The sequence below is a fragment of the Manis javanica genome, chromosome 1 (genome assembly GCF_040802235.1).
Source record: "Manis javanica isolate MJ-LG chromosome 1, MJ_LKY, whole genome shotgun sequence".
Classification (NCBI taxonomy): Eukaryota; Metazoa; Chordata; class Mammalia; order Pholidota; family Manidae; genus Manis; species Manis javanica.
Window position 1 is genome coordinate 167,406,759 of NC_133156.1, and position 142,452 is coordinate 167,549,210.

The 142,452-nt window shown below is 45.4% G+C and overlaps 4 protein-coding genes and 2 long non-coding RNA genes across 8 annotated transcripts; 5 read left to right on the forward strand and 1 right to left on the reverse strand.

The window, feature by feature from the left end:
* Positions 1 to 13,565: 13,565 nt before the first annotated feature.
* On the forward strand, positions 13,566 to 31,295 carry LOC140850416 (uncharacterized). The gene is made up of 3 exons (XR_012133253.1): positions 13,566 to 13,679; positions 27,843 to 27,977; positions 31,183 to 31,295. It is a non-coding gene; the product is annotated as an uncharacterized lncRNA (long non-coding RNA).
* Positions 31,296 to 31,398: 103 nt separating this feature from the next.
* IL1B (interleukin 1 beta) lies at positions 31,399 to 44,789 on the reverse strand. Of its 2 annotated transcripts, XM_073241085.1 has the most exons (8): positions 44,584 to 44,789; positions 37,090 to 37,189; positions 36,602 to 36,663; positions 36,057 to 36,105; positions 34,965 to 35,169; positions 34,291 to 34,449; positions 32,928 to 33,058; positions 31,399 to 32,197 (listed from the first exon to the last, which is right to left on the reverse strand). In XM_073241085.1, the coding sequence occupies exons 3-8, from the start codon at positions 36,646 to 36,648 to the stop codon at positions 31,988 to 31,990; spliced, it is 801 nt and encodes a 266-aa protein (XP_073097186.1). In that variant the 5' UTR covers positions 36,649 to 36,663; positions 37,090 to 37,189; positions 44,584 to 44,789; the 3' UTR covers positions 31,399 to 31,987. The 2 variants fall into 2 exon arrangements, with proteins under 2 accessions (XP_073097186.1, XP_017509102.1); XM_017653613.3 differs by lacking the exon at positions 37,090 to 37,189.
* A 162-nt stretch (positions 44,790 to 44,951) lies between these two features.
* On the forward strand, positions 44,952 to 86,766 carry LOC118971264 (uncharacterized). 2 transcript variants are annotated; one of them, XR_012131540.1, is made up of 6 exons: positions 44,952 to 45,042; positions 80,949 to 81,046; positions 81,345 to 81,395; positions 85,345 to 85,525; positions 85,627 to 85,739; positions 86,025 to 86,766. XR_012131540.1 is itself a non-coding variant. In XM_073236930.1 (4 exons), the coding sequence occupies exons 1-4, from the start codon at positions 45,015 to 45,017 to the stop codon at positions 86,118 to 86,120; spliced, it is 273 nt and encodes a 90-aa protein (XP_073093031.1). In that variant the 5' UTR covers positions 44,952 to 45,014; the 3' UTR covers positions 86,121 to 86,766. The 2 variants fall into 2 exon arrangements, 1 of the variants encoding a protein (XP_073093031.1); XM_073236930.1 differs by lacking the exons at positions 85,345 to 85,525; positions 85,627 to 85,739.
* Positions 46,870 to 66,070, forward strand: LOC140849525 (uncharacterized). The gene is made up of 3 exons (XR_012131516.1): positions 46,870 to 46,936; positions 64,441 to 64,587; positions 65,625 to 66,070. It is a non-coding gene; the product is annotated as an uncharacterized lncRNA (long non-coding RNA).
* Positions 86,767 to 118,170: 31,404 nt separating the features above from the next.
* On the forward strand, positions 118,171 to 124,952 carry IL36G (interleukin 36 gamma). The gene is made up of 5 exons (XM_017663991.3): positions 118,171 to 118,404; positions 118,788 to 118,914; positions 119,395 to 119,499; positions 119,962 to 120,101; positions 123,397 to 124,952. Exons 2-5 carry the CDS (start codon positions 118,866 to 118,868, stop codon positions 123,604 to 123,606), a joined length of 504 nt encoding a protein of 167 aa, XP_017519480.3. The 5' UTR covers positions 118,171 to 118,404; positions 118,788 to 118,865; the 3' UTR covers positions 123,607 to 124,952.
* A 7,971-nt stretch (positions 124,953 to 132,923) lies between these two features.
* LOC108399294 (interleukin-36 beta-like) lies at positions 132,924 to 137,427 on the forward strand. Its single transcript, XM_017663974.3, has 5 exons — positions 132,924 to 133,194; positions 133,964 to 134,051; positions 134,609 to 134,716; positions 135,928 to 136,067; positions 136,847 to 137,427. The coding sequence occupies exons 2-5, from the start codon at positions 134,036 to 134,038 to the stop codon at positions 137,057 to 137,059; spliced, it is 477 nt and encodes a 158-aa protein (XP_017519463.1). The 5' UTR covers positions 132,924 to 133,194; positions 133,964 to 134,035; the 3' UTR covers positions 137,060 to 137,427.
* Positions 137,428 to 142,452: the final 5,025 nt, after the last annotated feature.

Here is a 142,452-nt window from a genome sequence, read left to right on the forward strand (position 1 = left end):
GCCTGCATGGTTTGTTCTGGCCAATGCACTGTGAGCAGGAAGTGTCCGCAAGGTGTTACACTTCCAGGCTGATATAATTGAGAATCCATATGTGTGTGTGCCTCTGTCATCTCCCACTTCCTCTGATGCAGCAATTTTGGAAGTCACATATTCCAGATGGTGGAGCTTCAAATGCACGAGGTGTGGTTGCAAGTATATGAGACTAGAACAACGTGCATTAGACTGTGTGGGTGAGAAACATATCTTTCACTGTGTTAGGTCACTGAGATTTCAGAGTTTGTTACTGAGGTATAATCCTTCCTTTCTCTACCACAAACTGCAAGGTGACACACTTTATCTCAGAACTCCTCTTTCACATACCACTTTCTCTGTGGGCAGAGTGGTGTCTAGGGTAGTATTCCTCTTGTCATACTCTCCACTCTCTGGAGGTGAATTTTCTAGCAAGGTAAATCGAGGATGGCCTCAGATTGCTTTCATTCAGCATTTTGCCAAATTCCAATTCCAGATATAAAGATATATTAGCTGTGAAAATAAAATGGCCAGTAATAAGGCTGAGTGAACATCCCAGATACAAACTGTATGATAATTACATTAAAAAACTAAAGTATTAATATAGTGCTTTACAGTTTTTCAAAACATTTTTTATAAACGTCGATGCAAGCATCTGACATGATGTGAGGTTGCCTTATGCAGGCTCACAGTCACTAGCCAAGGTCTTATGCCCATAGCAAAGTTGTCTCCTCCTGCCTTTTGGTATGAATCCCCAGCTGCTGGGAGGATGGGCTCCTGAGTGGGGCAACTGTGGAACAGGGCGGGGCACACAGTGTGGTTGGAGAGGCAGGAGACTTGGATACGGCTCTGATCCCCATCAGTTGTGTGGCTTATGACAATTCCCACACATCTCAGACCTTTCCTTGTTGATAAAGGGAGGGATGGGACTGGATGACTCCTGGGGTTCTCCCAGGCCTGGCTGTCCACTGTGTATTTTGTGCTTATCCCAAACACCACCACGGTCTGCTTCGCGGTACCTCTGTCCTCTTGAAACATTGTGTCTGGTTACGTGAGGCCCAGCCTGGACTCATGCTTTACTACCCTTTTTGTAGAATCTTTTCTCTGTCACACGTATAGTTGAGTCACAAATAGATAAATGCTTTCTCATTACTTCAACGGCAAATTTGATTTGTCATTCTGGGTATGAATAGAAACAATTTCCTTTTTTAGTACAGAAATATATACAGTTGTTAATAAATTAGAAGGAAATGGCAATTTTACTCCATCTAAGTGGTGATGACTCAGGCTTGCTTTCTAGAAAGCTTGACACACACAAAGGACCATCTGGGCCCTTGTTTAGCCTCAAGAAAAGGAAGTTAATGTCTCTGAGTCTGAAAGGCTGGACATGTTTTGGAGCATTTTGATTAAAAAAATGAACATCCAAAGAAAAAAGATGATCTTAGTTTTCCCTTTTCTGCACTCTGCCCTCCATGGGGCTTTAGTGCTGTCCCTAGTAGGTCATTATCTCCCCTGCTGGGTTACTCAAAGGCACTGTGGCTCCTGGGAGAGAAAGAACAGACCCAAGAGAGGCTGGCTCAGGAGCAGGACAGGGGGCTGAGGAGACCATGTGTTCCTACAGAGCACGGTTCCATGAAACCTTCCTAAAGCCAGCTTGGCAGCCTGCTTCACTGTGAGGCATTGTACCAGAAGCCATGAGAACAGAGGTGGTAAAGGACTCCACTGCTCTTAATAAGCTGTGGGTAGACCTGGGAAGATGACTACAGTACAAGTAGAATAAAAGAAGTGTTGTAATAGAGACAGAAACCAACAGATGGGAAGAGAGTGACTGAAACTAACACACAGAGAATCAGGGAAGACTTCATGGAGGCTGCATTATACCTTGTCCTGAAGAGTTAGATTGCAGAGTGGAGAATGGATATTCCAGGCTGAGGAAATAGGGTGGGTACAGGCCTAGAGCATAACATTTCATGTCTATGTCTCCTACTGTGTGGCCTTGGGTACATTCCTTAACTTTTAGAGTTTGGCTGCTTCATCTGTAAAACCAGGCTATTCTGACTTCACAGAGTTTTGGAAAGATTAAATGAGATTGTGTTTGAAGAGTGTTCAGTGTAGTGTTAGTTTCCTTCCCTTTCCAAAGTGACCAACATTCTCCATCTCCGAGCTTCGCTCGGGCTGTTCCTTCTTTGGGACTTATTTCCCCTCCTCTATCCGTGGAGTTTACCTTTCTTTACTCTGCTGCTCCAGGCTCCTCCTTGGCAGAGAATGGAAAGCAATTTCAAAGCGGTTAAACAAATATCAGGTCATAGTCAAAGGAATTCTAAGTAGAACCCAAGTTTGTCTACAGTGGGTATAGTAGGCTGGAAGAACTATCAAGCATTATCAGTTCACGCATTCATTCATAGAAGAGGAGGAACTTTGATCCAGGAACATGCTTCGGCTGAGTGGTGATTAAGACAAATAAGGTCTTAACCGCATGGAACGTCTTGCTAGCGGAGAAGCCGTATCTTGCACAGTCATGATGGTTGTCGAGAAACTATGGGATGTTATGGAGAAACATGCAGGGGAAAGGAGAGAACCTAATCTAGTCTGAAAGGTCACAGGAAGTCTCTCTGAGAAGGCAGCATAACGGATAGGCAGGGTAGGGTTTAGCCGGGTGAAGGTGCAGGCTGATGTGGGAAAGAGAGTCATGCCTCAGGTAGTGGGAGTAGCATGCGCATAGGCCCCAAAGCTAGAAGGGCCGCTGGCGGGAGAGAGACTGCGGGAGGGTCATGTAGCTGAAGCCTGGTTTTGGGGGCAAAGCGGCCTGAGATGAGGATGCAGAGGTGGGCCTGGCTTGGTCATGAGCAACCTTGTCAATGCGTTAAAGACATTGAACTTATCCTGAAGGCAGCTTTGAGGTGTTTTAAACAGGGGAGTAGCAAAATTAGGTTTCTGTTTTTAGAAGATCTGTATGGGTTCTAAAGGGGGGATAGCAAATGTGGGGAGAAGGCTATTGAATCATGCAGGTGACAGATGAGGCTGGCTTTGGACATGGGTGGTGGCAATGGAGATGGAGAAAAGGGAATGAATTTGAGTTATTAGCAGGTTGAATCACCACAACTTGGGGTTTGGTTAGATGTGGGTAGGAGGTAGATAGTGGCTCAGAGAAAAGTGCCCACCCGGATAAGGAAGGAGCAGTGAGCAGTACCAAAGCACCCTGTCCTGAGAGAAATGTCAGCAGATTTGGAGAAAATGGCGGGGGTTGTGAGGAGCCTCTGGGGCACACCCAGGGGGATTGCGTGCCTCCGAAGAGACAATGGGCTTTGAGCTGGTGAGTTGAGTGCTGAGCCAAGGAGGTCTGGGCAGTGAGCGAGAGGGCCAGGGGCTGCGAGGGGGGAGGCCCACACACCAGCCAGGAGGCGCTCAGGAATGGGCGGGCAAGGCGGCCGGGAGCAGAGGCAGAGTGTGGGAAGAAACAGGGAGTGCGGTGGCCCGGGAGACCCGGGAGCTGGTGGCTCTGCTCCAACCATGTGGAAGCAGGGTCAGGGTGCGGCACCTTTCCGTGTGGGTGAGATCACCGTGGACTCCCTTCCAGCATCCCTCACTGCTCTCCCAATCCTTCTTTGCAGCCACCCAGTGTCCTATTCTGCTTCCAGCTCTTTCTTGACTTAGAGGAAAGTGTTCTGGTAACACCTTTGACACCAAATTTTCAGGACCTAATGTGGTGCAACCTGTAGACATTTATATTTTTGAAAAGAAGAGCTTGGAAAAAACAAGGCCTTAAGGGATCCTGGGCTGGGGAATTTTGTGTTTACGAGGGCTACCGAACTACTGAGTAAAGTAAATCCATGGTTACTAAGATGCAATAAAACTTAAAAATTTAAAAATTAAGACCGGGCATCATAAGACCTTATTCAGTACTTGAATTCATAGCCCTAAAGCCACTTCAGACTAGAAACAGAAGAGCAGAGAAATATTTAACAACATATTTCAGAGGCAGACAGCTGTGTGAGAGTAAGGAGAAAATCCCGCAGCAGTAGGTGGGGTGGGACCACACTGCCATGGGTCTCCCTGAGTTTAATGTTTGGACTTTCTTTTATGAGCAATGAGGAACCCCTGGAGCATCTGAGCAGAGCAATGATGTGACACCAAAGATTCTGACAGCGATAAACTCAACAGATGAGCACAAGAAGTGAGTGAAGCTGGGAGATTAGTCTGCTCATCAGGGTGGAAGGTAAGGTGCCCTGGGCTGAGGGAAGCTCTGGTGGCGCCGACATGGAGGCAACGGGTTTGATAGCCCCACACGGGGTGGAAGAGGGGGTGCCGAGGGTTCAGCGTGTGCAGGGGGCTCAGAACGAGGGTTTTGGGATGACACCAGACCTTGAGTCTGGCAGTAGAAATAGAGAAGTCTTGAGGAGGAAATGGTTTGGGTAGGAAAAAGATGATTTCGATTCTAGACAGTTTGAGTCACCACATAGGGGAGGCTTTGCCAAATAGGTAAGTATTTCCCAGATTTCCCCATCTTCATTAGTTGTGCCCCCTGGGAATTTCTATAGAACTGAACCAGTGCCCTTGCACAGTTTGGAAAGGAGTTCATAGAAACTAAGTGAGAACAGTGACATCGTCATTGTCTCATAGGTTTAAGGGAGGGAACAGGAACTTCTGACTCTCAGTTTAAGATTTCCTCAACTGTGGCCTTCAGGACAGTGGATTATATTTCAAAGCCAAATTTGCAGTATTGAAAATCAGAAGTGCAATGTGTGCATTAATTAATAAGTGGTATTTGGGAACCAATAAACCACTTGGAGAAATAAAAAATGAAAAATTATTTTCCTCATAACAAATTAAATTCTAAATATGTTAAAGGCTTAAACATAAAAAAATGAAATCATAAAATTACCAGAAAATAAAGGCAGATACTTACATAATACTGGGGATAAGTTTCCTTACGATGAATTTCTACACGTGGATTTCAGGGCCTAAGGGTTTATGGTACTCAATTGCCAAATTGCCCACCAGGAAGGCTGTGCCTCTTTTACTGCCACTAGCATTGTCTGAAAAGGTCTACTTTCCCATACTTATCAGTGCTGGTTATTTTTGCTTAAAAAAAAAGTCATTCATTTCTTGTTAATGACCTTTACCCTTTTTTAATTGAACTTTTTTTGTTCAACTTCTATTGTTAGCTTTTAAGAGCTCTTTAAAAAGTTATATAAACTCACTGACCCAGATGAAGTGGGTATATATTTTCCATTTCAGTCTGGTTTCAGTTACTGAGCTGTATACATATTATGATTCCATTTTATAAAAACACAAAGGACTGTGTGGATATATATCAATATATCAACAACAGGAATATTTTGGGGGTGGGAATCATAGATGTTTTAAATTTTTTTCTTCGTGCTTTGTTTTATTTTTATTTAAAAAATTCCACAGCAAGTATAATTATTGTTGTTAAACTAAAACATATTTAAAACATGTTTCAAAACATTTAAAAAAGTGCCTCTCCCAGTTGTCTATGAAAACTTTACGAGATCTTCCTCTGACCTCCAGTTCTTGAGAACGTTTCCTCCTGGGCTCTTGAAGCGGGTGGGTCCTTCCCTTTTCACTGAACAACTTGGTGGCTTGTAAGGTAGCAGACCAGTTTACAAAGTCCTTCCGGTCTGTCCTTCTCCCTCTGAGCTGGCCTGATGCTCAGCATTACTTAATATCTGGAAACTGTTCCTACATAGTCATGACCTCATATAGCCTCACCATTTTAACTGAGCCATGCCTAGAACCCATTACTTTATTACTGTCTGTTTGCATTGTCTTAATGCAATCTCTAGTAGGTCTAGTTTGGCATTTCCTGTTTCAACTCTTCATTTTTATTAAATCAAGACTTTAGAAAACTCCTAGTGTGTGGCTATACCTTTTACCTCTTAGAATTTTGGAGCTGTTTTCCTAGTCCAACCTCTTCCTCAGGGTTGGAGAGAGTACCTTCTGTCACGTTCCTGCGAAGATGAGGGTGATCTGAGATGGGACACCTGTAACTTTGTAAAACAGCCCACTCTACGCCTGGGCAGCTCTTTTCTTAGAATGTTCTCCCTTCTGGTGAACCCAAATCTGTAAGCTCCTCTGTGAGTCCCAACTGTTTACCCAAGGCATGCCCCCAAAGATGCACAGGAGTTCTGACACGACAGGTGGCCCCTTGGAGATGTGCTGGCATCTCTTCTGTGCTCCCGACTCTTCTCTAACAAGAGAATGTCCCTCACCCCACTCCGTTGGGCTGGTTACTTTCCTCAGGGCAGGCTCCATGTGTGAAGGATGGCTGACTCCTGAACACTCTGGGTATGAAAGACAGTGTGGGCTGGCCTTTCTACTCATGGACTGGGTTCTAGCTGCTCTCCAAGGAAGCAGAGGTGAATCAGATTTTTCTTTTAAACCCTCAGCAACTTTGTCTGCAGAAATAACTTTGTCTCCATTGTGTAAAGATGATAGAGGAGACTTACTATGAGATGGCATCTCTGATCAGTTCGGGTGACAGAGTTCACATGTTTGGGGCCTGGAGTGGTTAATGCATCCATAGGGAACTAATTGTTTCAAGTCTTACTTTAATAAGAAAAACCTGGGCTTTGGAGTCAGACAGATTGGGGTTTTCTACCCTTCTAAATAGGGGTAGCTACACTTTCCTCATAAAGTAGTTGTGCAAATCAAACAAAATGTGAATTTCCTGGTGAAAAATAGACTCGTAAATATTCAAGTTCCCTTCCTTTGCATCAGATACAGTCCTTACAATATTTGGGAATTTGCATCTCTCACAGAAATGAAATTTCTGTAATGCATTATAGCAAGACTTTCTTCACTGACCTATGTAATTTTGATCATCCACAAACTTTGACAAATCATTTATTCCAATGCTCCATTTTACAGATAAGGTAACTGAGCCCCTGGAAGTTAAGTGAGTTGCCCATGCTTCTTAATATATTACTAGGTGATAGGCCTAAACTAGAACCAAGCACCTACTCTCTGATCCCCTGCTCTGTTTTCTGTGTCTCACTGGCTCTGTGTTTGTGTATGTGCCCTTTGATTGGCAAAGTTTCACCCAGTGGAACTACCAGTTAGTAACTAATTCCATTTACTGTAAAAGACTGATTGATCAAGCAGCAAGTAATTCCTCTTTGCTTGGCACATTGTTGGGTGCCAAAGAAGATACCAATGTCACTCCAGATTCTCTGGGACTCATTACAATCCTATAAGAATGTCTATAATGAAAAAGACTGACCATACCAATGATTGATGAGGATGTAGAAGAGCTGGAACGTCATACACTGCTGGTGGGAGTGCATAATGGTACAACCACACTGTGGGATGATTTGACAGTTTCTTAAAGGTTAAACATATATCTACCACATGACCAAGCCCTTCAACTCCTAGGTCTTTATTAACCCAAGAGAAATAAAAGCATAAGTTCATACAAATGCTTGTATAGGAATATTCATAGCAAATTTGTCATTACTAAAAATGGGGACAACTCAATGTCATCAACAGGTCATCAAACTCTGGTGTCTCCACACAATAGAATACTACTCAGCAATGAAAAGGAATGGGCTGATGATGTATATAGTGGTGTGGATGAATCTCAAAATAATTATGCTGAAAGAAGCCAGATGAAAGAGCACACACTATATGATTTCATTTACATAAATGATAGAAAATGCAAAACAATCTATGGGACAGAAAACAGCAGGAGCTGTCTGGTGCTGGGGCTGGGCCAGAGGGGGTTTCCCAGGGGCATGAGGAAGGTTTTGGGAGTAATAGGTTCATTATCTTGAGTGTGGTGATAGTTTCTTTGGTGTATGACTATTTCAAAATGATCAAATTGTATAGTTTTAATTTGTGTGATTATTTTGTATGTAAGTTTACCTCAATAAAGCTGTTACAAGATTCTTTGTAGAAAAACAAAACAGAGACTCTCTGGGCTTCACAGCTGTGTGGGAGGTAGGAATTGTAGTTGCCATGTTATTCCGATTTCCCTGCTTCCTGTTCCTTTTTGCCCAAGAACCTAACAATCTCACCCTGCAGTTCTCAACATGGCTTATTTTAGAGTCATCTGAGGCCATCACATGCAAATCAGTCTGGCAGTTACAGTCCCCACCTAGGACCACCCTTGATGTTGCTGAGAGCTTCCTGGGATATTATGTGAGGGCACAGCACCGGCCATGCTCCAGGGACCAGCAGAGAGGGCTGATGTCCATGCCAGAGGCCTGGCTTTCCCAAAGCACCTGTCCTCTGAGGACATGTGTGCCTGGGGACAGGCACCAGGCTGTTCTGTATCTGTGGAAGAACGAGTCCCTACCACCTCCCTCTGTGTCCTGGGTACTTATACATTTGTGTCTCTCAGAGTCCTTGGTGAAAGAATTCCTCCAAGACCCTTTCTCTCTGATTTCCTGTGCTGAGCAGAGGCATCTACTGGGGAAGAATGCCTTAGAGTTTTCTCAGAGCTTGTTCCTCTGCAGACCTTCCCACCCCATACCAACCAGCTCATGCAATGACTTCTTGCTGCTCACCCCACCCACTGGTCTGACCTGCTTGAACTAGGTATTGCCAAGCACCAGTACCACCTAGGCCTCAGCTAAGCACTCCCAGCCCTGGGGGAGGCTGGTCTCACTGGCAAGCCCCAGGTGTGGAAGACTTTCCCTCTATCCCCCTGCCTCGTTCCATGATCCAAATCAGGGGACAAGGGAAAGGCAGAAAGGGAGGGGAAGGAGGAAAGAATGAAGGGCCAGACATGTTCCCCTTCTCAGAGCCATGTCAGGCTGGGCAGAAGGCAAGACACTGAATTAGATGTGAGACTGGTGTTTTTCCTTCCCCTTCATCCATTCTCATTCCTGAAAAATTTTAGACACACAGACAAGTTTAAAGACTGGCAGAGTGAGCACCTGCATACTCCTTTTCATAAACCAATAGTTCTGTATGTCTCTTCATATTTGCTTAACACACACACACACACACACATGCACAGAGGCAGGCTAATGTTAAATTATTTTCTCTTTAATCACTCTTTTCAGAGTAAGGAATTGGTGTAATGGTCACATGTGAGACTGAAATTTTGATTTTGACTGAGTGGATCAACCTGGAAGTGAGTTTTAATTCTGAAATGAGATGGTTTAGACTGCTTTTGTTTTCCTTTTAAACTTACTTTTTAAAAATCATGCAGTTCTATTATTGTGTGTTTTTTTAAAAAAATAAAAGATCTACATGTAAGGAGTCAAATAGCTGTGCAAAATTTGTTACAGAAAGGATCTGATTCCTGTCTTCTTGCTCCATCTCTCCCGTTTGGAGAACAAACCCTTGTTTCATAATGACATGCTTGCTTTATTCTTGAATTTTAAGTCTTAGTCATGAACAATTATCTTCCCACTTTGGAAAATGAAGATGTAGGTTCTTTGTCCTGCCCCAACCTCTGCCACACACATCTGCCTTACCCACTTCCAGGTTCTACTAATACAGTTACATCCTGATTTTCTTAGATTGTTGGTCAGTGTTGATACTATTATGAAAATGTAAATATTATTCAGAGCTGAGCCATTTAGTAAACTAGATACTCTTCCTTCCCAGTCTGACATTTCATTTTCCCTTGAGATACTTATTATCTTTTCTCATTTGTTTAGTTTTAATAGACTTATCAGTAGGGCTGTCTATCAGCAGCCCTCTTTAAGAAAACAAATGTAAGATAAAAATACAAAATCAGGCACAGGGCCTTGGAAAGGAAGCATCCTGAAATTTCTGCGTGATTAGCTTCACAGTAAATCCACCCAATAATCATTAATTCAACTCTAGATTCTATTTAAGTATTAAGACCTTTAGATATATTAGGCAATTTCTGTTATCTTAGAGAAAGCATATTTCCTAAAGTTTTACAGCCTACTCCAGTATGGACTGGTGGCTCCCTTTATTGATGGGACCTCTGTTCACCACTGGGATTCCCTACTTCCTGCTCCTGCTCTGGACCTCCCTCTTGTTTCCCATGTATTCTTCGGTCTTGGTTTGCTCCCTTTTGTGGCTTTTTGGGAAAAGATGCCTGAGAAGTAAAAATTTTTTTAGGAACTTGCATGTCTGAGAATGTTTTTATTCTACTGTGACATTTGGCTGGATATAAAATTCTACGTTGGAATTAATTCTCTCCCTGATTTTGAAGGCATTGCTCCATTTTATTCTAGCTTTCAATGCTGCTGCTGAGGAGTCTGACACCATTCAAATGCCTGACTATTTCCCTGGGGCTACTGTTTTCTGTCTGGAATATTGTGGGGTGATCACTTTATCCCTGGTGTTCTGAAATATCGTGGTGTGGGTTATTTTTATTCATACTGCTATACTGTCAATGGGCCATTTCAGTCTGCAAACTCATATCCTTCAAGTTCTGAAAACTTTATTAATTGATTACTTAAATGCCTTTCCTCACTGCTTTTTCCTCTTCTTTTTTTCCTCTAGAGCCTCTACATTCAACTTGTGAGTCTCTTGGATCTGTCCTCTCATAGTCTTATGAATTCGATCCTATTTTCCAAGTCTTTATCTTGTTGCTTTACTTTCTGGGTGACTTGCTTAACTTTTATTAAGTTTTCATTTGTCTTATTACATTTTTTTGTTCTTTGAATACTCCCCATACTCTCCCCTCCACATTATTTTGTTATCGTTTCATGATTCTACTCCGTTACTACTCTGAGGATATTCATAATCCTTATTTTGTTTTTTAAGTTTCCTTCTCTTTGCATAGTTTCTATTTCCTCTATTTTTTTCTGTTGGTTTATATCCATTTTGCTAGAAACTTTCTGCAGATGTTTGGTAATCCCTGCTTTTCTGCTTGCATGTAAGAGTGGGCAAATCCAAAGCTGGTTGGGAGGTCTGAGGATGTGGGTGAGGCATGCTGGCTGAGAGCGTCATCACTGCATGAATGGCAGGGCCACTGAGCTGGAGAAGCCCTAATATTGGCCTGATTGCCCAGAGAAGCTTCTTTGAGGCCCCTTCCTGAAGCGAAGTATCCTACTGAAAATGGTGTGGGGAGAAGGGCTGGGATTTGCAACAGCACACGGCATGCTTTCATGAATCACCCTGTTTTCAATTACTTTTCTCCCAACCTTAAATGTGCCTGGTGTCCCCTAATACAAAGACCCTTTATTTCACACTTCTTATAGAATAACTTGCTTCTTCTGCTAGTATGGGAAAAGTGATCTGTGGATATAACTATTTATTTTTTCCCCATTAATGTCATTTTTATTATTATCGGCATGTTAAATGATTTCATGTTGTTCTTCAACAAGACTGAATCAGTTAGCAACAAATGAGAATTCCTCACAGCTCTGCCAACACTTCTAAAAATAGCTTTATTAAGGGAAACTGACATATAATACATAGCACATATTCAAATTGTACAATTGGTGTTTTCAAACACCATCATCCCAATCAAAATGCTGGACATATTCATTACCTCCTATGGTTCCTCAGACTTCTTTGCAATTCCTTCTCCTTCCCTCCTTCATTCCCAAACACCAATCAGTTTTCTGTCATATAGATTAGTTTACATTTTCTGGAGTTTCGTAGAAGTGGAAGTATACAATATGTACTTTTCCTTTACTCTCTATTTCTTTATCAGCTTCAAACAGTCTTCTGTATTTAACCCTCCCCTCCTATTCTCAAAGGAACGGATGTTGGTTGGTTCTCAGCTTTTCTTCTGTTCACCAAGAATCAGCTTCCACTTGTCCAAGTGCTTCCCAACTTACAAAAATATATTTTTTTTCTTAAAAAACTCCTGTGTGAGCTTCTCTCAAACTTCTATTGTGAATGTGAAGTCAGTGAAGTGCATGCCAAGGAATTGCCTGATTGATCAAAAAAAAATTCATCTGCCTGCCATCATTGTTGTCTGCTTTCCTGTTCTTTCGATCCTTGTAGTTGGTGACTTTAAGATCCCTTTACTGCTATTTACTGGGGCTTTGGGGAAAGGAATAGAATTAGGTGGCGAAACTCATATCTGCCATCTCTTTCTGGAATCTGAAACTGTTCATACATGAAGGTTGTTCACCAGAAAGTTCTGGAGATGTCTGCAGATGTCAGAGAGGTCTGACAGGGCACAGATGAAGCAATTGCTGGAGGAAAATCAAGTCATTTATTGTCTTCAGTTCCCTAAGTTCAGACTGCCCAGTATATTGGTTACATTTTGTATTCAGTAAGTAGTGTCCCCTCCTTCCCTCCCTTTGTCCCTCTGTCTTCCCTGCCACCATCTCTCCCTCCTTCCCTCCTGTCCTCTGTGTCCTTCAGCAGCCACTGTGGGGAAGCTTCTCAGGGAGTCTGTCTTGTCCAGAGAAGAATGTGCCAGCACACAGGTAAGGGAGATGTCTTGCAAGAATAAATGAGAGATGCTGCAGCTCAATTCTGGAGAATGTGAAGGTCAGTGGGGACACCCAGGAGCCAGTTAGGGATGGCCTTCCTGCCAGGGAGTGGGAGAGGGAGAGAGGGAGGGAGTGAAGGATGGGCCTCTGAGCACAGGGATTACAGGGCCTGGAGCCAAGAAAGAGACCTGTAGGAGGCCTGAGCCTGCAGGGCCTCTGCTGATAAGGAGCAGCCTGAGGTCCAAGGAGGACCTTTTTTTGTGACCAGGTAGAAAGTTCCTTCTTCACCCAGGGAAGGCTGAGTGGCTGACGAGGTAGTTGGCATGGAGACACACCCTGGAACAGGTTTGAGAAATAGGCTCAGGTAGGGACCACAGAGTTCTTACTGATGAGTCTTTTTGATCCCTAACCTTAGAAGATGGAATCCAAGGCTTCCTGAGAGTGCAGGGCAGATGACAGGAGGGAGGGCAGGCAGGGCTTAGGTCCCGGGCAACCATGGAGCCGCTGCCCGACTGTCTCTCAGGGACTCTGCTGAAGTCACACCAAAGATGACAGATTCTTAGCCCTGCTGGGTGGTGTTGATTGAAGGAACCTTATGATGGCATTTTACTTCCTTCTCTTTTGATGAAAGTTTAAAGGTCACCATTTCTTCCTGCAAAGGAAGTTCTACAAACATTCAGCTTCCAGCCTTGGAAACAGCACGCCATCAGGATGATTGCAAACTCCCTGCTCTGGGGAATTCCCAGGGAAGTGGAGACTGAGCTCTGGTGGGGCCCAAGTGAACTCAGAGTGATTACTCAGTGGCAGCAGCCAAGGCAGCAGTGGGCACCAGAATTCCCTGCATGTGCCTCAGGCACCCATCTGCCCACTCAGTCCCTGAGCACGACTGTGACAGGAAAACATCTGTGGGTGAAAGAATCAATTTTTCAGACACAAGCCTCCGCCCACTGTCTGCTTGCAGGCCTGTCTTACCTTTCTCTGGGATGGCAGGTACAAATGTCCCTGAGGTCATTATTGGGAAAGGGCAATGTGTGGTTATCTCTGTTGAGTTCCATCCACTAATCACAATAAACAGAGAGGAATGTCAAGTGGGCAGCCATTCCACAGACTATTTGAATTCCAACCTGCCACTTCCAAGGAGTTGCAAGGAATGTACATGGTTCTGGGGCATTCTGATCTTTGGGGCAGATAATCCAAAGCTCATTTTCTACAGAAGGAGGGTAGGTGGTCAAACATGGCTGTACTGGAGCACCCGTGAGTTACATGCTGGAGTCTTGTATGTCATTCATCACAGCTCATGTTAACAAGCGTGGCATCAGATCCAAGGTAAGGGCCTTTCTACAATTTCTGGAGGAACAAAATTCCCCTGCCAGCCTGAGATGCTTCTTTTATAGAGACACATATTTTGGTGGCAGGAGAGGAGTGACTAATGTGTATTTCCAGACTCTCTGTTTAAAATGTAGACATCTTACTTAGGAGAGAGAGCATTATGAGCCACAGGGGGTCAGAATAACCAGTACCAACAGAGGAACGAGAAGCTCAGGGCACTGAGTGTGACTGCATTTGGTGGGGTAAAAGGGAGGCTGAAGAGGAGGGAGAAGTGGCTTCACCTTTGCCCGCCCACAGGCACAGATGATGGTGATTGCTCTCCTCTTTACGGAGGCAACAGAAGCAATCGGGCATCTCTCTCCCTCTTCCTACCACTCTACGAATCCTCCCCCGTCCTTGTCTTCCATGGTGGTGGAGGCGCTGTTCCTGAGGACGACCCTCCACCCTGCCTTGGGCTCTGGCCTTTGTCCCACTGCCTGTTCAGCACCCTTCTCTCTCCTACATCACGCACTACCCCCTCCCCTGCTGTCATCGACTGTGAACATGCCTGAGGCTGCACTTGGGAAGAACTCCTCCCTTGACCCCATGTCCCTTTGTGTTTTGACCCCACTTCTTTGTGCTCCTTCCCAGAGAGCTGTCCTTCTATTTGCCTTCTCCACATCTGCATCACCCAAATTCTTCCTTCTCTCTGTTCCAGTGGGTCCAGAAGACCCATTCCTCTGAGACTCTTGTGCCAACTCCACCATGACCTCCATCTAGTGGCCACTTCTCCGTCCTTGCCTCCGAATTTCACACCAGCACTGGCCCAGGAGCCCACGCCTTCCATTTTGCAATGCTTTCTTGCTTTGTTTTCTGTGACATCTTCATCCCCTGGTATTCCCCTAGTTTTCCTCTGGCCCAGGCTGCCTTCCTCTATCACCGTTGCTGGCTCCACTGCTCATCCTGCTCAATGTTGGCATTTCTCGGCCTCAGTTCTGGGTCTGCCTTCTTCTCAGGGGGTCTAATTTCATCCCATGGCTTCATTTGCCCTCTTGATTGCTGTGCAGTACTGAGTTTATATTTCCAGCCCATGTATTTTCTGTGAGCCTCAGACTTGTATATCTATCTGACTCCTTAACACCCTCACCTGAATATCCAATTGATGTCTCATGCTAAACACATTCAAAAGAGAACTTTTACTAACCACTATATTAAACCCATTCCTCTCATGGTCTTCCTCAATCGATGGTATCAAGATTTACCCAGTTACTCCTATGAAAAATCTAAGAAGTTATCTTTGATTCATTTATTCTCCTCATTCCCACAACCAATCCACTAGGAAGGCCATTTCATAGAAGTATTGACAGAAGTCTTCATTCTGTCATCATCTTCCACTGGAGAAGCTTGGATGCATGATGGTCCAAGCCACCATCACCCTGTGGATGATTTCTGCTCCTAGATAGTCCATTCTTCCCATAGTGGTTAAAGTAATGTTCTAAAAATATAAACCTGGTAATGCTCCTTTTTGCTTAAATTCTTTTGGTGGTTTTCCTATAACCTTTTAATAGATCCAATTCCTCACTATGGCTTACAAAACCTGAGTGATGGTGGCCCTTATCTATTTCTCAATTTCATCTCATACCACTCTTAGTGGTGGGCTGGAGATCCTCATATATGCCCATGAGAACTGACAGTGTGCATCTCTTCCCAACTTTGTATTTAGTGACATCGCATTGGTAGCTTGGTAGGTGGAAGGATTTACAACTTGGAAATTGGCAAATGCTGCAAACCAAGACTTCTTGTCTTTTTTCAGAGGGCCAGCCATGAAAACATTTTCTAACACACCACTGAGTCTCCCCTTTCTCATTAGGCTCCAGCCTCACTGGCTTTGCTTTTCCTTGAACTCATCCAGCTGGTTACTGTCTTAGGGCTTTCCACTTGGAGTTCTGTCTGTCTGGATTGTTCTCCCTTTCCAAGCTGGTACCTTCCTGTCATTTAGATATTAATTCAATCACTTCCTAGGAAAGGTGTTCCTTGATGAACTTATTCAAGAACCCCATTCTCAACTCTATCACACCGCTCTGTTTTATTGCCATCATAGCATTTGCGTCTATCTGAAACAATTTGTGTTCTCACTTGTTTGTTGTCTGTCTCCCCAGACAGACAATAAGTGCTGTATCTCTAGCACTCAGAACACTGTCTGTCCTGTGGTTGGTTCAGTGAACATTATTGAACGAATCTCTAAACTTTATTACATTGGTTTTCCTCTCTGGGCCTCAATTTCCTCATCTAAAAATGGGACCATTGAGGTGATGTCACTAAGATGGCAAAGTAGGAGACCCCAGTCCCCATCTCCAAACAAAGATCAACAATTATATAGCTACCCGTGAACAAAAACAGGTCTGGGAGAGCTCTGGAGTCTCTTTAAGATCCTTCAGCAACACAGTGGAACAAAAAACAGAGTAACTACACAAAAAGGGAAGGAAGAACAGCTTTATTTTGCCTTCATTGTCCCATCCCCTCAGCCAGCATTGCTCAGGGCCTAGAGGGAACTTCTCAGCTAGAAAGCACTCCCTTCAGGGTCAGCAGCCAGCTTCCCCAGCCTTTCGGGGCACCATACAAAGGACTCACTTTGGCTTCATCCCAGAGACCAGCAAAGCTAGATGTATAGAGATGTCTAGGGACAAGGAAGAAGAGCAGGGCCTACCAGAATCAGCCATGCAGCAGGAGTGACCACGGTTCCTAGTGGCCTGCTCTGCTGAGGACTCCAGTGGCCTTTGCCACAGAAGAAACCAATGGCCAGCACAGCTGCCAGGACCCTCTTCACTGGTTTTTGCCCCACAGGTATTCTAGTTCCCAGATGTCAGCTCCCTTGCCACTTTTACTTTCCCTCTACAAGAGTCTGAGACCTATAACCAGCAGCCAGCCTAGTCCTCTGTAGCCTTGTGAATACAAGATGCCAGCCTAGATGCCAGCAGCTGACCCCCACTGCTGCGCACATGCTTGGGTTAGCCTCTCCAGCTGTGCATTTGCACACCACTGACCTGACTCTCACCACCAACCTCTGCTGCCATGTGCACACTCACGCTGAGAGTCTACAGCCACAGAAGGGCATGCTGAGAGCCAAGGCATTAACAGCTGTTGTGGGATCAGATCTGGCCTTAAATCCTGTCACTGGTCTGCATCACTGGGCTCACCTGCAGCTATCCCTCTCACCCCCCAGCTCTGCCCCTGCACAGTCCCAGCCCAATTCCCTTCACCAGCCTTCACTGCCCTGACTGTGTCCATAGGGAGACCCTGCAGCCACAGCAGTGCATGCCAACATTCAGGGCCCCATAGCTGCCAGTGTACCCATAATTGGTCTAGGCCATTGTTGCTGGCTCTGGTCCCCACTACTGCATTTGTATCTGCAACTGTTCCCCTGACCCATATCACTAATAGGCATCTGCACATCTCTGCATTTTGTGCCCTACAAAACCAGACCTGGTCATTGCATGCTCCAGCATGCCCCACCTGCAGATGAAGGTCTTTCCTGACAGAAGTCAGTCCATAAAGTCTGGAAGAGGTGACTATTTATTCAAATGTAGAGATAAGATACTTACACAAGGCTACAGGGATCATGACAAATCAGGGGGAGGGTACACCACCAAAGGAACACAGCAAATTTCTAGTAGGTCATCTCCCCAAAATAAAAATACAAGAATTTCTCAGCAGTTAAAAAATTATTATTCTAAAGGTACTCAGAGAGATACAAGAGAACACAAACAATTTAATAGATCAGGGAAACACTACAAGAACAAAATGAGAGTTTCAACAAAGAGATAACTTAAAAGAACCAACCAGAAAATTTGGAACTGAAGAATACTATGATTGAGTTGAAGAATTCAACAGAGCACCCCAATAACAGACTGGACCAAGCAGAAGAAAGAGTCAGTAAACTTGCAGACAGATCACTTGAGATTATCTAATCAGAGGAACGGTAGAAAAAAGAATGAAAAGAATGATAAAAGCCTCTGGGGGACACTAGTAAGAGAAACAATGCATGATTCTGGAGTCCAGAAGGAGAAGAGAAGGAGAAAGGGGCAGAAAGCTTACTTAAGGAAATAATGTCTGATAACTTCCCAAACCTAGGGAGGGATTTGATAAGCAATTTCATAAACTATAAGTCACCTAATAATTTCAACCCAAAGTGAGCACCTCTAAGACACAATATAATAAAACTATCTACAATCAAAGATAAAGAGAGAATTTAAAAAGCAACAAGAGAAAAAATATTTCTTTCATACAAGGGGATCCCCCTAAGACAGCAGATTTCATAGCAGATACTTTGCAAGTTTGGAGGGAATGGGATGATATATTTAAAGAGATTAAAGAAAAATACTACCAATCAAGAATACTTTATCCAGCAAAGGTATCCTTCAGAAGTGAAGATGAGATAAAGTTCTTTCTTAATAAACAAAAGCTGAGGGACTTCATTACCACTAGACCTGTTTCAAATGAAAGGCTGAAAGGAGTTCTTCAAACTGGAACAAAAGGATACCAATTAGTCACATTAAAACACATGAAAATATACAACATACTGGTAAAAGTAGGCACAATGTCAGACTTAGAATACTCTAATACTATAATATGATGTTGTGTTAACTAATTAACTCTAATGTAAATGTTAAAGACAAAAGTATTACAAATAACTATAGTTACAATAATTTGTTAATGGATATACAATATAAAAAGGTGTAAATTGTGACATAAAAAACATAAAATATGTGGGGTGGTAGAGTAAAATGGTAGGGTTTTTGTATGTAATTAAAGTTAAGTAGTTATCAGCTTTAAATTGTACCAATTAGGTAAACTGTTATACCAATTAGATGTTCCAAGTAACCCTCAGGGTAACCACAAAACAAAAACCTATAGTGGACCCACACAAGATAAAGAGAAGTCAAAGTATACAACTGTGAAAAATCATCAGTTCACAAAGGAAGAAGGAAAGAGAGAGAAAGAAAGGAGCTAAGGAACTACAAAGCAAACAAAAAATCATGAACAAGAAAACTCACAAACATGTTGAAATTAAGCTACACTCTTCTGAACAACCAGCAGGTCAAGATATCAAAAGGGAAAACAAAAAGTATCTTGAAACAAATGAAAATGGAAATACAGCATACCAAAACTTATGGGATGCAGCAAAAGCAATGCTCAGAGGGAAGTTTATAGTGATACATGCCTACATTAAAAGAGAAGGAAGATTCCAAATAAACCTAACTTTATACCTCATTGAACTAGTGGTAGAAAAGCAAACTAAGTCTGGAGTTAGCAGAAGGAGGGAAATGACCAAGATCAGAGCAGAAATAAATTAAACAGTGAATATAAAAACATCAGAAAACATGAGAAAAACTAAGGGTTGGTGTTTTGAAAAGATAGAATAGATGAATCCTTAGGTAGACTTACCAAGATAGAGAGAACTCAATAATAAAATTATAAATGAAAGAAAAGACATTACAACTGATACCACAGAAATACAGGGAATCAAAGATACTACTATGAACAGTTACATGGCAACAAATTGGACAATCTAGAGAAGTGGATAAATTATTAGAAACATATAATCTACCAAGTCTGAACAGATCAATTATGAGTAAGGAGATTAAATCAGTAACAAAAATCTCCCAACAAAGAAACCCAGGACCAGAACCTAACTGGTAAATTCTACCAAACATTTCAAGAAGAATTAACACCAATTCTTCCCAAACTCTTCCAAAAAATAGAAGAGGAGGGAACACTCTCAAACTCATTTTATGAATAGCACTATCCTGATACCATACTACAAGAAAAGAAAACTACAGCTTAATATCCCTGATGAATAAAGAGGCCAAAATTCTCAACAAAATAGTACAACTGAATTTAAATATAAATATATCAAACTGAACAGCACATTAAAAGGATTGTACACTATGACAAAGTGGGATTAACCCCTGGGAAACAAGGATGTTTCTAACATATGTAAATCAATAAATTTAAATGCCACATTAATAGAATGAAGGACAAGAATCATATCATCATCTTAACAGATGCAGCCATGTTAGCAATGAGGGAGCCCATCAGTATACTTGAGTATGAGACTTGGTCCTTGTTTTGTGCCAAATCACGATACAGTTGGAACAAGTCACTGCTCTTCTCCATGTCTCAGTCTTCGTTTCCTTCTTCAGTGGGAGGGTGGGTGGGGTGAAAGCAGACATTCACTAAACCCGTTGTTTTGGAGTCATGTCACAAGGTTCGGAGGTGACTGGCTGGCTCTACTGATCACAGAATTAAGTCCAGACTGCTTCTTGCGAACACCCATCTTGCTGCCTCCAACACTAGCCATGTCTTACCTCATCGGTCACATTTGACATTCCCCCTGCACTTCCCACCATCTTTACCTTTTTTGTTTCTGTATCTCCTACCCTATGTCTATTAATGGAAGTGCTATTTTTCCAGGCTCCAGCTTAAATTACACCTCTTCTATGAAAACTTCCTTAAACCTTACCCCTGTCCTCCCCATACTGCCCAAGCCAGAGTTTATGTTTATTTCCTTTTGCGGCCAAGGGGCTGGGTTTGTGTATCTCCCATGGTATTTAACATTGGGACCAAATGTCCTTAGGTCTCAGCAGCCAGGGAGATGATCATCTATGGTATGTGGACTTCTGTCTGGGCTTGTGCTGCAAGACCTCTGCCTTTCCCCCAAACCTCTCTCACTGTTTCAGGAATTTCCCATGGTCATGGTCATGGGAAATTAGAGGCAAGTCCATACACATGTTTGCTTCCTTTTCTGTACAGATGGCTTCCTTGAGCCCTGGGGATCCCAAAGCTATTCCTTAGTATAGAGAATGCATGGGGATGGGGGCTTCAACAGTTGTGCTATCATTTGTCTTCCCTCAAATAGTATGAAACACAAAGACGCTCAACAGATAGTTGCCTTGCTGTCTGGCCTTACCCTTCGTTCCCCTGAGGGCTCAAAACTAATCTCTGGGGCTGAGTAGGAACATAGCTATATCCCATCTCCACCATTATATTTTTCTAATCTTTCCATGCTCTAGAGCAGATATTAAATAAAATATATATTACACATAACATATACTATTATATATACATGTGCACATATGATATATGCATATATCATAATATGTAATTATAACACCTTATATATACTCATAAAAAAGTAAAATTGTTTTATAATTTACTTTTATTTCCATCTAACACTATAAAATGAACATTTGTCTATGTCCTAAGATAATCTACTTCGATGTGCTTTTAATGGCAACATAATATTCTCCATCATGTGGCTATACCCAAATTATTTAACTGGTCCCCATTTGTTGGATGGTCAGGGTATTTCCAATTTTTATAAAACTGGTTTGCGTAGTGCCCTAGCAAACATCTATACAATACATAAAACTTGTTGCTGATTTTTTCTTATAAGCAGAATTTCTGGGCCAAAGGAAAGGCATTTTGAGAATTTACCCTTGTACTGTCTATGCGAAGTTTATTGCACTCATCATGAGGCCTGTCTATCTCCCCACAGGCCTTCCTGGGTGAGGTCAGAAAGTCAGCATAGGTGGGGCTTGTCCCAGGAGATCCTGCCTCCTGTACTTGCACCTTCATCCACAGTTCTGCCTCACTGTCCAAGTCTTTTAACTCCAGGAATCCTATCTTTGAGGATGGATCCAGTGGAAAAGGCCACACAGCCTCAAAGCCTGGGGAATAGTGGGATAGTCTTGTCCAGTTAGCCCAGGGATTTGTGTTCCAAAGGACACGAAAGAAATTACATATATTATACAAGGGTAACTTTAAAGACATCAAAAATTTAACTCTCTTATAAATATGTAGTGTCAAAAATTTTTGTAACTCAGTTTTGGGGCAGCCAACAGTATGGGAGAGCTAGAGATACAGACATGGATATGAGTACATAAAGTCAGTGGAATAAAGGATCCTGGAATAGGGTAATCAGTTAGATACCAACCAGGGCAGTGATAGCACAGCTAGCTCGCCATTTCTCCTGGAGAGAAATAATGTGCCATTCTACTGGGCAGATAATACCCATCACTTCTTAATCTTCCGCAAATTAACACCTAACTGTACAGGGCCTTGATCAATAGTAAATAGTTAAGTCAAACAAAGGTACTTTCCTCTAGAGAAGGGGTCAGGAAACTGGCCTGTGGGCTCAGCTGGCCTTCTGCCTGTGTTTGTAATAAAAGTGTGTTGGGACACAGCTGTGTGCCTTTGTTGCAGACTGTCAGAGTGGCCTCTGCGCCTTAACAGCAGTGCTGGGTAGCTGTGATGGAGACCTGAGGCCCTCAGGCCTCAACTATTTGCTGTTTGGCCTTTTACAGAAAATATGGTGTGGACTCTGGCCCTAGAGCATCAGATGCCCACAGGTGGGCTGGTCAGACACTATAAAGGTGCAAGTAGTCTTTTTGCCTTTTCTCTATGTTTTGGAGCATTTTCCTTAACACAGCAGCTTAGCCTTGCCCCTCTTATCCCTGACCTCCAAGGGCCTCACCAGGCTAGTTGTCTGGACTTTACTGAAGCCAACCCTGTGAAGAGCAAGCTGGGAAGGACATGGGGTAGGCATTTTAACAGGGAGCATGGAGGAGAAACAGGGCAGACGGCAGTGGGGGACAGGGATAAGAGAAAGGGAGCTCTATGAACTGTAGCTTGGGCCATGCACACTTTTCATGGAAGTAAGCAAAGGATCTCAATTACTTTATAATTGCTTTTTGCTGGTGAAGTGTGTGTGTGCTGAGGGTGGTGTTGGGGGTGGTGATGGGAGTTTTCCCTACTGCACTCAGTGCTGAAACTGGACAGCAGTTACCAAGAGGATGAAGTATGACTGTTCAATGACTGTTAATGCGCTGGGAAGCCAGGAGACAGGCACAGTGCTACGAAGGCCCCTTGGGGACATTTTCTCCCTGTGGTCTTCTGACTCAGAAAGCTGAGAAGGCAAGCTAACTTCCCATGGTGTCAGTTAACTTATTTTTTTCCAAGGCTTCAGAGTTGCTTGTGTGCATAGAAAGCACATTTACAGTGGTTTGAGACTAATTTTATATAATTGACTTGATTATAATTACAAACTTAAAAACCAAAATTTTCTTATCATTTTAAGCTAACATTTTAAATCTTGCTATTTGATTTACAAGGCTAGTGTTTGGTATAGCAACGAGAAAAGCCACATTTTCTTTTTAAATTAATGCTCAGTTATTTCATTATTTAATATAGTATATTAAATCCTGCTATGTATTTAACTTTCTTGCATAGTTGAGTTCCCTTTCATATTTTAAACAAAAAATCTGATATATATGCCAATCTAATATATGATTCTTTCAAACATTTCAAGTACCTGCCATGTCACTTAAAAATCTAATGAACAGAAATCTTTCTAAGAACCCAAGTAATTTCTGTAGCTCCAGAAAAAGCAAATGAATAAAATGTAATATATCAAGTCCTAAAAATTCAAACGCTTTTGAATTGTTTTCTAGCTTTTAAATTAAGTTTTAAATTAAAATCAGAAGTCTAACATCAGTTGTACAGTTCAAGTTGAAATTACAAAGTTAATTATTTCAGATTCTTTAATGTTTCAGCTTCTTTACTTGTTGCTGACACATTATATAACAGAAGAATCCTGAAACTTATCTCTGAACTTAATCTCAAAGTGTTAAAAGCTGTGGGTTTCATTTACGTCATCAGCAATTCTATTCTTGTTTTTTATTCCCCCTGGAAATACTTTCCTGATGTTGTAAAGCCACTCAACACAGGGACACAGATCACAGACCAATCATTTCAGATGGTTCTTAGGTCAAAGATTCTCACCCTGAGGTTCTGGGGTCAAAGTTTCAGGATTATTGGCTGGGACAGGGGCATTGGTCTCTTCATGGATAAGTCTACACAAACCATAGGGTCACACACTCAGTCAGCTGGGGTCAGGCTGCTAAGTCAGCAGGAGGCTTTATGGCCAAGCTTTTGATCTGTGAATTGGTCTCAGAACTAAGCCTCACGGAACTTGTTCACATGTCAGCCTTACACAATTTTTATCTTAACTACTTTCAGCTTTTGCCACCTGATGTAGATAGATAAAATCTTACCTCTTTTCTGGATGGTAGTTAATCTCTCTTCTTGCTTAATTAGACTCAACTAATTTTTTTAGTGCCTGATTTTTCCCCCCCAATGTTTGCTGATGACTACAATTCTATTGATTAATGGGTGCTTAAAAAATCTCAGCCTTCTTATGCATTTATTACTTGTGATAGTCTAAGTCCTTATGCATGTAAGGCTTGGAATACCCAGTGCTCACAGTTGCCATGTAATAATGAGTAAGCAGGAAATTCCTCTCAGACTCTTCCAGAAGCCACAGGACCTTGAATGGGTTGAAGGTAAAGCACAACAACATGTGGAGTTTGGCAGAGGTGCTGCTCAGGAACCCAGTCTGAGCAGAAATAAGAGCCACAAGGACCTGGGCATTCCCAGGGGGCACTCTATATGCCATCTAATCAGAAGACAGGCCCGGTCAGGAAAGGGCTGCAGTATATTTCTACCCCAGGAAGTACTGACCTACTTGCCTCTGTACGGGTGTATGTCACCTCCCTACATCACCTCCCCTGCAGGCTACCACAGGATCTGGCTCCTGTAAGCCTCCTTTCTCTCTCTGGTTTAGTTTCTATCCCTTCTACTGATGGATTCATGTGAACCTACCAATGTGCCCTAACAAATCCCGTCTTAAACATAAGAATCCTCTCTGTTCCCTGGCATTTCCCTGTCCCCACGTGCTCCCACTTTTATCCTACAGCAGAACTACTCAAAGAAGTCTTGTCCACACGCTGGCTCCACTTGCTTGCCTTCATTCTCTCCTGAACCTATTCCAAGAAGGCTTGACCTCCAGCACCGTCCTCACTTTTGTTATGGCCTCTTTCCCACGCACTCAGCCTCTCAGCATCTTTGGACCTAGTGGCCCTCCTTCTCCGGACCACCCATACTCGTTTGTCTCTTACCTCACTGGTCTGGCCTCTTCAGTTCCCTGGATGGCCTCATTTCTTCCTGTCAATCTCTGTGTGCTGTGCCAGGGTTCAGTCTTCAGCCATCCTTTCTTTCCTAGCAACAACACACTCTCATTGGGTGGTGGTGTGACCACGGCATTACATGCCTTCTCTATGCCAGTTACTCCTGAATCTGAATCCCAAAGGATTTGGGTTTTATATTCTAGTGGTGTCCGTAGTTATATCTCCAGTATAACTCTGCCCAAACTGACCTTTTGGTTCACCTATTCCCTCAACATTATACCTGCTTGTTCCTGAGGCTTCCCCATTTCTGTTAAATGCCCTAATTTCCCCAGCTACTTAGCCCTCAACCCTGGGAGTTCCCCTTGGTGACCTTCTCACCCTCATCTCTTACATTTACTCCATCCACCAGCCACCAGTTCTGTTGTTTTATGCCCAGAATATATACCCCTTACCACCCTCTCTTACCATTCCTGGACACCCTTATCTCCTGTGTTGTCCATGGCCACAGCCTTCTAAATGGTCTCTGTTTCCATGCTTGACCACCTTTCTCCTGCCCCCAGTGTCCATTCTTCAACAACGGCAAGAGTGATAGAGCACACATGAGATCTCCAGCTCCTCTCTGTCCTCTGCAGCACCTCTCCTTTGCTCACTCGGCTTCAGCCACATGAGCCTTCCTACTGCACCTCTTTACTCCGGGCCCACTCCAACCTTTACCCTTGAGGTTCCCTCCTCTTGGCATGCTGTTCCCCTTTGCAAGATTGGCACCCTCCCTACATTCAGCTCCAGCCTCCTTCTAGGATAGGTCTTCCTTGACCACCTCACTAAAACTAGTAGCTTTCATTGCACCCACTGGCTTATTCGTTCTCTTGTCACCCTGCTGAGTTATTTTCCTGTCACTGATGATGAATGGAACCACAGAGGCTAGAGCTGATCACCTGACCTTGACCTCACCCCAAATTATGAGAGAGGAAGAAAGCAGTCAGAGGTTAAGAGTGGGCCCAGCGCCCCCACTCCAGCCTTCTCCCCATCCTATGCAGCAGGTGTGGTTGCCACAGGCACTGGACCCCCTAGCATCAGCCGAGGTCACTGCTGGCATTTGTCAGTCCGGGCAGGCAGCCACATGAGTAGTGGAGAGGAGGCTGGGGTGGCCTTCTCTTCGCAAGGTGCATTTGCCTTCAGGCTCTCCAAAGAAGCCGAGAGCAGGGGCCTTCCCACCCAGGCCCAGTCCCCGGAAGCCACATTGCCCTGGGGTATCAGAGTTCAGAGGGAATATCCCAGTGCCCAGTGAAGGATTCCAAAGACCTGCAGCTCCATTTCCATTTCTTTTCCTTCAAAATAACTTGAAAGAAGACCTAAATTACTTGTTGGTTAATAAATCATGTAACATAATTTTTGATGATAGATGCCTATGTGATTTTTGGCAAGTACCTTAGAAGGATTTCAAAGAACTGAGTGACATTGCTGTAATAAAATTCCTTTTGTTCCTCTCTTTGTTTTTTATGTGTACCTGTTTTCCCAGCACTTACATTTTAAAAAGCCAAAATAACAATAGGATTGATGTTGAGCCCTTATTCTGAGCAGTACATAAATATGAAATAATTTTTAAAAGCTCTACCTCATCAAGGTATGTCACTAATAAAAATGAAGATTTGTAGTGTATTATGTTTGTATGTTTATGATGTTTTGATCAATTGCATACTAATAATAATTGTAATGATGACTGAAGCCAGGCGTATTAAAAAAAATTTAACATCCTATGGTTACATAAAAATATAATAAATAAGCTTTAATTGAACACATTTTATTGATGCAAAGAGGTATCATACAATGATCAGTGAAATGCTTTTAAATGTAAGATATACTAACATTAGCGTAAAATTTCTTGAGGAAAATTAATAGAAACATCAGTGAAGGAGAGAAAGGAATATTGTACATTTTCTGATTGTTAGAAGAATTTGTTCATGTAATTTTTAGATGGATAACAGTAGAAAACAGTCACTACAGTACTGGGCTTTCATTGACTATGTTTACAAAATTGATGTGACAGTTTTATTTTAAAATGTCAAATTTACAATACTCCAGAGGTGGCAACATTTGCAATTAACTATTTAAACTTATGATGAAAAATTTTTAGATTTTTAGCTTGAAACATGTGTGTTGGCAAAGAGGTGAGGTCATCACAGTTTTTCAAAATTCTTGTAGGTGATACGTAAGCTGAAAGACTGTGATCCTACAAGGATTAGGGCCCTGGAACGACCTGCTGGGGAGGAAACTGGACTTGCTGCTCTGGCACTGAGGCCCATGGTGGATGGCACATCAGGAGGATCTTACCCATTTGGGACAAGGGTCTCATCCCCAAGCCTGGGAGGGCACTGAGGCTCAGCTCCCATGCTCTCTACCTCTTCTGGGTGTTCCTGATACATTTTGTTTTAATGTCCAGTGTGTATAGATGCTCCTGTCTGTGTCTGGATTCCACACGCTCCTGTTTCAGGGCTTATCCCAACCCAGCCTTTGTGAGCAGGCTATGTGGTCCTTTCTGGCAGGTGGTGCCAGCATCAGGATGCTCAGCCAGTGGCTGGGACTCCCACTCAGAGACCGAGGGCCCCTGCTTTGAGAGAGCAGCCCAGCCCCTTGCCCTCCCAGCCCTACCTGGTTCATGTGCTGCATTTCATTTTATGGTTTTATGACTTTCTCTCTGACGGGTTAGGACTTTCATGATTACTCATGTAAGCAAACAAGCAAGCTTATACACATAAGAAAAGCAGTGCTTCTGGGCTTCCCAGGGAGAAAAGCAAAAACCTCAGCTTGTGTCCAAGGTGCCAATTTAGGAGCCAGGATGTGGGTGAGATGTGAGAGCAACTGGGAGGAGGTTCCAACCGTGGCCCCACACCCCTGTGCAGGCACCACACCAGCTTTCTAGGTTGTCTTCACGTGGTTTCCAGTTGAACCTTGAACCAGATATTTGTGGGTAGTTTAGCAAGGCTATACTGGGGGATGAGGAATGGGGTGGGGACGAAGTCTGCGTGGAAGGTACACTGACTTACCTTTCCGTATCCGACAAGGACATTGTAGCAGCCACCCACCCCCAGACCAGATACACATGCCATTGTATCATCTCCCTCTCTGACCAGGCACTTGCTTACTCCAACCCAAGTTTACAGGACAAGTTACAGCCTAACCCTATGGACTGCCTGCCGCAGGTTCTGAAACATCAAGTCAGATTCACGAGCCACTTGCCTCCTAGTGTCCAGAGATCTCCTTGAAAGCTGCTGGGAGCTGTTGTGGTGTGGTGAGTTACCTGCCGGAGGTGTGGACAGATCCACCTTCCAACCTGTTGGGAAGACTTCCTACTTCCAGTTGTATTTCATGCACTTGGATGAATGTGAGGAGGGTTCTAGTTCTCCCACTTAATCCATCTGAACCCTTCTATTTAGAAACAGGCCATTTCTCTCTTCTAGGATAAGGACACCTGATGCAGATAAAGGGAGAGCTATTCAGGGAAAGAACTTGACCCTAAACCAGGATTAGAGAAGCCCTCGGAGGGTCAATTTTTGTCTTTAGCTCAGATCCAGGAATTGAAACCTAGGCCTTTTGAACATTTTAATGCAGAGGATTTGAAAATAAAATTATACAAATAATTCACAAATACATTCTTCTTGTAAAAAAATCCAAACATTATAAATAAAATGAAAGTTCTTCCTGATGACCCCCTCCCCTGCCTGCCTCACCCCACATAACCACTATTTTCAGGGAGATCAGCACCCTGCCAGAGCTCCCTGTCTTACATGCTCTTGGAAGCGTGTGGCGATGCATCTGGGACGGGCAGCGCTTTGTTCTTTTACGCCAATGGTCTCATCCTGACTTACTGCTCTGCAGCTTGACTCCGTCAGTGGTTTGCCTGGCTCTCTTTCCATTTCAACAGTGTTATATTTTTTTTCTTTTTAACTCGCCATGGCTTGTTTAATCTTTTCCCTATCCATGGACATTGAGGTTATTTCCAGTTTATTTTTTTATTTTGGTATCATTGATCTACAATTACATGAGGAACATTATGTTTACTAGATTCCCCCCATCACCAAGTCCCCCCCACATACCCCATTACAGTCTCTGTCCATCAGCATAGTAAGATGCTATAGAGTCTCTACTTGTCTTCTCTGTGTTGTACAGCCCTCCCCATGCCCCTCTCATTATACATGCTAATCATAATGCTCCCTTTCTTCTCCTCCCCCCCACCTTATCCCTCCCTTCCTACCCACCCTCCCCAGTCCCTTTCCCTTTGGTAACTGTTGGTCCATTCTTGGGTTCTGTGAGTCTGCTGCTGTTTTGATCCTTCAGTTTTTTCTTTGTTCTTTTACTCCACAGATGAGTGAAATCATTTGATACTTGTCTTTCTCCGCCTATTTCCAGTTTATTTTGTTAAACATTTTATGAAAAGTTCCAAAGCAAATGTCCTTGAACTTGTTTCTTTAGGGAAGACACCAAATAGTAGAATTGCTGAGTCATAAGACATCAGACTCTGCCAAGTTTCTCTCAAAAATAGCTGTGCCAGTTTACCTTCGCATAGGGGATTTGGAGCCCCGCTTGCTCACAAAGTAACGTGGCTTCACAGTTTGTCATTCTTTCTGGTGTGTCCTCCCTTTTGGACCTGAAAGAGGTAGGTGGCATTGTACCACTCAACCAAGGAGAAGGGGTGGCAGGAGACAGTATCGCTGCTGAGGCTCCCCGGGACACTTCTGCTTTCTTCCCCAGACAGCTGCCTGCCTCCCACCAGCCCAATTACATATTGCAGAATGGGCACTGCAATATTGGGTGCCTGATCCTGGCCACTGTCCTGTCCTTTCCACAGCAGTTATGAAGCTGATGGAACTGGGGGATGGGGCTCTGCTGGGGTGTAGGGTCTCTGTCCATATCCTGTGCCCCAGCTTGGTGAACTGTGGAGGATGAGAGAGGGTATTGGAAGTGAGCCACTGAGGACTGGCACATTTCAGCAGTTGTTTTTCCCCAAGTAAGTCCTATGCTTTTCTTTTGGACAAAAAAGCCTTTAAGAAATTATTACCTTTTTATTGCTGAGTAGGTGAAAGACTCACATGATTCCAAAGTCAAACTGTGTAAAAAGTATCTGGAGAAATGTACAGCTCCCACCTCTGTGCCCCTGTATCTTATCTCCCACCGCTTCACAGCTGCTTTTAAAATTTCTTATGTGTCTTCCAGAATTTTCAAAATCAAATATAAGCACATTGGAAAATATTGCCTTATTTTTCTTTCACTGCCCTTTGTTACTAAAAGTCAGTACTCTGTAAACACTGTCTGCCTCTTGCTCTTTTTCAGTTACCAGCATAACTTGGAGAGGATTCCATATTGCTGCAGAACACGCTCTCTTTCTTTTTCATAGCTGAATAGCATTTCATTGTATGGATGTCCCATAAGTCATATATCTAGTCTTCTGTTGATAGACACAGGTTATTTTCAGTGTTTTGCTATCATGAGTGGTGTGCAATGAATAATCTTGATCATGTGTCATCTCATATGTCTGTACATCCATCTGTAGGATAAATCCCCAAAAGTGAAATTGCAAAGGGGATTTGCATGTGTGATTCTCAGAGTTATTATCAAATTTTCCTCTATAGGAGTTGTATCAACCTCAATAGATGTGTGATCATACTTTCTCATTCATAAATATTCCTATTTAAACAATCTGAACTTATATATTTTCAGCCTTGGTGAAAAAACTTGACATAAAGATGGCACAAGAGTCCATATTAAATTGGTTCCAATTTATATTCCCACCTGTAACGTCTAAGCCTGGGGGTTTCCCCACAGTCTTCCCAACGTGGCGTGTCGCTAAAACTTTTGATAGTCTGATAGGAGAACACTGGATTTCAAAGTGCAGAGTGCATCTTTCACTCACCCCAAGATTTAATAGCATTTCCTTTGCTGTGGAGATCATATTAGTAGCTGGTTTGCTGGATTTTTGTTCTTGCTTTTTCTAATGTTTTGAGGAAGCTCTTTAATTCTTAAAAAAATGATCCCTTTGTCTGAGATACGAGTTACCAATATGTTTCCTTGGGTCATTTTATGTTTTGACTTTGCCCGTGGTGGCTCCTGCAATGCTGAGTGTTAACTGCTTACATCACTTACTCTTGTATCTCCAAGCCTTCATGCCCTCTGGTCCCACTGCTGAGAGCATCGTTTCCTTTGTTTTCTCTGTGGGGAACCCCTGCTTGTCTCTTGAGGCCTGACTCATCGGTCACTTCCCTGACCCCTGTGCTCAGCAGATCTGGCCTCTTCTCCCAGCTGCTCCCGCATGCTGTACTTTACTCCTGCTGGTCACATTGCCTTGTTTTCGCTTGTGCATGTCTGCCTGTCTCATCTAACAAGGACCCTTATTTTCTTTTTTCTGAACAGCCAGCTGCTAGCACACAGCATTTGCTTCATGTTTGTTGAATAAAGGAATAAGAAATTGGTGGCACCAACCCTTACTCCCTGTTTTTCAGGTGAACCTCGTGCACCAAATATCCTCTTGTTGAGAAGCAGAAATGAAGGGGAGGAGCAGGCAGCTCATCTCTGCTGGTTGCAATGTTCTAGAAACTCTGCAGAACTCCGTGGTGAGGACAGGGGCTGCCCTCTAGCTCCCAAAGGAGAGCTCTCACAGCCCCATGTAACTTTACTATTCTGAATTAGATCCAAGAAAAGCCAATTATCACTAGAAAAACAATTTTTTTTCAGTAAAGTTTATTTCAGAATCATTGAAGCAGTGTGATCGTACTTCTTCACTCACAAATACTCCTGTTCAAGCCCTCTGAGCACATAGACTTTCAGCCGTGGTGAAGGAGCTTGATGGAAAGATGGCCCAGGAGTCCACAGCGACTGGTTCCACAGCACCTGAAGGCTGGGTTCCTTCACAGGTACCTGCTTCTTCTTGGCTGCCTTGAATTAAATTAAATAGACTAACCCATCAAATAAATAAATAAATAAATAGGTAAGTGGTTGCTCATCAGAGGCTGAGCACAAACAACAGATGGCTTCTTTGAACCAAGGATTCCACCAGGCTGGCTTTGAGGGAGTGGGAGGGGTAAGAGGGACCCGGCTCCGCAGGGGGGGCCTGAGGATCGGCTCTGGGAGGAGGGGGCGGCTCCTCTGGGCTGGGCAGGTCTCGGTAGCACTAATACAGGGAAGGCAGAGGGTCATGACTAGACTACAGTGAAGTTCGGCCCTGCAGCCTTGTTCAAAACCTTCCACCGCCCTTCGGCCATCTCTGGGGTGATTCAGCGCACGTTGACTCTATGGGGACCTCCCTCTTTAGGGAGAGATTTCCATGGTGAAGTCAGTTATATCCTGGCCGCCTCTGGTGCTTCCTAGGAAGACAGGCATTTCTTCTGCTTGGGAGGTGCTGATATACCAGTGGGGGTACTGGGCTGACTCAAATTCCACCTTGTCTTTGATTTCAGTCTTGTGGAAGACAAAGCGCTTTTCCATCTTCCTCTTTGGGTACTTCTTGGGGTCCACCATCTGCAGCAAAACAGAAAGAAGGGTTTTTGTGAGAGAAGGGTTAAGGTGCTCTGCAAAAGATGTTCTTTGGTTCGGCCGGAGGGGAAGCTGAGGAGCAGCTCACAGGGCCAGCAGCATGATTCCTGAGTTATCTCGGTGACCCCAACTTTCTGTGGTGACTAAAGGAGGCTTTATTCTTTTCTGCAGCTTAGCATCAATGCTGGGGAGCATAATACAGGTGGGATTTCTTTTTTTAAAGTGAACATTAGGTTAAAGCTTCTCAGAGTACATCGCTATACTTTTATATATATCCAGGCACTATTGCTATACTTTTTCTGAAGGCCATGGCTTGAGCGACTTCAACTTGGAAATGGAGCTTTTGCTGGGAAAGCTGTGGACGAGGATGATCTGGGGGTGGAGTGGAGATGATGCTAGGTAACGGACCCCTTGAATTGCTTAAGTTCCCAAAGGGTCATTTATCAAATAGGACAACCATAATGGTATAATCTGTTGGGCGGTAAAAATGGCAGGATGTAATAACATTCACAGAATGATTTAATTTTCTGGGGTGGACATGAAAGTCCACATGGGTTTAATGATTATGTTTATTTACATTTATGCAAAATTGTCAAGTAGATCTGCTCCCAGGTTTTCTGTGGTAGGAGAAGGTGGCTGTTTTAGAGGCAACAGATGGTGCTCAGAGGAGCCCGAGAGGGGCTGCAAAGGGCCTTCAGCCCTGGTGCTCACTCACCTCCAGCTGCAGGGTAGGCTTGCTGTCTTTCATCACACAGGAGAGGTACAGATTCTTCTCCTTGAGACCTAAGGCCACAGGTATCTTGTCGTTATTTTCGTCTGCTTGCACAAAACTCATGCAGAACACCACTGGAGAAAGGAGAGGGCTTGCGGTCAGGGACACACAGTCGTGTAGGCCCAACTGGACTCTGTGCCCAGGACTCGCATAATTGGGCATCCTCTTTGGAAACCTACCCTGGGTTGCTGTGGTCTAATAGGCAGGGTAACTTGGCTCCTCACAGAGAAGAGCAGGGAAAGGTGGTCGGTTTAGGTTTTCCCCGTTGAAGGTCTGGGGGTTCCTCAGAACCTCTTCACAGTAGCAAAGAGGAATTAGGGGGTCTAATTTTTAAAAACTGAAGGAGGGAAGGAAGCCACCTTGTCGTGGCTGGTGACGTGCTGTGTGTGAGCAGAACAATTTGAAGAATGTGAAAAGGAAGAAGCAGCAGAGCAGTGCTTCTGAAAGAAATCAGACACAAATCTGTTTCAGGAGTGCAGAGCAGCAGTTGTAAGGACTCAAGAGTAGAGAAGCTTAGCTGAGAAATGCGGCTCCCAGGAGAGCCATTTATTTAATCTGCATTGGTCTCACTTGCAGCCCCGGAGGTCACGCTGACAACCCAGTTCTAGAAAAGCAGGATCATCCTGGCCTGGCTGGGAGTGGAAAGCCTCCCCCCGGTGATGCCTCACTCCAAGGTCAGCAGCCTTAGAAGAGAGCAGGCTGCTCCCTTCAGCCACTCCCTTGGCTGCACCCCGACATAGAGGGTTCTGTCACAGTGGCAAGGTGCCAGGCAGATTCCCACAGCTAATGGGCTCTCCAGACTTGAAACATTTTCCAGATACAGTGCAGCGGTATCAGTTCCTGCTTGTCAGTGAAATTTCCCTGCAAGGGACCATCTGGTATTGGGCAGGAAGCATACTAAGGGCAGGGGGGCAGGATTGGGAATGAGAACGGATGCATTATCTCTTCCCCATTCTATTTCAACCTCATCAGCAGGAAAAAAGAACCCACAGGCAGTTAGGTCTAATGATCGCTTTCTAATGGAGCATGGGTGTTACACCATCATTAAATGACTTGGCTGGACAATGGGCCTGGGTGTGCTGGGGCGGTCTAATGTCTCAGAGTCCCGTCTCTTGTGGAGAAATGAATGGGTTAAGGGAATCAGTGCGGTGTCCTTCCTAGGACCCAAGCAAAGTTTTTTATGTTCTTTATTACATGTGTTGTCTCTTAGGTTGACAATTTGCCTCAATACTCTGCTTTGTTGAAAATGTGGACAATTAGCAAGCTGCCAGGAGGCCAGGAAAGGAGTCAAGATGTCCCCAGTTACCTTGTCGGTTCACATCCTGTCCATTGAGGTGGAGCGCCTGCAGCTCATACGAGCCAGACAGCACTAGGCACTTTTGGTCTATATCCCGGAGTCTGCAGTTCAGGAATTGCGGGGGCGCATCACACACATAATCATCATCCCATGTACAGAAGACAGGCTCTGAAATATGGAGCACATATATTATTAATTAGGCAGAAAATTGGAAGGGCAGGCCTGATGGGAGGCAGCAGGATTTGGTTTCTTGGAGGGCATCTGAGCATGCACAGCCGAAGTTTGAGTATTGCATTGGGGGAAAGAAGTTGGGGTGGAAAAGAGCCCTGGACCTGGCTCCGTAAGACGTGGGTTCAGGCTTCAGCTCTGTTGCTTGCTGTGGACTAGCAATAGAGCTGCTACATAAACTGGCAATGGCAGTAACATGGCCCCACAGGGAAAATGGGAGGCAGTAGACAATGTAAGGAAAATGCTCTGAGAATGGCTGAGTGGTTTGCAAATGTAAGCAGTTATCAAGGTCTTATTATAAGAGCAGTTTCAGCTAAAGAGATGACTCATTTAGTTCCTAGGCTTCTCTGTTTTTCTCTCATCGCTGTGCCCTCTGGGAGTTAGGCTGAGGGCTGAGTTATGGACTCTGAGAAGGAAATGACCAAAGATATGTCTGCGCTTAGCTCATATAGTACCTTCTTGAAAGATGAAGGAAAAGAGGCTCCTCAGGTCATCATCCTGGAAGACCTGTGAGCAGGGAATTGGCATCTTCCGCATCTTCTCCACAGCCACGATGACGGACACCACCTGCCGGAAACTCTTGTTGTAGAGCTGGTGGGAGATTTGCAGCTGGATTCCCTCGTCGCCCAGACAGGCAAGGTCCACGTCTTGGAAGCAGCACTGTGGAGAGATGCAGGACGTGAGCGTGTGAAGGCGGGTGAACCAGAGAACTCCTGCTTGGCCGCCAAAGAGGTGGAAGGGGCCTTAGAGATAACCGAGCGTCCAGGGATGAACTCTCATCTGTCTGACCTGCAGAGAGGTGGAGTGGTTTACTCAAGGGCATGTGGCAAATTAGAGGTAGACCCAAAACCACAATGTGGGCTTTCTGATGCCCTCTATGGTATTCTTTTAGGGGAAAAAACCTATGTTAGATGAAAGATAAATAAGCAAACTCTTGTTTACCTTTTCTCTATACTTTCCACTAAACCATATACTTTCTTACACTTTATCTGTCTTTGCATCTCTAATGCTCTGGTACTTTGCATTTAATTTCTCATGGGAATGATGATCATGATATTTTCTATACATCTAGGCTCATTCCACAAGTTTTTAGTTATTCTGTGCAAGTTCGTTTTCTTTCTTTCTGTTCTTTTCTCTTTTTTTTTGGCAGAACAATGTCTCATAAGCATTCAGCAAATACATTACAAGTGGTTTGGTTACTCTTTGTGAGGTGTGTTCCCACTTTCCCATTATCCAGAGAAATTATATAACTGTATTAAGGCTTAGCTGAAGTTGCCCTGAGGCACGATAATAGTCTAAAAGCTGGAAGGACAGTTAAAGAGGCCTCTGACAGCACAGGGGAAGCCCAGTGTCTGAGGCGTTCCTGCCCAGAGCAGGGGCTCCAGCTGAGAGGGAACTGCGTCAGGGCGGGGTCAGCATGCAGAGCAGCTGGCAGCTGCCTCACTAGGAGAGGAGGAAGTCAGTCCACCACAAGATGCCACAGGAACAACATGGCCCGGAACCCTTCTCCCGAGTCTTTCCCATGTCAGAGCCCCCCATGATCTCACCTTCATCTGTCTGGGGCCATCGACCTCAAAGAGCAGGTCATTCTCATCACTGTAATAAAAACAGAGAGATTGCTCAGTTATGTCTCCTAGACAAGTTCATTTTTCCTTCCCTGTAGACAGTGTTCACTATTAAGAAGAAACTGCAAACAGCAAGTCTCTTGAAGCTGCCAGGAGCTGGCAGTTCTGTGGTGATATGCATGGAACTGCATAGGAGGCAGGGCTTGATACCCCTGGTGTCCCCTGAGACCTAACCTCCAGCCTGGTTAAAGTCTGAGTTTTCCCTCTCACTCAAGCCAAACCTGGTGAGGGGTCCCATCTATTGACCTCATGGAATCTTTTCTTCCTGTTGCCATAGGCAAGGAGCTCCTGCAGCAACAGCGTCTGGATGGCCTATGGGTACCAAGGCTGGATTTGGGGTGGGAAATCATCTCTAAGCTAGGTTAACTTGGAACTCTGGTTGCCGCAGAAAGAGGCAATATAGGGGGCAAACCTGATCTGCAAGCACAGACAACTCTGCTCACATCGCTGTTCTGTCTCCCACTGACCTGTAGTACTCCATCTGTTCACTGGCCAGTTCAGGTACTGCTGCCATGGCTCCCACAGAAACCTGTGTAAAGAACAGAAATTGGGTGACCACTCGCCGTGCCCATGCCCATGAGGGCTGCCTTCACGTGTGTGTCTCCTTTGTCACCTAGGATGTGGTAGGCATGCAAAGAAACAATCTTTGAACGAATGAGTGAATGCATGGAAGAGCCTTCCTTTACGTCCAGAGGAAAACATTTGCTAACCCACCCAAATCAGGAGTGCATTTGTTAGGAGATCTTTTGGAGAAGCTTTAATATTGATCACTCAGTTGTCAGCTGCTAGAGATGTGGTATTCGTTCCCACCATATTTCCCAAAGCATAGCGTAAGAGTACATTTGGCATTTTTGCAGAAAGCCCACACTTCAGGCAGAGAGGAAGAGAGCAAGAAAGAGAAAGAGACAGAGAGACTCCCTTAGGACTTAGTTATAAGGAAAGGTTAGAGTTGTACCTGAGCGAGAAAGACTGACTGGAGAGAACAGAATCCTGGAGGGGTCTGCTGTGCCTCGAAGAGGTTACTGCTGCCAATTCCTCTCTTGCTCTTTTATGGCCTTCAAAAGCAGAAGTAGGGAGCTGAGAAATTTCCCCAACTGCCTAGTTATTTCACAACCAATTTAAAAAGGAAAACATAAAGAGGATTGATGGGAACTTCTGGGAGAAGGTAGAGTGAAATAATTCTCCAGTCCTTGGGACAGTGAGGGGCAGCCAGCTATGACACATTTCTGCAAACGTGTCATCAGAGAAATGTGCGTTGTTTATCTGACAACTGTTATGCAGATGATGTCGGTATTAAAATATGGGATTTTCCTAGATTAGAAGAATGGTTTAATTTAGGATCTCTGGGACAAAGTGGAGGACACACTGATATGCACACACAGGTATGGGGTCACTCCCTTGTTCCTGAACCTAAGTTTAAGAGACTTCGCACTTGGAGATGGATTAATGGGTGTAATGTAGAGAAAGTAACTCTCCCAGGGTGGATTGAAGGGGCTGTTCTCTATGTTGGGAGCTCAGAGTCAAATACAGGAGCCCTGGGGAGACCCTTGACCTCCCTAGGATGGGGCAGAGGAAATGCTATAGTGTGAGAGTGCAGGCTCCTGCTGGGCCTGGGGAACCTTGGGAGACAAGCTTGTTCAACCCTTTTAGACCAGGTGCTGGTACCCTAGCCAACTGCACATGGAATCCATATCAATATTTGATGAACAGTGAAAGAAACCTGGATTGAGAATGTATTTGAAAAGATTGTGTGTAAATCAAATTTCAGGATTACAAACCCTTTGTAAAATGTGAGATGTTTTCTGACTCAAATAATTTTTCTGTTAACTCTGAAAAGTGGAATATTGTTTTTATAAGTACATCTAGCTGAGACTATATCCCTTAGTATCTCCAAGAATTATTAGACTTTTTTTCCCTCCAGGTTTATTGAGATGTAATTCACATATAATATTATAAGTTTAATGTATACAACATTATGATTTGATGTACATATGTATTGCACAGTGATTACCACAATAAAGTTGGCTAACATATCCATTACCTTACATTATTCTATCTATATTTTTTTGGGGGTGGGTGGGAACATTTAGGTCTACTCTCTTAGCAACTTTCAAGTATATTATACAGTACCATTAATGACAGCCCCTTTGCTATGCATTAAGACCCCCAGCATGATGTCAGTATTAAAATTACTTGCCTTATAAATGGAAGTTTGGGCCCTTTGACCAACATCTCCCCATTTCCCCTAGTACCCAGACCTTGGTATCCATCATTCTTTGAATTTGGCTTTTTTTCTTTTTAAGATCCCACATCTAGGTGAGTTTATAAAACATTGTGTTTATCTTTCTGACTTATTTCACTTAATATAATACCCTCCAGGTCCCTCTATGTGGATACAAATTGCAGGATTTCTTTCTTTGTTATGGTAGAATAAATTCCTTTACACACATACACACATATGCACATGATATCTGTTCAGGTCCTCTGTCCATTTTTAAGTTGGTTTATTTGTTGTTTGCTGTTGAGTTGCATTAGTTCTTTATATATTTTGGATATCAACCCCTTAGATGAAATATGTTTGCCAATATTTTCTCCCACTCCATTTCATTTTGTTGATAGTTTTATTTGCTGTGCAGAAGTTTTTTTTTCTGTTGTCCCACTTGTTTATTTTTACTTTTGTTGCTTGTGCTTTTGTGTCATATCCAAAAAAATCATTGACAAGACCCATGTCAAGGAGCTTTTCCCCTGTTTTCTTCTTTAATTTCAGAGCTTTAAAGTTTCAGGTCTTACATGTAAGTCTTTAATGCATTTTGAGTTACTTTTTATGAGTGGTGTGAGATAGGGTACAATTCTAGTCTTTTGCATGTGAATATCCAGTTTCCCAACAGCATATATTGGAAAGATTACCTTTTCCTCCTTGAGTATTCTTGGCTCTCTTGTCCAGTATCAGTTGATCATATATTCAGGGGTTTACTTTGTGTCTCTTAATTCTGTTCCATTGGTCTGTATGTCTGTTTTTAATGGCAGTACCACACTGCTTTGGTTGCTATAGCTTTGCTGTTTAGTTTGAAATCAGGAAGTGAGATGCCTCTGGCTTTGTTCTTTCTCAAGATTGCTTTGGCTGTTCAGGGTCTTTTGTTATTCTATACATATTTTAGGATTGTGTTTTTCTATTTTGTGAAATATGTCCTTGGAATTTTAATAGGGGTTGCATTGAATCTACAGATGTCTTGAGGTAGTATGGATATTTTATATCTTTCCATTCATTTGTGTCTTCTTAAAATTCTTTCATTAGTGTATGATAGTTTTCAGTGTACAGATCTTTCACCTTCTTGGTTAAATTTATTCCTAAGCGTTTTATTGCTTTTGAAGCACGTGAATAGTATTCTTTTCTTTTTTTTCTTTTAGATACTTTGTTGTTAGTGTATAGAAAAAGGCATCAGAATTTGTTTAACTCAGAGACAAGCAGAGTGCCTGCCCAGGGTACTCCCCTAGGGCAGCTCTCACATCTGTAGAATTAGTGACTGAGCAGGTCATAGATGGTGCATGGAGTCTAGGGATGCAGCCTTCCTACCCTCTTTGGCACATCTTTATTATAGCACTAAATCAAAACCTTGCTCACTTATCTGGTTCCGTTAGGAGGCTGTAAACCCTTTCAGAGCTGGGTCTAACACAGTGTCTGGCATGAACCTTTCTGCAGTAAAAGTTTGCTGCCTGAATGGGTATAAGGAATTTGATAGTGTTTTTACTCAAATAAGCATGAGGCAGGTACTATGTTTCTTGGGTACTGTCCATGTATCTGACATCTATGGGCAGAGGAAAATAGACTGCACTGTGGGGCGAGGATAGCCTAGTGTTCTTGTTCACCAAGCAGCCTTCTGATTCTTAATTTGGGTTCCAGTTCCTGGCTATCAGGAAGGCAGACACTGGAATTCAACTTTTGGTAAGTCATATGTTTCATAGGGAATCTAAAAGCTGCGTGTTATTCAGTACATCAATTTCTTGTGAATTTGGTAAACAAGAGTCAGTTTCCAACTCTAAGCCCTCACAAAATTGGGTGTCTGGTTCTGCAGACACCCCAGAGGCCCTGTCCAGGGGTTCTGGTGGACTACTATGTTTTGCCTTTACAGGATCCATGATGCAAATTAATCACTGGTCCCCAAGCTGCACTGAGGAACTACCACCTTCTACAGAGTCTTTATTCTGGGGTCAGCAGGACCTGGTGATCCAGCAGCTCTGTGGGCTCTCCTGACAGAGAACACAGAGATGCCCTTGGTTCGTCAATGTGATTAGAAGCTGAGTGAAGGAGAATGAAAGCCGGTGATAGGAAGGGAAGTATGCCAGCAACTCAAGCATCGTTTCTGAGCTAATCCATTCCCTCCCTCCTTTCTCTCTCTTTTTCTTTCTTCCTTCCTTCCTTCCTTCCTTCCTTCCTTCCTTCCTTCCTTCCTTCCTTCCTTCCTTCCTTCCTTCCTTCCTTCCTTCCTTTCTTTTTTCTTTTTTTGATTGAAGAATCATCAATATAAAATCTTATATTGGCTTCAAATGTACAACACAGTGGTTCAACAGTTATCCATATCATTAAATCCTCACTACCTCTAGTGAGGTTACTATATGTCAACACAGAAAGATGTTATAGAACCACTGAGTATTGAATCATCTTTCTGCTGCTTGAGGGAAATTTTGGAGCCATGGGGCAATGCCCCTTGACGTAATAGTCTCTATAACTCTGCCGTGTCTTATCCTTGTCCTGTAGTGTGCCTCAAAACCTGCCAGCATCCTGTCTATCTCAGGAAGTGAAACCTCTTATTGTGTCAAGTAGGCACATTGCACAATGCATGTATCCAACCCTGTCTCTCTGAGGAGAGCACTCAGGCCTTCCTTCCGGTCCCCAGTGAGCAGGAAACATATCACTACAGAAATAGCCCAGTGTGCTTGTTCACCAAGTGTGCTTGTTGCACTGTGGGAGGGCCTGGAAGAGTGGTGATGATGTGGATGGCAATGCAGACCCAAAAAAGGAGAACAAGTGGAAGCGGGGAGTTGGCAGTGCCAACAGGATGTCGTGGGGAGCTCTAGCTTTTGGGGAATTCTTCAGCTCTTGAGTCACTCAAACCCTTCTCAGCTGCAAGTTGCCCTCTACCCTGGCAGGTCATTCCTCTAAGACAGGCAACTGGCATTTATTCAGAGCAGCAAGTGCCTTCGTACCATCTTATGCTTGGTCTTGGGCTTCTAGCCTGTCTCATCAAAGTTGGCCTCACCCAGTGGGTCTTCAGTTATTTTGAAAAAGACAACAAGCAAAGTAATCACCGGTTAGTTCTTACATCATTATGTGTAAATGTAGGAATGTCTGCTATCTGCCATGGGCTATGCTTTCCTGTTCACTTTCTTGTTCAGAACAGAATTAAGCCATAGCTGTTCCCACCATTTCCCCCAAATCCCACTTCATCTTTGGCATTCATTTCCTAGCATTGTTGTTAAGATACTGGCATTTTCCTTCCTCCATTTCCAAGGGTCTTTCTGGTATCTAAAAATAAAAATAATGTCCCATGTAGCCACACCCTCTCCACGGATTCCCCTCTTTTTCACTTTCTGCTTCAAGGATTTGGGATTGGGAGTCCGATTTCTAGCTCCTAGATCTCTGTTCTTCCCCTTACAGCACCATCTCCACAGGGCCTGTCTCCCCTGCACCCCAGAACCAGGTGCTCAGAGAAGGGACAGGTGGGTGCCAGGGGTGCCCGCTCTCCCTGCCGCATCTGGAACCAGGAGGCTCAGATACACGAGCAGGCAGCTGGGCCTGTCGGAGCACAGTCCCCAGGGGCTTCTCCCTGTAGGGTGAGTGCTATTCTCCCTTTGAGAAGCCAGTGAAAATGTGTCCGGCCTTTGAATCCACCAGCAAAAGCCTCTGGACGGGTGATGTGGACACCAGACCTTTCCTACCTTGTATCTTTTCTTAGATGAAGTGTGTATAAGAAAGTTGGCCGTAAACACAGGGTCCTGATGTCATTCAGACCAGGGGGCTGGAAGCATTATTCATAAAGGGCCTAATAGGAGCTATTTTAGGCTTTCTGGGCTATATGCAACTACTGTTATAACTACTCAACTCTGTCTTTGTTATCAGAAAGCAGACATAGCTAATATGTAATGGATGGGCTTCAGTGGATTTGCCCCGCAGGCTGTAGTATGTAGCCCTCTGCCATACCATTGTCTGGGATACAAATTTAGAAACGATACTTAAAGAAAAACAGTTGTCTTTTTCTGAGCACTTACTAAGTGCCAGACTCTCATGATCTTCTTTAGTCTTCATGATAAACTCGATGGCATTGACCTAGTTCATCTATGGGGAACTGAGGCCAACAGAAGGAACTTATCTAAGAGTACACCACAAGCAAATGTTGGAGCCAGGGCTCAGACATGAGGTAATCCAACCCAAACCAGATCCTTTTTTGTTCTCATTTATTGTTACATTTACAGCCCCCACCTCATGCTGCCCACAGTGCCCGTCTGTGGATCCCATCTCAACCATCTGATTCTATTCTAAGCGACATTGGTGCGGCACCTTGGTGCATCTCGGCAAACTGCCCCTAAGTGTCTCCACGTTGTCCTCTCCAGATTAGGGTAAACTCTGTTCCATGTCCTGACTCTTTTTCCCACCTGGCTGTGACATTCTGTCTAAATTCTCTTTTTTCTCCCTCTCTCAGGGTAGCACTGGGACTTCCCTAACTGGGGTTTTAGTTCTCTCTCTTCCCTCTTCTGAGTTTCTTCTTTATTCTTTTTCATTTCTTGCCTGCTCCTGGCAGTTCAGTTGTTCGATTTCCTTCACCCTTGCCTTTTTGACTCAGACTTTGTTACAGCCTGTCAGAAAGTCCCTTCCGGGTTTCTACTACTGAAATCATGCTTTTCTATGATGCTAAAAAATACTTCTCTCCCAAAATCTCTGACAAAACAATCCTAAACTGTCCGTTGGATCTACATTCTAGTCACTGGTTATTACACAATCAAAGGTGATTTGGCCATTTCCTTCCAGGACCCAGTTAATTTCACTTCTTCAATCACTTCCTCCTTGTTGGCTGGAATTGAGTTTTTATCTTCTGGGAGAGGAAGTTCTCGGCGAGGACACAAGGATTTTTTGGGTGCGAGGGTCAAGTCCAGGACCCAGATTCTAGGAGTTTGATCTCCCTTTGTTACTGAGCAATGTGGAATGAGGAAGTCTGATTGTGTTCAGATGTTATAAAAATTCTGCCCAAACGTCAATGCAGCAGATAAATACTCCAGAATTCACCTCTGACTTGGAGCTCCTTTCTCTCCCTGACATCAGAAGGTTGGGAAATCTTCCAACAGTTAATAATGAATCTTAGAGGCTATCACCCAGGACCCGTTTTTCAAAATAGGTTTTCACAAGGAGTGATGTTTGGTGTGCTAACCTCAGAAATGAGCTACCAAAGTTCACTGATGCTGTGCATCAGCAGAAAGTTATGTGTTAGAATTAGTGGTGATTTAAAAAATATCCCTAGGCTTTTTGTTAACATGCATACTCATTTTCAAAGTTTCAGTAATACAGAAGTATTTCAAGTAAAAAGTTGAATGAAGCCCACTCCCACTTCCCCTGCCCCACTGTCTGTCTCACTGGATAAGCCATTTGAGCAGAAAATATCTCAGTCACTGGACTCAGCCACCCCTCATCCATCAACCACCATCAGCCCTTTGAACAGGCCTTCTTTGCATGTTTCCTGACACCTGCAATCGGGAGACTTCTTGTCCTCAGACATCCTTGTAGCTCAAGGCCTCGCCCTTCTTCCCATTTACATCATCTCCTTATGGGTTTGCTGCTGTAGAAACTCCATCCATCCACTCCCCACACATGAGACACAGAGATCTCTTCAGAAGACAAATGAGTGACCTCAAGCCCTTGCTCAAGTCCCATCACTGGCTCCTCATCCCCTTTGGGGGTGAGTCCAGGCTCCTGAGCCTGTCACCATGGAATCCTCTACTTCCTGCCCCTCCCCACTTGAGCCCTTCCAAAGCATTCACAGTTGCTTGGATGCAATATTCTTCTAACCTCTGTGTTTCTTGTGCAGTCTATTCTTTCTGCCTGGAACCTCCTTCTCTTTGTAGTTTGGCCAACACATAGTCCTTCAAGACTCAGCTCACACGGTACCTCCGCCATGACCAGCCCCTTCCCAAGCCGGGGGTGGGTACTCCTCCTCTATGGGCTGTGCCAGCCTCCCTCACTGTGCATTATGTGCTTGGGTGCCTTATGGTTAATGTACCTGTGGCAGGGCTGGGATTACGGTTTTAGCCTCTGTGCCTGGCACATGACAGCATCCTAAATGAGTGACGGCCAGGAGCAATCATGCTGTTTTCCTCTCAGCTTCCAGCTTGACCTAGCTTCCTCTGGCACAGAAGCCTTTCCTTAGAGAAGAATATGTTTGGATTAAAAATAGAGACTTACCAGAAACACAATGTCTACCTCAGAATGAACTCCTCGGCAAGCAGGCTGGGGGATAACGAAGGTAGCAGGTAGCCCTCAAAGACTCCCAGACTGGGGTGGTAGTTCAGGGTCTGGCTGGGGTGTTGTCCTCTTGGAGAAGTGCATCCCGTGCCATAAAGCACAGTGGACACCTTGCTGCCCTGCCTTCAGTCAGAGCCATGTCCTGCTGTTCTGGGAAATTTGGAGCCCTTTATGAAGTTTTCTGGGACAGGGAGGTGACAGAAGCTGCCACTAGTACCAGGAAGAGGTGGTGTTCTCTTGCCCCATGTTGCACCATAAATGCCTGGGAGGTAAATTTCTGGAGAGACGCTCCCATCTTTCACCAAAGGGAATTTTGAACTGCATCCCACAGGCTTTCCTAATCCCTCTAAGAATGTAGGAGCTCCAGAAAGATGAAGTCAGAGGTGATGGCATGTCAGGGTAAGTAGCTTTTGGAATAACTTCTATTATTCATTCATTCACTCATTTGTGCATCCATCATGCCAGGCACTGTGCTAGGTGCATGCATGTATGTGTGTGTGTATGCAGAGGAAGGGGGACAACTAGACAAGACATGGTGGCTGTCCTCAAGGTGTTCTTGCAAATGCCTGCAATCTAAGACAGAATATGGGAAATGCTAGCCAGGGAGAGTCGTCTGCCCTTTCCTGTACCCGCATGTGGAGACATGGCCTGGCCAGTGGAGGGAAAGAAACATGGTCTGGCTCTCTGTGAACTGAGACAGCTCTAGGCTGACCTGGAGCTGCTTTGGGAAATTGGGGCTTTGTTGGAGGGGGTTCTTACTGCAGACAGAGCTGAGGAATGTGTGTCTGGGTGAGTGTCTCTTCACTTTTGATGACGGGCTCTGAGAAAGGCTGGGGCTGGCTTTGCGTGTGTACTTTCCTTCACTAAACTACTGGGCTGCTCACCTCTGGAGCTCACCCCCACTCCCTCCTTGAGCGTGTGCTTTACTAAACTGCTCTTTGCCTGTACCTGCTCGACCTGCTTGATCAGAGTCAAGAACTCTCTCAGGTTGAGGTCTCACCTAGTACGCAGGGAGGCCTCCCTGGATTGGATTTCCCAGCAACTCTTGGTGTCCTTCTTCAGGGGAAAGGCTCCCCCATTTCTCTGGGTTTGGGGTAGAATCCATGCCCTCAGCATGCCTCACTGCAATGTCATGGGTCAGTTTATGCGGGGTGCTTCCCCGAGGCCCCCCACAGCCCACACAGGGGCCCGCTGGCCCTCCCCAGCCCCGGCTCTCACCCCTCAGCTTTCTCACTTGTGCTCACACACCCCTTCTGCCCCTTGAACAGGTCAGCCTCACCCTTATGAGGGAAAGTTGGTCCATCCTTTTCTCATTAAGGTCTTTCCTGCCCCCTGACTCTTACGTCTCTCACCAGTTCCAGTCCCACTAAAGCATTTTCTGCCATACATTTCCCATTTCTTCTCACTCTCTGAAAAGGTCTCCTGTCTGCTCTTTGCCAACAGTCAGCTTCACGAGCCTCTGGAGCAGGCCCCTGTGCTCTCGCTCACAGTGTGTCACCAGGCCAGGGTGGGTGACACCCCATTGCTGCTGGGGTTGATTGCATGAGCCACCTCTTGCAAGTCGCTGCCTGCTCTCTCCTACTGAGTCCTGTCCTAGGTGCCACCACCCCTTCTCCAAAGAATGTGGGCCCCGGGCAGTCAGTCTGTCAGCTTAGTGTCTTTAGGTGGGCAGTTCTGTCCTGCGCCTGGCCCGGTTGGTCATGCTGCTCTGTCGGACCGGGCATTTCCCTGCATCTTCTCACTTCCACTTGGGAGTTCCTTCCAAAATTGCCCGTTCAGTTCAGAGAATGGCCTTGCCCAACAGGGTCCTGCTCCACAGGGGTTTAAGAGCAATGAAGCCTCCTGTTCAATTGCCAGCCCACTTAGCACTCACATTTTCCTTCAGACAGCTGATTCTCAGGAACCAGCCAGCCTGTGTCAGTGCCAGCCAGCTCCTTGGTGCCCTATTCCTTGAGGTTAATTTCCTAGGAGATACTATTTTAAAGAATCAGCAATACAGTAAGATGAAACTCAGGCTCACTCTGTCACAGGACAAGGACATTTTCTCTCACTTCTTTTAAGTCCTGGTCACCAGGAAAGCAATCCTACAAAGAGACAAACAAACCCCTCACATCAACACCCAGAACAGACTCTTTCAACTTGGTTTCCCCTGGGTGAGAAGCCACCTTGTGGGTAAGTAGGGAGCTGCTTTGAGTTGTGACTGTGTGGAAATATCTGGCTCTCCCAGCAGCTCCGCAAGCTCCAGGGGCTGACAAGTCATCCGCTCTCTGTCTCCGAGGACACTGTGCGTATGGTAAGCACTCAATGAATGGGTGGAATTATCCTGAGTGAAGGATCCCAGGAGGCACTGAGTGGGTGAGTTGGAAAGACCAGAGGGTGTCAGATGAAGCTCTGCCCTCCTGGTCTTGTTCCCTCAAGTCACTCATCTTCCTGGCCCAATGTCTTCATGCTTAAAACGAGGACAAGACCTATCTCTCTGGGTTGCTATAAAGATAAACAAGGTCCTATATGTGTGGAAGCATCTAACGCAGAGAAGGACTGTGATTGACACACAGGAAATATTAGTTTGCCTCCCTTCTTATCCTTTCTCTCTTCCTAATGGGAGTGGCCTCCTTTCCACTGTGGCCATAAAGCCTCTGATGGCAGTGACAACCCAACAGGGATGGCTGGTTGTGTGTGAGAGGGTGGCATTAACGCTGGGAAGTACAAACCGGTGGCATTCACTCACGAAGAGCTCATTTAGTCTGGGGCTGCAGTGGGGATGGGGAATCCCATCCCCAGTGTGGTCATTGCCTCTTTGTTTTAATTGCCTTCCTGAGGTCTTTGTCCAAATGGAGCTCCCTGTGGGCTCCCCACACAGGGACTGCAGGGACTGTCCAGCATCCTTAACAGTTTAGCATCATCCATTCCCAGAGGGTATAGTTTTCTTCCCTTCAGTATTTCCGGTGCTGCTGCTAGGAGTGGACAAATGAATTACACATGGGTACCCCTCTTCAGGGAACTCTCTGGAATACAAGGAATTAGCACCAGGGGCTGAGAAGAGCCCTCCTCAACCTGGGTGCCTCCTGGGAAGGCTCCATTTTGGCAGTCGTGCACACAGGCATCCTCCTCTCCGACCAGAGCCTTCCTGCTTTTTTATGAGGACCTTTACCCCATGCACAGCCTCCCTCACTATCTGCTGTTCTGCTTTGGTTTCCTTATCCAGCCAGTGTAGTTTCTATGCTTCATGCCTTCAACCATTCTCTTTGCCGGCCTTCTCAGAAGCCTATCCCTTTTTCTTCCCTACCCCTCACCAGACAAAACCCCACGCCTGGTTGTATTTTCAGTCTGCTTCCTCTGCATCTCCAGGGGGGCTGTTGGAGAAAAGCCTCACCTGGTTTTCACGGCTGACCACCCCCCCGGATGCATGGGCACCACCCACTGGGCTCCCACCCTGCCATCAGTCCTTAGAGCTTTCCTCACCCCCAGTCCTGGTCCCCCACTGTCCCTCATGCTCCTCCTTGGATGTTGACGTCATCATCTGAGAGCTCCCTCAGCGTTTCCCGCCACATTGCCAGCTTCAGCCCCCGCACCGTCCAGCCATTCTCTCGTTGCCAGAGTGAAGGAGGCTCCACATCATACCTGAGCTCTCACTCAGGCTCCGACTTCCTGATCCACTGTTGTATGAGTTTCTCTGGTCTTTGTCCCAGATTCCTGTGGGAAGCTTCTGAAACCCTTGGAATTTCTTCAGTGACAGATAATTGTCCGACTTGTGGCAGGGCCACATGGTGGGGGCTGGTCACCACAAGGACAAACTGCGTGATTTGAAGTTTGGGACTTTGGGTCACATGGTACCAGCCCCCTTCCCGGCCTCCTGGGAGGGGAGGGGGACTGTAGATTGAGTCCAATCATGTGGCCACTGGGGTAATAGATCAGACTTATGTACTGAAATCCAGCACGAGCTCTGGAGCCTGGAGGGGCTTCTTGGGTGGTGACCTGCCGAGGATGGGCCGGGAGGCGAGGCATCCACCCCACAGGGAGAGGCCTGGAGACTCTATGTGGTCTCTGAGACCTCCCCCTATATATCTGGACATTTGACTGGCCCTCCAATTTGTACCCTACATCATAAAATTATAATAATGATAGCGTTATATAATGCAGACCTGAGTCTGTGAATCTTTCTAATGAATGATCGGACCTAAGGGGTTCATGGTCTTGAACTTCTGAATTTACTGCTAGTCAGCCTAGGGACTCCTGCAGTGCGACTGACTCTGAAGTTGGGGCAGTCTTGCTGGGGACCATGCCCTTCAGTGTGTGGGGTCTGACCTAACTCTGGGTGGTTGTTGAGAGAGCTGAGTTGAAGTACCCTAGTCGGGGTTGAAACAGAATGTCCAGCTGCTCAAGGACCTTGCTGTTTCTCTTTCTCTATCATCTTGGACTTCTTACTCTCCATTGGCTCCTTCCACCAGACTCCCTCATGTTTTGCTGACCTAAAACAAAACAAACCTGCTTTGTTTTCATGAAAGAGTATCTTCACGACTTCTCTCCCCACCCTCAGCCTCAGAAGTTTTGCTTCCTCCCACTGCTTGGTAGAAACTTCTCTCTTCAAGGCCATCCTGTCCCCACAGCCAGCGGATCACTTTCAGACTTTTCTTGTTTTTGTTTTTTTTAACTTGACTTCTCGGCAGCACTTTACGCAACTGACATTTTCTTTTCTCTGCACACTACAACCAACCCCCTCTTGCCCCAGTTTCTGCAATACCTAACTGGTTTGCCTTTGGCCACCCTGTTCTCAGGCTCCTGTAGAGCCTTCTGTCCATCCCCTAACTACTCTAACTGGTGTCCACTTCCCATCTTCCTCTTTGCTTTCTAGCCCCTGAAGGCTCGCTATGCACCAGCTTCCTGGAGCGTCCCTGGAGCGCTCATTTGCTACTCCAACTCCACATCTAATCAGTCAATTGTCACCTTTGGCTCCTTCTACCTCCTCCATACCTTGTGCCTCTGCATTTCTGCCAGCTGCTTCCGTTGCCCCCTAGTCCAGATAGCAATCCCAGCTCAGCTCCCCGCCTCAGTAGTCTCCCTGCTCCAAGTCATGCAAACTTCCGCCTTGTTCTCTACCTGAGTGAGAGTCAAAGTGATATTTCTAGAGCAGGTGTAGTTATGGGAGCCCAAGCCTAGGGCAGGTGCCATGAATTCCTGTTCCACAAATGCATGAATGAATGCTCTTTCTTAAAAACTTTTAACAACAACAAAAAAACCCTTTAACAGTTTCTCTTGGCTTTTAGACTCATTGCTCCTGGACACTCTCCAGCCCTTCTGGCCTGGTCCCTGCATGCTCCTCGCCTCTTTCACTGTAGCATGCTCACCCTCCCTCTTTTGGACGCCCTTCCCTTCTCTCAGCCGGTAACTTTTATTCATCCCTTAAATCTCAGCTTTCCTGGACCTTTTCCTACTCTACCTGCCATTTGATCCTAGTCACTTCCTGCTCCTCCTATTATATACTCATGACATTTTATTGCAATTGTTTGCAGTACCAGCTTACACACCCATTACCAGTATCTCAGTAGAGCCATCCCTCCACATTCTCGGTGACACTTGAAATAGCCAGTCTTAAAATTTTGACGACCTATTTGGTGTCAACTGGTATCATGTTATGACTTAATTTCTATTTCTGTAATTTTTAGCATCTTTTCAAATGTTTCTTAGCCATTTATATTTATTCTTCTATGAAATGCATGTATTTTTTCCTGCTGGATTATTTATATTTATTTATTTATTTACTGGAGTTCTTTATATATCTGAGTAGCAATCCTCTGTGAGATGTGTATGTTGCAAATATTATATCCAAGTTTGTGGTTTTTCTTTTCACTTTTTATTGGTATCTTTTAATGAAAAAATTAACACTTAAAATGAAATCAAACTGATCTGTTTTCCAGTTTTGGTTTATCTCTTTGGTATCTTGTTTAAAAAATCTCTCCTTACCCCCAAATCACAAATATATTCTCCTACCTTTTGTTCTAAAAGTTTTTAAGTTTTGTATTTTACATGTGTGTCTTTTTTACATTTAATTACCTGCCTGCTTTGCTGGAGAGAAGCTGCGGAGGACTGGCGTGTTGGTTTTGCTTCACGCTGGTCCCAGAGTCCTGTGCAGTGACTGGCACACAGCAAGCCGCCAGTGACGGACTCAGCGAATGGTTGAGTCATCAAAGGTAGAGAGAAAGTGGTATGGGAGTTCAGAGAGAGAGAGGGATGTCTTTGAAAAGGGGGAGGAGATAGAGTAGGAGAGTGGTTCTCTATCCTGGGTCCACACTGGAGCTCCCTGGGGGCCATCCCAGTGCGCCTTGGAGGGCTCCCCCCCTCAAGATTCTCCATGACTGGTCTGGGCATCGTGATCCCCACAGACGGTCAGGGCTGAGAGCCACTGAACCTGGAGGCAAAATAATGCTGTGGGCAAGGCCTCAGGGCTTGCACACTCTTCAAGCCTGTGTTCTCACCTATGAAACAGGTGTAGCAACACCTACCTGCTATGGTGGTTGTGGGAGTTGAGGAGAAATGTGGTTTCTGGTATGATGCGTTCTTAGTACTTTGTAGTCGTGCTTCCCTCCCTTTTCCTCCCCTTCCTTTCTCTTCCTTTCCCTTTCTTTTCTTTTTCTTCTTTCTTTTCCTTCTTTTTCAAGGAGGAGGTGGGATTTGGGCCAGACCTGGACACTTGGGTAAGATACGAACAGGAGGCGACTGGGACAGAGGGCAGTTCAGGGGAGGGATTGATATAATGATTAAGGGGGCAACGGAGGGAAGACATGCCGGGGGGGAGAGAGCAGGCCACTTAGCTCTGGCAGAGAAGCAAGGACCCCACCAGGGGCACAGGTGGGCAGCCAGGTGTCAAGGGCTTGGGGTTTCTGTGGACATGGCTGTCCTCCGAGACCTCCAGCTTGGCCATAAGTGAGCAAGAGTCCTGGATTCCTCTCTCTGTCCCCATTGTTCTGGGAGAGAGCAGTGACTGTGTGTTGGGGGAGAGTAGAGGCAGAGTTGGGACTGGGGTCAGGGAGCAGGATGCATGAAAGAAGGCCTCTCTATGCCAGCGGAGGGTGAGGGTTTTGGTCCTGAGAGGGGAATACTGGGGTTTCAGAGGTGCTTGGCTGTGGTGCAGGGCTTTACCTTAGGGCCGGGTAGGAAGTATTCTGTGAAGAATGGCATGGAGGGTGGTGGTAAGACAAGAAGCTTTGGTCAGCTTCCTGAAGTGCCAGGCCTTTTAGATCGTCTTTTAAAAAAGTGGTGTGATGGTGGTGTAGGACAATCTATCTGGGGAGACCTCCCTGCACACTAGGTGAGACCTCAACTCAGGAAGGTTCTTGACTCTGATAGAGAAAGAATCATGAACAGGCTGAGCAGGTACCAGCAAAGAGCAGTTTAATAAAGGAAAAGTACAACACAGTCAAGGAGGGAGTGCGGCTGGGCTCTGGGGTGAGCAGCATGGTGGGGATTGGGTTGGGTGGTCCTAGCGCTGGGGTTTAAGCAGGAGTATTCTTTGGGATACACGGGGTTTCCTTGGAATAGGGAGGGGATTTCTGGGAAATAGAGTGCCACCCTTATTTTGTCCTTGGCAGGTCGGCCTTGGAACTGCTGTGGTGCCAAGGGGTGTGATTTTTAGTGAGCTAGTGAGCATATAGTGTCCTTTGAGGTTAAGTCAGGGTTAGCTGCTCCTCCCTGATGGAAGCAGCCAGTTTTGGCAAGTATGTCCTCTATACCCTTCCTCCCTACATTCCCTGAGAACAGTTCATACAGAGTGTTCAGAATATAAATTGAAACATCAAAAACATTGGCCAAAGTGCCCAACCCCCTCCCTGCCAGTGTCTGGCTATCTACCTGCTGTAACAGCGGGGTTTCTATCTGGGGTTCAAGCTCACCAGTTATCAATATAATTACTATTGGGAGCTATCTGGGAAAACTCAAGTGAGTGACCTGGCAGTTCTGTGTTGGTATGGGAGGTGGCATAGAATGGGCTCCAGGCTTGTATCTTTGCACATCTGGCATGGTCACCTGGCTGTGCTTTAATTTAGCGTGTTCAGCTTAGTGTGTCATAAATAGAACACGATAGTCCTGCCTTACAGGCCTCAGCCCAGCCTCCCAGTTCTTACTAAATGGTGCTCCAACTACCCAGTTCCTTAAGTAAAAGTCTCAGCACTCCTCCTGGATTTCTCCTGCCAGGGCCCCGTCATGGCCTGACCCCGTACACCCGAGCTCTGCTGGCTTTGCCTCTGAAACAGGTGCCTTCTCTCAGGGCTGTGGGTTCCCTCCAGCCACCCCTTCGGGAGCTCCACCCTGCTTCCTCCAAGCAACTCCCCAGTTCCCTTCACTGGGCTGCCTGTCAAGGCAGGCGTGGAAGTAAAGTGGAACCAGTAGATTTTCAGTGTAAACAATACAACTGGGTGGAGTTATACTTACATGTTATTCTTAAACATTTCATACTTACTTCTGAAACATGGATTCTTTCTTCACTTGCCAATTAACAGACTTTACTTGTTGACAAAAATCTGATAGTGTTAGTGCTAAGCTGAAAGTTTCTGAACACTTGGCTTTAATGATTCTCATCATGGTATATGGACGTTATTCTTGGTAAAGGGTGACAGTTTTCCAAAACAAACAAATATGGGGTGTGCCCGGGAGCATGACTCATGGAATTAGATTTTTAGAGATACCTCTGCTTGCCCTATGGTGACTGTTAAAGACATCTGATTGCTGTGGGGAGTGTCTGTCCCTTGGTCAGGTCACCAAGGTCAAATGCTTGGCCCCTGCATTTCCTGCCCAGTTATTCCTCGTTTCCATTGAACTATCAGGGACCCTACTCTTCAGGGCAATTAACAATAACCAGATTCACAAGGGATTGATTAATAAGCTAGAATGCCAATGTATTATACTTATGGTGAAGGCCATGTTTACAGTAATTGTATGTAGTCAAGTGTAAATTAGGATTTGAGTTCTGACAAATACATAATGCGTAAGAACTATTAGGCTGAATATTTGAAATTTGGATTTTCCTAGAAAATCCAAGCTTGTGATGGCTACTGACAAAACTTTCTGGGGACCGTGATTCTCATGCCCCTAATACCAAAGATATGTTTCCATCAGACTACCTTACTGACAATTTTCTTCCTAAAACCTAGATTGGTTCCCCTCATTCCTTGGCCTCCATTCATTAATAGTTCCCCCTTTTTCTATTGAATAAAACACAGATTTATGCTTTTGCAATATGGCTGAGTATAGATTCTGCAGTCTTCCTGACTCAGAATAAATAGGGCTTAAATAAAACAGACTTTCAAACACATTCTCAGACTCCTAGTAGAGAAAGGAAATCTCTAAATTCCTGCTTCTGTACTTCCCCTATCCCCAGCATGAGCTTAGACCAGAGTGGTAGTTGTGTAGCAGGTCATTTGTCTCAAAGGCAGGCTTCCTCCCAGAGGGAAATGCTTCCACTGGTATTGGGATCCCTTGGGTGGGGTTGGGGGTGGGTGGGGGCGGGGGCTGGCCCCAGGGCATCCACCGCAGTCTGGGACCTTCAAGTGGGTTCCAGGTTGTTTGCATTTCCCTGGCCTCCCCAGCAGAAGCAAACACAGCTCTTCTCTGGAGACAAGCACCTCCGGTCTCCCACGGACTGTAATTCCCACAGGCTCAACCACGTATGAGCTCACAATCAAAGGTCACCAAACGCACAGAGCCACAAACCACGAATAATTTGAACTAAACTAGAGATGAACACCACCAACTTCTACCTTTGGCCTAACTGGCAGCTCTGATATGGAGGGTAGGGGAGGAGAGGAGTTAGGATTCCAAAGTAGGTGCTGAGCTATGCGTGATCTGGTTGGTCTACAACATAAGGGAGATTGGGCCAATGAACTTCAAGGGGTGTGCGTTTATTGATCCTACTACATGAAGGGCCCTATGATAAGCATTGGAAAAATGAAGTTGAATAAGAACTGGTCTCTGATCAGGAAGCTCACAGGTTTTGGGGGAAGGCAGACAAAAATATTTAATTTAATAATAATAATGGAGTATTACAAATGCTCTGATGGAGGTATGTGCAAGGGACCAGGAAAGGGCCAGTTGATTGAACCTGGGCGCATGGGAGAACACATTCATGAGTAGTAGCTGCTACTTGCCCTGGGTCTCAGGAAGGAAGAGTTCACAAGAAAGGTGGGCAGTGTCAGCCCAAAGGACTTTAGGTAGGGTTTCTACAGGGAAGTGATGAGAGATGAGACTGGGGAAGTAGGACAGGTCCATATTAAGAAGGACCTTGTGTGCCAGGCAAAGGAGATCCAAGTGACACAATCAGATTTGCATTTTATAAGTTCATTTTTGCACTGCAGAATAGCAAGGGCTGGGGTTGGGCCAGGCTCGAAGCAGGGAGACAGTCTGAGGGAAGTGAGGAGCCCCTGAAATAAGACAGTAGTTGGGGGAGGGAGTAGAAGGGACAGAGTTGAGATATTTCCAAGTAGAGTCAGAATGGATTTAGTGACCAAGTGAATATGAGCAGGGATTGGGGAGGCAAAGTTAAGGATGACTGAGATTCTAGGTGGGCCCACTAGAGTGGGTTATTTAACACCACCTGGCAACCAGTGGGATGATCAACTTTGTTTGCTTTGGGGAGAATGAGTTATTGGGCTGGATATATGAATTTGGTATCATTTTGGGATTCACAGGTAAATCTCTTAGACAGCAGTTGAATATGTCTGTCTGGGATAAGGAAATACAAAAAAGTTTGGCTGCTGGTGCATTTAGTGGTGGTTGCTGTATTTCCCAGAACTTAGAGTAACTAGCTGAAAAGAGAAGACCCCCCTTCAGGAGCTGGAGGAGGAGCCAGGAAAATAAATGCTCTCACCTCTCAGCCCTCTGCCTTCTGATACCCAATCAGTTCCTCCTGCTGACTAAACCCAACAGCAAGGGCGCCTGGTGGATGCAGCCCATGTGGTCAGCCTCCTAGGCGCCGGAACAGGATGGAGAAGGGCGGTAGATGGACCAGGGGTTCAAAAGGAATATATCCAGGACAACTACCATCTGAGAGCACCTAGTGCAAGAATAGAATAGTCAGTAAAGGAGACTGAGGAGCCAGAGGCTGGAAGAGAAACCAGGTGACTCAGAAGCCAAAGGGAAAAGAAAGTGGAAATGGCCAATGGTGCCCATTGTTGCAGAAGCCAGGCAAGACGTGGGAGATTCCACTGGATTTGGCAGTGAGGAGACCTTCACAAAAGTGGTTCAGTGGAGTGGTGGGAATAGGAGTCAGCCAAATGAAATGGATTAAAAAATAATAAGGATTTTCATTTCTAGCAATATGGATGATGAGTTGTCTAGGGCAATTTCTCCTAGTAAAAGACATCAGAAAATTTTGGATAAATTCATTTTAAATAAAATATGTTTTAAAGTGTGACTGAACTGATAGGAGAAACAATTTAAGGCCAGATACAATGGGAAAATTACTCCACAGCTATGGTTAAGCACTGCAGTTGGTAAAGAGGAGTTGGTTTGTTACAGAGGAATAATTAGAAAGATGGCAGACTCCTCAGCAGTGCTAGTGAAAGCCAGAAATAGTGCAATAATATTTTCATAGTAATGTGAACAAATACTGCCAATTTAGAGTTGTGTGCCCAGTAAGACTATCTTTCCAGAACAAGAATCTATACAAAGAAGTTGGTGGTTAGAGGGTTCATACTAAGAGACCTTTATGCAAACTGTTCTCAAAGGCTATCCTACAGGTAGGGGAGATTGACCCCACTTGGAAGTCCTGGGACATAAGAAGGGATGGTAGGCCAAGGAAATGGTCAAGGAACAATTATAAACTGTTTAAAATAATAATAATATTTGTGATTTGTGAAGGTCAAATGGAAGAGATATGGGCTCCGCCCATGAGTCCCAGATGCAGGGCGTCAGGCAGCGCCCAGTCCAGGGCCTGGGGCATCCTCTTCGTAGAGTGCTCGGCAGAGAGGCCTCTTGCAGAGCTAACTGCACACTCTCACAGGAAGGCAAGTGGGCAGGCACGTACAGGCGGGTGCCTTGCCACTTCCCTTTACAGCAGGACCATGTCCAGGCTGACTTGGCTCTGTCACGTGGGAAAACAGGCTGTACTTGGCATGCAAAGATAAAGGACTTGGTGAGCCCATCAGCCCGTGACCCTGTGCCCAGACCACAGGCATCCACATACACTGGCTCTGCCAAGGCTGGCCTCAGGGCGAGCCTGTCATCTTTTACCACCTGTGACACCCTCCAGCTAAAAGAAGGCTCCCCACTTCCTCTGGCTCTAGCCAGAGGATGCCCCAGGCCTTGGGACAGGCTCATGTCACCTGACCTCCTTCCGCATTTGCTGGCCTTCCTCCCAAAGCTGGACACACGATGGGGGAGGAGGGGCTGAGTGGAGGTTCAAGAGCCCAGCCACAGGGTCCCAGACACCCAGCCTGACCAGAGAGGCACCTGGCTTGACTCATTGCCTACGTGCTAGATCCTTGTTGTGTTGATTCATCCCTGTTTAATCTTATAAAATCTTCTTTCCTAGGACAGATGGAGCCTGGGGCTAGCTACTTTCAGTTTATGCAAATTGGATGAAAGTGGTGAGGAGTTCGTGCTAATGGTCTAGTGGGAGGGACCCAGCCACAGGTGGGAGGCTGCTGGCTCTGTGGCAACTTGTTTAGAAGTGTGAGCCAGATGCGGGGCTGGGGCTTATCCCAGAGCAGAGCAGGACCCCCACGTCTGGGCAGAGAGCGCTTTGCAGGGAATCCTCCCCTCTTGGCATCATCCACTCTACCTGGCCACAGCCCCCAAGCCAGGCAGGAATGGAGGCGGACTGCCCGCCTGGGAACTTGTGTCTTGTAGATGGAGAGAGACATGCACACACCCCTTAGCACACACACCAAGAATTGCCAAACACAGGCTGCTTAACGACGCCCTGACGTTTCCAAGTCTGAGTCATAAGAATAACGGATGTAGGGACCTAAGCAGGGACCTGGTAGGGACCACAGATGCTGGGGTATCCATGAAGGGACAGTATGGATTAAAGGAAAACTGAAGGAAAGTCACCACTTTTGTATCCAAAACAAAGCCTCCCCCCAAATCTCTTGTTCTGTTCCTGGAGAAAAGGTCACTGCTGGGCTTACCCTCTGCTTGAGTCTTAGGCTGAATCCTTTGCCTCCAACAGCCTCTTGAGGTCAGAGGCAGTTTTGTTCTTGCTCCCTTATTTGAGCTGCAGTGGGCACTTGCTGGACCCATAGAAAATCATAAATCAGGAAGGTGACTGCCATGCGGGAGTGGTCCACCTCAACAGCTGCAACTGGCACACTGGAAATTGTTTGCCTTGTGATTTATGAGGCCGGACAGGAAGGCTTGCTTATCCATGGAAGAACAGAGGCTTGTGGTTTGGCATTTTTTTTATGTTGATAAGGTGGGAGTTTCAATAGTTGAAATACACGCAATAATTGTTTTATTGATTTGATTTATTGATCCATGCATTTTATAGCTCTCGACAGCTTATCAGGAGATCCTCTTTAAAACAGCACAACCATTGTGTTCTATTCAGATGAACCTGACCGTTCATTCCACCTTTATCTAAAATAGGACTCCTTCCAATATGATATGCCACCCACAGTAAGGGAGTCCCTGAATTATTACTTCTAAAGTGAACTAGATGGTAGCAGCTATCATGGACAGAACGTCTCCTATGTGATGATTCCCCAGTTGGTCACCCTCAAAAGGTCACCCTGGGGATCTAAAGACTGGGGGCTATTCCTGCAGATGCTGAGAAGGAAGGGAAAGCAGTAGGAAGAACCCAACGTAAAGGGATCACGCATGATGGGCCTGGTCCTCATCAGAGCCGGTGATGTCCCTTTACTGGTCTACTCCCACGGCTCTGCTGGTTCTGCAGTGGATCAGGCGGGATAACTGTGGAGATCTCTTCCATGCCCTCCGCTGGCCCCACCCTTAGAGCTTCCAGGTGTTTTTGCCATATAACTGTCTCCCTCTTTCAAATGAGGAAACAGGCATCTAAAACACATAACCATGTTTTCCCAAACCAGGCAGAAGTTCCCTTCTCTAACCACAGTTGGCACTTTTTTACACCTTTATTCCATCTCATATTTCTCCTCATACACCAGTTGTCTTTGCAAAGCGAATTTTAAATAGTTTAAGGAGTGAACTCAAAATGAGATGAGGGTAGTCAGGGAGTAGAGCAGGGCTTTAACATGAAAAAAAGTGGCCACCAGCCACTTCATATTTATTATTTCATTTTATCCTTATAGCATCATTAGCATCAGCTATTATTGTCCCTCCCAGGTATAAACCAGGCTTGGAGGAGCAAAGTGATTTGCCCAGGCTCTTGTGAGTGGGCAGTTACAGAGTCAGGATTTGAACCAGGGTCTTGTCTTAAATGCTTCTTTGCCACCACGCTGCCTTCTCAAGCTTTGTCGCTGGTCATTCTTAACAGCCACTGGACCACATCAACATGAAAACATATAGAAAAAAACAGCAAAAGTAAGCTAAAACAAAGCCTTGGTCTTAGGAAACATTTGTCTTTCTGTTGAGTCATTGGCCTTGAAAAATAATGAAGGATCACAAAAAATAGACATCAAATTAATTTTGTACAGCAGTGCTGTCTGATAGAAGTTTAATCATAAGTTGCAAATATGAGCCACATGCGGAATTTAAACTTTGTAGTATGTACATTAGAAACTAAAATGAAAGAGGCAAAATTAATTTTAATATATTTATTTAATCCAACATATCCAAAATATCATTTGAACACATAATATAATAATCAATTATTGATGAGGTATATTACCTCTTTATTTTGTATTGATTTTGTATTGTATTGTATTTATTTGTATTGATTGTATTTATATTTACCACATCTTTGAGATTTGGCATGTGTTTTTTATTTTACATTTTAAGGTATCAATAGCCACACGTGGCAAGTGGCTGCTCTACTGGAAACATCTTTTAAAATAAGGTTGCCATGAAGGTGTTCTGAAAAACGGGCACTTCATCATTAGCTAAGCATATTCTGGAAGCTTTTGTAAACAGATCCTACATTTACCTGAAAGCTCCGAAAAGCCCCACGTGGTCACCTCACTCGTGGGCCGCGCTGCTGTTCACCCTCCTGGCACGAGACTCTCTCGCGCCACCTCGTGGCCGGAGGTGGCCGCGTGCCCACATTTCAGGGAGCCCCTCGGTGAGTTCACCAGTTTAGGCTCAGTTACAGACCTTAGCAAAGAAAAGCCAAAACTCGGTAAAGAAATAGGAAAAAATAGCCACCAAATCTGAAAGTGTCATAAGAGAAATATGGCATTTATTGTGTTCAGCTCCATGTGGATTCCTTGCTTCCATAATGAGTGCTTATATGGGCTGAGCACTATTCTAAAACTGAAGATGCATTTTCAGATGTGCATTTTTAGTGTGTTTTGTATTAAAAGATAGTTGAGATGACATTTTCTGTGATTCATATTCTTGGGGGTAAGATGCAAGATTTTTTGAGGTCTGGGTTGTAGCATTCTAGAATGCTTGGAGAACCCCTCCTGACGGAAGGAGGAAGGTCTGGGCTGCTGTCTGGGCTCGGGTGGACTTGTTGGACAGCACTGAGATTGGGGAGCCTGTGAGGTGCTGCCTGGGGCAAAGCCACAGCTGAAGATGAGGAAGCAGAAAGGCAGCTCTTTCTATTCCTAAGAAGCTAATGGTAAAAATAACATAAGTATTTATTTAACAATGGAAATCCCAAACCACAGCATTAAATGCTCTCACTCACATTTGGCAATGTTTTCCACAACTGCAAGTTTTCTAAGTGGAATTTGGGAAAGGTTTTGCATGCCATCGGAATGAGCAACAGATTATGGAGAACATCTTCCTTTGGAGCTCCCCCTTAGGGCCTGCGTCAGTCCCACATGTGGCACTGGAACTCTTGGACTTGGATCCCACCTGCCTCTGGTGTTCCCAGGATAAATCATTTAAGTCCCATCTTCTCCCCTTCCTTCCTCTTCCAAGTTCTTTTTTTCACAAAATTCAAAGAACAAAGAATTTGTAGAAGACAAAGTCCTTGTCCCCATTTAGGCCTCCTCATCTCAAAGGTGCACCCTGATCCCACGATAGCCATACAATCAGTTGGTATCTTTCTAGGTTAAACCCTTTCCTTTGCATGTATACATATACGCATGTAGTATGTAATACCTATGCACACTTTTTTTTTGCTTAAATGAAGCCCCACTTAGCTACATTATTTTCTTTTAAAAATCAGCTTTATTGAGGTATGATTTATGTACAATAAACATCCATTTTTAAATATACAGCTTGGTGGGTTTTGACAAATGAAGACTTTTGTGAAACTCAACCGTCTTAAGATATTTCCTCCCCCCCACCTCTAAATTTCCATATGCTCCTTTGAGCCGACCTCTCACCCCATTCCCAGGCAACCATTTATCTACTTTCTGCTATTGCAACTTCCATTGCACCGTCTACAATTTCATATAAATGGAGCCATATGTTGCATAGCCTTTTGTGTCGGGCTTCTTTGCTCAGCATACCATTTCTGAGGCTTGATCATATTTTTGTGTTTGTCAATAGTTAATTCCTTTCTATTGCTGGGTAGTTTTTCATTATATTGATGTACCACAGTTTGTATATTCATGGACTGCTGATGGAGATTTGATTTGGTTCCAGTTTTTGGCAATTTTAAATAGAGCTTTTATGGGCATTCATGTACAAGTCTTTGTGTGGACTTATGTTTACATTTCTTTTGGTTAAGCAGCTACGACCATTGCTGGATCACATGGCAAGTATATATTTACATTCTCTGTAGTGGTTTTGCCATTTTGTATTTCCTCTGGCATGTGTGAGAGTTCCAGTTGCTCCATATCTTTACCAATACTTTTCGCTTTATTTAATGTTAGACATCTAAGTGAGTATATAGGGGCATCTCATTGTGGTTCTAATTTTCTCCTCATGATGATTAACATGATGAATATTGAACATCCTTTCATGTGCTTATTGACTATTCAATAACTTCTTCTGTGAAGTTTCTGTTCAAATCCTCTGCCCATTAAAAAGATCTGATGGCTTGTCTTACTGTGTTGGAAGATGTGAGATAAATTTTTATATTGTTCTCTATCCCTGATTCTTGGCACGGAGCTCCTAAAACCTTTATACATTCCTAAGTGAAGAGCACTAGGGGCATCTTTTGCTCTATTAGGGTGACTCTGAGCAGGTTCCTGGAAGGTTTCTGGTTGGGAGCTGGTCACCAGACAGACCAAGCCATGATTAGAAGCTTGGGATTTCCAGCCCCCATTTCCCATCCTCTAGAAAGGGAAGAAGTGTTGGAAATCAAGTGAATTATCGATGATGCCTATGTGAGGAAGTTTCCATGACAATCCCAATAGTAGGGAGTTCAGAGAGCCTCCAGGTGGGTGAATGCATCCGCACCCCGGGGGTGATGCCCCCCAACTCCACTGGACAGAAGCTCCTACGTTGGGAGCCCTCCCAGACCTTGCCCTGGGTATCTCGTCATTTGGCTGTTAATCTGTACCTTCATCATATCCTTTAATAGACTGGCATATGTAAGTGTTTCCCTGAGTTCTGTGAGCTGCTCCAGCAAATTAGTCAAACCTGAGGAAAGGGTGTGGGAACCCTCAATTCGTAGCCAAATAGGACAGGAGCTGTGGGCCACCTGGGGACCTACTTACTTGTGACTGGGATCTGAAGTGGGGGGTAGTCTATTGGGACTGAACCCTCAACCTGTGGGATCTGATGCTATATCTGGGGAGACAGTGTTAGAATTGAGTTGAATTGCAGGACACTCAGCTTGTGCGACGGAGAATTCCTTGGTGAATATGTGTGTGTTATCACCCTCATCTATTATGATTGGGTCTTAGAATCATTACAGGAGAGTCCCATATTTAATTTTTATTCTTTATTCCATAGACAAGTCTTTTGTCAACTGTAATATGTCTTGCCTCCTCCTAGGACTGGGAAGATAAGATAATGACTAGGAAAATGCTATGCAAATGAAGGAGCATAATTTAAATATTATTCATTAAGGCCGTAAAGTCCTTCCTGTTGCGGTTGCTGGAGCTGTCTGCTCCTTCCTGCTTTTTGAAGCCCAGCACCACGGAACCACCCAGGTTGTCTGTGTTGGCTGCTTAGTTAATCAGAGGGTTTTTTTGTTTGTACTTTTTGTCACGTCATTCTAATTCGTGACACACAATGAACCACAACGTGTGCTTTCGGGTATGACTCTGGCCTGGGAAGCCAGGGGTGGTGTGGAGTGGGTTTCCGGGATTTTGCAATAACGGTGGGTTTTGCTGGTTTTATTACTGCATCTTCTGTGAACTGAATTCATGGAAGCAAAGTGTCGTGCAAAATACCTTGAAGACTTTCTCCACTTCTTCTTGCACTTGATTTCTCATAATGTATGCTTTTTACTTTAACTTAAAAGCCACTTAAGGCTTATTGAGGAAATTTGGAAACATAACCTAGAGAGAAAAAATTTCCAGCACTCCCGACCTCTGCTGTTTTCTTGCAAAAGAAAGCTTCATTTTCTGTTCTGATTTGCACGTTTCTGAGAGCTGGCCTTTTAAGTGCTTGTATTCGGTCTGTAAATCCTCAGAGCAAAGATCAATGAGCCAAGGTCCCCAAAGCATTTGGGATGTGTGAACTCCAACGGCTCTGTCCTTGGAATCCCGGGAGGGCCCTTGGCCACAGTCCACACACCTAACCAGGGAGGACAGTTGGCCCAGCAGATGTCATTATGTGCACATGGTGGGATATTTGGGGCCTGTAGCTGCCCTTCTGTTAATTTCTTTATTGTCTCTTGTTTTGCACTTTAACAATTTGATTAAAAAAACTAGACTCCAGTGGAATAAGATGCTGGCTAAGTATTTCTCTTACTTAGGAAAGCAATGGGTAGCAAGTGCTGTTGGGTTTATACTTTTTATGGTTATAATATACTGTCAACTCCTAATCCAAGGTTGTCCCAAGACAGGTCTCTGTCTTGTTTTGTTTCTCCTCTTTTGTCTTGGGGCTGATGGCTTGTTCCAGTCCAGTGGTAAAGAAAGATCAAGGAGCTTCTGTGATTCTTCTTCGTCAAAACCCCAGAGGGGTACCTGCTTCGCTCCAGACCCTGCATCTGCCCCAGGCTTCAGGGCCCTCATTCTCCTTGGCTTCAGCCTTCTAACATGTCTCCAGCTCAGCCCTTCTCTGCAGACCCAGCCTTCACACTGCCATGAGGGGAGCATTTATAAAAGAGAGACTTGAAGCAATACTCTGCCTGGAGGGCTATGTGTGGCATGTGGGCCCAGAATGCTCTGTGCCAGCTCCCGAGCCTCAGTTCCAGGCTTCCAGCACTGAGGCCCAGTCAGACGGAAGGACTGCCCATGACCAGGATAGGCCAGCTTCTCCCTTGTCCCTGGGCCTTGCCTTTGCCACTTTGTCTGCTGAAAATGCCCTCCTCTCTCACTTCCCCTTGCTAGCAGGTGCCATGAAAGCAGGGGCACTCAATTCCTGGGAGTATCTCTAGCACTCAACTTAGCACCTGGAATGCACAAAATACATACGCTTTGGACAAATGAACTATAAGCTGCCCAGTCAAGATCCAGGAGGCCCAGTGCTGTAGATGGCCATAGGCACCCTCTCCTCCTGCAGGTGGGGTTTAGAGATGTTTTCTGCAGGTCTGCCCAATTGTCAAGAGACCCAGAGGCACAGAAGCTTCACCACAGTCCTGGTGACTGTCTTCATTCAGCTTCCTGGGTTGCTAGATTTCTGAATCTTGGAGTTTCTCTCTCCTTTCTGCTTCCCCCCCAGGGAAACCCAGGGAGGCCTGGGCCTGGGCAGTTGGCAGAGCCTGCATCTTCCCGGTGGCTGCTGGTTACAGCCAGTCCTGATCCGTATTCCTTTCCCCTTTTGAGATGACTTCTCTAGTAAACGGCCCAGACACACTTTCTGGGGCAGGTAAGGTGAGGTCCTGGTTATCAGAGTAGTAGAAGGCCTTTATGGAGAATGGGAAAAGTGGAAAGTGGAGGAATATCATTATTAACCCCACCTATCAAAGGCAATACTGTCCACATATTTTAGCCAGTTGACACATCTTCATTTTATTTTAGCAGGACTCTCTGGTCCAAATGTTTCATGTAACATTTCTTACATGAAAGTAGTCTTTATTTGGGTGCTTTTACTAAAGAGAATCGTAAAATAATTTAAATATGAGATGGAAGGCATACAAAAGGATCACTTTTATGAACCTCGGACTTGGGCCCTGTGGTGGTCTACTGAGGAGAGGTGACATAATCTGTACGGGACGAAGGAAACAGGGAGGTTGGTGTTGGGAACCATGCCAGAGAGGGGAGGAGGCTTCCTGAGTGAAACCAAAGTGAGTTGGCAGGCATGCAGCCTTTAGGCGTCCTCAGCCAGCCACACACCTGGACTCCTGCGTGGAGGCAGCAGGAGGTTCCCACACCTGCCAGGGGAGGAGAAAAAGCTTCTTAGGATGGTAGGATGTAAGTGCGCTCACAAAGTAGTGTGATGACATAGTCTGGGAACCTCTAGACTTCCTGGGTGACTTTCTACTCTAGCCACTGGAGTGTTGGGTGGGACTTTCTCAGCCATGCAGCCCACTTTCGGTCTCTGTAACCAGGCCTGGCATCCCCTACTGCTAGGGCCTTAGATGTGGTGTCCTCTCTGCTTAAACTCGATCAATGAATATGTATTGAGAACCTTCCACATACTACACACTTTATTTAGTGTGAGGGTTTGGGGATAGGATTTGGTGGCTGAATCTTAGTACATATCTTTCTAGTCTTCTCGGGTGCCCTATAAAGGAATCTATATGTGCAAATAACAATAGTTTAATAGGGAATAGAGGACTAACTCTGTAAATGGCTGGATGAGCATCTGACGGCACCCTGATATAGGGCTCCTAGGATATCTGAGTTGGGGGTGCCCATGGATAGGCTCAAACCTCACTTAGGTTTCTTCCCCTCTGAATCTAGGTGACTGGTGGGTGAAATAGCACTCACAAGCCAGCGACGTGGATGGGAGCTGTTTTGAAGAAAGGGTGGTGGATGGCTGGGCTTCCTCCCAGAAGGCTCTTATCAGGTGCATTTAACTACCTGGGAGCAGAAGCAGAAAGAAGAAAGGAGCCTGAAAGGTGAAATTACATGGAGGAAAAAAATGGTGAAATAAAAGGGGTTTTAAAATAGAGCCGGAAGGCAGGGAGGCTGGTCGGAGGTGGGCCTTATGTATGTCCTCCCTGGGGGGGAACATAAACTCTTGAAGTGGGCCAAACCACAAATATTCTGAGGGCTCTGCACGAACATCTATCTGCATCTTGCTACATCCTTGCCAGGAACAGACTTTTGTTTAGTGACAGCCTTAGCAACCACTTGTGCTCAGCCAAGATCGTTTTTCTCCACCAACACCAATCAAGTATACAAGTGTTCTCTTTTGTCTTTAAACCCCCCTGACTTTTACTCCCTGGGGGTTGAGTGGGTGGGGGGGGGGGAATTTGGGTTGCTGCCACAGTCTCTGCTCCCCAAAATGCAATTTTGAGACTCAAATAAATGCTTTTGCTTTCTTTCAGCTCTGCCTCTTTTCTTGGTCCAAGCAGGATGGCTGGGCCCTCTCTTACGGGGAGGGTATGGCCAAAACCTTAGGAACCATGCCCTTCCTCAGAGTGCCCCTCAAGAGCAAGGGAGCCCACCCTGCCTGGGCACAGAGCGTGAGTGGTCATTGGACATGGCTACAGGCCATCAAAGTACCCCCTGCTCCCAGCGCCCCAGTGCATGTCCGCACATCCGATGAGTGACATCTGCTATTCCCAGGAGTCGGGGAGATGGGATGTGGTGAGTGCTGGGCACCCTTCTGGGAGGTCCCCTAGGGCAGGCTGAGGACAGCCTTCCTCGAAGAGCCAGCCCTGAGCTGGAACCTGAACAGTGAGGTGAGGAGGGCTGGCAGCTCCCCAGGCCATGCTCCAGACTATAGCCAGAGGCCCCAGGGCTCAGCGGAGGCTGCCTCACAGGAAACTGTGTCCCAGCCATTTGCTGAGGTTTAGAGACTAACATTCAGCCTCCAAGAGGAAACAATTAAGGGTGAGTTTGAGGGTTAGGTTTAGTCCAAAAATTGAGGCAGAGCTGCAGCTGTGTGTCAGGAGGCCAAAGCAAACACACTCAGCGGGAGCACAGGGGGCCCCTCCTACCACATGGTGTGGTGCTCCAGCTGTGCAACAGGCTACGTTCCAGCCACAGAGTGGCCAGGGAGACAGGCCCTGTTCACATAGCTTATAGTTCCCAGGGTGCAGACAGACGAGGGGCCACCGAGGAGCAATAAATCAAGAAAGTGTTCAGATGGTGACACACTCTAGGAAGAAAATGAAACAGATGATGAAGGGAGGGCGGCAGGTATGTGCCCAAGAGAGGTTGGTCTGGGATGGTCCCTGAGGGGCGCCTTTGAGAAGGAGGGAAGGGACAGACTTGGACTGCATCTTGGATGTAGAGTCACCAGGCCTTGTTAAGAGACTGTGGAGGGCTGGCAGGTCAGGGATGCGGGTTCCTGAGGGAAGCTTGGGGAAGGAGCAGGTCTGGGTGACAGGGAGTTAAGAGTTTGGTTTTGGCCATTTGCAGTTTAAGAGGCCAGTGGCAATGTCAGGTTGGCTATAGGTACACAAGTCTTGATTCCATGGGAGAGGATAGGGTTAAAGCTTTGAGCAAAGAAGTCATGGCTAAGAGATGATTCTGGGAGCCATGGGGCTGGATGGGAGGTCCTCAGTAAGCTGGCACCTGGGCACCATCTGAGGGCCAGTAGACCACGACCACATGGGCTGCCTGGTGGGGCGGGGTGGGTGGAGTGGTGTGCGTCTGGAGGCTGAGAGTCTTTCCCTCCCACGTGTAGGTGTGGCTGGAGCAGAGGGGACTGGCACTGCTCACACAGCTTCCTCCTTCCTCTCTCCTTAGCACCTCTCACACTTTCCCTGGATGCCCCTATATTCTTATATCCCCCGAGCTGGCCTCACCAGTTGGGCTGCAGGGCCCATGTTTAACGGTTTTCTGCTTATCATCTCCTTGCTTGTCATACCCTGGTATTTGCCTTCTGTCTTGTACTGTCAACTGGGTAAAAACCCACATTAGTATTATGTGGCATCATCCCTAGTTCATTTCAAGAATTGCAAGAGTTTTTAAACAATCATTCAATCTTCATTTTGAAGATGGGAAATTGAGGGCCAGAGAAGAGTGACTGGGCCAAGGTTATACAGCATGTCAGCAGGAAATGTGAATTATGGAGGGCAGGGACCACTCTCACTCCATCATGATCATTATACAGAAATGTGAATTCAAACAGTGAAAGGACCCTTCTAAAATTAAAGAAACTTCTAATTTTGAAATAATTACCCATTGGCAAGAAGGTGGAAAGGAACTTGCAGGGTCGCCCTGAGCACCCTTCAGCCTGCTTCTCCTGATGTTAATGTCTTGCATTTTATAGTACAGTATCAAAGCCAGGAAGCTGACATTAGTACAATCTACATAGCTGATTCAGATTTCACCAGTTACACATGCACTCATGTGTGTGTGTGTGTGTAGCTTTATGCAATTTTGTTATTATATGCTTAGCTTCATGTTATCACCATGACCAAGGTATTTAACTGCCCCATGGGCACATAACTCCTTTTTTCTACCTCTTTATCCCCACATCCCTAATCCCTGGCAACCACTAATCTGTTTTTAATCTCTGTAATTATGTTACTTAGTGAATGTTATATAAATGGAATCATGAAATAGGCATCTTGAGATCAGTGTAGTTTCCTTGGGGTTCATCCAAGTTGTTGGGTGTATAAATAGTTCTTCCCTTTTTTTTGCTGCGTAGTATTCCACAGTATGGATGCACCACTGTTTGCTTAATCATTCATCCCTTGAAGGACATTTAGATAGTTTCCAGTTTGGGGACATTATGAATAAAGCGACCACAAAATGCTCTGTATAGGTTTTTGTGTGAACTTAAATCCTCACTTCTCTGGGATATATGCCCGAGTGTAATTGCTGGGCCATATGGTAGGTTCATTTTTAGTTTTACAAGGAACTGCCAAACAATTTTCCTGAATGGCTATGTTAGTTTATATTTTCACCACAATGTATGAGTGATCTGTTTTCTCACATCTTCACTGGCACTGGTGTTATCACTATTTTTTCATTCTAGCCATTCTGAAAGGATGGGGTGAGATCTAAGTGTAGTTTAATTTACATTTTCTTAATGGCTCATGATGTTGAACATCATTTCATGTGCTTGTCATCTGCATATCATCTTTGGCAAAATGTCTGTCCTCATCTTTTGCCCATTTTCAAATTGCATGGTTTGGTTTGTAAATGTTGAGGTTCAAGTGTTCTTTATGTATTCTAGATAGAAGTTCTTCAGACACATGATTTGCAAATATTTTCTCCCAGTCTGTAATTTGTTTTCATCATTTTCACAGGGCCTCTGCAGAGCAAGTGTTTTAATTTTGATGAGGTCTAAATTAACAATTTATCCTTTTATGGATCATGCTTTTGGTGTCAAGTCTAAAAACCCTTTACGTAGTCCTAGGTACCAAAGACTTTGCCTAGTTTTTTCTAGAAGTTTCATGGTTTTGTGTTTTACATGTAGGTCCATGGTCCATTGTGAGTGAATTTTTGTGTATGGTTTGAGGTTTGGGTTGAGGTTAATTTTTTGGATGTCTACTTGTCCAGCATTTGTCTCAAAAAGAGTATCTTTCCTCTTCGTTGAACTGCTTTTGTTCTTTTGTCAAAAATAATTGGGCATATTTGTGTGGGTCTATTTCTGGTTTCTCTATTCTGTTCCACCTACCTGTGTGTCTGTTAGTCTGCCAATACCACATTGTCTTGATTATTGTAGCTGTATAGTAAGCTTTAACATTGGGAAGATAGTTTCTTCCTATTTCCACCATTAATCTTGATTTAAAAATTCCTTCGACTTCACTTTTCTTTTGGGGGTGGTGGAGTTGAGGGAAGGAATTCCTCTTTATGCTCACAACTTGGAATTTTTTTCTTCTACTAATTAGTTTCCTCCTTGGACTGGAGAATCTGCTTTGAAAAAACCTTTAGAATTGTGTGTAAAATAGAAGTGTGATGTAAAAAAAGTGTGTAAATAGCCAAGTGGGATGCCTTTATCCAGAGGAAGTTCCACAGACTTTACGTCCATGACATCCCAGAGGAACTTCTCATAGTAGAGGCTATAGTAAGCCTGACTTTTGGATAAATGGAGTGAGTCTAACCTTACTAATATAGTTTAAACAAAAAGAGAGGCCTTCAGGATCCATGAACTTTCTAAACAATGGCTGTAGTGTTAGCTTCAAGGATATATAAATGACAAATATAGCAAGTACCTGGTCAGTGTGGAAGTAAAAGCCAGAAATTCAGATTTTTATGTGAGATCTCTTGGCTTTTAGTGTTGGGAACCACCTAGTATTTGAAAATAACACTGTGTGGGCCAAATGAACTTGTCTCTGGCACTAATATTCCCAGGGGTCTCCGTCACCACCACCACTGTCACCACCACCACCATCACCATCACCATCACCACCACCACCACCACCATCACACCACCATAACCACCATCACACCACCATAACCACCATCACACCACCATCACACCACCACCATCACCACCATCACTGCCATCACCATTACCATCACCACCACCACCATCAACATCACCATCACCACCATCACCGCCATCATCACCATCACCATCAACAGCACCATCACTACCACCACCACCACCATCACCATCATCACCATCAACAGCACCATCACTACCACCACCACCATCACCACCACCACCACCATTACTGTCACCATCACCATCACCATCACCATCATCACCAGCATCATCATCACTGTTACCTTCACCATCATCACTGTTATTTTCATCACCATCATCATATCATCCTTATGAGAACTCCACTTACGACATATCCACCATGGCTTGGGTTCTGTGCTGTGTACTGTACCCCTGATTCTTACAACTTCCCAGGAAAACCAACATGATCCTACTCTATAAGGAAGGATTTTGATCCAGAAAATGTTGGAACAGATGGAGCCAGGGTGGAAAAACCAGTTCTCTCTGCTATATTAGTACTATTGTGAGCCTCTTTAATGCTTTTTCTCCTCCAACTCCACAGTGGATTTTGACAGATTTTATAAATAAACTGCACCACTGAGAATTAGTTTATGTTTTAAACCATGTATTAAAACCATGTAATGGCTAATCATGACTTTTGCTCAGTACAAGGTCATCAGATCGCAGCACAAAGCTGAGGTAATTCCACCTAAAAGCAGAGAGACCCAGTTTCTTGGTTAACTTGGAAGACCTTAACATGGCTAAATATGTAACTTTTCCTGACATTGTGAAATACTGACAAGAGCACATGACTCCCCCACCTCATAGTTCTTACCTTGGTGGATCTTAGGCTGAACACACTGGGCAGATGAGGGAAAGAATAAGAAATTTTGTATTTTTTGCTGTTCTTTTCAGATAAGAATAGTTTGGAGGTAGGGATGGACATGGCCATTGTACAGGGAAGCAGATGGTGCTGGGTGATGCTCTGGGCTCTCTTAGGCTCCAGGAGTTAGCTTGACTTCTCAAACTTTCAGGGAAGGAGTTCTGAGGGTAGAAGGCCTGGGCATGCTCTTTATCTTTCATAGAGAACTTCATGAGCCATTTCTTTCATTTGGTGTCAGGAAAGTGACTTTATGGATACCAGAGGATGGAGTGGGGGAGGAGGACGGGTGCCATGAGCTCTCTGTGCCTCTGGGGACGTGTTCCTTCCCCCTCATGTGGAAGGAGAGCCTGAAGACAAGAGGCACCCAGATGAGGTGTCGGTGAGGCACCTGCCAGGTAACCAGGTGGATGCAGAGATGTAGCTGTTCCCCAGGGGCCTGTGTGACAGATAGAGAAGGCTGGCATCTCTGCCTCCACACTGTATTTGTCTCCTGTGCTGCCTTAACCTTTGGGCCAAAAGGGAAAAAGCAAAAGGGTTCTGTTCAGCCCTACAGCCCTGCACATAGGCCTGTTGATCATTAAAAGGAATTTTGCTTACAGTGTAATATTTCTGCAGATGGCTCCTTACCAATTATGTGTGAAAATAATGATGGTCTTGTTAAGAGTTTTAGGAACACTACAACCAGACCCAGGTTGGTGAACATCAACTGACCAAGAATGTGGGGTCTCTCTGCTCTCCTCGAACCCGCCGGGGCCCAGATGTCTGCAGCTTTCAGTCACTCCCCAGCCTCCTCCCCAGTCTGCTTCCCTTTCCCTAGCACAAAAGAAGCTTGAGACTGACCCTGAGTTAAGATGATTCTTTAGGACATAAGCCCACCATCTTCTCAGTCTGCAGGCTTTCTGAATAAAGTCACCTTCCTGGCCCCAACACCTTGTCTCTCAACTTACTGGCATTCTGCGGCGAGTGGCATGAGCTTGAACCCTTGTGGCTCTGCCCTTACCCTGCTGTTGCTTATTTTAATATTAATAATAGAAATATGACCCCCAAGAGCTCCTCCTTCCCAATGTCCTCTTAAGATCTCAGTTCAAGAGTCACTGGCTCAGAGAAGCCCTCTCAGACTCTGGACTACCACCCCCATATGTAGTATATATATATATATATATATACTAGCACCCCCATGGTAAGCCCTTGAGTGCTGGGCACCTTTCCTTCACAGATTTGTTTGGGTGGAAACTTGACTGACGTCTGGATCTCTTTCAGTTGACAACTGTGTTCCTTTAGCATACACCATTTTCACCTTCCCTCTCCCTACTTTCTGGCATTGTAAGATGCTCTAGGCTCATCTTGTGCATTTCTTGACCCAGCCTTTGAATCTCAGAGATTTTTCCGAGGAGTTTTGATTCTTTTTATTAGAGAATGGCATTTAAAGCTCAGACCTGGCCACTTGTGGTACTGGGGTGTCACTGCTTCCAGGCTCTCTCAGCTGACTGATCAAGGAAATGCATAGCAACCCAGGTATATACATGTATCTATAAATATTTCTGTGTGTGGACATCTGTATCTGTATTAAGCTAAGCCTGAGTTTGCACTGATGTCTCCACTTACAATCCACTATCCTGTGGATTGCTTTAGCCTTTCCCCCATGCTTGTCTATAAACTTGCTGTCACAGGGAGAAGCCTGCCTCCTTCCACCCACCATCCGTTTGTTTAATAGTTCAGTTGCAGTACAGATGGGCAGTGGCTTCAGTGTTGTTGACTCATACTCCGTGGAAATGACTTCACCACCTGGGGTTCAGTGCCCACTCGTTTGCCTTCAGTCTTACAGAATCCACTCATTTCTAAAGTGACTCTCCGGCCACCACCTTTCTCCCCAACTCTTTTCAGTGAATTTTTTTCATACATTTTTAGTACACTTAGATTCTTTTGTTGCAGTCTGCATTCCAATAAAGTCAGAGAACATAAATGGAAATAATTGAAATGAAACAGTCACATGATCCCAAACCCCAAATGTATAAAAAGACATATAGTTTTTAATCATATTCACTTGAACAGTAAAACTTTTGAGTGCACACTTTTAATGCTTGCTTTTAAAAAGTTGCATGTATATTCTACTTTTCTCCTGAGTTATATAATTAGATATTTAACTCCTGGCTGTGTGCGTGGGAACCTCTTAGAGGATATGGGCTCCCCGAAGCTTCCAAAAGCTCATCTATGAGTCAGTTTGGAACGAAGATGCATTTTCTGACAAATAATGTAACGTGATGATAGGCTTCCCGGTCTCATCCACAAAAACCTAGTCAGTTCCTTATTTATTCCCAGCTGCAATATTGGCATTTTACTTAACCTTGATCCCATTGATAAGACTGTTCATAAAAAACCTAAATACTAGTCAAGCTTCTGAGATTGCCTCTTGACAGAGATGTACGGTTCCTAGAGCTGAATGGCAGGTAATGCACTGAGACCTGCAGATACAGACTGAGCACAGACTGCAGCTTGCCATCTGGTAATGATGAACTTGGCAATTCAGGAATGAAGGTGGAATAAAGACACTGTCAGCCAAACCCAAGCAGAGGAAAGGCACTTCCATCAGATCTGCAGGAAAGGAATCTTTAGATAAATGCTACCCAATAGAACTTCCAGTGATGAAGAAAATGTTCTGCCTCTTCGATGGGGAGAAGCCGTCGGCCACTTGTGGCTACTGAGCATTTGAAATGAGACTAATGAGGCTGAAATTGAAACGTTATTCAATTCACTTAAGTTTGAAGAGCCACATATGGCTGCCCTATTGGACAGTGCAGTTCAAAAATAAGTACTTCAGGTAGAAGGAAAATTGTCCCAGATGGAAAGTCAAGATATAAGAAGAATTTCAGGGAAAAGAAAGCCCTAAACGTGTGGGCAAATGTAAGCAAGTGCTCATGCTATGAAATAATAATAATAAAGCAACAACAGTGTCTGGAGTTTTGAGAGCATATGCAATTGAAATGTATGAGAACAGAAGCATGCATGTTGTGGGGAGCTGAGGTAAATGGCGGCATTCTGTCGTCCTTGAGTTGTCTGGGAGGAGAATGAAGTTCTTCATTAGCAGTAGTCTCTTATAACTTAGAGACACAAGGAGTACTTTAAGAATAAGCACTTTAAAGAGAAAATAAGTACATTTCAAACTAGAAGGGAGAGAGAAGTGGAGTAAAAAAAAAAATTCAAACCAAAGGAAAGCAAGAAGGGGGAGAAGAAATGGGAGCAATGAACATAAAGCACCAGAACAACAGCAGATTTTCCGATCCAAACACTCTACTTCATTGATTTTAAGACACACGTTTATTCATAGTTTTACATTCCTGAAATTGGGGGGCCACAGCTGTGACATCGTACAGTCAGTCGGGCTGTGCTAACTTGTCAGAGCTGTTTCTTTTTTTTGGTCCTTGGATGAGTATATCATCATTATTACATGTACTGAGCTTACTCACTGCTTAAAATGTCTTCAAAAAGATACCTTCTCACTTGGCATGGAAATAGAATAGTTGGGCAAAAAGTAATATTTGTGAAGCAATTCCATTTTTTTTTTTTTGGCAAATACTGAGAGTTGACAGAGACCTGAAGAAGAAACCATCCAAATGTGTATGTTACACTTTGTTTCTGAGGTGGTGCAACATAAAATGGGAGCTTGTCGAGTCCCTTGGAACTGTTGAAAGAAATTTTAAAGTGCAGAGAAGCTGGTGTGATTGATTTGTGCCCTTTATGGAGGTATCGTTGAGGTGTTGTGTCATGATTTGATTTGGAGTATTTATTTTTCTTACTGGTACATAGAATATTGGTGTGTTTCATAATCTTTGATGTTTCAGAGTTGATGTAAATGGTTTAGATGACAAAGTTGATGAAGCAAAGCAAACAGAACCTAATTATATGCTATTTGCAAGAGGCAAATCTAAAACATAAAGGTGGAGAAGATTGAAAGAAAAAGGATGGGAAAAGATATATCATGCAAATACTAGTCAGAAGGAGGCTTCTGTATCTGACTTCTGTATCTAGCTTTAAGGAAATAAGCATTCTGAGAGATAAACAGGATCTCTCCTTAGAGATAAAGTCTTCAACTCACCAGAAAGATATAAACATTCTAAATTTATATGCACCTAATAACATGACTTCAAAATATATAATGCCAAAATTGAGATCAAAATGATAAATACAATAAATCTATGGCATTGTAGAAGATCTTATTGATACAACAAGATGACAAAAAATATCAGTGAGGGTAGAGATGATCTGCTCAATAGGATTAGTATATCTGACCTCATGGGCAGGCATAGAATACTGTACATAACAACTGCAGAATACATGTCAAACGTTTGTATGCAAACATTGGTGGAAAAATGTAAGGTTGAAACGAGAAGACTGGCAGTCAAGAGATGTTAATGACTAGCAACACTAACGATGGGGATTGCAACCATCTCTTTACTACTTCCAAAAGATTCTCACAGGAAACATTAAATTACATAATTTCCTCTACTTTCTTACTCTGTGTCTTGTTCTGGATTCTGTCCCACTCACTACCCAACTCTGTGGCTCCTTAAAAGCTGCTCATCTTCTGGACCTCATGCCAAGGATGTGGCACCTGCCACTTGCTGATGGGCCTCTTTCATGCTGGCTGGATGCTCAGCTGGGTATGTGGATACCATCTAACCCAGATTCCTTATTGTTATGCTCCTCCTACCCACTGGGACATATTGCTACCTGTGTGGGACCCACTGCCATCTTCCCCTACCAAATGCTTGCAGAGATGATGTATTCCCATGCTCCCTCAGACACTGTGCTGTGGAATCAGAGTACATGTCTCATTTGGGCATCAACAGCCGGGTCAGTTGCCCATTACTAACTCCCCTAGGGCTAAGCCTTGGGATTAGCTGCCCAGGAGAGTGTTTTGACCTGTGTAGCACAGTCCTTCCCAGAATTACTGGCCCACACTTGTGTGGAGGCCTCCAAAAAGCAGGATCTGGGGTTGATCTAGAGGGCGCCCAGGAGCAGAGTGGTGGGAGGAGAAGATGCTTGCAGTTCAGGCCGCCGGGCCCCACAGTCCCAGAGGCAAGCGGAAGGTCTTTCTGTCTTCTGTGCTAAAGAAGGACTGTGGGGGAAGGAAAAGGATAGTTTCCTCCTCCATTTGTATTAAGGCTGAAAAGTTTCATCAGATTCCTGGGGAAATACCCTTCCAGGCTGGGTTGAGGATGGGTAACAAACCTTAGGCCGCAACACTGAAAAAGCATATTTCCTGAACGACTCTTGTTCAACATTAGTGAGCAAAAAGCTTGTCCTTCCGTGCTTGTCACAGTGGAGATGGCTTCTCTTTAGATACCGCCAAGAGAACCAGACCTCCTTCCTGCTCACAAACTGAGCCCAAGTGTGAGGATAAAATACAGGTTTCTGGAAAACAATGCTCAGTAAAAAAGGCCGGTCCGCAGAGTGGGGGGAAATTCCCCCATATCCGCTGGGGTGTTGAGTGCGGCACACAGCGCCTCTCCCCTTGGCTCTGTGGTCAAGGTCCCCCACCCCTCACCCCCATCTGAATTGTCCACTCAGTATTCTCCTTCTGAAGACCAGTTGTCTGGTCATGTTAAGGTGCAGCCCTTCTAGAAAGATCCCTCTCAGGAACAGAGATCTTTACAGACCCTCATGTACTTTCTCATGGTTCCTGCGGTTTCGTTCATGCTGCCCTCCACTAGCCGGCTCCAGAAGCCCAGGGAGGGTGCTCACTGGCCTTCCAGGAGAGGAAGGGGATGGAAAACCCCATTCAGGGGTGCTTCACCTGGCCTGGAGGAAGAGGGACACCCTTGCCAGAGAACAGGGCACGGTGGGAAGTCATCTGAGCTTCTCCAGGTTCTTAGCAGAAAGGCTTTGGAAGATCCCACCAGGATGAGGAGCATCAGGTACGTGACCTGAATATTGAATTTCACTGGGTCTTTCGCTTTCACTTGAACCTGGCTCCCTTTGACCAGAGAGTAGCTTTTTGCCTTGAACATGGAAGACTGTGCCTTTCCAGCCCCATATCCAGTGTCCCGATCCAGCTCAAATGGGCTCTGACAAGCTCTGGACCTCTCACTGTTTCCACCAATCTTCGGCTTTAATGAGAGGCAAGAGACCTGTCTCCTCACACACTGGGCTCTGGAATTAGGCAGACTTGGGTTCAAATCTGAGCTCTCTCACATCTTAATTATGGGACCTGGAACAACTTTCTAAATTCTTCCAAACCTGTTTTCTCCTCCATAGAATGAGGATCATAATAAGGCCTGCTTATTAGTGTTGATTGTAATAGGGTTGCTCTGCAAAGTTAAAGGTGATTCAGTGAACAGTATTTATTTAGCAAGGGCACGTGCCTGGCCCATTGAGAAAATATCCACAAATTGTTTATTATTATTGTTGTTATTATTCTTCGTTACCCTTGTTCCTGTACCCTCCCAGGGGGACATCACGCCCTCCACAGTGCCTAGGGTGGAACAGCTCCTTGCACTGGCTGGGCCAGTGGAGGAACAGTGAAGGGTGGGAAGTGAGAGACAGAGACAGGAAGCCCTCAGGGATCCAGTGCCCAGTAACAGCCCTGCAGGGGTTCCTTTGAAAAGCTGCAGGGCCTCTGCCTGGCCCCAGAGCAACCTCTCTCAACAGGCAGGACTGGCCACAGCAGAGGCCAGGGGCCTTCCGGGGGCCTGGCTCCTAAGAACACATTCCTGCCATTCCCGCCTGGAGTGGGTGCTCCTCAGTGACCCTTCCTAAGGGGACTGCTTGGGCTGGGGGCCTGCCCCTCAGGAGGAGCCCGGGCGCTTGATGGAGGGCAGGAGCTAGCATGTGGGCCAGTCTCTGGCAGAGGTGGGAGGCTATAGAACACAAGCAGGACAACAGGGGCTGCTCCAGCATCACCCTCTGTGACAGGCAATTACATGCAGAGATGAGACCTAAGGCCTCCTCCACCCAGGTCGTGAACACAGGCCTCTGGCTCCTCTCAGCTTGCCCTGCCTTCTGATCCCTGCTGCCCCAACAAGAGTGGGTAGGACTCCCATGAGCCTGGATTCCTGCCGCCTCCTCCATGCAGCCCCCCTCAGCCCCTCTACGGGACAGCTCCCCTCTGGGCCTCCACGACTCTGTGTGCAGCCCTGCAGCCCTGGCGTGCTGTCCCTGCAGTCTCCCTGCACTGCTGTCTCCCTTGCCCAGGGGCCTCCTCAGTCCTGGCCTGGGGCCCTGAGCATCACCGGCCCTTGGTGTTCACCAGATGAGTGACTGGCTTGCATGGGGCCCTAAATGGCTCCACAGTGATGTGGGGTCAGAAGAGATCCATGGCTCTCAGCCCTGGCTTCCCTGAGAGTCTGCCCCGCTACCCCCAGCGGCCCTGAGTTCACAGGCGATACGTGTGGATACAGAATCACTGAACTGCGTGGACTCGAAGCCTTTCAGTTTCTCCACTGCCGACAGCACCTGCCTTTCTGCAAGGCCCCTGCGCTGTGGAAGCTGCTGGGCCTGGGGCCTACAGGGGAAAGGAGGACCACGAGGATTCCTGGCAGTGTGTGAGCCTGTTTGCCCTTGTCAAGTGGTGGCGGTCTCTGCCATGCAGCCACTTGAGACCTTTACAGGTGGCTTCCTCCCGGACTCAACTGCTTCCCAGCTACACACACCACGGCAGTGAGACAGGCTGGATGCCGGCGCTTGGCAGTTGTGTGGCGGGGCTGTCTCTGATCCAATCCAACCTCCCATGGTGTCCCTGCACCCTGGTGGGGACTGCTGTGAGGCAGCAGTAGGGTCCTGCTGCATTGTGTTAACAGGTGAACACACAGGGCAGCTGGTCATGCAGAGCCCTGCGGGGTAGTGTGCAAGCACAGAGGAAGGAAGGGCTCCCCAATGCACACACACAATTCCACACACAGCTACACAAAAACGTACATCCCACAGCATATACAACACATACACAAAACATGTATACCCCAGATTTGGACAGTGTATACACATACACAGAACAGAGTCACAAGACACACACACAACAAATAATATACATCCACAAAAACAACACAGAAAACATAGACAAACCATACACATGCCAGGAAAACACAATGCACATGAAATGCACACATACAAAGCATGTATATATATATATATACATCCCAACAGACATGCAGAAAACATAAGTGCACCAAACACACAGACACAGGAAAATACAACCCGTCATGGAGTCTGAATGGTAGCTGCCTTTGAAATGAATGTTTGGTAAGTGAAAAACATTATCTAGCTAATTAGCTTCCTTAAAAATAACTGTAAGATGCAAAATTTTAAGCAGTATAATATAAAATATGTATATCCTTTGACCCAGTAGTTATGCCTCTAGAAACTTTTCCTAGAGAAGTAATCTGATACACGCAAAGGTTTAAGTCCAAGTATATTTAGCACAGCACTGCACTGTATGTAATAGTGTAAAATGAAAACCCAAATGTTTTGAACTAGGGATTAGTTAAATAATGGTACATCCATATATATCACACAAAATAGCTGTCCTTGTCCTCTTCTTCAACCTCCCACAAGCAAATGAACAAATAAGTAAACAAATACCACCTTTGCTTGTATCAGCACCAGTCAGGATTGTCAAATATTTTGAAGTTTCATGTGGAAAGCAATAAAGACAAGAATTTATGTTCAATACCACCAAGGGAATAACATTTTCAGATCTTTAGACAGATAAGAAAATACCTTGCAGCAATTAAAAATAATGTAGAAAATATTGATGAAATGATATTTGAGATAGGATTGAATAGAAAATGCAGGATGCATTGTTAAGAAAAAAATGCATGTTAAAAAATAGTTTGTCAAAGGCATTCCTGTATTAGATTGTTATGTAGATGTATGTGTGGAAAAGACTAGAAGGGACTCTAGCCTTTGTTCACGTTGTAGAAATGGAGCCACGACATCGTTTTCAACAAGGCCTCTTGGGGTGCCTGAATGCGGGGTTGCTCTCAGGGAAGCTGCTTCTTCTCCAAATGGCACCTTTGTCTGGATGCTGGGAGGACAGTGCCCCCTAAGGGACCATCAAAGGGTTAGGGGAGAGAAAGAGCAAGGGGCTTAGCCCAGGGGTGGTTGGCAAGAGCACTGCAGCTGACAACTGTGGTTGTGGCTGCTGTTCCTAAACTGTTGCGGCACAGGCGGTGGCAGCCATGGTCTTGTCTACCATGGGGATTGTCTGAACTGGTAGTTGTTTCTGGCACTCGAAGCACAGCCATGCTTATTAACTGGCAAGTGCAAATGCAATGCAAAATGCAAGAAAATGCAAGCAAATGCCAGTGGGTTGTAGAGAAAATCATGTCCTTGCTGGGCTTGACCAGGACAAGTCCCTTGGGCATGCTGTGCTTATTACAGATGAAGAAGAGGGGATAGAGATGAGGCAGAGGGAGGTGTCAGTCATATATCCTGGAGTGCCCCTGAAGGAGAAAGGGGAAGAGGGCATTTTTCTCTGGGTCATCTGCCTGGAGCAGAGAACCAGTGTGAACTTGCCTGCACCTCCCGGGCACTCTGCCCGGCCTACACCCTACGACCCCCTTTCCTTTCACTCATGCTTCTTTCCCACATCTCCACTGTTGGACTGGACTGGCAGCCACCACACAGTCTATCTTGAGCACCTTGAAATGTGTTAAATGGATGTGGCACAGTCCTTGGCAATGACACCACCCACAGGAGTGTATTTATATTCTTGGTGTGCAAAAGGACAGGCAAGGAGTGGGACTGACAATCTAAGATGCTCTTTATTATTGGACAAAGGAATGCTGCTGCTGCATTTGCATATATTCTCTCAAGCTGATATCTAAAATAGGGACCAGACGTGACATCTTCAGATCAGAGATCCTAAGGGCAGAAGACAGAGCTTCAGGAGCCCGAGACAGAGCCGCAGACTTGGGGGTCCTGGTTCAGGTAAGTGGTCCTCACTCCTGGCTCAAGAGGCCCAGTGGCATCCGGCCCCCTGCCTTACTTTTCCCCAAGCATGTCCTCTATGGATTTCCTGAATTTCTAAATGTTATCTTGGCCACCTTCAAAGTGGTGTAACCCTCCAGAAGTCATCCGCCTTCTGGTTTTCATCTGTAAAAATGGAAGCACACCTCTTGCCCCCTTCCCTTACTGTGCTGTCCTGAAGTTCAGGGGAAAAGTGAGATGTGATGTGAAGACCCGGGGAGGGTGCAGAAATCTCTCTCCTCCAATCCACCCCCCACAGAAAATGGATCTGAAGACTGGGAAAGAGATGAACTCCGGTGCTGCTCAGAAGGTAAGGTTCTTGGAAATATCCATACCAGGGCCAAAAAGCAGCTCCTAAAGCAGGCTCCTGTGAGGTGCTGTGCACAGCCCAGTTCCTCCCCTTTGACCTGACATGGTACGCAAGCTTTGGGAACTTCCCTGTAGGCCAATGAGTCAAAAGAAATTTTTGATGGGAAAATGAAGCTTTGCTGCAAGGGCCCAGGGGCATTAGGTGGTAGATGCACAGATCACTTTGACCCAAAGGTTCAGGGCTTTTTCTGACTCACCAACGGGCTGGTTCTGAATCCTCCAAATGCATCTCTTCCCCGGCAGGGCCCAGGCAGAGGAGAAAGCTCTGCTGCAGAAGGGGTTCCCTGAGTCTGCTTGGGAAAGTGACCCTGCCTCAGGGCTTCTGAGGGGCTCCTGGAGGAGGACACTTGGGTGTTGGCTCAAGGCAGACAATATGAGGAGGCTTTTCACCCAACTGACTGTCTAATGCATGGAATGTGAAGGGAGAGGCCTGTAACATGACTGAGCCAAAACTCTGAGCTTTCATCTCACACATGGCAATCAGAGTTCCCAAAGTAAAAATGAGGACATTGGTCTGACATAAGCGCGTCAGCCAACAGTGACAAGAGGGAGGTTTGGAACCAGCCCTGCTCCCTGAACATGCGCTGCATGGTGGCCACCATGGTCCTTCTGTCCCCGAGGCAGTGGGGAGTGAGTGGTCATGGGAGGGCACAGGTACCAGATACTGTAATTTCCCAGCCCCAGGAGCTCCAAATGCGGGCACTGAGGCCCTGTCCTGATTCTGCCTCTGTTGATGGTGGCAACATGGGAGGGGGACGGGCACAATCCTGGAAACTTTTCTTCTGTTGGGCCTAGGGCAGCACTCACACCCCTTGATCCTCCCCACCAAGGTGAAGTCCTCCTGCTTCTTGAAGCATAGATTGTCAGAGCTGGAGGGACAGATGGGGACAATGAGGCTCTGAGTGCTGAGGGCAGAGTTGTCTCAGATGGCCACATGGTGGGAAAGCCAGGCTGGGTAGAACCTTCAGAGCGCACCTTTTTGGCCTCTCTCCATAGATGCTACGTACTCTTGTGTGCCAGCATTGGGATTATGACCAGGGATTTCATTTGGTCATTTCCCAAATGTAATGTTTTATCAGGCAGATTATTTTCAAAGTAATGTGGGCAATGTATACTGTACCCCCGAATGAATGCCATGCATATGTTTCTGTAAGTAAAGGCTCTAGAAGTTCTGCATCCAGAAACCAGGCCAGCTCTGCTTCATCTCTGTTTCCCACCATTCTCGACCATGCCAGCTACTTTCAGTGTCCTTACTGTCTCTGCTTTAGTGGTCCTCAAAACACACAAAAGGGATGTAAGGCATGAAAGTGGCCTCTGATGCTTCTAAATCCCTAGAATCCAAATTGCACGTGCTAAGCTCACTGTCTCCAATTTCAGACCTGGCCAGAAGCCCCCAGGAGCCCAGCCCAAGCCTCACCTCCATGAGTTCTGCCCACCCGTGTAAGGTCCCTGGGTGGACAGAGGGTGATTGTAGGATGGGGGATTGTGCCACTGGATTCCCCTAGAGGAGTGGGGTGTCAGCCTTGGGATATCCATGGGTGTGAGGTGGGTGGAGGCTTTTCCCATGAGGAAGCAAATCTCAGGAGGCTCATATGGAGGCTGAGCCCTGGGGGAGTCTCTGCCTTTGCAGCAAAGTGCAGGTAAAACATAACTGATGAGTGGCACAGGAGGAGGTGTTGAGCCTGGGAAGCTTCTGGGCACTTCTGACCACTGCCAGGAGGCTGGAAGCCCTGACCTCCTCACAGACCAGAACCTTGTCCAGCAGGAAACCTGCCTCCGTAAGGGCCAGGGCCACCATCACTGAGCTTGACTCTTTCTTTCAGACTCCCATGAGTGCCCCACAGTACCCCCAGAAGTGAATGTCACCACATCTCATGTGCAGAAACTGAGAAGGCAAGGGGGCTGCCTGCCCCAGGTGACACAGATAGGGAATGACAGATGCTGGTGTTCTAACACCCTGACATCGGCTGCCCAAGGCAGGCACAAGGTTCCCGGCACCACCCTCTGCACGGGGCAGAGTCAGGAGGCCTCAACCACATCCCAGATCCACTGCAGGTCACTGTCCTCCTTGGTGAAATGGCCTTGGGCGCAGATGAGGCTTGGGGTACACAGGTGGCCGGCTGGCACCTCTACGAGAGAGGCTGCACCTCACTGCCACCCTGGTGTGTGTTTGGGGGCTCTTTTCCGGAGAGGAAAACCAGCAGCTCCTTAAAGCTACTCATGCCTCTGTTACACCTTGAGGTGTGAGGGGTGGATTTGAGGTCAGGATGATGGAAAGAACAGTCTTGGGGAACTGTCAAAGCCTGAGTAGGAGATCCTAGGGACCTAGGCAGGGTGCTAGGAGGGAGATGGAAGCAAAGGAAGGGCAGACCTGGGAAATCCTCAAGGGGCAGAAATGCCCATGATGTCTGAGGCCCCAGGCAGGGACTGAGGAGGCTCTTGGGCAAGTGAGACAGGGCAGCTGCACTCAGGGGCTGCCAGTGGTGTGGGGAGATGGCAGGGTCACCATGCCAGGCCTGCAGGGCTGTGTGCAGAGTCGTGGAGGCCCAGAGGGGAGCCGTCCCGCAGAGGGGCTGAGGAGGGCTGCGTGGAGGAGGGGGCAGGAAGCCAGGCTCATGGGAGTCCTACCCACTCTTGTCGGGCAGCAAGGATCGGAGGGCGTGGCAGGCTGAGAGGAGCCAGAGGCCTGTGTTCACGGCCTGGGGGGAGGAGGCCTTAGGTCTCATCTCTGCACATAATTGCCTGTCACAGAGGGTGATGCTGGAGCAGCCCCTGGTCCGTGGCCACTGTGCTGTCCTGCCTGCATTCTGTAGCCTCTCACCTCTGCCAGAGACTGGTTCACATGCTGGTTCCTGCCCTTCATCAAGTGCCCAGGCTGTTCCCTGAGGGGTGAGCCCCCTTAGGAAGGCTCCCCGAGGAGGACCCACTCCAGGCGAGAATGGCAGGAATGTGTTCTTAGGAGCCAGGCCCTGGGAAGGACCCTGGCCCCTGCTGTGACTGGTCCTGCCCATTGAAAGAAGCTCCCCCTGGGCTAGGCATGGGCCCTGAGGCTTTTCAAAGGAACCCCTGCAGGGCCAGCCGGGTCTTGCAGGACACTGGGTTCCTGGGTGCTTCCTGTCTCCATCTCTCACTCCCCACCCTCAGCTGTCCCTCCACTGGCCCAGCCAGTGCAAGGAGCTGTCCCACCCCAGGCACTGTGGAGGGCATGATGCCGTAGAGGGCATGATGCCCTGGTGGGCGGGTGCAGGAACGAGGGTCACCAAGGATGATGACTAACACATGCTAAGACCTTTGTGTAGCTCAGACATCTGGCTAAGTGTCACTCTTTGGAGAAAACATTTTATTCCTCCCTACAATCCTCCAGGTAGGTGCTATTATTTCCCCCATTCACAGATGAGGGCACAGAGGTTTGGAGAGATTTAGTAGCTTTTCCTAGGTGCTAAAGCAGTAAGGGACAGAGCTTGGATTTTAGTCCTCTGTCAAAGTTGGTAGCCCATGTACATAGGTACGTGCTAAATTGTGGAAAGTCTGGGGTGGTAGAGATACTTGGTGGGCTTTGATGTCCAGGCCCACAGGCAGGTGGAGGCTGGGCTGGGACCCTAGGGTGGGCTAGAAAGGACTGAGTTTTCCATTTTCTATCTGAAGGGTTGATATCTGGTTATGCTGATCTAGGACTGAAAGTGAAGGCTGAAGGCCCAGAGGAATTCAGCATTCATAGCTGGGCCACCATGGGTTGGTTCAGGATGCTGGGACCCTCAAAGCTCTTCCTGATAAAAGCCACATACTCCCAGGTGCCTCTCAGTCTGGGTTGCATGTCCTGCCTCTCTGCAGCCAGCATAAGGCCTTCCTGTACGGGCTCAGCTCAGGCTGTGGGGTGCCTCTGTCTCCAGCAGGCCGTGGGCAGCAGCAGGGAGAAGCCCCAGGTGTCCATTAGGAACTGGATGGAGAGTCTGTAATGATGACCACAGCTGAGGGGTGTCTTTCTGGGAGGGCTGGAAGAAGCAAGGGCCAGCTGTAGAGGAAGAGGAGGCGTGGAGCAGGTGACGGAGAACTTCGACCACAGAGCCACAGGTGAGGGAAAGGCAGGTTCCATGTCATGCCTGAACCCCATCAGACAGGAGGGCCTCCCTGCCCTGAGAACCAATCCACTTTTTCTGACTGTCTGGTTCCAGAGACCTTCTTTGTATCGGCCTGTGACTTAAGCGCAGCCTGTAAGTCTCTCAAGGGGAGATTTGTCCGGTGTGCCAAGGACAAATGACAAAGCCAGCCATCCCTGCAGCTGGAGGTGAGGTTCCTGCCGGTTTCCTTCCCCCTCAGCACCCCAGTGGGGAAGGCCAAGGTCCTCACACCTCTAGGTCTCTGCAGATCCTTGTCTTGGCCAATGTCACGTGAGCCACCTTCTTTCTGGCTGCACTGGGTGGAAGCGTCCTGGCCCCTGAGCATATGTGCTGGGTGCTGTCCCTTTCAGAGATTGCGCTAGCCACTTGTGTCTCTTTTACATGTGAAGGAAGAAACCTACCACCCTGGCTGGCCAGAGGGAAGCAGTGTGCCTGTCCTTCATCTTTTGCAGGGATGCCGGGGGCCCCCCGGAGCACCCAGGAGCCAGCCGCCCACCCTGGATGGCATGTCTGTACCTCCCGCAATTTTGGTGAACCTGTTGGAGTGACGAATAGGAATAGGAAGCACACTGGATTTCCATTCACAAGCTGAAACGAGCCCCAAGGGAGGTCAGCAAGTGGAAACTGCCTCGAGTGCCTCCCTGGGCTTTCTTGTCTAACTCAGCCATCAGAGCGTGGTGCCTACGCATTTGCCGCTTCTCATTTCTCATTAGTATGTCTTTGGGTCACAGAAGTAGGGTTAATTAGAGAGCTCGCAGATGGAATAAAGTTCTGCTTCTGCCTGTGTGCTGCTTTCTCTGGACTGGCGCTGGCTCCTAGGTGGTCAGGCTGAGCCTGAAGGAGGAGCAGGGGGCCGATGTTTCCTCTAGAATTTGTCCCCCCTACTGGGCTTTGACAGGGGCTGGGGCAGAAGTGCATGGAAGTGGTTTAGTGCGTGCCTAGGACCCAGTGTGACCAGAAGAAAAGAGACAGCCAGTCACCATCCAGCCAAGTGATAATGGAAAAGCTTGGGGTGGATCCCTGACACCAGGCAGGGTGACCCAAAATGTGGAAGAGGCACAGAGACAAGGAATCTGGGTCAAGTGACAGACGGGAGACCAGGTGAGCGACAGTTGGCATCTGGAAGTCTGTCAACAAGAGCAAGTTCCTGCAGCAAGGCTGGGCGCCGAACCTCGTATGGTCGGGCTGGCTGAACAGAAGCTCAGGACCCAGAGCAGAGAGGGGCGTGGGACGGGGGAGGGAGTCTTGGGCATTTGTTTGCCTACTAGTTTCGGCTCTTCAGTTACAAGCAACAATGATTGATTCAGGCTTACTTAAGCAAAACGTGCACTAAAACAGGCGCTTGTTATAAGGATACTGGGCGTGTTCTTTCCTGTTACTGCTGTAATGGGGCGGGGGTGGGGGTTATCATAAACTCAGCAGGTTAAAACAATGCAATTAATTATTTTCCCTTCCTGGGGGCCAGTCTGAAATGGGCCTTCTGGGCATAGATCAGGGTGTGGGCAGGGCAGCATTCCTCCTGGAGGCTCAGAGGAGAATCCAGTCCCTGCTTTTCCAGCCCCTGAAGGTCACCCACATGCCTTGGCGCATGCCCCTTCCTTTGTGTTCACAGCCGCAATGCCCGGTGTCTTTCTCACATGGCTTCACTCTGACCCTCCTGCTCTTCCTTTTTCACTTACAAGGACCCTGTGATCACACTGGGTCCACCCAGATAATCCAGGATAATCCCCATCTCAGGATGCTTGATTTAACCACATCCCTTTTGATATGAGGTTAACACATTCACAGGTTCCAGGGATTGGGATGTAGACATATCTGGGGGCCATTGTTCTGCCTCGCCCGCCCGTGAAGGACATGCTGAAGACTCAGAGTCAGACATTTTCGACAGGTGAGAAATGACAGGAGCCAGGACACCTCTGGCCCACCACTCAGGGAGATAAGGGCCAGTCATGCTTTTGTTCACTTAGGGAAAGCCAGATTCCAAGGAGAGCATGTGGTGGCCCTGGCTTGGACCTCGGGTCTGCTCCTGGTCAGTTACACCTTGAGTAGCTTTCTCCAAGATACTCCCTTCCATTTCCCACAAGGCCAGGGAGGGTCCTCAGACTCAAACTGCCCAGCTGATCTCAGGGGAAAGGTGTGTGGATGCCAGAAGGAGGGCAAACCAATGCCTCCTTGAGCCTCCTCAGTTGTAACTAGGAATATGACAGACCCCAGTCTCGGGGTCAAGGGGGACAAGGCCCCAGGGAAGAGCTCTGACAGGGTCAGCTGCTTCTGTTTCTGATCTGAGGTGATGTTGACCCACACCAGCCCAGTGGTCAAAAGCATTTATTTAGTATTTTTAGTGTTTGAAAATGTGTTCAGGTGACATTGAGGCCATGCCCTCAGAACATCCCAGAGCATCTTTCGCAACCAAGACACAACTATGGAGTCTAGTGTCTGAGCCAGGGCTGCCCCACAGCAGTGAGGGCTCTGCCTCCCTTATGGACCAGAGGAAAGAGATGCGGCTTGCTGACCACAGCCTAGAGGAGGCCGACCATGAGGGCCAGACAAATGCCCAGCCTGGGCTCCATCCTGCTGCACTTCCTTCCAGTCTGGTGACATGTAGCAAGTCACTGTGGAGCTGGCCCCGTGGGCTTCGGTGACACCCCTCTGAGATCACGAATGTGCCAGCACCTTGCAGAAGCACAAGTCCTCTGTGTGCTGTTGAATTTACTGTTGGAAATCTCTGGACATAGTTATAGTGATCACACAGGTAGGCTACCCTGCTTAATGCTGTGAGCTGCAGTGCCAACACCCTTTTTCCTGGCCCTACCTACTTTTTTGTCCTTATAACATGCTATATAATTTGCTTATTTTTTATGTTTAATGTTTGTGTCTTCCACTGGGATGTAAGTTTCATGAGCACTTTGCTCTCTGATGAGTCCCAAGAATCTACCATGGCATCTGTCACTTGTAGGCACTCAATAAGTTTTGAATGAAGGAAGGAAGGAAGGAAAAAAGATGGAAGAAAGAAAGGAAGGGAGAGAAACAGGGAAGGAAGGAACAGTTGCTATTTACTTATACATAATTTGAAAATTTATTTATCTATTTTTATTGAAATATACTTGACATATAATATTATATTACTTTTGGGTACACAACATAGTCATTCTGCATTCATATACATTATGTAGTCATCACCAGGATAAATTTAGCTAGTGCTGGTCACCATACAGTTGTTACAATATTACTCACTATATTCCCTGTGCTGTACATTGCGTCCCCTTGTTTAATTTATTTTATAACTGATAATGTTGGTCCCCTCTTTGTTACTACAGCAAGTATGATTTCCCCTATCGAGCATTTTGGAAAATTTGTGTAAAACAAACTCAGGTATTTTGAATTTTGTTTTCCTAGCTCTCATTGTAATCATGGGCCTGTGTGTTAAGTGAAAAAGTTTAGCCCTTATGTATTATACCTGAGAACCCAATGTATTAGTTTCTCAGGGCTGCTTAAAACAACAGAAATTGATTATGTTCTGGAGGCCAGAAGTGTCAAACCAAGATGATGACAGGGCCACGGTTCCCTCTGCAGGCCTGAGGGAGGATCGGCTCCACGCTTCTTCTAGCTTCTGGTGGTGTCGGCAATCCTCGGCGTTCTGTGGTTTACAAATTAACCACTCCATCATCTGTGTTTTCATGGCACTTTTCTCTGTGTGTGCCAGTGTCCAAATTTCTCTCTTCTTACAAGGACACCAGTCATATTGGATTAGGACACTGTCTTGCGAATGTATTTCAGCCCCGGTCGACTTCACTATGGATTCAGTGTGACCAAAGAAATGACAGTAGAACATTCTTGCAGTGAAAGGTTTATACCCAACTTTATTCCCACATTGGCAGGTCAATCACTAAAATCCTGTTCACTCAGAGTGAGTCTGCATGCAGCAAGCCGGTCTCCGCCCGTACAGTCATCCTCCTGGCCTCTTTGCCCACATAGCCATCCTCTGGGCCTCTGTTCTCTGTGCTGCCACCACTCCAGCCTCTGCTCTGCTTTGCAGCTGTGCCACCGTGTCACCCAGAGCACTGGGCGGATCTCTTTGTATAGAGTCAGTAATAACACATTGCCCACACATGTGTAGTGAGCTAGCCAACCAGGGCCAGGTGAGAATCCTGGCTGCAGGAACTTCCATTTTATCCACAGGCACACCCTAATGACTTCATCTGAACTTGATGATATCTGCAAAAACCCTGTTTCCAGATAAAGTCACATTCACAGATATCAGGGTTGTATCTTCAATGTATCTTTTTGAGGGGGCACAATTCAACCCATAACACCCAACATTCCAACTGTTCACCTCAAAGAATTCTCTAGGTCTGTAAAAGGGCAATCTCAGGACATTTACTCGCAACAGGAGCTCCTATAGGAGCATCCCAACCAGGGGTTCCTTTCACAGCTGGTCAATTTTCCTATCACCAGCCAAGGCCCTGGGGCAGGTGGAGGCAGGTGATGGAAAGAGGAAGGCGGTCTTGAGAACAGAAAGAGAAGACCCTGTCCATCTTGTACTCTGCTGGGGAATGCATTACCCAGCAGGGAGCATAGCAGCCTGGAGAGCATTTTTGATGCCAGCACACGTCTTGAAATATGGGCATTAATTAGGACATTATGAGACTTACACCACATTAGAAAATTTACAAGGACTAAATAAAATAGGAACTGACATTTAGTAATTTCTTCTAACATTCCAATAGACTGTCTGGCTCACCCAGCTGCTGCTCTCCACCCCCATCCCAGTGGACACAGACCTAGTGATGTGCTGGCAAATGTTTAACAACCAGTTCTCGGGGTGAGTGAGCCAGGGACGGAGATCTGATGTTTGCCTCTTGCTTGCTTCCACAGGGTGTTGACTCCCAACATGGCCAACTACAAACAGCCAATGTGAAGTCATGAGCATGGCATTGGGAGGAGCTGCTAACAGCTGGCTCCTGCAGGCTGACAGAAGCTGGCTCCAGCACGCCATAGCAGGCATAGAGAATTTGGTTGGCAAGCTAGATCCTGCAGGCAAAATCCAGCTCGCTGCCTGTGTTGTATCATTTGCTGACACAGCCATGGTCACTGGTCGTCCAGGCTTATGTCTCACTACAGTACCAGATAACATGGCCTTTTGGCCTGCAAAGTCTAGAATATTTACTATATGGCCCTTCACAGGAGGTTTGCTGACTCCTGTTCTAGAGTGCAAGAGACCAGACTGCAGCCTTCCCATGTTTATTCCTCAGTCGGAACTTGAAGCACATTTCACCTGAAAGCTGCGGCACCTGCCTGGTGGTTGGGTTTCCATCTCACTCGCAAAAGCCTACACTATTTTTTACTGCACAAGTTAACATTCAGGTTTGCCTGTTTGTTTCAGTTCAGCTTGGCAATTTTCAGTAGGAAAAGGCATGCTGCATTCCACTTAATCAGGGGCCCTGGAGCCTTGCCCACCACCTGTACTCCCCCAGAGCCCTTGTGCAGAAGGCTTTGTTGAAGCTACTCTGTGCAGGAGCTCACGTGGCCCAAGAGGGTAGGGACAGCCTCTCTTTGTTGAGTGTGCCAAAGAGACTATTTGGCAGATTCCTAGGGTCATGGAGATTTCTGGTCTGCAAGGGAATTCTCACCGTGCAATGAGTTATGGTCTCATCTATGCAGTGCAGTAAGGAAAGCAGGGTAAGAATTATTATGCCTATTTTATAAATGAATAAACAGACTCAGAGGCAGGTAACTTGACCAGTCACCCCGAGTGTAAGTGGCAGACTTCCAGCTGTTCTAATTCCTAATGCAGAGTTCTTTGCAGTCTCCCTGAGGGGCTTAAGAATCACCTGGGAAGCTTCTGATGAACTTTGAGGGTTTCATGCTAAATGAAATGTTAGTCATAGAATAAGAAACACTGTATGACGTCGCTATCAGGTTGAATCGAAAGAAGCTGACGTCAGAGAAACAGAACATTAAGTGGTGGGTACCAAGGCCTTTGGGGTGAGGGAAATGGATTGATCTTGGTCAAAGGGTACAAACTTACAGTTATAAGATTAACAAGTTCTGGTGATCTAATGTACAGTATGGGATTATAGCTAATAACACTGTATTATAAACTTGAAAGTTGCTAAGAAAGTAGACCTTAAATGTTCTCACCACAAAAAAGAAATGGTAACTATGTGATGGATGGAGGTGTTAGCAATGATGGTAATCACACTGCAATATGTAAGTGTATCATAACGTGTTGTACACCTTAAACTTATGCAATGTTTATATGTCAACTGTATCACAATAAAGCTGGACAAAAATACAAATCTTCAGGGTTGCACACTGAGATTCTGATGTAGGCATTCTGGGATATAGCTCAGGGTTCTAGCTGCCTTTTACAAAAGCCCTCGAGTAATTCTGATTCAAGTGATTCTTCCTGACCCTTACTTTGAGAAACACTGCCTTCTCCCATTAGAAAACAATAATATGCCTCTCTGGCTATTTCTGAGTGACTGGGTACTAGCAGCCAACTGCATTCATATTCAGTCTGGGCTTGAACATGCACCACTAGGAATATTCTCCAGGTAACATGAGCCTGAGCCACAGAAATCCCAGTGCTCTGCCCATTGGGTGACTGCATGCTGTTGCGCTCAGCAGCAGACAGCGGCATGGAGAATCTCTCAGAGCCCGGGCAGCCCTCACACAGCCCCCTGTGAGCCCTCTGCTGGCTGCCTCATTCATTAGAGCACTTGGCCAGGCTCAGGTGTTGGGGGCTGGTATTGCAAGGCTGGGCAGACTCTGGTGCAGACTCTGCCCTCCAGGAACTTACTGTCTGGTGGGGAGACCGAAGTTAATCTGGCCACTCACAAGTGTAGACAGAGAAGCAGGGCCTGGCAGAATGGGGACCGGGCATATAACCCAATCCAGGAAGCATGGAGCTTCCTTGGGGAATGGACACCTGAGCAAGACGAGAAGAAAGAGTGGCTGTCAGCTGGGCTGGAGGTGGGAGTGCTTTCTGTCAATTTTGAGGGCCCCTGAGGAGCTTCCTTTATTGATGTAGAAAAAAGCAAAGATGGAGAAAAGGGAGAAATGAGCAGCATGGGGTCAGCTGCGTCTGTACATCTGGCAAGGAGGGCTTATCACATCCCATCTAAATGACTTTGAAGGGCAAGGGGAAGGGACAGTGCTTTAGAGGCACAGGGAGCCCTGGTCACCCTGTCTCTGGACATGTGAAAAACCCACTTCATGACCTGACGGGGAAAAGAGTTGCTGGAAAGTTAACGAATGAAGAGTGGGCCTTGAGCACATCCAAACAGCCTGTCTGGCTTCCTTGGAAATTTGGAAGAGAAACTGCTTTATTATTCCTTATGAACTCCAAAGAAGGTCCTGGCCCCAATCCACTGTCTGCAACTGTGGCCACAGCCCACATACTATGCAGGGCTGCAGAGAAGAGGGACGGCAGGCAGATCTCAGAATGCTGGTGTGTGCTAGTTACTTCCTGCCTCAGTCAGCAAAGTCCTTCAGGAGAAGGATGGAGTCAGGTGGATGCTCACCAAGTGGCAAGCAAAGACAGAAGAAACACTGCTTTTCTAAGGGAGGGGGTGGTCTGCAGCCTGCAAGCTGAACTCACTTGCAAATCCCTTTTATTTTTGGAGTTCTGCAGGCCTGAGAAAAATGCCTGCTTCTGGATAGACCATAGAAGCTGTAAAGGGGCAGCTTTCATAGTAAATAGGAGTGGGCCTCACCTTTATCAAGCATGGTCCTTTAAGAATAAATATACAAGTATATTTATTCCAATATATTAGGCATGGTCTCTGAAGAGTTAAGTCAAATCAGTCTGCCAGCCAGTATCAGACTAAGGATATTTATGATCTCATTTGAGCCCATTCTGAATTACCTCAAGGCGGCACCATTGAGTTAAGGGGCCTCTCACAAGACAGATCAGTGGCTAAATGCCACTGTCAAACAAGAACTGTCAGTTGCCAGAACTCCTGATATGAAAATCAGTGCAAACAGTTGCAACACATTAAGTATTTGGTAAGTACTTACAAAATCATACAGAATGGAGAATTCTGGAAAGCACTGCAAATATGAAGTAATTTTGGTTGTGCATCCTCCCTAGGATGTAGTAGAGAACAAGGCAAATGAAATGTTAAATCCTGCTATTCAAGTCACTTTATTTTTAGTATTGATATTAGTCATGTTGTTTTCCACTCTGTATCAGCAGATTAAATCAAATGAGTAATTGAGCTAATTTTGTAGTTGTAAGATTTTCAGTTAGAAGGTAATTTTATAGCTCGTTAAATTACAAAAGAAATGTAATTAGAGTTCAGTAAATGGTTGGCCTTTAGACTTAAGATGGCACAAACAGGGTTTGCCTTTCTAAAGGGTACGGAGGGCAAAGATGAGGAACAGAACAAAAGGAGGCACCAACCTCCAGGCCCCAAATAGTCCCCAGACTTTCCCAACTGTAGGTGACAGTTTCTGAACAGGTGAGGATCCTTCCAGTCTTTGAACATTGGATCTATTGCATGCAACCCTAGAAACCAAACCCAAATCTGTCCTAAGTCCTGTTCTGCTTGCCTGCTTGGAACTCCCATCCTGCTTTAGGATCTGGATCTTGCCCTACTTTGGAACCAAGCCCAGATAAATGACCTCTGCCCTGCTGCCTGCCTTCAGACTTCCCAGAAGCTGGCTTCTGTCAGCCGCCTCCTCTGGATTCTTTGTCACTGGCTGTGCCCACCTGTTTACACCCGCTGCCCACCCTCCTGCACTGAGGACTCACAGACAAGGCTTCTGCCACATCCCTTGGGCCCTGAAGCCCACCAAACCTCTCTGTTCACACCTGCAGCTGGATCAGCTTTGCTAGGCTCATCCGGCCTCCATATACATTGTTGAGTTGCATAATCCAGGCTGTCTTCCTGGAGGAGATAACCAATGTGGCCTGGCTCTATCTTGAGAAACAAGCAGTGGGGTGAGGTTGGAGGTGTTCAGGAAAGCACCAAACCCACAGGCTAAGATCATCACTCCCTACAAGCTCATTTCAGCCTAGAAGGGCGTAATTCGCCACTCAACTTTTTATAGCCCAAAGTACATATGTTTTAAAGGGACAAATGACACTGAAAGCATAGCCTATGGGCTTGCTGGGTGAAGTCAACAGGTTTTAGGGAGAAAGTGTTTTCTTATTTGCTTTTCTCTACGGAAATAAATGAAGACCACTCGAACAAGAGCAGACAACAGCTGCTTACTCAGGATCTGCTGTAGCACAGGAGTCAGCCACGGTCACTGCACACGGCAGGGCCTCAACGGCAGGAGAGCAGAGGGGATGCTTGCTGGTGACACGAAAGGAAGGCTTCAGGCGTGAACTGATTGGGGCTATTGGCGTGGGGAACCTGTGGGCTTGGTTTGGGGACAATAGTTGGCTTTCTCTGGCTGGTGCTGAGCTGGGAATGAGAGCAAAGCCAGAAAAGTTGTTGAACACGTCCTGATCCTGGGCTGACTGCTGGAGCAGTTGAGGCTTAGGGATTTGTCGTCATAGATGGTCTGGCCGCTGTCAGTTTGTATATTCAGTCTCATACTGCATGGAGTTCACATTATTATTTTCAAATAGAAATCGAGTGTCTTTTTCTTTCCCTAGATCTCTTGCCACTCCCACAGGTGGTCTGGGTCCCTGCTGAGTGATTCTGATGCTGTACTTACACAGAGCACTACATTGCCCCCCAAAGCCTTTAACTCATCAGACCCTCCTAGTAATATCAGCGGTGAAACAGCAGGAGTGACTCCCCCATTTAATAAATGAAGTCCGGTGGATCCAAGCTTGGTTAGGTGCCAGGTGGGCCCAGTTCCACGCTTGGCTCTCCCTGTGGGGCAACTCTGGCCAGAGGTGAGAAGGATTCTGTGCCCTCAAGAGCCAACTGCCAGTGACCTATGTGGGCTCCCAGCTCCAATTCTAAGCCAGTGCCTTATCAACTCGGTACTGAGAACCATAGTAAGTCATAAAACTCAGTTGAAAAACACTTGAATAGAGCATGATGTATCAGAATCATTAAGCACTAAAAGGTTTAATCGATTAAATGTTAAAAGTAGTGAGGATAGGTAATCTATCATGCAATGTCTATTTTGCATTTGGATACCAGTTCTTGGCAAAGCTCTCTTTTTACAGTTCAGCAGGGCTGTTCTGCTCTCATGTCCTAAGGACATGGAAATGGATAGGATGGAAGTAGCTGAGTTTTAATAGACACACCAATGTTTTAATATCATGTGTTGTGGAATTCAGATGTCCAAGGCAAAAAATTTTATACCCTAAATCTTCCCTGTGAACTCAATAGTCCCCCAAGTGCCGGAATCTCAGTGCCCAGAAGGAAGTTGATATAAAGCCATGGCTCTGTTCTGCTACTGCAGCCCCATCACCTGGGCACAAGCTTCTACAGTACTTTATTTTGAATCACTTAGTTGCTTATGAATATTTGTTCCCAGTAGCTTGCCTTGTAGAATTTCTAATTTCTCTTCAGGGATTCCAACCATAAGATTAACTACCCATATTACTTACATATTTGTATCAATCTGCAATGAAAGCTCTATTTAATATGCTATCAGTAGTTATTATTTGAGAGGGGAGTCTTTCCTTTCTGTTCCATTGGTCTCAAGCAGTGCAAACAGCTTCCACACAGGCTGATTGAGGGAATGATTCTGCCACTGTGTGAGGCTTTCTGCCTATAACGGTTAATTGCACCGTCTTGTGACTAGCTCCTGGGACTGCTCCATCTGACCCTGCTGTAACCAAGCTCACAAAATCATTGTTCTCCTTTCGCATTTGTAGATATTTTAGGGAGCTCCATTCACCTTCCAAGGTGTCCAGACAATTTGTCTCCCACTCCCCCAATAGTTCTGCCCTGCAAACAAGACATTTAAACTAAGGAAATAATTATTTGGAGGCTGAATACAAATATGACCTAATTATTTTTATGTTCTTAAAAGAACAAGGCAACAGGCCCCAAATGGAGTCACTTAAACTTATACCAAGCCTCCTGTCACCAAACAGAGACCTAACTTAATTACAGTGTTGGCCCTCCCAGAAATGGAATCTTAAACCAGTCCATCAGGAATCACCTGATCAGCACTAGTGAGGTAGACAGACCCTGCCATCCCCTAAAGGAAAGTGACCTGAGAATAACCAACCTGGGTTTTCCCTAGTAGAGTTTCTTGTTCCAGCTCTCTTCTGGCTATAAAACTTTTCATTTTGCGCAGCTTCTCAGAACTCCTTTCTATTTGCTAGATTGGATTTGCTGCTTGACTCCATAGATTTTTGTTCAGCGAAACTCTTAACATTTCTACCATTCCTCAGTGTATCTTTTAACACACTACATAGTTGATGACAGAGGTTTTCCCCCACAACTGAAGGACTTGTGAATCTGATAGCTTTCTAGCTTTAACTAAACCGTTATATGCTCTGCTGCTCAGAAAATAAGTAACTCATGAAAATTAAATCTGTTTCATTTTAAGGAGGCTGTAGGCCTTTAGGATTTACACAGTTAAATATTAATATTTTTTAATGTCATTTACACATTAAGGAATATTTCAAAATAAGTTGCATTGAAAAATCATAAAAAATTAAGCACATGGTAAGAAAAATAAGATGTATTGATATACTAAATATCATGTATTCAGTAACTAAAGTCTGAATATTTCACAAAAGCTTCAGTCATATAAAAGCAAACCATTAAAAAAACTAATTTTTTAGAGGTACAAAAAGCAAAATACCACTTCAACTAAATTTAATTTTGTTCAATTATTTTTTATTTTTAAAAAATTTATCTCATTGTGAAATCAATCAGATTTGGGGAGATTAACATTAAAAGTCAATAATAAATATACAAGTATGTGTGAACTGCCCTGCAAGGCAAAACGCATTTCAAACAGTGGGTTGTGGTAAAATAAAGAGTTTGGAAAGCATGGTTCTATAGTTGTGACAAAGGTCCTGCCTTCAGGTGCCTGGCTGGGCTGAGCTCCAACAGCCACAGACCTCCAGCGTGTGGTCTTCAGAGGCTTGGCCATTTCATACCATTTGATGTCATGGCACCCTCTGCTGGTCCCAGAAGGCACAGCGGACAGTAGCTGATGGACAACCACATAGCTCACAAAGCTTCTACTAGAATATATAAAGGAGACTTGAAACGCAACAGAAGAAAACAATCCAGTTAGAAAATGGGCAAAAGACATGAACACACATTTCTCCAAATAGGACATACAGATGGCAAATAAACACATAAAAAGATGTTCATCATCATTAACCATTAGGGAAATGCAAATTAAAACCACATGAAGATACAATTACATACCTATTGGAAGAGAACAGTTATCATACCAAATGCTGGCAAGGATGTGGAGAAACTGAATCTCTCATACATTGTTCATGGAAGTGTAAAATGGTGTAGCTGCTCTGGAAAACAGTTCAGTAGTTTCTTAAAAAACAAAGCCCACTTACTATGTGACAGCAACAGCACTTGTAGGCATTTATCACAGAGGAATCAAAATGTATCTCCACACAAAAATGCATACATGAATGTTTACAGCAGCTTTATTTGTAATAGATAAAAGCTGGAAACAACCTAAATGCCTTTGAGTGGATGAATGGAGAAGTGGATTACTATTCAGCAATGAAAATGAACAAGCTATTGGTATATACAGTTTGGATGGATCTCAAGGAAATTATACTGAGTGAGAAAAAATATCTCAAAAAGGTCATATGCTTTTATCCTATTTCTATAACATCCTCCAAATTACAAAAGTAATGCAATGGAGAGCAGACTAGTGGTTGCCAGGGCTCAGGGATGAGGGAGGAGGGGAGGGGGAGAGGCATGACTATGCAGGGATAACACAAGGATTTTTGTTTTGATAGAACAGTTCTTTTATTGTGATGGTGGTTAATTGAATTTATGCATACAGTAAAACTGCATAGAAATGACACACACACACACACACACACACACACACACACAAAAGAGCACATGTCAAACTGTTGAAATCTGAATAAGATCTGTGGCTTGTACCAATGTCCATTTCCTGCACTATAGTCATACAATATGTTACCACTTGGGTAATCTGGGTGAAGGGTACATGGGACCTGGCTCTACTATTTTTGCAACTTCCTGTGAGTCTAAAAGTATTTTAAAAATTTAAAGAGGAGAAAAGAAAAAGGAAAAGAAAAAGAGAAAAACTGCTTGGTTGTATTTTGATTGGGATTGCAATGGCTCTTTAAACCAATGTTTGGAGAACTGAACTTGAGTATTCTGACCCATGTACAGGTATATCTTTCCATTTATGTAGGTCTTCTTCAACTTATCTCAACAATGTCTTACTTTTTTTAGTGTACAGTTCTGGAATATCACTTTTCCGAATATATTTTGTATTTCTGATGCTATTTTAGATGATTTTTATTTAAATTTCTAATTTTTTGTGGCTGACACATGAAATAAACTGAATTTTAATAGATTCATTTAATATCACTGATATATAATAATATTCACATGTTTAAAGTATGTAATTTGCTGTAAGTATATATATGTGTGTGTGTGTGTGTGTGTGTGTGTGTAAATATATCTGTAGAACCATTATGGCCATATACATATGATGGATAATGAGTTAATAGATGAAGAGTTCTCATCTCCATTCGCAATCTTTCCTCCCCACCTCTCCCCATCACCAGGCAGCCACTGATCTGCTCTCTGTCACTATAGAATAGCATGAATTTTCTAGAGTCTTGTATAAATAGAACCATACAGTATGTACTCTTTTTTTGTTTGGTGTCTATCACTCAGCATGATTTTTGAGATTCATTATATTATTGCATAGCAATAGTTCATTGTTTTTATGGATGAATAATATTCTGTTTTATGAATATACTATATTTTGCTTATCCATTCAACTCTTGCCATCAAGTTACATATTTACCCTTCAGGTTACCATTTCTGGAGATTTTCTTTCCTTTGTACAGATCCAGATATTCATCTAATTTCATTTCCTTTCAGCTTAAAGGACTTCCTTTTACATTTCTTACAGTTTGGGTATGCTGGTGGCAAACTTTCTCAGCTTTTGTATTCCTAAAAAAGAATTTTTAATTTCACTTTTGTTTTGAAATAAATTTTCACTAGGCATAGAATTCTAGGTTGGTAGCTTTTTACCCCCTTTAGTGCTTTAAAGATACTCCTCCACTTGTACCGTTTCTGACAAGAAATCTGTGTCTAACTTATCTTTGTTCCTCTGTCCCAATGTATCTTTTTTCTCTAATTGCTTTTAAGATTTTCTTTTTATCACTGGTTTTGAACAATTTGATTATGATGTTCCTATGTTCCTTGAAGTTTTTTTTCATGTTTCTTGTGCTTGGGTTCTTTTTGGATCTGTGGGTTTATAGTTTGTGTCAATTTTCGAATTTTTTCTATCATATGTATCATTTATAGGTCTGTTGCTGTGGATTGATTTTTATCATCAGTATTCATATTATCCTGCCACTTTGTATACCTAGTAATTTTAAGAGGATGCTAGACATGATTTCAACTTTTTAGGTTTGGTGTGTTCTTATAGTTCTTTAAATATTCTTGAACTTTGTTCTTGGATGCAGTAAAGTGATTGGACACAGTTTCATCCTTTTGAGGCATCCTTTATAGCTATGTTAGGCAGGTACAGAGCAGCCACTAGTCTAGGTTAAATTGAATATATTCCTGAGGAAATACCTACCTGAATACTCTCTACCCACTAGGCACTATGAGGTTGTCCCACTCTGGCTGGTGGAAACTCAAACTGTTCCTGGCCCTGGGTAAGCGTTAGCCACTGTTCCTTCCACATTTCCACATGTTGAGTAGTTTCCTCACATGGATGCACTGATCAGTACTCAGATGACCACTTGAGAGGAATATTCTGTAGATCTTGGTGTGCTCTTTGAAACTCCTTTTCACTTGGAGTGCTCTGTCTCCTGTCTGATACTCCTGCCTATATATTCTAGCTGTCAAGTGTCCCCAAATCAATGTTTCTTTCTCACATCAGAGACACTGCCAGACTCTCTTTAGGTTCTCCTTCCTTATGCTACAGCCCAGGTCATCAGCTGGGACAGTTGTAGGGCTTGCCTTAATTTTTCCCTGTGGAGAAAGTGAAAGTTCCTCTGGCCAGAATTCTCACCTGATCTTGGTCCACTTGCTCACTACACACGTGTGGACAATACATTGTTATTGATTCTATATAAAGAGCTCTGCCCAGTGCTCTGGGCCACATGGCTGCAGGAGAGCAGAGGCTGGAGTGGTGGCAGCACCGAGGACAGAGACTGAGATGGCAGTGGGGGTAGAAGAGGCCCAGAGGCAGAGACCGGCTTGCTGCATGCAGACTCGCTCTGAGTGGGTGGGATTCTAGAGATTGACCTGCCACCATGGGAATAAAGTTGGGTATAAACCCTTTCACCCCAAGAATGTTCCATTGTCATTATTCAGTCTCACTGAATCCATAGCGAACCTGTCCAGGGCTGAAACCCATTGGCAAGACATCCCCTTTCCTCAGGTATTACTGTCCTGTGCTGCCTGTTATCATATGTGTGACCACCACTGTTTTATATACCTTCTCTCATTTCTGAGTTGTTTAATGTTGGAAGATGTATTTGATTCTTGTACTTTGTTTTGGCTGAAAGTGGGTGGAAGCCAACTAGCCTTTGACTTTTGCTACTGATTTTATTTAGTAGTCCACAAACAATAGCATAATATCTAAGAGTATGAGTTCTGGCTATGGGTCCTGGTATCACTGCTTATTTATATAACTTTTTCTTAATTTATAATATGAAATTAATAATTGGATCTTTTTATAGGAATATAGCACAGACCAAATTATTTAGCACCTGACAAAATGATTAGCATGGCACTGGGTTCACAGGAAATACTCAACAAATGTTAGCGCTTACTAATAATTAAGCACATCTGCATGACTCTTCTGGGCATTTTTCAAATATCTTCTTTATACTTTGGCCAGATCAGTAAGATGCCAATCCTGGGCCAAAGCCTAGGTTTTTTTGCCTTTCTTCTAGGCTCTCTTTGTCCTTGGGCTTTTTTGACTTGTAGGCAGATGACAGTCTGCTTCCATATTTATCATCACATTTTCCATGTGGTGCCCCCAATCATGCAGAGCCCTGGATTAGTGCTTCCCAGGCAGGGTGGAGGGAGCAGGTGACTTGCCAAAGGACAAGGGGGATGGGGTCAGAAAACCAGGTGTGAGGCTCAGAGCCTAATCTGTGAGTTCATCAACCAGGTCACTAAAAGGCAATTTTCTGGTAGTTATCAGCCCAGGCTGCATATCAGCATTTGTGGGGAAAGTTGGGGTTCTATGGCCAGAATCCTTACTGAATCTAAACCACTTGATGATTTAACTGGCCTGTTGCTAAGCTACTGCTTCCACACCCATAGGCAATAAGCTATTATTGACTGAGTCACTATATAAAGAGCTCCGCCCAGTGCTCTGGGCTGAGGTAGAGACTCTAGTGCTCGACCTACTACTGGGAGAACAAGCCGGATAATAAACCCTTTCACCCCAAGAATGTTCTGTCATTTCTTTGGTCACATTGAATCCATAGTGAACTTGCTGAGGGCCGAAATACATTGGCCAGACGGCATCACGTGCTCACCTGTCCAGCCCAGCCTAGAAAAGTCTGATTCAGGTGGTGTGAGCAGAACCCTGGGACCTGTGCCTATAAATCACCCTGGGGGAATTATTTTCTATTATATATGTCATCTATAGCTCTGTTCCTGTGAATTGATTTTTCTCATCAGTATGCATATTATCCTGCCAATTTTCATTCCTAGCAGTTTTAAAAGGTTGCAAGATATGATTTCAACATTTCAGGTTTGGTATATTCTTATATTTCTGTAAATATTCTTGAGCTTTGCTCTAGGATGCAGATTCTCACCTGTTAGAGCCTGAGTTTCTGTCCTCCCATCTCAGAGTCACCTGGGGAGCTTTAAAAGCTACTACCCGCCAGGCTCCATTGTCAGGGATTCAGATAAACAAGAACGACAGGTGATTCTGAGGAGCGCTTGTGGGGTGCATCTGTACAGAGCAGGACTCCTCAAGTTTACCTTGCATCAGGATCACCTGGGGGGCCCATTAAACCAGATCGCAGGAGCCCCATTCCCAGAATTCTGATCCCCAGGTCTGGGGGAACCTGAGAATCTGCATTTTGAACCAACTCCAGATTGACGCTGCTGTGCTGTCCTGGTGGACCTCACTGAGCTTTAGTGTTCACAAGGTGCTTGTGCCTCCCTTTTCTCTGTTAATCCAGAAGTCAAGCTGTGAGAGGGGCATTGTGAGTTCTGATTTCCAGGTGTCAGTAATGGAGCCTCAGGGGAATCCTCATGCCCAGGTTCCAAGATTTTGAGTGTGTTTGTTATGCAGCATCATTGTAGCAGATACTTAGTAAGACTGTGGATAGTGATAGCACAGAATGACAATGTGGGGTGATGTGCACTTATGTTGTAGCCCTTCATCTCAGTTGATAAAGACTAAGACAAAAGTCGCAGTCATTGAATTGAGGGTCATCGAGAGCTGAATCCTAGCTGTTCAGAATCACTGACAGAGGGAGTTCTAACTAGAGGGATGATTTCCTCAGTGTCCTCAGTTACAGGTAAGTAAACTAAGGCACAGGAAAGACAAGAGATTTGTACAAAGCTCTATGACGTCTAACAACAGAACTGGAGCTAAAGTATGAGCCTCCCATCTCCTGCCTTTCTGGTCTTGTGTACTGAAGTTGGGATGTTGGTTCACCTTACAGAGAGATCAGCAGCAAGGAAGCGGGTTAGATGGTGAGCTGTTTCCATCCCTGCCTCCCACCAGGGCATCTCCAGACCACTTGGCAAGGGCAGCCCTGCCTTCTGCACAGTGTGTCTGTCTGGCCACTGGAGTGAGTGTCCCTTTAGAATGACTAAATGACTGAAATGTGCACTAGTGCGATACCTCCCATACCTTCATGTGTGAATCACCCAGGGGTCTTGTTAAAATGTTGGCAGATTCTGATTCGGTGTCTGGGGTGGGGCCCGAGATCCTGCATTTCTAACACATGGACCACACTTGGAGCAGTGATGTACTGGGTCATTGCAGGGGGATCCTGTGTGAGTGACTGAATGAACTGACATAAATTAATGGAGGCACTAACATATGAATATTAAATGGAGGTGAAATTTACATCTGAAGTAGTTGTTTCACATTGACTTTCACTGTCCCAAGGTTGTTCTTTTTCAAGTGGTTTGGAAGTGAATGGAATCACCCAGGGGTAGCTCCGGGGGTTGCTGTGTGATTAGAAGACAACGTCCAGCTTTGTACGCCTTCCAATTTTGCAAATATGCAGTGGTCCCCTAGGAATTTGTCTTTAGGCTCCCATGGGCCAACTGCCCCAGTATCTGCTGCTCATCATGTCTGGGTATCTGGGTAGGGGAGGGTGTCCGGGACTGGGACAGGTGGAAAGTACAGCCTTGCAGTGAGAAGCCCTTATATTAACATGATGAATTATATTTCTAGATATCCTAATACTGGACTATTTGTGCATTTATGAAATCTTCCTCAAGACATGATGTGCTTTTTTAAAGTGAGACTCATTTTTGTTGTGTAATCCCTGTCAGTTTTTGGTATTAATTTTTTTTTTTTGAGAGGGCATCTCTCATATTTATTGGTCAAATGGTTGTTAACAACAATAAAATTCAGTATAGGGGGGGTCAATGCTCAATGTACAATCATTAATCCATCTCAAGTCTAATTCTCGTCAGTCTCCAATCTTCTGAAGCATAACGAACAAGTTCTTACATGGTGAACGAATTCTTACATAGTGAATAAATTCTTACATGGTGAACAGTACAAGGGCATTCATCACAGAAACTTTCGGTTTTGATCACGCATTATGACCTATAAACAATCAGGTCAAATATGAATATTCGTTTGATTTTTGTACTTGATTTATATGTGGATCCCACATTTCTCCCTTTATTATTATTATTATTTTTATTTTTAATAAAATGCTGAAGTGGTAGGTAGATGCAAGATAAAGGTAGAAAACATAGTTTAGTGCTGTAAGAGGGCAAATGTAGATGATCAGATGATCAGGTGTGTGCCTATGGACTAAGTATTAATCCAGGCTAGACAAGGGCAGCAAAACATCCACGGATGCAGAAGATTTCTCTCAAAGCAGGGGGTGTTGAGGTTCTGAGCCTCACCTCTGTTGATCCCCAAATTCTCACCTGATGGCCCCCCTGCGACTGTGCCTGTCTTAGGTTGTTCCTCCCTTGAGGAATCTTACCCGTCTCTGGCTAACCAGTCATCTTCCGGGGCCATACAGGGAAATGTAAAGTTGGTAAGTGAGAGAGAAGCCATATTGTTTGAAAAGGTTAGCTTTTTTACTTCTTTGCAGATTTATGCCCTGTGGCTTCTATGCCCAGCACTTGTCTCGAGGTATCTTCACCACCTGGAGGAATTATGATACTCGGTAAATTCGATATAGGCACGAATTCTATTTAAGGGTTGTAATTAGGAAGAAAGAAGAAAAGATACAGATGTAGCATATGGAAGGAAACATGGGAGGATTGATTATTTCTTTGACATATCTTCTTGTAGAGTACCTTAAGCATGTATAGGTTTTAAACTACTAACTAATTTGCACACACATATTAACATAATAGGAATACGGTGACATAAACAAAGCAAATCTATAATTACCATCCATCTCCAGTGAAGCCAAGAAAACCATTTAGGTACCCTAGGCATTTGTGAAAATTTGTCTATGATAAGATGGATATTGTCCAACTGTACTTGAACAGTCTGAGAGAAATCAGACAAATTAAAGCAGCCCATTTCTGGGATCTGTTCACATCCCATATGTTCTTTTAACCGTAGATAGTCTATAGTCATAAGATTTTGGAGTGCTACACCTTGCACCCCTCCCAACTCCTGGTTGAGTTCCAACAGTACAGATCCGGTCAAATTCGTTGTCTCACTGTATGCACATGCCAGCCTAGACATCTCCCTCCTCATTCCTATGGCAAGTCCAGGAGATGGTGGGCTGGATGCAGCCACAACCGCAGCATCGTCCGGATCCCTGTGGAGGCTTTTTGATGATCATCCCCCGGCACAAGTCCTCCAGAGAGTGCTGATGCCGGAAGCTCCTCCTCATATCGTATCTTAGTTCATTTTCTGGGTATCCAAGCTAGGCCTTGATCTTCTGCATAGAAACAAACAGACCCTTTGCCCACACTTTGACATGCCCTCTATACCATTGTGCAGAACTCATTGGAGGTCAGCACACAGTAACTGCTTTTTTTAAAAATTTTTATTAAGAGAAAGGAATATTATCAGAAAAGAGTACCTCCATAGCTGATCATCTGACACCCTTTAAGTGATCAGCATTAAGGATATTTAAAGCATGCATTGATCTTTGATTTACCGATAGTTTTATCCTATCAAGGAGTAATCCCCCTTTTCTTTCTTTTTTTTTTTTTTAATTTTTAATCTATACTTACATGAAGAATACTATGTTTACTATGCTCTCCCCTATATCAGGTCCCCCCTAACAACCACATTACGGTTACTGTCCATCATCTTAGCAAAATGTTGTAGAGTCACTACTTGTCCTCTCTGTGTTGTGCAGCCCACCCTCCCCTTTCTCCCTCCCCACCATGCATGCTAATCTTAATACCCCCCTTCTTCTTCCCCCCCCTTATCCCTCCCTGCCCACCCATCCTCCCCAGTTCCTTTCCCTTTGGTACCTGTTAGTCCATTTTTGGGTTCTGTAATTCCGCTGCTGTTTTGTTCCTTCAGTTTTTCCTTTGTTCCTATACTCCTCAGATGAGTGAAATCATTTGGTATTTCTCTTTCTCCGCTTGGCTTATTTCACTGAGCATAATACTCTCCAGCTCCATCCATGTTGCTGCAAATGGTTGGATTTTTCCACTTCTTATGGCTGAGTAGTATTCCATTGTGTATATGTACCACATCTTCTTTATCCATTCATCTACCGATGGATATTTAGGTTGCTTCCAATTCTTGGCTATTGTAAATAGTGCTGCGATAAACATAGGGGTGCATCTGTCTTTCTCAAACTTGATTGCTGCATTCTTAGGGTAAATTCCTAGGAGTGGAATTCCTGGGTCAAATGGTAGGTCTGTTTTGAGCATTTTGATGAACCTCCATACTGCTTTCCACAATGGTTGAACTAATTTACATTCCCACCAGCAGTGTAGGAGGGTTCCCCTTTCTCCACAGCCTCGCCAACATTTGTTGTTATTTGTCTTTTGGATGGCAGCTATCCTTACGGGTGTGAGGTGATACCTCATTGTAGTTTTAATTTGCATTTCTCTGATAATTAGCGATGTGGAGCATCTTTTCATGTGTCTCTTGGCCATCTGTATTTCTTTTTTAGAGAACTGTCTGTTCAGTTCCTCTGCCCATTTTTTAATTGGGTTATTTGTTTTTTGTTTGTTGAGGCGTGTGAGCTCTTTATATATTCTGGACGTCAAGCCTTTATCAGATGTGTCATTATCAAATATATTCCCCCATACTGTAGGATTCCCTTTTGTTCTATTGATGGTGTCTTTCGCTGTACAGAAGCTTTTCAGCTTAATGTAGTCCCACTTGCTCATTTTTGCTGTTGTTTTCCTTGCCCGGGGAGATATGTTCAAGAAGAGGTCACTCATGTTTATGTCTAAGAGGTTTTTGCCTATGTTTTTTTCCAAGAGTTTAATGGTTTCATGATTACATTCAGGTCTTTGATCCATTTTGAGTTTACCTTTGTATATGTGGTTAGACAATGGTCCAGTTTCATTCTCCTACATGTAGCTGTCCAGTTTTGCCAGCACCATCTGTTGAGACTGTCATTTTGCCATTGTATGTCCATGGCTCCTTTATCAAATATTAATTGACCATATATGTTTGGGTTAATGTCTGGAGTCTCTAATCTGTTCCACTGGTCTGTGGCTCTGTTCTTGCGCCAGTACCAAATTATCTTGATTACTATGGCTTTGTAGTAGAGCTTGAAGTTGGGGAGTGAGATTCCCCCCTACTTTATTCTTCTTTTTCAGGATTGCTTTGGCTATTCGGGGTCTTTGGTGTTTCCATATGAATTTTTGAATTATTTGTTCCAATTCATTGAAGAATGTTGCTGGTAATTTGAGAGGGATTGCATCAAATCTGTATATTGCTTTGGGCAGGATGGCCATTTTGATGATATTAATTCTTCCTAGCCATGAGCATGGGATGAGTTTCCATTTATTAGTGTCCCCTTTAATTTCTCTTAAGAGTGACTTGTAGTTTTCAGAGTATAAGTCTTTCACTTCTTTGGTTAGGTTTATTCCTAGGTATTTTATTCTTTTTGATGCAATGGTGAATGGAATTGTTTTCCTGATTTCTCTTTCTATTGATTCATTGTTAGTGTATAGGAAAGCTACAGATTTCTGTGTGTTAATTTTGTATCCTGCAACTTTGTTGTATTCCGATATCAGTTCTAGTAGTTTTGGAGTGGAGTCTTTAGGGTTTTTTTTATGTACAGTATCATATCATCTGCAAATAGTGACAGTTTAACTTCTTCTTTACCAGTCTGGATTCCTTGTATTTCTTTGTTTTGTCTGATTGCCGTGGCTAGGACCTCCAGTACTATGTTAAATAACAGTGGGGAGAGTGGACATCCCTGTCTGGTTCCCGATCTCAGAGGAAATGCTTTCAGCTTCTCGCTGTTCAGTATAATGCTGGCTGTGGGTTTATCATATATGGCCTTTATTATGTTGAGGTACGTGCCCTCTATTCCCATTTTGATGAGAGTTTTTATCATGAATGGATGTTGAATTTTGTCAAATGCTTTTTCAGCATCTATGGAGATGATCATGTGGTTTTTGTCTTTCTTTTTGTTGATGTGGTGGATGATGTTGATGGATTTTCGAATGTTGTACCATCCTTGTATCCCTGGGATGAATCCCACTTGGTCATGGTATATGATCCTTTTGATATACTGTTGAATTCTGTTTGCTAATATTTTATTGAGTATTTTTGCATCTACATTCATCAGGGATATTGGTCTGTAATTTTCTTTTTTGGTGGGGTCTTTGCCTGGTTTTGGTATTAGGGTGATGTTGGCTTCATAAAATGAGTTTGGGAGTATTCCCTCTTCTTCTATTTTTTGGAACACTTTAAGGAGAATGGGTATTATGTCTTCTCTGTGTGTCTGATAAAATTCCGAGGTAAATCCGTCCGGCCCCGGGGTTTTGTTCTTGGGTAGTTTTTTGATTACCATTTCAATTTCTTTGCTCGTAATTGGTTTGTTTAACTTTTGTGTTTCTTCCTTGGTCAGTCTTGGGAGGTTGTATTTTTCTAGGAAGTCATCCATTTCTTCTAGATTTTCCAGCTTGTTGGCATATAGGTTTTCATAGTAGTCTTTAATAAATCTTTGTATTTCTGTGGAGTCTGTCATGATTTTTCCATTCTCATTTCTGATTATGTTGATTTGTGTTGATTCTCTTTTTCTCTTAATAAGTTGGGCTAGAGGCTTATCTATTTTGTTTATTTTCTCAAAGAACCAGCTCTTCGTTTCGTTGATTTTTGCTATTGTTTTATTCTTCTCAATTTTGTTTATTTCTTCTCTGATCTTTATTATGTCCCTCCTTCTGCTGACTTTAGGCCTCATTTGTTCTTCTTTTTCCAGTTTTGATAATTGTGATGTTAGACTATTCATTTGGGATTGTTCTTCCTTCTTCAAGTGTGCCTGGATTGCTATATACTTTCCTCTTAAGACTGCTTTCGCTGCGTCCCACAGAAGTTGGGGCTTAGTGTTGTTGTTGTCATTTGTTTCTATATATTCCTTGATCTCTATTTTGATTTGTTCATTGATCCAATGATTATTTAGTAGCATGTTGTTAAGCCTCCATGTGTTTGTGAGCCTTTTTGTTTTCTTTGTAGAATTTATTTCTACTTTTATACCTTTGTGGTCTGAAAAATTGGTTGGTAGAATTTCAATATTTTGGAGTTTACTGAGGCTCTTTTTGTGAGCTAGTATGTGGTCTATTCTGGAGAATGTTCCATGTGCACTTGAGAAGAAAGTATATCCTGTTGCTTTTGGATGTAGAGTTCTATAGATGTCTATTAGGTCCATCTGTTCTAGGGTGTTGTTCAGTGCCTCTGTGTCCTTACTTATTTTCTGCCCGGTGGATCTATCCTTCGGGGTGAGTGGTGTGTTGAAGTCTCCTAAAATGAATGCATTGCAGTCTATTTCCCTCTTTAGTTCTGTTAGTATTTGCTTCACATATGCTGGTGCTCCTGTATTGGGTGCATATATATTTAGAATGGTTATATCCTCTTGTTGGACTGAGCCCTTTATCATTATGTAGTGTCCTTCTTTATCTCTTGTTACTTTCTTTGTTTTGAAGTCTATTTTGTCTGATATTAGTACTGCAACCCCTGCTTTCTTCTCACTGTTGTTTGCCTGAAATATGTTTTTCCATCCCTTGACTTTTAGTCTATGCTTATCTTTGGGTTTAAGGTGAGTTTCTTGTAAGCAGCATATAGATGGGTCTTGCTTTTTTATCCATTCTATTACTCTGTGTCTTTTGATTGGTGCATTAAGTCCATTTACATTTAGGGTGACTATTGAGAGATATGTACTTATTGCCATTGCAGGCTTTAGATTCGTGGTTACCAAAGGTTCAAGGTTAGCTTCTTTAGTATCTTACTGCCTAACTTAGCTCTCTTATTGCGCTGTTATATACACTGTCTGGAGAGTCTTTTCTTCTCTCCCTTCTTATTCCTCCTCCTCCATTCTTCATATGTTGTGTGTTTTGTTCTGTGCTCTTTTTAGGGGTGCTCCCATTTAGAGCAGTCCCTGTAGGATGCCCTGTAGAGGTGGTTTGTGGGAAGCAAATTCCCTCAGCTTTTGCTTGTCTGGGAATTGTTTAATCCCGCCATCATATTTAAATGATAGTCGTGCTGGATACAGTATCCTTGGTTCAAGGCCCTTCTGTTTCATTGCATTAAGTATATCATGCCATTCTCTTCTGGCCTGTAGGGTTTCTGTCAAGAAGTCTGATGTTAGCCTGATGGGTTTTCCTTTATAGGTGACCTTTTTCTCTCTAGCTGCCTTTAAAACTCTTTCCTTGTCCTTGATCCTTGCCATTTTAATTACTATGTGTCTTGGTGGTGTTCTCCTTGGATCCTTTCTGTTGGGGGTTCTGTGTAATTCCATGGTCTGTTCGATTCTTTCCTCCCCCAGTTTGGGGAAGTTTTCAGCAATTATTTCTTCAAAGAGACTTTCTATCCCTTTTCCTCTTTCTTCTTCTTCTGGTATCCCTATAATACAAATATTATTCCTTTTGGCTTGGTCACATAGTTCTCTTAGTGTTGTTTCATTCCTGGAGATCCTTTTATCTCTCTCTATGTCAGCTTCTATACGTTCCTGTTCTCTGGCTTCTATTCCTTCAATGGCCTCTTGCATCTTATCCATTCTGCTTATAAATCCTTCCAGGGATTGTTTCACTTCTGTGATCTCCTTCCTGACATCTGTGATCTCCCTCCGGACTTCATCCCACTGCTCTTGCATTTTTCTCTGCATCTCATCCCATTGCTCTTGCATTTTTCTCTGCATCTCTGTCAGCATGTTCATGATTTTTATTTTGAATTCTTTTTCAGGAGGACTGGTTAGGTCTGTCTCCTTCTCAGGTGTTGTCTCTGTGATCTTTGTCTGCCTGTAGTTTTGTCTTTTCATGGTGATAGAGATAGTGTGCAGAGCTGGTACAAGTGACCGCTGGAAGAGCTTCCCTTCTTGTTGGTTTGTGGCCTTCCTCTCCTGGGAGAATAGCGACATCTAGTGGCTTGTGCTGGGCAGCTGTGTGCAGACAGGGCTTCTGCTTCCTGCCCGGTTGCCATGGGGTTTATCTCCGCTGTTGCTGTGGGCGTGGCCTGGCTGGGGCTGCTCCTCCAAAATGGTGGAGCCCTGTTGGAGGGGGAGCGGCCGGGAGGCTATTTATCTCTGTAAGGGGCCTCTGTGCTCCCTGCTGCCCAGGGGGTTAGAGTGCCCAGAGATCCCCAGATTCCCTGCCTCTGGTCTAAGTGACCTGTCCTGCCCCTTTAAGACTTCCAAAAAGCACTCTCCAAACCAAAACAACAACAGCAACAATGAGAGAGGGAACAGAAAAAAAAAAAAGAAAAGGAAAAAGCACGTGATTTTTTTTTTTGTCCTCAGGTGCCCGTCCCAGGCACCCACTCACTGGTCCTGCTGCCCTGCCTCCCTAGCACCAGGGTCCCTGTTCCTTCAAGGCTTCCAAAAAGCACCTGCCCACTGGTCCCACAGGGAAAAACGCGCGATATTCTTTGTCCTCAGGCGCCGGTCCCAGGCACCTGCTCACCATTCCCGCCGCCCTGCCTCCCTAGCACCAGGGTCCCTGTCCCTTTAAGGCTTCCAAAAAGCACTCGCCAAAAAGAGAAATAAAAAGGGGAAAAACGCACGATTTCCTCCATCCTCAAGTGCCGGTCCCAGGCACCCGCTCACTGGTCCCACCACCTTGCCTCCCTAGCAACGGGGTCCCTGTCCCTTTAAGGCTTCCAAAAAGCACTCGCCCAAAAAAAAAAAAAAAAAACCGCTCCGGTTTCTTTCCACCCGCCGTGAGCCGGGGGGAGGGGCGCTCGGGTCCCGCGGGGCCGGGGCTTGTATCTTACCCCCTTCGCAAGGCGCTGGGTTCTTGCAGGTGTGGATGTGGTCTGGATGTTGTCCTGTGTCCTGTGGTCTCTATTTTAGGAAGATTTTTCTTTGTTGTATTTTCATAGCTCTATGTGTTTTTGGGAGGAGATTTCCACTGCTCTACTCACGCCGCCATCTTGGCTCCGCCCCCCCAGTATTAATTTTTATACTTACTTCATAAAAATAATTCAAGAGTTTCCCTTCTCTTCCTATGCTGTAGAACAGTTAAATAGCCCTGAAGTCAGATCATTATATTTTGGTAGAATTTTCATGCTAAACCCCCTGTACTTTTTGGGGGAAACTCATCGACTTCATTCTCTGTTACTTCTTGGGTAACTGGATACACAGATGTAAAAAAACTCTCTTATGGGCTATTTTGATATATAACATTTTCATCATATTAGCATATTTGGTTCTTTTTGTGTTGGAGGGGATCTGGGCTATGGGTCTACACTAACTTATGGGTAGTAGCTAATGGGTTGGTGAGCTAGGCAGGGACTTGGAAAGAAAAAGATTAGAAAATTGACTACAAGGAGGTATAGGGAGGACATATGGACACGCTTCTCAGAATGGGCACAGAACGTGAATGTGAAGTAGCTGTGTTCCAAATAAATGCCTACAAAGGAAATCTACTTCAGAGGAGGTTCTCAATAATGGAGACATTGACCTGTGGATGCCAGTCTCCTCAGTCATCTGCCTGCTCAATGGGTCTATGTGCAAAGTGGCCATGGTGACAGATAGGGAAGCTGTGCATGGATTCACCTGTCACTGTGCTTGAATTCCCCACATATTTGATTTGATAATTGCCACTGACAAGTGCCCAAAGTACCATCCACAGAGATCAGCAGAAAACCCCTGATATGGCACCATTCCCTGGTGAAACCAGCCAGTGACCTGGGGGCAGGCTATTGGACTTTCCCATCATGAAGCAGTCAATGCTTTATTCTTATGGAGATAGATAAACAGTCTGTTACTGGTTTGTATTTCTTCCAGCAAGACCACTGCAGACTGACTGAATGACTGTGTAAGGTGTCCCACAGAGCATCACCAGGGGCACACTTTTCAGTATAGGAGCTGCTGCAATGTGCTCACACTCATGCGATTCATTGGCTTCACTTCATGCACTATCACTACCTTGTGAGTGGCAGTGGCGTCAAGGAGCGTATCAGTTGGCTGCTTAACTGTTTCCTCCCCACTCCAGCCCTTTCCTCTAACCACTTTATATGAATAACACTGGGAATGGCTTCAAAGAAGCTTCAGCTGGAACCATGACCACACTGATGTCAACTGGCAATGATTCAGAAGCTGATGTCTTTATGTTCCGCTGGGTTGGGGAACTCAGATTTCTTACCGAGGGAGGAAGAGCAAGGACTTGAGGGGCCAAAGGCTTGGACTGTGCTGGATGACTTCCAAGACCCTTCAAGATACACTGGAAGGAAACTGGGGTGGGGGGCGTGGGAAGAGAGTGGGGGCAGGGCATTTATTCCCTGGTTCCTTTTCTTTGGGGTCACGTGAGGCTGAGTGGTCTTATGGGTAAAGTTCATAGCTCCTATTAAGTGGCTCTTTCCACAAAGCAATCTCTCTCTCTAGGTCCTGGTAACCATTTCCTCCTCTTGTCTCTTCAGGTCTACAGGTGCTCAGGGGTGTATCCCATGGTGACTAGCCCTGGGGTTCTGCACTACGGCTTGGGATCTGCCTACACTCGGCCCACTTCTTCATAAATAACTCGCTTATGACGGCTACCTTGAATCACCAAATTTGAAGGTGTCACATATTTCTTGTGAGAACCTGGCTGACACAGCATGGCCCCCAAGTGGTCCCAAGCAGACGTCAAAGACTTTGATGTGGGAGAAACTTCTTTTTCTTGCAAGATGTAAATAACTGAGCGTTCAGTTCTGGCCATCACAGGCAATTATCTTGGAGACTTGAGGGAACCTGGCCTCAAGTGACGAATGGCAGTTGAGAAAGAAGTAGACCTATGCTGATCCTTGTTGACATCGTAGAATTATCAGGTCAGCAACTCTGAGGCAGTACTACTTCTAGGCTTCCAATTATGTGATCTAATATCTTTTTATTGTCTCATCCACTTTGAATTGGATTTTTCCAGTTTTTGAGCTGAAAGTACACTTAATTGATAGATTCTTGTAAGTAGGTGATGGGTCAAAGAATGCCCACATTTAGATTTTTAATAGCTCCTGCAAAGCTGCATTCCAAAGAGGCCATGCTGATTCACACCTCCATCCACACCCAGAGTGAATCTGTGTCCTCCCACACTGCCTACCGTCTCTTCAACTTGGCACCTTCCTGATGGGTGGAAACAAAATCTCATTTTTGCATTGATCTGAATTTTGCTAATTGATAGTAAGGTTAACTATAATGACTTTTGTTTGTTGGATATTTATGCTTTCTTCCCCGAGAAATGCTTTTTACATCTATTGCCTGTTTTTCTATAGAATATTTGTATTTGTCCTATTGTTTAGTAGAAACTATTTTAAAAAACTTGGGATATTAATTATCAGCTTGTTAGATGTGTTGCAAGTATTTTCTCCCAGGTTACCTTATCTTTTAACTTTCTTCCATGGTGTTTTTTGTCCCAAATTCTAAAGTCCTAATGACATTCGGTTTATCATCTTTTCTTTCATGGCTCTGCCGTTTGGCTTTTTGTCTGGGAATTTCAAACTTTAGGCATTTAACCTACAACCTTTCCTTAAATGTTGTATCATGAGCTGTCCAATTAAGGCTTTAGCTGTTTGTGTTTTCCTTTCTGGTTGCCCACAAATGTACAGTTTAGTCAATAGCCTCTTTAAGTTTAGAGAGATACACCTTTATGTTGGTCCTGTGATGTGAGTTCTCTTGTCTTAATAGTTTTAGTGCTTCCATTTATCTCTGCCATTTTGGTGAGCAGTTGGGCGTTAATTTGCTAATTTGTCTTTCATTTTCACATGAAGGAGAGAAATCTGTTTATCATGTTGGCCCACATCCTAAAGACTGGGGTTTTGTGGAAACCAGCTTCAGGACAATGTGATGCATCAGCCCACAGGGAAGCAAGCCTTGGACAATGGACTTCAGCTGCTTGGAGGAGCAGAAGTTTGGGCTGGTTCCACAGTGTTACCCCTCCTACACTGCGTGAATGCCGTGCTGCAGAAGCTGCCCTGGAAATTTCCTTGCTATTTCCCCAAATCTGCTGCAGCACAAATAGCCTGATGTTATTCTCCCTGGCCCATGGGACATATCATACTGACCCGTTAGTTCACCTGAGGTGAGTGCCAGTTCTTTCTCAGTAGCAAGTCCCAGGCCAGACTGCCAGCCCTGCTTGTAAGTGTTCCCTGATGGGACCTGAGCTACAGTGGCTTTGAGCCCCTTAGGAGCCCCAAGGGAGCTAGGGAGGACTGTAGCAGAGCCCTGCCCTGGGGAGTTGGGAGCTGTGGATTCTAAGCCTAGTTCTGTTTATTTGATTCGGTGTGTTGGTCAACTGTGGGGCTGGATGACCCCTGCTCCTTCAGGTCCCTTTTATTAATTGTGCATGTCATATTGGTTACATGAATAACTTGTAGACACTGTGCATCTATGAACAGAAGGTGGAGAGCCTAGTGGTGGTGAAGGAGTGTGCTCTCTCACCCTGTCTGGTTTCCATGGATGTTCTCTAGACTCAGTAAGATCGCAGGTACGTTAAGTGAACAAACTAGCAGGACTCGTTACCAGACTAGGATGGGTGATAGTATTTTAAGGCTTGAAAATTGGAATCGGGACTTAGTGATCTCCTAAAATTTTTCTAGGTCTAGGATGTTTGGCTTTATGAGTACTTGTATTCAATACAAGCTGCACATAATGGCATGTATAATTTTCATAGTTCTGTGGGACAGTAAAACATTAATAGAAAGAATCTGGCAAACTGCATTGTGTTTATATAGCAGAACCATGTTCTTGATTTTTCATAACCAGCATAAATAATGATAGTCTTCTCAAATACAGCTAGGGTATCATTATCCATCCCTTCTACTCTAAGACAGAAGGTCTGGGCCCTTTCTGCCGGAGATGGGCTCTCTGGTCTTTAATTCTCCACCCCAGGGATGTGATTCTTCCCTTGTAGCACCATCACCACTATTCCCTCTAATTTCCCTGATGCTCATTCACGCTAAAGTTTAAACTGGGAACTTTGGAATGGATGTTGACTGCTGGGAATTCTGGGAAGTGCTGGATTCTCTGAATGTTGGTAAGTGAAGGAAAGGTCAGGATCAAGTGGAGTAAGAGGCTGAGGTGAAAGAGGACACAGTGTCATTATAATACATAGGCTTCTGCAACCTGAATCTGGACATGGAAACTTTAAGCTTTACCCAAAGGCTTTTGAATCAATGAGAATGCAGATCTCTGGATTGTGTCCCTTGGGCCCTCTGAGCCTCTCATGGGCTGATCCCTCCTCTCCTCATTCATGGTTCCTGCACCCACCAGATTGTGCTCTTTGCAGAGGTCTGAGCATCAGTTTGGCTGAGGACCCCTTCCTGGGGTCTGGGCATCAGTCCTTGTTACAAGGTCTCTCTTTTGAGCTCCTGGGTTTTCCTGTTTCCTTCCTGCATTTGCCACTCTCTGGGATATGGTGGCAACTCCTTTCTACTCTCTGCCTGCTAATATATGTGTAACCATTTCCTAGTGTTCAGTTCCCTTTGTTTGCAATTCCTTGCGTGGGATCTGCTCTCTACATTTGATCCTAACTGAAGCAGAGATCTAAGGAATTGGGGGCCAGATGATGGGCCTTTCAGATGCTATTTTGCAGTGAGTTTCCCCAAAAAGGGGATTTGTTGGCTAATGCATGCTGGAGAGGTTTTACGGCTGGGCCAAGGGGACTCAAGAGAGGTGATGCTGAGCCTGGTTTGGAACAGAAGTGTGTCTGAGTTCATTATCACACTCTCTCCAAGGGTATCAGATAAAATGGAAGCGAAAAGTGATGAGACTGGACCTTAACAGGCAAGGACCATGTTCCTCCTAGGCCAAAAGGAGACAGGGGTGGAAAGTACGAGAAACTGAGCAAAGAGGCCCTTTTCAGGGCTGAGAAGAGGGACTCACAGAGGTGCTTCCCCAGAAGGCTCTGCCTTATTCTTAGTTTTTTCCCAGCTAGACAGGTGAATGTGAAGCTGAAGGTATTTCTAATCTGTCTCCTGAAATTCACTTCAGTCAAGTTGCTCTGTGCCTCAGAAAACTTTCATGCTTGACCTCAGCAGATGGGATGGCGGTGGGGGTGTAACAAACATAATACAAAAAAACCTCCAGAAAACTTACCATTTTCTGAAAACCTACGAATGCCCTGCATCACTAGATCAGGGTGGGGATGAGTTGGGATCTGGGGCTCAGGTTTTGGAGAAATCACTGCCCACCCCTTTAGTCCTTAGGCAACACTGAGTCCACTGTATTTGGGGGGCACCAGGGCACAAAGCTTGCCTCAGTAAAGGCTATGCTGCTCAGAGCCTGTGTCTCCCCAAGGGGATTGAGGTGCATCTGAAGGACTGAACGAACACAGGGGAGCCCTCAGCCTAACTCTGTATGCAGGGTGCCCAGAGGCAGGAATGCTCCATGGACCCTGCCTGAAGCACACAGCTAACTTGGCTATCTCAGGACTCCCTCAAAGCACAGTAGAGGACCAGCTCCCCTGCCCCAGAAGTTGATTTCTTACATGAAGGGCCTGGCATTTCCTGTCCCAGCCCAGGGTGACAGGCAGGAGACCTGAGTTCCAGGGAAGTTCCTCAGTCTCCCTGTTTAGGGAAGTCCGAGGTTATTAACCAGCCTTCCTCCCTGTGGGGTGAGGCTGAAGGCCTGCTTCTCAGAGAGCTCAGGCAGGTCCCAGCACGCTGACGCTGTGCTTTCTTTGGGAGTCTTCCCAGGACCTGCTGGCTGGAGGAACGGGCTTTCTCTCATGCTGTACAATCGTCACGCCCCACCACGGAAGCTGGGGCCTCCCTGTGCTCACCAAATATGTGACTCAGCCTCTCAGAGCCCATCACTGCTTGTGGTTGCTGCTGGAGCTGATTCAGTCCCCTGAACTTTGGTGAAGAGCCTGCCTGGCCAGCCTAGAAGTGGGAAGTCCACGATGCTGGAGCTGTCCCGTCTTCTGTGCTGCAGGGCCAGTGAAGGATGAGGCCAGGCCGGTGAGTCTGTGGCTTGTACTGTGTGGCTTCTCCCTGTGAGTTGCTAGGATCCTGGCAGAGCTGCCCTGGAGGGGTCCTTCCCTGTCCCTAGGCTGAAGCAGAGGCCAGTGGGAGGAGGAGACACTGGCATCAGGGGGTTTGGAACTTCTAGGAAGATACTGTCACTGGCTAGATTGCTGGGTGGAGGATCTTGCCTGGTCTCACCTCCCTGGGGCTTCCTTGAAGTTTTGTCCTTGGAGGTGGTTCTGATTTTCTGTTGAGGGCTTTGTGTCAGGTGAGGCTTCCTAGCTCCCTGTCCAGAATGAGGACTTTAGGAACCAGTGTCCCAGGAAGGTCTTGGGACCATCTTCTGAGGCTCATCTCTCCTATTACTGTCCCCACAGGTGTTGAGACAGCTTCACTAAGATAGCACCTGAGGATTCCCTTTCCAGAAAACATCCTATTGTGCAGGCCATTCTAGGATGGGGCTTTGGGAATCTGGAACACCTGAATCCACACCCATGACTGCAGGTGATGTTGGGAAGGGGCTCTGGGGACATGGGATACCTGAACTCACACCTATGTGTGCAAGTGATGTTGGGAAGCGGCCCCAGGGGCCTGGGACACCTGCACCCCCCCCCCGTTTCTTCTAGACCTCCTGTGTATGGCCCTTGCCCAGGATGCCATCCGTGTTCTGCTGACCTGTGAGCTCCTGGAGGGTGGGGCCAGTGCTTGCTCTCTACTCTGGCTTCAGACCCAGCGTGGGGCCAAGCACAGAGTCAGTGTCAGAGAGGGTAGCTGGGCATTGATGCTTCTGTGCTGTGGGACTGCTGGGAGTTTGCCCTTCACCCAGAACACCCAGCTTTGCTGGGAAGACAGGCTGGGCTGCTGACCACATGAGTGCTGCCACTTTCGGTGTCCCAATGGGCCAATTACATGGTGTCTCCTAGCATCCAGTAAAGCAGCTTGATGTTGATGTTTCTTCATTATTTTTCTCCATTTACACCGTAGTGAACCGTCCGCTGACTGGGCAGGTCTCTGACCTAAGTCAGCAGGTGTGGACCTTTCGCGGTCAGAACGTCGTGACAGTTCCCCGGAGTGCCAGTGTGACTGCAGGTGAGCGGGCACCCATGGCTGCCTCCAGAGGAGCACATCCCTTAGCCTTCTGTTAAAGTGTGGCTGTACCGTGGGGCCCACCTGGGTGGGGGAGACTCTCCCACCTGCCTAGAAGGGTGGTTAGGGAGAGGGCTGTCTTGGACCAGGGTGAAGAGCACAGAGAGGGTGGAGTGGACTCCTGGGGGAGCAGAAGGGCTGCTTTAGAGATCTGAACACCTGTCCTCTGACTTTATTCTGCCTGACTCCAAGGTGTCCTCAAAGGACTAAATGAGGGGATCCTACGGGAAGGCAGATTCCAATATTCCACTAGGCAACATGTGCTGATGGACAGCGCTCTCTAAGATCAGGGGCTGCTGGGGGCTGGAGCTACCGGGCTCCATGTGTTTAAGCCCCACCTGGAAGACACGGTCTTTTCCTGACTTCCAAAGGCAACTGACACCATCTCCTCTCTTATCGGTATAGTCACTGTCACTCTCGTTGCATGCAAGTATCCAGAGTCTCTTGAGCAAGGCAGAGGGACTCCCATTTATTTGGGAATAGAGAATCCAGAAGTGTGCCTGTCTTGTGAGGATGTTGGAGGGCAGCCCACATTGCAACTGAAGGTGAGTGACTAAGAAAAACAAACAAACAAACAAAAATCCACCGATTTCTTTTATAAAGAGGTTTGTAGAAAATCTAATTTTAGAATTAATAAGAAATATTCTCCTATTCTTAACCATAGTCCTAGCAGCTTTTGAGTTACGTGCATACAATGGCATTTTAAAAAAATTTACCCTGCCCCTCCCTAGCTGAGGACTCTTGTTTTTCTTGAATTTTGAGATATTCTCAGCCATTGCTTCTTCATGTATGTTCTCTCCTTCTGCCTCACCTCTCCTCTGGAGTTCCCACTCTTCAGTCTTTGGAATTCCAGATCTTGATTGTCTAATTTAATTTTCCATAGTTTCTATCCTTCCATTTTGTGTGTGTGTGTGTGTGCGTGCACGCACATGTGCGTTTTCATGTTGCAGTCTGGGAGCATTTCTTGGTTCAGTCTCCCAGGTCATGGTTACATTTTAAGTCTCATTCTGTCTGAAATCATCCTTCCCTTGTGTTTTCTGAAATTTCAATTTTTACTATGTTAATCCTCAAGCTGTCTAGATTTATTTTAAAAAAACCAACAACCCTGGTTCCTTAAACTTCAGCTTAATTCAGTGAAATTCAATTTAACCCAATCCAATTTGATTCAGCAAATATGTGGGTTCCCATTGGTCTCCAACACTGATGAGGGCATTTGAAATACATCAGTGCCCAGAAGGGCCCAGAGCCCTGCCCTCAGGGGGCTTGGAGTCTGGAGGAAGAAAGAGATGCTGAACAGTAAGTATCATGATAGGTGAACTTGTGATATGTGATGTGATCAGGTGTTATGTCTTCCGGGAAAGAACTCTGAGAGCGGGATAAAGAGGCTGGTGGAGCCAGAAACAGGTGGAGCGGGGCTGCCGCGGGAAGGGGAGCAGTAGGCATTATTGCCAAGGCACGATTTTAGCAAACACAAGAATGAGGCAAAGGAATCAGAAGGGTGCGGGTGGTGGGGGGCAAGCTCAAGGGCTAGTTCAGAAAGCTGTGCAGCAGGCATGGATTATGGAAGGAGCTCAGGGAGCAGGCAGACCATGAGGGGCCTTGCTGGCCTTTGCAAGGACCTTGTTTTTCAGTCTGACTGAAAGGGAAAACGATTGGCATGTTTTGAATGGAAGAGTGACGCAAGTGGACACGGGTTTAGAGAGGACTATTGTGGTGGCTGGTTGGGAAAGCCCTGCGGGGAACTTGGAGGAGATCTAAGTGTGATTTGATGGCTGAAGGGGGTGGCCAGGGAGGTAGGAGAAGCCAGTCAGATTCTGTAAGTATTTTACATTGAGGCAACAGGGTTTGCTGACAGAGTGACTGTGTAGTGTGATCCTGAGGACTTAGAATTCTCTTTTCAGCTCTGTCCTATCTGCTAAGCCACCCTTCTCCTGGGTTTTGGTCTCAGGTGGACTGAGAATTGACTGTTGTGCTTGGCAGGGCACGGTCATCACGGACCTGGGTGAGAGCACTTGTGAAGCCGGGAGCCTGGATGGTGGGAGTTTAAGACAGGAATTGGCGGAGAGAGATTAGAGACAGCACATGGAGACAATTGCAATGAGTTTTCTGCCAAGGGGGAACAGGGAGTGGTGTTGGGCAATCAAAATAGTTAATTTTTAAGGTGGTAGAATGACAGCAAATACACTGATGGGAATGATTGAATAGAGAAAGCAAAACTGATGGGGAACGAGAGAGCAGGGAGCCCAGCCAAAAGAACATCTTGAACTCTGAGCGCACATCGGGCCTGTCACCCAGTCCTTAGGCAGGAAGTTGGAAGAGACGATGCAAGAGGCCGTACTGGAGTTCCAAATGCGAGTGTGTCCTTTTATTTATTAAACAGTCAGAAAGTCACCACTGAGGTTCTGTGTGTTGAGGAATACAGTGCTGAGTCAGTGTGACAATAATTATGTGATGGATGGATAAATATGCACAGTGCCGATGGTGACTGCAACTAATGAAGAAAGTAAGTTGGTGATGATGAGATAGGGATGGTTGGAGGGAGGGGATTCAAGACCCGCTGTGGCTAAGATGTCATGTGAGGTTCTCCCCAGGAGGCCTGAGGAATGGGGAGGCGCTGGCCATGAAAGGTGTAGGCCCTGTAGGCTTTGTGTAGAGAGTTTGGACTTCATTTTAATAAGAGCAGAAAATCATTCAAGACATTTAAAAAACAAAAGGTAACACGATCTTATTTATTCTTTTATTTCAGTTTAAAGTCCACTCAACTGCTCTCTGGAGGTTGGGTGGTAGGGAGCTGAGCAGTGATGGCCTGGGAGTGTGTGTGGGGGTAGGAGGGAGAGAAGTGGCCCAATTCAGGAAATATTTCGGGAATGGAGATCACAGACCTTGCTGCTGGGTTAGATGCTCAGGGATCAAAGGGAGCACCATGGAGATGACTCCCGGGTTCTCTGCCACCCAAGGAGTTGGCTGGATGAATTGGGAGTCATTAACTGAATAAAGGAATCCTCTGGAACAACTCCCCCACTCAGTGGAATGTGGACATTCTGGACCATTCCTGGGTCTTTCTGGAGATTCTGTACATATGTAATTTACTTAGAAATACTTATTTTATCTAAATATATGATATATACATATGCAAATACATATATGTATACAAAATATACTTCTATATATGATATAGAAAATATACTTCTACATACACATATATACAATATATACTTCTATATACATATTAGATATGCTTCTAAATACATGTATGTATACAAAATATAGTTCTATGTGTGATATAGAAGTCATTTTCCAATTGCTCTATTTACTTTGTTCCTCCTGATGCTGGTCCTTTGGTTTATTAGACCCTCTTGTTCCTTTTTGTGGCATTGACCTTTCTTGTACATTGGCAGTTGGTCTGAGACTTGTGTGCCCATGCTGGCCGCCCTGGGTCAGAGCAGCAGTTCTTGCAGGCGGCACCCCTCAGTGTTGCCACTGTGCTAAGGGAGGTCCTTGGCTCCCTCTGCTGGTGTGCATCTCCTCCCTGTTTCTCAGAGGCACCCCTTGGCCTCTCGTGAGGGGAGAGTTCCAATTCGCTGTTCCAAGTGCAGCCACTGTTCACTTCCTGTTCCTTGCGGGGTTCCTCTGCCATGTCAGGTTTTGAGACTGGGGGCTGGGAAGGCGGGCTTTCATGTGGGCTTGCTCTGCTGCCCTTTGGAATTGTTTCTGTAGGCCTGATCTAGTAGGTGGGCAAGGCTTTCTTAAACTTGGAACATCTGTTGGTTGTGTACAAGTTGCTTTAAACTACACAGTCAGCTTCTGCTTGTCCCTCTGGGCCTTCTCTGTCTGTTTCAGGAGCAGGAGATACTGAGTTTGTACAACAGCGATGTGCCCGTGAAGCCCTTCCTCTTCTACCATGTCAAGATGCAAAGCACCTCCACCTTTGAGTCAGTGGCCTTCCCTGGCTGGTTCATCGCCTCCTCCCAGAGCGGCCAGCCCATCTTCCTCACTTCGGACCTTGGCATGAAGTACAACACTGCCTTCAATTTGGACATTTATGCTTGACACTAGCCTAGACAGGGAGCTTGGTCAGAGGTTTTGTCTCAAATTTTCTAGGTCCCAGCATGTTGTCACCTTTGTATCTCACTGTCACTTCACGTCAGTGCTGAGAGGTGAGCAGGGACATATTATTATCTCATTTTATGAATGGAGAAGAAATAATGATCTCATGGAAACCAAGGAGCAGAATGTGGCTCAGAAGCAGGAGTGGGTGGTGATGAAACGCTCTCTGCTCAAGCTGAATTTGTGTCCCACGGGCCATCGGTATGAGGATGTTGGAACCCAGAGACAGTCAGACCTTCTCCTGGAGCATATGAAGAAGCCTCTGAGCTCCTGGACCACCTACGATGAAGTGGCTAGTGCGGAACTGGTCTCTTGCTTTGTTTTGCTTAGTTTTCTTTCCTGTTTGGCTTACATTGTACCTATTCTTTATATGTTGCCAGTAGACTTCAAGGTGTGTATATATCTTTTTGAGGATTAGGAACTTTTAAAGAAAAGTAATTCTTGATAATAATTATTTTTGTCCTAAGTCTCATGTGTACACATAAAGCCAAATACAAACTTCATGTGTTTGCATAATAAAAAAGCTAAAACAGATATAAAATGAAGTAGAAAATAAAGCTTAAAGTGAAATTAATGAGAGTAATTGAATGAGGACTCCCAGTAAGTGAGCCCCAGGCCGGGGCTTAGCCGGGGGGAGAAGGGCCCCTGCGAGTGGTGAGTGGATGGTCTGGGGGATGGTGCCTGTGCCAGGACACTGCTGTCTGTCCCCTTCCTGCAGTACCATAGCCTCAGTTTCCCGTCTGCTTCCTCTAGCCTTTTCCTTTCAGGCACAGTCACCACCCACACACTTCCTTTAAAGGCTGCAGGAAAGGTGCCCTTTTTTGGAACAGAGAGCCTAGCTTTCCCACCAGCCATGCTTCAGATGATATATTCTGATGAAATTTAATAACTGATCATGGATATAACTGTAGAAAGATGTAGCCCAGATCTGGTTCTGTATATAATAAATTCCTTATTTTAACTCTGATACTACCAATACAGGAAATTCTGTTTGCTTAAATGGTCTCCAAGTAGCACCATAGCTTAAATATTTTTTCCCAGCTTTTGGGCAATCAGACCACATACTCTAGGCAAGCCAGTAAGCAACCATAGCACTAATTTAATGCGATTTTCCTTGATTCTTTAAAGTTTTCTTCTTCAAGTAAATATAATGTTAGCATTGCAGTTTTATAAAAACCAATATTAAAATGGGCACTGGACTAATTAGTTCTGGAATATCAAATAGAAGAATTAGCTATTGGATGTATACTGCTATAGCCACTGCTAATAAATGGTGTTACATCTGCCCATTTACATTGTTAATTGTCATTTGTTATGTCTGACAATGGGATCCACTGACACACATAGGATTATGGTTCTGAGTACTACAGCGTCTCCATCCTACCACAGGCTGTGTGAAGACTCAATTTTCCTGCAAAAACTTTGTTCATGCAGACACTATGGAACCTTGGACTGTCACTTGGTACAGGTGTGTGTGAGCTCAAAGAAGAGCTCAGATATGAGTCTTGGTGTCCTGTAGCTGAGCTCAAGGGCCAGGTGGTCATCTTGGTCATCCAGAAGAGATTCTGATCACATATTAGAGTATAATCAAAATGAAAACACAGTCATCTCAGTTTGTGGAACCCAGAGAACAGACCTCTGTGGTCCCCTGGCACGGCTACCTCTTACTTTTGAGAGAAACACAATTCGGCTTGGCTCATGAAGTCATGGAAGACCTCTGCAAGTAGCAATATGCTCATTTTCAGGTGATTGTCTGGTGCACACCTGGTTTTCACACATTTGAGTACCAAATGCTCTTGTATTTGAGTTCCACGAGTACTGCTCCAGTGGTACCCTGGGCCATGCCAGGACCACTCCAGGACATGGGAGGGACCATTCATCGAAGGAGTTTGTTCCTTTGAATCTTCAGCAACTAGGCTAAAAAGGGCTGAAACATGCATTGGGGAAGGTTGACCCATGAGAGGGCCCCTGGCAATCAGATAGGGCCTTTCCATCCCTGTTCCCAGATTGTGCATCCTGCTTCCCTTCCTCATGTCCAGGAGGCAGCCTGGAGCTTAGTGATGTGGACCTGAGACCATCTGGACAGTAGATGTGATTAAGCCCAGGTAAAGCCTCATATAAACTTTTAAGATCTGGTGGGCAGGTGCTGAGATCTGCTGTTGCAGCCCCTGTGACGAGCCTTGTGAGTAAGTTCCCTTGCTTACTAAACCTGCCGCCTTCCAGTCTGGAGTGGCCACCTCTTTCTTTGGTCTCTTCCTGCCCTTTGCCTGGGTGGGGTCAAGGGGGCAGCTAGATTATGCCTGGGAAGCTCCCAAGGAGCTGAGAGAGGACCTTTTGGATTCCAGGGAGAAATTAAGAAACTTGCCACCGAAATCACAATTGCAGAGAAAACAGTTGAGTGGGATTGTCTGCTGTTGAGCTGCTTTGGAGCTCCTGTCTTCTGGCATCAGGGCTGCCAAAGGGCAAAGGCTGTTTCCTGAAGCTGGACTTGAAGACAGTGTCCCTTAACTCATGCACAGCTAGGTGTGGAGACTGGAAGGTGATACCCTCAGGACAATGAGGACAGCAATTGTAATAATTATTTGTCATATCAATAAAACATTAATTTTTGTTTCTTAGACTTTAAAAATTATTTAAAGATGATTTTTACCCAAATAATACATGTCTACGATTAAAAGCAATATTCTTTGCCCCAGATTTATTCCCAGGAGGCAACTGTTAACTCAGTTTCAGCTATTTTTCTGTTTTTTTCCAAGTGTCTAGATATATGCTTATGCTGCTAATTCTTGAATTACCAACTTTAGACATTATCTTTTCTACAAGATGTCCATTTGCATCTCTACTGTACAAAAAGCATATACGCTTGTTATCTGTTTGCTACAAGTTAATGGTAGGCAATAAGTCAAACGAAGTCATATTTATGGTTAAGGAGATGACCCTCTGTGGGACTGTTAGGAAGTGCTCTAGTGTGACATTGAGAAGGCGTACAATGATCTTTTTGCCTTTTTCAGGATATGGATAATTTTTCTAAATGACATCATCTCCTTCAGGCTTTTCATTTTATGGGTGAGGAAAGGGAGGTACGTGGAGAGGATGTAAATTGCTGAGGGTGGTACTGACATTTAGTAGTAGAACTGGAAATAAGGCTATTTTGGTTTTTGGTCTTTCAATTTCCGTCTTCTTGAGTTGGGATGTTTTGAAACACGATGAGAAATCAGCAACAATTACCCAGAGCAAAGTATGTGCCACCTCATCCCCATCACGGGGGCTGTCCTCATCTAGCAGGGTGTCAGCAGTGGACCCACCCAGGGCAGATACTCCTGGCACCTAAACATTGTTGCATAATGTCCCAAGTGCTGAAAGGTATTGTGGATCTGTATTTCTCAAACTTGAAACACCCAGGGTGTGAATTAAAAACCCAGATGTTTGGGCTTAATCCAGACCTAGAAAATTAAAGTGAATCCCCCTTGAAATTCTAACTTACTAGGTTTAGAACAGGGTCCAAGAATCAATATTTTACTAAGGACTCTAGGGAATGCTGATGATCAATCAATGATCTGTGAAATACTCTTCTGGACCTTCCTGTGGAGTTTCACACAGGAAAGGCTCAAGTTGGTCAAGCTTGGGATGACTTATGTGCTTCTACAGAAATAAGCAGATTCATAAAAATTTAGACTTGATTTTTTTTGACATTACTTCTCTAAGACTGATCTCACTTGGGTGATTGGAAAGTGAATTGAACAAAATGATTTGTATAAAACTGTTAAAACTCTCAAGTAAAATTTCATAACATTCCATAGCTGGAAAGAACTCAAATTTCCATTAACTGGTGAATAAATAAGTTGTGGTTTATTCATACAAAGCGATGCTGTTCAGCTATAAAAAGGACTGAACTGCTGAAAGACTTTATTTAGGTGACTGTCAAAAACATTATTGAGGACGCTAGACACAAAAGGGTCCATATGGCATGATTTTGCTTATAAGAAGTTCAGGAATAGGTAAAACTAGTCTATGATGGTAGAAATCAGGGCAGGGGTTGGTTGCTTTGGCAGGAGTGAGGACAAATAGAAGGTTCTAAAAGTTACCATAGATCTAAAACTGACTACATTCAAAGAACCAAAAACCTTTTACAAGGGATTTGTGCTTCTTTATAGAACATAGTAAGCCAGAAGTCACTGGAGCAATGCTTCCCACAGTCTGAAGGAAAGTCATTTCCATCATAAAATTCTATACCTGGTCAGTCTGTCAATTAAATATAAGAGTAGAATGAACCTGTTTTCAAACAAGCCAGATTTATCTCCTACGCACTTGTGCTCGAGAAGCAACTAGAGAATGTGTTCTGCCCAGTCAAGGGATTAAGCTAAAAAAGACAAAGATACGAGCTCTTGGAAGTGGGTATCTGAGCCAGAGACAGACAATGTGGGCCTGCAAGATGGTGGTAAAGGGAAATCCCAGGAGGTAGCCAGCAGAGTGAAGCCACTCATGGCTCAGGAGGGGTTAAGAAAGTCAAGTTGATACCATGTCTGACTGCTTTGAATGAACTTCTCACAGAGTTCAACAGTGGGGAGAAGTCAGGGGATGGTAAAGTCCAAGGTAAAACGTGAAAACAACAAAAATAAGGCAGTCTTAATTCCAGGGATAACATGAAGTTATTCAGGAGAGGAAATATAGTCCTACCTTTCTATATGCCCCAACTTTGAATAATGGTAACATTGTAATAATAACATAAACTCTGTATGGTGGTCTATCCAAAAGTATGGTGTAAATATTTGGGGGGATGCATGGATGGAAGGATGGGTGTGTGTGTGTGTCTGTGTGTATGCGTGATGAGGGACTAGGTGAGTTGCATATGAAATAGTGAAAACTTTGTCTTCCTTAGAAGGATGTCCATACATAATGGCTAAAACTGAGAACTCAGGATGTAGCAGCAAACAGCATTCTCATGGCATTTGGAGATATGGAGGTAAATATTTAAAAGTCAGTTAAAAGGATTTAAAGTAGTTGTCTCTGGATAACAAATAGTGTCTGTTTTGTTTTGTAAAATTTGTATCACTCATTGACTTCTAAAATTGTGCAATCTGCGGTTCCTAATGATTCTGGTACCATACAACATGTGTGTGCTTTGCTCCCACACCACCCAGAGGCTCTTGGACACCAGCTGGGCGTCCTACAATTCAACTCAATTCTGACACCATCTACCTAGAGACAGTCTCCAATCCCACAGGTTAAGGGCTCAGTCCTACGAGTCTGCCCTCCACTTCAGACACCAATTGAAAGTCCAGGCTATTACCATCTTGTCTATGTGAGCTGAAACCAGAACAACAGTTATATTTAGGAGAGATAGAGCTTATTCATATTCTCACTGAGGAACATGCCCTGGAAGAGCCCATCAGTGCTCTGATAAACGGCTTTATAGCCCCTTCATTTGATGATGACTTAGTACTTTTCCTATAGCAAAGGATACATGCAGGAAGGAGGCTACGTTTATTGGTACATCAAGCAGCGAGGTGTGGATGCATCCAGTCAGTGTCCTAAGGGATCCTGCTATACCATTCCAATGCTACCTATGTGTGAGTAGTTGAGGGTAGGGGTCTCCTTGGGTAAGTGACCTCGCCTTCCTATGGGGATGGAGAGAGGACATGTGACATTATCCCATTGATGCTGACCAGAAATCTCCTGACTCCATTTTAGGGGGTGGTGGGAACTGCAACTAGGTGAGGTACTGAGCCCCACTGGTGACTTGGCCCAGAAGTGATCCCCTGTTGGGCCTGTGTCTTTCTTTTTAATGCCTACAGGGTACAGATTGCACGTTCCACTGATGCCCTCCTTGGGTTTGACTGAAGTGCTAGAGCAGCTCACAGAATTCAGATAAATATTTTAATTACTAGATTACCAGGTTATTATAAAAGGATATAACTCAGGGACAGCCAGATGGAAGAGATGTACAGGGTAGCATACGGGGACTGGGCATGGAGCATCCATGCTCTTTGATGGTGCCACTTTCTCCAAACCACCACATGTTCACCAACCTGGGTGAGTTGGTGAAGGGAGAGTGGGGCTAAGGGGAGCAGGTGTGGGGTGAGGTGGGGGGTGGCACTCTAATCATTTGGTTGGTTTTCCTGGCAATCAGCAACATCACAGCATTAACACAACACAAGAAGCCTTCTTCACTCTCAACACTTAGGACATTCCAAGGGATTTAGGGGCTCCATGTCAGACATGTACTTCTTATCATAAATCACAGCATCACAGTTCCATATTGGCTGGGATGTGTCTTAAGGAGGCACAATAAGTAGCTGGGTTCAGGAGGTACCAGGAGGCAAGGTCCCACGTGCTAGGTTTTTCCTTATCGTTCTACAATCCTCTGCCCTGGGGGTAGGTAGGAAACCTCATGCCCAGGCTATTGGTCACTAGGCACGGGCCACCATGGGGTGCAAATGGGGAGAAGGGCAAGACAGAGGAGAAAGGGCCAGCTCTCCACAGCCTTGTGGCACCCGTGCCTGTGTGTGAGCCGGCATAGCAATGGGTCATCACTCTTGGTGGAGCCCCTTTCTTGGAGCCAGTGGGGTCCAGAAAAATTGGTCACATTTAGGTGAAACTTATTTTAGGGAAATCATAGTGTTCATATTTTTTTACATTTATTTGCCTCCTTTTTCTGGGTTACTTTCATGGTTGTGTCAGCTCGGGGGCTCTGAGGGGAAGACGCCAAGGTGAGATTGGACAGGCAATACATTTATCGGGGGAAGTGCCTATGAAAGATATAAGGGTGAGGAATCAGGAGAGGGCAGGCAGAGTGCGCAGACCGTGATGCGGGACTGACACCAGTGACCGGAAAGAGGGAAGAAGGAGGTGGCAGGGAGAGCCTCAGATGGCAGAGCAGCTGCGGAGGCCCTGATGGGGAGCCCCAGGGCAAAGGGTGCCATGGAGGCTTCCATGCCACAAGGGAAGGCCTGGCTCTAGTAGTCCTGCTGCTCTCAGTCCCCGGCGGGGACAGCCAGGGAGGAAGTAGCCCCAGTGGGAGCACTGCTGTGGATCCAAAGTGGGGCAGCCTGGGGCCACCGGCCCTCTATTCTCCTTGTAACAGGTTCTCTTCAAGGTAGGGGTGGGGGCCCTCCTCTGTGGCCAGTGCACCCCAGCCCATGTGTCACGGACCCCTCCTCTGTGTGCATTAGGAGCACACCGCGCTGTGTGTCATGGGGCTTTTCCTGAGGGGCAACAGAAGAAGCTTGTTAGTTAATGGACAGTAGCACCCATTTCTCCTATTGGTTCCAGGGCTATGACTAGTTCTCATTGTTTCCCTTCTCCTCCTTCTATTCTAGATTCCCCTTATTCTAAGCTGTCACCTTGGCAGGTTTCAGTGGTTTTCATGGTGATCTAACCAAAACCCTCATGCCTGTGAAGTCTGGCCATTTGGCAATCAAGCTCTCCTTAGGCTGTGGGTGCTGCATGGGTCCATGGGTCCTGGGGTCAGGCAAAGGGGTACCAAGAGGGGCCCAAGCCATCACCTGAGTCCCAGAGTCATCCTAACTCTATGTGTAAAGGTAACTCTACCTCCTCCTGCATATGCTGGATCCTGAGAGATGGCGTCACATCCTTCATGTGTTTATAGGTGAAATAACAAATCTGCCTGGACCCACAACACACCATCAGCTCTGGCTGTGAAGGAGCACATTAGTTCACGCAGCACCCACAGCAGTGTGTCCTGGACCTTTGCTTCTGTGTACCTTATAGCAGGACATTGAACCTCTCTGCTCCATAGCCAAGTGGGTTCAGTCCTTTATAAGAGCATGGGGGCGATGTCACAGGCTCTGGTCCTTCTTCTTAGAGCTTGGAATACAGCTCATGCTAATAGATACCTGGGATGGCTCCTCTTCATAGACACAGACTGATTCTGAATCCTAATTCTGACTCAGAGACCTGCTGCATGTGTAAGCATGGTTGCTTCAGGATTGTACACTCCTGAGGGGATTGCTACAGGGCCACCAGGACCAGACTGTGATGCCTTTATATCCCACTGTGCAGTGAGAGTGCCTGTGAAGGGCACAGGGGGAAACCTGCAGCCAGGTGGGCTGAGGAGGTTGTAGGAAGGTCAGGAGCCAGGATGATTTATGGTGGGCACAGCAAAAGGGCTGATAGTGATAAATAGGCTGTCTGAGGTCTGGTGACAGGTAGGGGACGGGTGAGGCCAGTTGTTTCAGGGAGATGTCATGCACTTGGGGCTTTGCATCCTCTTCTTTAATCTGCACAGCAGGCCAGCCAGAAGCAAAGCATTTCATATGACGTTGTCTGAGGATCATAGATGCAAACAGGCTGAAAGCTGCATGACCTGATTTTGAATACATGTCTTTTGAATTTGAGTCTCTTGCTTTTGAACATTAAACTACAATCTTAGTTTGGATTCTTCCCAAACTGTCTGAGAAACGCTAGCAGTGTCCCACTAGAGGCTGGGGAGACTGGGACATTTATCCACCAGCCCCTCCTGCCATTGGTTGAGGTTGCCCCTGGGGTGCAAGCCCTTGAGGTGTGAAGCTGACAGGCACCGGGGACCGCCAAAGTGGCAGTGAGCTCAGGTGAAAGGATGGGGCAGCGCACTGGCAGGTTTACCTCAGCTTCCCTTCATGGGAGACCTACTGTGCCTCTGCCAGCTCAGAGCGCTGGAGCATCTGGGAGCCAGTCTCCCTTCCCCATGAATTCAGGGCAGTGATTCCGTGAGAGGCAAGGTGCCCAGCAGCAGGCCTTGCCCAGGTGAGGCTCCCTTGAGTGGAGAAACAGCTTGCCCAGTGGCTCAGAGAAACTGGAAGTGCATACACTAGTGTGTGGTGGGGGCTTCACCTGGTCTGTGATTGGCAGATACTAGAGTGACTGTGGACCAGAAGTGGTTAGAAGCCACACAGGTCCCAGGGAGCCACCCCTTTCTCTGTCCACCTTGTACCTCCTGGGGGCTTCCACTCTTAGGAGTAACCTTCCAGTGTGTCATTTTGTGGCATCAGAATCCAGTCATCAGCCCTGGGGCAATCCTATAATGTCTCTTTCCTCAAACAGCCTTGATGGCTGTATTTCCTGGTTGTTGCTTTTAGAGGCATGACCTACTTTTTCAGGGTACGCGGACAAGTCACAGCAGTGACGTGGTTGACATTTACGTAAAGCCTCACTGAATTCTCTGGTACCAGGAACTAGTGAATACTGAGTTTTGGGCTGTCCCAGCGCCAGCAAGGCAGAACCGCCTTTCTTTCCCACGTAAATAAAACGCTTGGGACCTCTGGGAGTCAGTCAGAGCACCTGAGCACAAAGGAAGCCATTGTCCTTAGCCCAGGGGCACGGGGACCTCTGTATTCAGGTTACAGGGGCAGCTATAGCTGTGAAGTCTGCTGACCTGTGATCTTCTCTTGCTTCTGGGTCTCTGGCCTTGGCACTTCTGTTTTCCTAGGATTCTCTGAGAGACCTGGGGTTCCCGGACAGCTTTCCAGAGGCCTTAGATGCAAGGAGAGCCATAGCTTTGGATCCAGAACAAGATCATCTCTTTGGATAAAGGTAACTTCTGCTCAGAAGCCACGTGTGGGGAGTCCTCTTTCACTGTATCAGCCTGGCTGTCAGGCACCTTGATCAAAGGCACGGGGTGGGAGGAGCTTGGGCTGCTTCCCAGAGGGCAGCTGGGGATCTGCTTCCTCCCTGTCTGGGGGTAACCTCTGCATCCAGCACTGGGGACCCTGAGGCATGGAAGAGTGAACAGCTGGCTCTCACGGAGGAGTTTGTGGTCTTCTTGGGGAGCCATCTGCCTGATAGGGAAGACACCTAATGGGGCCAGTGGATGTCCATGTGCAGGGTCCTTAGAGGTACCTCTGTGGATAGGGAAGGGGCTGGAGGGCTGAGAGGCAGGTTTCCTACCAGTTATCCAGGAGGGTTCAAGCTTGCATTTGGGATGCCAGTGGTGACTTGCAGGCTGGGTGAAGGCTAGAATGGAGGTAGCACACACTCTGCCTTCTTCCCTCTGAACCCAGAGACCGGCTGCACTAGAAAGTGCCTGGGGTGATGCTCTGGAACCTCGTCACCATCCTGATGTGGTGTCTGGAGGGCATTGCAGTGCCATCCCAGCCTGGAAAGCCAGGTCACCCACCATGTCCAAGCCGGGGGCTGTATTTCAGGGTACCTGGCCACGGAACCTGCTCTTCCCATCCTCAGTCTCAAGTGTGCATCTCGGACAGAATCTCAGGGCGGATTTCTCAAAAGAACTTTCACACAAATTCCAGGGGGAGGGGAGAGAAATGGATAACCTGTCTTCCTTCCCTCTTTCCTCCACAAGACCAGAGGCTGACAGCCTCCTCCACACCATCTGATCTACCCTGCAGTCTTCACAGGAAGGCCTGAAGCTATCATGGCCACCCCACAGAGTAAGTGGTGAACTGCAGGCCAGCTGGGAAATACTTCCATCTGGCCTCACCAAAGACCACAGAGGGCAAGGCCCCGTCATTTTCTCAGCTACCAATGTATTTGCTGTTGCTAAAATAGTCAGATCATGAGACCTGCATTTGAAAAATCCCAGAGCATTTAGCATTTTTTCTTATGTGTATTTAGAATTGCTTATTTATTTTGATAAAGAGGGTAGAGAAAAATCAAACAACATGCTGTGACCAACTTCAATATTTTTGGTTTTGTTAACTACCTAGACTATCAGTCAGAAAAGGACAAGTCCCTGATACCTCCTAGCAAAAAAAAGGCTAATCTGGAAATTCTCCTGGGGACCATGAATGCATGCGGACCCTTCCAGATGCTCCGATCCACAAGGCAGCTCTTGCCCTGCTTCCCCTCCCTTCCACCAGAGAGCCGCTTTTCCTTGGGGCAGTGGGCCTAGGGATTCAGGAATCAGAACAATTGCAACCAGGATGCAGCCAGTCTTGAAGTTTTTAATAACCTTGTGTGTGTTTTGTGATTTTCTGTCATCTGGCAGGTGTAGAATATCCCCAAAACTATGGTATTCACGATTCTCTGCAGATGGTATGGGTCCTGAAGGGAAATTCTTTAACAGCAGTTCCTTTTACCAACAATGTCAAACCTGGTGAGTGACAACTGAAACCACTTTTGCCTCCTAAAGGGATGCACTGGGTGGGGGGCCTGAGCTGGCATGAGCCTGGCCTTGGGCCTCTCCAACTTTTGGGTACCACTGCCATGTCCACAAGGAGGGCAAGAAAGAGCAAACTGGATCCCCCCACAGAGGAGCCTGGTGCCTGCACATAAGGGTATGAGGGATTGGCAGCTCTCCTTACCAAAAGAAAAAATGTCTTTAGATAAGAAGGGGTTGTTCATTTAAGAAGCTCCTTGGAGTTTAAATTCCATTCATCATTACCCACGTCCTCAGATTCAAACCCTATCTTCCCACCACGAAAGCTATGCACTTTTCTAACTTGGCCTCCTCTCTTCTAATAATGAGGGATATTCTTCAGAGCCTTGAACTCACCCAGCCCTTTTCCACCTTTCCTTTTCCTGTAACTGTTCCTCCAAACCACCTCCACCACCTTAGCCCCATTTCTTCATAAACCAGCTTCCTTGTAGCTTGAAGGTCTTGTCTTGAATGCCATATCTCCAGAGGGGTCTCTCTTGATTCTTCTGTCTCCCTTCTACTGTCCCAGGCTCTGGTCACTCCCCTGGAGCATGCACCATGACTTACTGTGGTTCTGGTAATTTCTCTGCTTACCTTTCTGTCTCATTTTCTATGGGGGCAATGGCAATGTCTCTTGCCCTCAGCTAAATCTCTAGTGCCCACAAAGAGCCTTGTCCAGAGTGGGCATTCAATAAAGTGCTGGATGGATGAATTTCCCACCCCTTGCCAAGCAGGCTAGATGCAGGATGCCTAGGATCCTGGCCTAAATCAGTTGGGAATTAAATCCAGCTGACAGTGACGGCAAACCCACATACCTGAGACTTACATAAGATAGAAGTTTACATCTTTCTCATGAAAAAGAAGCCTGAGCAGACAGGTTGAACCCATTTTGGTGGCTCCATGATGAGACCAGAGTGCCAGCTTAAATGTGGTGGGAAAATTTATTTTTATTTTTGGGAAGTGATGTACTCTAGCGACAATGGGGTATCTGACGTTAAGAAAGAAAAGGGAAATGGGTCTCAGCCTCATGGCTGCTGGGAGGAGCTTCATGGGGGCTTCTGTCTGCTCAGCAGCCCCTGCCTGGGAGGCATAACAGCGCTGGGCTAGAGGACTGGCCTTTCTGCTGCATGGAGCCTGACCCCTGTTTGCATTTTCCCTTGTGTTTCTAGTTCGCCTTGACTTAGTTACATGCAGGGACACAGAATCCCATGACTCTGGAAAGGGCAATCTGGTCTACCTGGGGATCCAGGGCCAAAATCTCTGTCTCTGCTGTGCAGAAGTTGAAGGCCAGCCTACTTTGCAGCTTGAGGTGAGCGGTCATGCGCCAGATGAGAGAGCTGTGAGACAGTCTTTTTGTTTCGTTTAACATATCACTGAATAAAAATAACATTTTTTCAGTTCTGGATTGTTCAGTGTAAGGGAGGAGTCCTGATGGGGCTCTATCCCCACAGTGATAAATGCTGTCTTTAGAATGGGAGTAACATGTTAAGGTCAGCGCATTCTCTGGAAGCCAGAGAGTATAGCCACAAGGGGTTTCAGCAAGGCCAAGATGCAGTGGTTCCTCCAATCTCAGGCCTCTTCAGCTGACCCTCTGAGTAGATGGGGTGCTCACACTGGAGCAGAGGCCACTGCCCGACAGAGGAGATGAGGGGCCAGATTGTCATTGTGGATTTTGTGGCTGACCTGCCTGCTGTCCCCTCACTGAAAGCAAGATTTGTCTTTATGAAGCTACTCCTTCTGCTTGGGAGGGAGTGGTAATGTATAAACCCACTTGAAGGTTGGAAATCTCACGAGACTGGCCTGAAACTTCTGATGGGCGCACACCAGGAGTACCCAGGAACCAAAGCTAAACCTCCCTTTGCTCTCAGGGAGACAGCGCCATCTCAAAGAATCAGAGGGTGGTCAGGATCTTGGGGTGGAGCCCAGCTACTGGAAACCAGTGGGTCACCTGTTTTGATACCGGGTGTCCTCCTTCCATTGGCCTGTGTCCCTGGCCTCTGTCCCTCACTTTGGGGCAAGTAGTCACCCCTAGGGCTTAGCTCCTTCTTCCCAGAAACCCTCTCTAATTAGCCTTTTTCCTACTTCTAGGAGAAACAGATCATGGAGATGTACAATAATGACAAAGTACAGAAGCCCTTCCTTTTCATCTGCAGTATGGAGGGCTCCACCTCCGCCTTCGAGTCAGCCTCCTACCCTGGCTGGTTCATAGCCTCCTCGAAAATGGTGGGACAGCCCATCATTCTCACCAAGGAGAGGGGCAAAAATTACAACACTAACTTCTATATGGAACCTAAGAACTAAATCCAGCCTGGGCTGTGTTTGGGTGGCTGATCCCAGAATGAAATAGCCGGAGACTCTTCTGATTGAGAACACAATAGGTCATCTTCAGAGAGCCCCAGGTGCTGAGGACCATCCATAGTCCACCTCATTCTCATCACCCAAACCACCCCCTCCTCTAGACATCCGCTTCTGCGCCACGCCTCCATTTGAACGCTATCCCAGTATGAAACTTTCTACTTAGTTGCCAAGTCTAATTAAGTCCATATCCCAAATGACTCTTGCACACAACCCTCTCTTCCTATTCCTTCTGACAATCTATGGCCTAGAGATGTGAATTCCAAACATTTCTGTTCATTTAACCCTATAAATAAAAGAATGTTATTTATGAATTCTATGCATGTTTGTTATAAATATTATAGTATATACTGACAAAGATAAATCTAAAAGATAAGATAAATTTGTTACATGTCTTGATAATCATGAGAGACTCATGTCATTATCATTAGTCAATAATTTGACATATAGTATTTTTGGTTAAGAATGTTGACATAGTGAATGTAAATCAATCCATATTTCAAAGAATCACTATATCAGTTTGGATGTTTTTCAGGCAACTTTTCAGAACTCACTGTGTTATCCTTGTTTTTACTTTATAAAGAGAAGCATCAGCTATGATATTTTATTATTATTCATCTTTTCTGGAATTTTAGAACCTTTGACCAAAGTTTCCTTATTGGGAAGCTTTTAAGCCAGCTGTTCATTTTGTGAGGGCTGCTGTAGTTCAAGTCTGCAATATACTCTACAAATTCACTTACCCAAACTCACGTAAACTGCAGTTTACTCTGAATGTGAACACGATGGGCTCTCTTCCCTCAGGAGAACGTGCTCTGTCTTTGCACATGACAAGCAGTGGTATGGGGTTTAGCAATGGGCCCACTGCTCACTAAATTCAAATTTCTCAGCCAGGTAAATCTGTTTTAAAGCCTGTCCTTCTTGCGTTACCTTCTACTGCTTCACTGCCCATGATTCTGCTTGAGATGACCCTAGAACTCCACCTTACATCCTGTCAGCCTGCCTTTTACTCTAGTTAGTGCTGTGCAACTAGCTTTAAGAAGTTCTAAGCTGACCACATGTGACCTCAGCTACACCAAGCGCCTCTCTTCCTGCTCTGGGGCTCCTAGGACACCTTAGGGAAGGACACTTGCAGGAACCTGCTTGGCACTCACGTATGTGCCAACCTGGAAAAAGGAGGTGCTCCCTGAAGAACCCTTGGCCAATAGAGGATGGGAGTGGGTGGGGAAATGCTGCTGTCTTTAATTGTACAGGTGGATAATTCTGACATATGGTCTGTGTACACGCTCCTCAGAGGGTCCCAGCAGGACTGAGTTGCCTGTGGTAGTGCTGAGCTCAAGAACACATCTTTGAGTTAGCTTTCCTCATTACTCTGCTGTAATTTTCCCAGCCCGTACTCCTGTTCCTTGGGGTCACTTCTTATCATCCTGCATGCAAATCCTTGTCTCAGGCTCTGCTTTCTGGCGTAAACCCAGGCCAGGAAGATTCAATCCCAGTGAATTTATTTTCTCTATTAGCCACCCCAACACATTGAATTTCTTCCCTCCATACTTTTTCTCAAGCTTTTGCAAATCTCTCAAACACTTCCATCACTGTGTAGCTCACCTACGTATGGCTTGCTGACATCCTTCATCTCTCTGAAGTGTTTAGAGGCCACTCCTCATCTTTCCAACCAAATGGGACATCTTACCTTCTTTGAGGTCCACCTCACTTTGCCTTCTCATGTGACATTCCTTTGTTGGACTTTGTGTTGTAGTTTTTCTCCTTGTCTCAGCCCCTTTGCTCTCTTCTCCTCAGCCAGATTCCAGGCACACAGGACAGATTGTGTCTTTTACATCTACACACTCCTTTAGGTGCCAAATCTTGCCTCCTACACAACAGTTTCTCAAAAAATATTGTTGAAACAAAATAGTCCTCACTTCATGTATTAGCATCTTCCCATTGATACTAAATTAGTCAGAATGGAACTTGCTTTCTGACACAGGGGCAGACCTCACAGCAGGAAGGGTCCAAGGAACTTCAAAGCTCCTCAAGGAAGGTAGAGAAAGAAAGCACAGAAGAGCTGATTAGGGACACCCCAACTCCTCCTCCTCCCTGTGATGCCCACCTGACCCTAGGGGATTGTGGTGATGCTTGGCAGTCTGCTCAGAAAGGGATGGCTTCAGCAATGAGGCACAACCCAGAGTTCTTCAGGGGGCCCCTAGCCAGTGTCCATTGTCTCTGCAGATCTCCCTCTTGGAGGGTCCTGTGCATAGCCTGGAGGTTTGATCCCAACTCCCTTTCACCTGCATTCATGCACCCTCACCTCTGTTTAGGGTCACAGGAAAAGGGCACCAGGGGAATTCAGTTTTCTCTGAAAAGGTCTGGACTAAGCACAAGGTGACTCCAAGGATGGCTATAAGAGGCTTGTGGTGAGAATGAAATTGGACACATAACAAGCAAGTTTTCTGAGAAGGATTGCAGAGAACATCAGTTTTGTAAAAGTAGCTGTGAATGTGTAGAAAGAACAGTAGAGAGTGATGAAAAACACATGTAATCCTAAACTGTACTTATAAATATTAGCTTCCCAGCAACCCCAGCTGGAGGTGAGCAGGAGATCGATGGACAGCCCCTTCCCTCTGACAGGATGTGAGGAGGTGGTGGTGAGGATGGATAAGAGGAGGAGAAACCACAGAAGCACCCAGGAAGTGTCCTCAGACATTTCATTGGCTTTCCTGGTTTGAAGGATGTTTTAGTCCATTCAGGCTGCTATTAAAAAATACCATTTGGGGGGAGTTAATAACAACATACATAGACTGGGGGTGAGGGGGCTTAATAACAACAAACATTTTCTTCTTAAAGACCGGGAGGCTGGAAGTCTGATATAAGGGTACCAGTGTGGCCAGGGGCGGGACCTCTTCTGGTATGCCACCTTCTTGTGCCCTCACATGGTGGAAGAGGTGAGGGAGCTCTCTCAGGCCTCTTGTAAGCTGTTAGTCTCATTCATGATGACCCTTCCCTCATGACTCAATCATGTTCTAAAGGCTCAACCTCCTAATACTATCACACTGGGCATTAGGATTTCAACATATGAAACTGGGGGGACATGGACATTCAGACCATAGCGAGGGATATGATGTTCTTTGCTTGAGTCTAAGCTAGGCACCATGGGAGTATAGGAAAACAGATTTCTGTTCTGTTAGCATCAGAAAGCACTTCACAATGGTATGGGGTCCCTAAGCCTTCCAAGAAGGAAGGTTAGGCCAGTTCCTTGTCTGAGTCTATACCAAGCATCTCTCTTCTTGCTCTGGGGCTGAGATCTGAGATCACATGCTATCAGCATAGAAAGAATAAGGCCAACACATACAAACACACACACACACACACACACACACACACACACACATACATACACACAGAATATAGATGGAGAGAGAACCCTAGCAGTGTTATTTCACATTCTAGTCTCTGAAGCACTGATTTCTATAATTTTTTCCTCCAGCATTTGAGATACTTGAGTATTCAAGATGTTCCTTTGCTAAGCTAGAGTCATAGTGACCTTCAGATCCGTTGAGTGGTGGGTTGTCCATGACTAGCCGTGAGGGGGTTATACTTGTGGCCCTCAAAGACAGCTCTTTCCATGAACCTCTTCCATTCAGCAACCCAAACCCCAAAATGCAAGTCTGTATCAGAGAGACCCCTGCTTCTCACCCATCCTTCCTTCCCAATTTGCATAGGCATCCAAATCTGCTCTTCATTTCCCTCAATTCCAGTTTATTCTATTCTTTGGAAGAGAAAATTTAACAGGTTCTGCAAGCTTGCAACTGAGAATATATGTCTCTCACAGCAAGAAATTTACTTTGATTTTGCTTATAATAGAACGTGAACTTGAAGCAAGGATGACACTTGGGTTATTAATGAAAAAGAGGAAGGGAAGAGAAATATGCAAGAAATGAATGGCTCAATTAACTGCCACATATTTGAGTCACTTATAAGCAGAAGAGTTCTGATTGTGAAAAACAGAAATAATACTCCAGAGTCAACTTTGAGCCATATGGTTGGGTAATGACTTCAGGAATAAGTAGATAAGCCATATGAAGACCCATAATATTGTTTCTCATTGGTTCTCTACTTGGCCAAGGTGCAATTAAAAATAACACAGGGACTAGTGAAGACTGCACAGCTGATATGAGTGCCTCCACCCAAAATCCAATATCAACCTTCAAAGACCAAAACCGACACACTGATATTCTCTATTGCTTGTACAGCTCAGAAGGTCTTAGCAGATTAAAGTTCTGATTCTCTAGCATCAGCCTAATGAGAGCAGCATGGCCCTAATAAAGCTGCAACTTACTGACCAAGGTCAAAACCAGCTACAATGGCTTCCCCAGACTTCCCCACTCATGTGGACTGAGCACCAAATAGCAGCACTTGTGTTTATTCTCAAGGGGAGTGTCAAGGCCAATATTTTCAATCATTGAACAAGTATTTTCTATATACCTGCAGTGTTCTAAATGCTGGGGATACTGTAGTAAACAAAGCAGAAAAAAATATCTATCCCCCTGGAACTGACATTAAATTTTGAAGGTTTGGGGGTAGCAGTCCCTTACCCTTGGTCCCCATCCACATTCAGACATGTAGAGAATGTAGTGATGACAAAATAAAAATCAAAGCAGTGTCTTTCTTATTGTTGCAGCTGGGTTAGAGAAATGAGTTACCTTCTAGTCCCCACCCCAACCTTTAGGGCCTGCTCTCAACTCTGCTTTCATTTACCTGAGCCACCATGATGATGCACCATTTGCTAGTGACCCAAGACAAAAAGGCAAGCTGCTCAAGGCAGCCTCAGTGCAGAGTTGACCCTCTTGACTGTGACCCTATTAGAGGTCTGGAGAAGGACCAGGGTCTTGTCAATCAGAGGAGTTACTTCTTATCCCATGGGAGAAGAGACAAGTGGAAGAGACCCTTTCAACATCACCATCTTGGGGAGGAGGACAATGTCTTCTCATCCATGTGGACCAGGTTAGGAATGCCAGATAGAGAGAGAGGTGTGAAATATGAAATTTCAGGAATGTGAAAATGCAAGGAGAAAGAGTCTCTCCTCTACAATCTTGGAGTGGCTTTGGTTATCAGAAAAGTGGTACAAATAGAATGAGTTGCAGAACTTTTTTTCTTTCCTTGAGTTCTGGATAGTTTGTAAAAGATATTATCCATCTTGGTAAATCATGCTTGTAAAGCTATATAAGCCTAGGACCTTTTACTTAGGGGTAGATTTGGACTACCTAGCCTGTACATGTGTTTTGTCTAATCCTTAGAGTGTTTTAAGATTTGGGAATTCAAGATTTTCCTGAAAAACTAGAAGATCT

What these genes read in the sequence shown, in the direction of transcription:
- LOC118971264 (XM_073236930.1), top strand. Translation starts at nt 45,015, where the DNA reads ATGAAGTCAGAGGTGATGGCATGTCAGG. An exon ending in AGAGGTGATGGCATGTCAGG is followed by an intron (nt 45,043 to 80,948) that starts GTAAGTAGCTTT and finishes TATCTAAAATAG; the next exon opens with GGACCAGACGTGACATCTTC. An exon ending in ACTTGGGGGTCCTGGTTCAG is followed by an intron (nt 81,047 to 81,344) that starts GTAAGTGGTCCT and finishes CACCCCCCACAG; the next exon opens with AAAATGGATCTGAAGACTGG.
- IL1B (XM_017653613.3), bottom strand. Translation starts at nt 36,648, where the DNA reads ATGGCAGCAGTACCTGAACTGGCCAGTGAACAGATGGAGTACTACAG. An exon ending in GAACAGATGGAGTACTACAG is followed by an intron (nt 36,106 to 36,601) that starts GTCAGTGGGAGA and finishes TTTTTATTACAG; the next exon opens with TGATGAGAATGACCTGCTCT. An exon ending in ACAGGATGTGAACCGACAAG is followed by an intron (nt 33,059 to 34,290) that starts GTAACTGGGGAC and finishes TCCTTTCTCCAG; the next exon opens with TGGTGTTCTGCATGAGTTTT.
- IL36G (XM_017663991.3), top strand. Translation starts at nt 118,866, where the DNA reads ATGGGGCTTTGGGAATCTGGAACACCTGAATCCACACCCATGACTGCA. An exon ending in ATCCACACCCATGACTGCAG is followed by an intron (nt 118,915 to 119,394) that starts GTGATGTTGGGA and finishes TTTACACCGTAG; the next exon opens with TGAACCGTCCGCTGACTGGG. An exon ending in GAGTGCCAGTGTGACTGCAG is followed by an intron (nt 119,500 to 119,961) that starts GTGAGCGGGCAC and finishes TTATCGGTATAG; the next exon opens with TCACTGTCACTCTCGTTGCA.
- LOC108399294 (XM_017663974.3), top strand. An exon ending in TACCAACAATGTCAAACCTG is followed by an intron (nt 134,717 to 135,927) that starts GTGAGTGACAAC and finishes TTGTGTTTCTAG; the next exon opens with TTCGCCTTGACTTAGTTACA. An exon ending in AGCCTACTTTGCAGCTTGAG is followed by an intron (nt 136,068 to 136,846) that starts GTGAGCGGTCAT and finishes TCCTACTTCTAG; the next exon opens with GAGAAACAGATCATGGAGAT.